General features: G+C 40.9%; 1 long non-coding RNA gene across 1 annotated transcript; it reads right to left on the bottom strand.

Annotated features, from left to right (window-relative positions):
- Positions 1-28500: 28500 nt before the first annotated feature.
- Positions 28501-128559, bottom strand: LOC106021968. Its single transcript, XR_005877330.1, has 4 exons — positions 128193-128559; positions 122660-122748; positions 119564-119739; positions 28501-28964 (listed from the first exon to the last, which is right to left on the bottom strand). It is a non-coding gene; the product is annotated as an uncharacterized LOC106021968 (long non-coding RNA).
- Between the last annotated feature and the right edge of the window lie 15620 nt (positions 128560-144179).

The following is a 144179-nucleotide window of genomic DNA, read 5'->3' as shown; positions in this document are numbered from 1 at the left end:
AGAGGAAAGGGTTTATTCCAGTTTACAAATCCCAGGACTCATTACTGAGAAAAATCAGGACAGGAACTCAAGGCAAGAACACGAAGCAAGCACTGAGGCAGACGCCGCAAAGGAACACTGCCTATTGACTTTCTTCCCATGCTTTGTTCAGCACATTTTCTAATACCGTCCAGGGCCACCTGCCTAGGTTTGACGCCACCCACAGTGGGCTTAGCCCTCCCACATCAGTTATTAATAAAGAAAATATCCCTACCGACTTTCACAGGTCAGTCTGGTGAATCAGTTTCACGGCTGGGGTCCTTTCTTCACAGGGCACTCTAGTTTGTGTCAAGTCGACCAAAAAAAGAAAAAGAAAAAAATTCCAACCAGCAGAGACACCTCAATTTCACTACAAAACAAATATCATTTGGAACAAAAGACAGCTATGTAGTTATTCATTTTAACTCAGATAAAATTTAAAGATACAAAGGATGGGGGAGGATAGATTCTATAAGATTCTTCTAGTGTCTATAAAAATACCTAAAAACTTAAGCCATGCTTATTATAAACCATACTTACTAAAGCATGGCTTAATAATAATTTCAATAATAATGGTTCAATAATAGATATGATAGTAATAAGACCAACCACTAAGAGTACAAAGAAATGTATTGAAATGTAAAATAAATAGGCAGGTGTTATTTTTACACATATTCCATCAATGTGCGTAACAGAAAAGGAGGATGCGCCAACAAAACTGCAAACGATGTAGACAGGAAAACTTGTAAGACAGTAGATTAAAAATCACACCAAGAAGTGTGCAAGCTGAGTAAGCTGATTAAAAGGCAGTGTTGTCAGATCCCATAAGAAGGCCAACCTGACCTTGAAGAGGTGACTCAGAGCAGCAAATACTCATGACCACGGAGGACCCCAGCTTAGTTCTCAGCATCAGTGTACAGCCACTTGTAACCCAGCTCCCAGGGATGGCACCGCCTCTTCTGACCTCTATGGTATCTGCACTAATGTGCAAGTACAGGCACACCCCCCCACAGAACCATAACTAAAATTCAATACATTATTTTTAAAGATATACCTATACTAAGACACAGTTGAAAATAACAAAGGGAAAAATTTAATGTTATTTGAAAGAGAAACTCATTTAAAAAAGATAAGAAAACACTATGAACTCTTTGTACTTATAACCAATCCTACATAAACCCTTTCAGAAATCAGAGGAAATGTTTCCCAGTACATTTTATGAGTCCAATATTACCATAATACCAAATCCAGCAAAAACATAAAAAGAAAACTATGGGGAAATCCCCATCATTCATAAATCATAAAAACCCTTAACAAAATGTTAGCAAGTGAAACCCAGCAATATATAAAAATAATAATGCACTGTGGCCAAGTGCAGGCTTACATAGAATGCAATATTGGTTTTCTACTTGGAATTGATCAGTGTGACCACGTGATAAGAGAATACAGGCCAAAGAAAAGCATGAAAGAAAGAGAAACGCATGGGTCTTTTAACAGTTGTAGAAAGCATAAAAGAAAGAGAAACGCATGGGTCTTTAACAGTTGTAGAAAGTGATTTAACAGGATCCAGACTCTATTCGTGATGGGATGGGCCCAGTAAACCAAAAGGAAGAAATTCCTCAGCCTGCTCTATGTGTTTATAAAAACCTGGAATCAAGCGCAGGGGTGCTTCAGGGAGTGAAGTCCTCTGTACTGTAATGTGTGTTTGTTGCATACACTTATCAGTATCCTTGGAGCTGTACAATCTGAAGACTGAACTATATCACAGACTAGAGAATTGGGATAATAAAGGTATGTTAATACCTGAATGCTTGGGTCCACTTACAATTCATACGTTGAGCCCTAAGCCCCACTGTGACAATACCAGCAAGTGGGGCCTTAGTGGGTGAGTAGGCCATGATGGTGAGGTAACCACAGCCCTCAGTGAGACCAGGACCTTTATGAAGAAGCCTGAGGAGTCTACTTTTCCTCCTCAGTCTTAGCAAGAAGTGCCTTCTCTGAGCCAGGAAATGGGACTTCACTAGAAACCCATAGTTAGGAAAACACTTGGCATTCAGTGTTCAGTACTCAAAGAAATAAATTCCCAGTATTTATAAGCAATATATAGTCTCTTACAGCAGCCAGAATTTAAAAAGACATAATACATTAATAATTGCTCAGTTCTTACAAACATGTTCCATGAATTCCAGATAATAACAAAAGGAAATGTGGGGTAGGTGCTAAGGTTTAGATCTGGAAGTTGAACAAAGGTTTGTATTTGAAGGCTCCATTATCAACCTGACACTATAACCTTGAGGTATGTCTAGTGGGAGACTTTGGGTAACTGTGTTATGTCTTTCATGGGAGCTGTGAGGTCCCTGTATTATCTCTTCCTCTTTGTGTGCTTTTTGACTAGAGGTAAACAGTTTGCTCAAACCATGCTCCCAGCCGTGCTTTCTCATTAACAGACCCAAAGTCAGAGAACCGTGTTGAATTGACAACTCCCAAACTGTGAGCTGAAATGAACTTCTCTTTCTAAGTTGCTTCTCTTGGGCAAATTGTTATAGTAACAGAAAGCTGGCTACCACAATAGGGCAAACAGCACATAGAACTCTCCAGACTTTAATGTTTTTCTTTTACCTAAAAGTCCTTGAAAATCATCTACATTTTTTATATTCCTACAGAAAATGTCAGTGAAAGATCGAATGTCTCTTGCTGGACATGGGAAGCAATTCAAGGTTGTTACTTCAGTCATTTCTATGGCATACTTTCAATAATTTTTATGGGTTCACTGACAACTTCATACATGCATAAACATATTTTTATCAAAATGGCCCTTCCTTCCCTCTCTGCCCCTTTCCCACTCCCTCTGAAGCCCTTTTCCTCACTGCATGTCTCCCTCCCACACTTGTATCTTTTAAAAATAAATCAAGGAGGAGGGGAGGGAGAGGGAACCGGGATTGACATGTAAAACAAGCTATTTAAAATTAAAATAAAAAAAATGAAAAAAAATAAATCAATTTAATTAAGGTGGCTTGTATGTGCATGGATGTGGTGATTGTTACTTGATGGTGGGTAACTTTCCAGCAGGCTACACCTCTGAAGGAAATCCATTACATATTTCTGTATAGACTCTGACTAGCAAAATCAAGCTTAATAAAGATTGTGACAAATGAATTATTTCTGGTTTTGTTTATAGGTAATGTTTTTATATGCATAAAAATCTTAAGGAATAGACAATAAATTCTTAAAGTCTCTAAGGAAATTTGGTAAGGTTATGGGAAGCAAAATTAATGTAAAAATTATAGGAGATGGTTGTCAGAAAAGCACGAGAAGTTTGGTCCCCAGCACACATATACAAAATGCAAGCACTACAAAATTCATCTTAATCCCAGTGGAGGGGAGGTGAAGACAGGGGTCACTGGGCATGCTGGAAACCATTTCAGTGAATGGTTAGCACCAAATTTAGTGAAAGATTGCCTTAAAATCAATGGTTAAAATTAAAAATGGAGGGAAACTTCCAGTGTCGATGTTTGGCTTCCACATACATATGTATATCTGCACCTAGGCATGTGCACACACACACTCACATATGTTAAGGGAAGCTTTTTCTTTGCTAGCCACTTTGGTTTATCACCCGCCAGCCACCTGGGCTCTGCCGCTTTGTAGTCCCCAAATAAACACACAAGACGCTGTATTAATTATGAAGCTGTTGGCCTTGCTTGTTTCTTCCTGGCTAGCTCTGCTTTAAGCAATTACCCCATAATTGTTAATCTAAGTATGTTTCTTACCGGAGAGGTTTCCGGGCTTCCTACCCCAATGGCGTTACATCTCGACTCTCTTGTGTTTCTCCTACCCAGAATCCTCCTGGATTCCTAGCCCCTCCTATCTAGGTTTTCTATTGGCCAGACAGTACTTTATTGACAAATGCACAGGCAAATAACAGGACTTCCCCAACACACATACACACACACACACATATGCACACATGGATAATGGACATTTGCACATACAACAACTTATACATATGCATACACACGTACACCTGCACACATACCACACACATGTACACCTGCACAATACCACACATACACACACACACACACACATCCATGCACAGCTGCACACATGAGCAAAGTAGAAAATAAATTTTTATTTCTTGATGTGAAGAAGGAAAGGTTGGGAAAATGATAATCTTAAGAATACCATTTATAATTAAATCAAGTACATACATAATGTTCAGAGTGAATTTAACCAAAAGTGTAGAACTTCACCAGTCAGCTTTGGGGTAAAGTTTTTGGTGTATTGATCCCATGATAATTAGGGAATTTCAGAGGACATTAGTAGAGCCCAACAGTCTGGAACAAATCTGGAAGGAGGTTACACTACCTGATCACAAGACAGCTTATTATAAAGTTACTCTTTTTGAAACAATGTGAGAGTAACTTAAGGACATGTGTGTCTTTACATGAAAGCAAGATAGTAATATATACATACATACACACACACACACACACACACACACACACACACACGAGCATCTTACTCTTTTTTTTCTTAACGCATTTAAGAAACACCATAAGTATCCAGTGATAAGCATTTAGTGTCTAACTGGTTTAGAGTGAACATTTATGAATGAACATTTTAAAGATTTATTTTCATCTGTTTGTATGCATCTGTGTGTGTGTGTGTGTGTGTGTGTGTGTGTGTGTGTGTGCACATGTGTGTCAGTACCTGTCTGGGACCAGAAGAGGGCATAGGATCCACTAGAGCTAGAGTCACAGGCAGTTTCAAGCCGTACGGCATGAGTGTTGGAAAGTGAACTTGGGGCCTCTATGAGGCTCCAAACGTTTGTTACCACTGAGTTCTACCTCCAGCCTTCTTGTGATTGCTTTGAAACCATGTACAAGAAGCTACTAACAGTATACACCTCTGCAGGTTGGTCTGTGAAGAGGGGATGTTTGCTAGCAATTGTATAACTTTCCTTACAGTCCTGAGTACATCCACACACATCTGATACATGCACATACAGAGACAAGCAAATATGCACACAAAATAATAATAAACAAGCCTAGAAGCAGATGAAAATTAAATGCAGCAGCTACTGTACGATCATTGGGAAGAATTTAGAAAAAGGAGACAAAACCAGAATGCTGCTTCAAACATCAAAATGGAGGAGCATGAAAATGTCTGTGGAAGAAATAAGAACTGATATGTCTACTGAGTCATATTTTCCTAAGTAGCTTTTTATGTAGCTGCAGAAATAATATTGGGTTCAAGCTGAGCTGAAGCAGACAGAGTTTTTGATGAAAATGTAAGGAAAGCAAGAACTTGCCTCTGTTGAACAGCTCTGAGACATGTGTGTACACCCACAGTTGGCCAAAAGACTGCAGTAGCTGGCAGACAAAAGCCAAGACCAGAAAACCCTGAGTAGTGGAACACTGCTCCTAGGGTTGAGGGATTTCTTTCATTATCGAAATTCCTTGCTGAAATACCCTTGCTGAAAAGTTGTCGGTTCATGTAATTACAAAAGTCAAGAGAACAAGGACTATAGGAAAGCAGAAAATTTATATAACTTATATCTGCTATTTTTTGTCTCCAGACTTTGACTCTACCTTGGAAAAGTAAGTGAGTTAAGTGGTTCTATTTCTATCTATACTTTTATTAATAGGAACCCAGCACCACCTTCTCTCTTTAAGTACACGCTTAGTAAATATTATGCAATGCATTTGGAAATGATAGCAATGCATTGATCTGAAGACACCATCTGTAAAAGTGCAGCATTGGCTGTGTTTGTGCAGCATTTCTTTTTGCCACCCCTTTTTATCATAGATTCACAATGAAAGGGGCAAAAGCAAGACCTCTCTAATAATTAGCACATTCTAGGAAAGACATAAATAAAGCCTCCTATCTCAAACCACATCTTTTTTTACAGTTTTCTGAAATATGGTCTTATTCTTTAGCCCAGGCTCACTGCAAATCACTATGTAGCTCAGGCTGGCCTTGAACTCACAGTGGTCCTCCCAAGTGCTGAGATGTTAAAGCTGAACCACCACATCCGATTTAAAATGCATAGGGATGAATTGTGGTTGCCTGACAAGATAATGCGGATGTAAGTGAGTTTGGACAACTCGGACATAAGAGAGACAGATGCCTAAGAGGACCGGTTCTTGCAGAACAAACACCTTGGGCTTCCCTGGAGACACAGACCAGAGAACTGGAGGTGTTCATGACACACACAGCTTAGCAATGTGTATGAATACAGCACACAAGCCTACACTCACCTCCATCCTCCACATAACACACATGTCCTGAACTCTTCTAGCTACTGAATGGATTCAGTTTTCTGTAAGAACTTCTTGAAGATAAATAACCTCTCATGAAAAAAAGAATTACAAAAAATAAGCCCAATGAAGACAAATTTTATGGCCCTTGGATTCTTCCACTGGCATGGCTTCCTTTCAAACATTCACATGGCAGGAAAGTGACCAAAAATTTCCCATTCACATTGGGGCAAAATTAGAATGTTATGCACTTGGCATATGTTTGAAATATGGAAGGTTCTGGCAATTCTTCTTGGAAACAGATTTCTCTGATTAACAAGACCTGCTTCAGACCTGAGATACCACCTCTAGTATTAAGGGTAAAGACCACAATGTCCCAGAAGAGGCAAGAGGTGAGGTTTTTCTGTCATGTCTTGGCACTGAAGTAGCAGGTGTCATGACCCTGTGTCTCTCTCCATACTTACTGATAGAGAAATATCATTGGAACCCTTATCATATGGAGAGGGCTTTGTGTGAGTAGAGTGAAGTTTTTTTTTAAGTTGGACATCTTATTTCTAAGGTTCATATATATTGGAGTAGAGTATTTTCCCACAAACTTTCAGGCTGCCTTTGAAGAAACAAATCCCTCTTCTTGTGTGTGTTGTTTATGCATGTGTGTCAGGGAATGCTCACCTGTGTGGACTCATGTAAAAGCCAGAGGCTGATAACAGGAAGTTTTCTCTAATTGCTTTTCCACAATATTATTATTTGAGTCAAGGTCTTTCATTGAACCAGAAGCTGTTTGATCAGTGAGCTCCCAGGATCCTCTCTGACTGGGATGCAGGTGCCTGCCATCACCCTTGGAATTTTGTGTGGGTACTGGACACTTGTACTTGGGTCTTCATGCTTGCATAGTGAGCACTTCATGTATGGAGTAATCTGCTCCGTCCCCACACTACTTTATAAATATGCTTTGGTAACTCAACAGATGGAAGCAGAAGCAGTGACCCACAGTCAAGTCCTGGGCTGGGCTACTGGAGTTCAGTTGAAGAGAGGAAGGCGGGATCATATGAGCAAAGGGGGTTAAGACCATGATGGGGAAAACCACAGTAACAGCTGTCCCGATCTAGAGGAAGTTCATCAACTATGGACTGACAGCTGGGGAACATGCATGGGACTGAACTAGACCCTCTGAATGTGTGTGACAATTGTGTGACTTGATCTGTTGGTGGTGAGGACAGCTGGCAGTGGTACTAGGACCTAGGGGCATGAATCGGCTTTATGGAGCCCATTCCCTATGGTGGGATACTCAGTCTTGATACGGGGGAGGGGGGTTGGTTCTGACTCAACTTGGTATGCCAGACTTTGTTGACTCCCCAAGGAAGGCCTTACCCCCTCTTTGGAGTGGATTTACATCATGTATATTTTAAGTATATATATATATATATATATATATATATATATATATATATATATGTAATTAGATATATAATTTTAAGTATATATAATTACTTATTGAATACTTAAAAATTTTAGCTATACTGCCATTATTGAAAATGTAATTCAAAAATTATTTATTGAGGTATAACTTTATAACTTTCGTCCTTCTTAATTATTTCAAAACAACAGATTCTTCATGTTCTGCATTTTGCAAGGGCTAATTTTACAGCACATACATATTAAAATTGTAAACAATTTATTCAGTTCAATGATAGATTTTCACTAACTATTCAGTCTCAAGTTAATAAAAAAGTAAGAATGGTTTTTCAAAGTTTTTTACTTCCAATCTATATTAAAACATGAATATATCTCTTATGAAAACATAAATATTTGTGTAATGAAATGCAAAACAAGTTGCTTGTGGAAACTAAATTTGAAATGAAACCCAAATTATAAATCTGATCAAATGAATATTGTTCCATTACAATACAATATTAATTAAAATTAAACTCAAAGTATTTCTTTTCCCTCCTGAAAATATTCATGCTAATTATTAAATATAATACTGAGTTTTATACTCTAGCTCCCTAGAATTACCCATTTCTGAAAGGGAAATATTGTGAGACAAAATAAGAGTCAGGCAAGTATAGTGCTATGGAATAAAATTTCCGTGAAAATATTTTCACGGGTACTGAAGGAAATAGTTTTTGCCAGCTCTTCTTCATGTTCCCTGGGATGTGGTTTAAAGAGTTTGGGAATGCTGGAACACTCCAGCCACCCTTTCCTTGTTCCAATTAAAACCTAATTACTCTAATTTAATTCTCAATGTTTTGGTGCAAATCCATTATCAAAAGTCATTCTTGACATGTTTTATGTGAATGTGTATTAATTATACAAATCAAAGGGTTTCACTGTGACATTTCCATACATGCATATAAAATACTTCAAAAATAAATAAAAACATATTCCACTAATATCTTAAAAGCAATCCATGGAAAAATTATTAATGTTTTTTTAAAAGATTCTATTTTTGAAGTAAGACCTCCTTAGTCACATGAGAGTTTGTTTTCAAATATCATGGATTCCTTAGGCACTAGAGGTTGTTTCGAAGGACCATAGAATTTGGTAAATAAACCCTCAAGAATTATGTTCATAATTGTTTCAAAAGGAAACACAAAGTAGTTAGCAAAAGAAGTGAAATTACACTACTGCTGTGGACATTTATATCTTACATACTGAAAATAGAACAAATGGAAAGACTTTAGAATGTACATTTTTGCCAAAAATTTAGGATCAAGTGCAAACATCAGACCACACCTGAGAATGATAGACTAATTTGTTATCTCTTGACATGTGTCTCTGTATGGGATAAAGCTTGATTCCAGGCCTATTAGTAAGTGAAAATGTGGTTGCTGAAATGGATTCCAAACTGGTCATTCACAATGACTCATCTAACACATCAAATCAATGACTCAGGTTTACAATGGTTTTGTGATGCTATTCCCAAACACTGACCAAAAGTATGTTTAGTTCAAGGGCCATCAAAGCACTCTGAGTTGAGACTCATTGCAAGATTCAGATTGCTTCTCAGTCCCCGCACAGTGAACTCTTCTGCGGCACCTTTTTGAGATGAATTAACTTTTCCAGGCCACCAGAATTCATTTTTCAAATGCAGCCTATTGAAAGGTTAAAGAAAGTATAAAAAACTGCCCCACTCTCAAAGGAATTAGAATCTAAGTGGCAAAAGTTATGCATAAAGTCTATCACCTCTCAAGGTTGGGAAGAAGTTCTAGACAATTAGACATTATTCTTAGAGTCTATGGACATCTAAAGAATTAGAAATAAAATTACCATTCTGATTCTAGAATTTAATAGTTATAAAATATACTTGCAGTATATAGTACAACACATGATAATAAAACATATTACTAAATAATAAATAAAATACATAATTGTTGTAAATCTTTATCTGTCTTACTAGCCAGCTCCCAAATCATGAAAAGGAGACTTTTTATTAATTATGAGAGCTTGACTGATAACAAGCTTGTTTTTAGCTAGTTCTTATAACTTAACCCATTTCTATTGATCTATGTGTTGGCCTGAGGCTCATTTACATCATCGTCATACTGTCCATCCTGTTTTCCTGAGTCTCTCAATGTCCCTTGCCCTTCTTTGTCCCAGCATCCTCTGTGCCTGGAAATCCTGCCTAGATACTGGCTATTCACCTTTTCATTAAACCAATAGAAGTGACACATCTTCACGGTAAACAAAAAGTTTATTCCACAGCATATAATATATATTTTGTTAGCTTCTAAAGTTACTTCAGTATTTCACAGTGCCTCACAGTCAACATTGTAACAAGTTGCCATTGTGTTTCCCACCCAGCAGAGGTCTTCACAGAAAAGCAGAGCAGAGTCTATGGGAGCTTAACTTGTCAGGTTCCTGGGCCTGGGCTATTCCCAATGGCCCCAGGGAGAAGCAGTTAGCGTTATGATCCTCTGTCATCTAACCTCAATTCTGTGCCCTAGTGTCCGGGTGGCTTTAGAGGAAAGCTTATACTGAAATGGTTCTGTGTTTTCCCACTCTCATTCCACATCAGATGATGCCCGGGGCTCTCTCCCTTTGTTCTACAACTAAGGCCTCTGTCCTGCTTTTGCCCTATCTCTTGTTGATTCCTGAGAAGGGGAGGCCATCAATCTAAGAGAAGATTTGGGCCACTGTAGCTGTCATTTCCAGGCTCCAGTGGAAGAAGAACTTCCTGTGATCCCATGGAAAAGCCAGACATATAAACATAGGGAGGAACCAATAACCCAGGCTGACCCAGAAAGCCATCCCAGTGCCAGGAGCTCACCCAGGCTGACCCCGCAAGCTTTTGCTAATACCAGGACCTCACACTTGACCATGCACAGAAGCCCAAACTTGACACTTAGAAACTATGCAAGGAAGAGTACTGATGTAACCAGCATCATGGATTAAAGGAGTTGCTACATGTACCAAGTGCGGCACTAACCTCACAGGGACATCCCAAGACAATGGCAGCTTGTCTGTTATTATGGAGGAAAATGTCTTGAGCAGTAGTTAGGAGAGTTTGCTCCCATTAAAACCACCATCACCTTCAAACGTTCTGTAATTTAGTCAAAAAGCAGACATTATTACACTATTGGAAAATCTCCTTTAGTGTTAGTCCCTTCAGAAGGAGAGTGTTTTCCAATGTCATCTGTCATGCCCAGGTTGTCATTTTATCATCATGAGTCTCAAAGTATCGACATTGGTCAACATCACTGCCCTGGACTTTGGGAACTGTTATCCACAGTTTTGTCTTATAAAAATGCAATTAGAAAATCAAATTCTGTGCAGGTGACGTGTGACCACCATGCTAGAATAGAGCAACTTTCCCTAAAGAACAGAAATTTTGAATATTTCTATTAATTCTATGAGAATTTCATACATTGAATTTTGATCATGTCCAACCTCCTTCCCTTAATTTCTTTCAGATTTGTTACCCCTTCCATGCACAGCCAACTTTACGTCCCTATTTTTATTTAAAAATTAATTTTCATGCAGTGTATTTTGGTCATCTTTTCCCTCCTCTCAGCTCCTCCAAGATCCATCCACCTCCGTGTCCACCCAACTTTATATACTTTCTCTCCCTCCCCCTCTTAGAAAACAACAAATAGAAATCAAAATAAACAACAAACAATAAGACAGAAATGCCCACACAGAACAAAACGAAACCACCCCCACCCTCACGCCGCCGTCCCCCGACCCCCAATGCAACTCTGTGGTTCGTTTTGTGTTGACCCACTACTCCTGGGCCTGGAGCCCACTCTTCAGTGTGGTTGACATATCCAGTGACACTCCATTGGAGGAAACTGAGTTTTTTTTTCTTTCCCAGCACTTTATCAGCTGGTATCACTTGCAAATGGCTGCTTAGTTGAGTTGGGGTGGGAGCCCCAAGTCCACTTCCCCTACTTAGTGCTTGAACTCTGTCTGGCTTAAACTTGTGCGGGCCCTTAGCATGCTGTTACAGTCTATGTGAGTTCATTTGTGCATCAGTCCTATTGTGTCTGGAAGACACTGCTTCCTTGGAGTAATCTACCACCTCTTGGTTTTCTGCCTCCTCTCCTGTATAGATCCTTGAGTCCTGAGGCAGGGGTGGGGGTGGGTTGGGGGGGTGGGGGTAGGGAATGTAGGGGCGGGGTGGGGAGGTGCTGCTGCAAACTTTTTAAACCCTCTGAATCCAATTTATGCTGATATCCACTAGAGGGCGCTCCACCAACCAAAGGCTGCACCCTTAAAGAAAGCTAGCTCTCCCTACAGCCATCAATTAGCACCCTTTAGGAGTGGGACTTCGTGACCACCTCCTCAGTAGCCACATTTATGGATTCAATCTGCATTCTGTTTAGAGTTAAAATAAATGAAAAATAAGTATAAGAAGAAATGTTTAGGTCTGAGTTTACAATATTATGAAAAGCATGAACTAGTCTTACAAAAGAGCACACTAAACACCAATAAACAATTCTGAAAAAACTAATCCCATAGCAATAATGGGAAATGTCGGAGTATATGTCTCTCCTATGACAATGTACCTTTTTATCAAAAATGATTTTGATGAAATTGATTTATGAGACAGATGCTAGGAAGTCAGTCACAGAAATGATAAATAGTACAAAAGGTCTTCATTCTCTCTGCTTATTGTAGAAAAGATAAGCAATCTTAGAGTTGTCACAAAAGAAAAATAAAGGCCTGGAGAAATGGCTCAGCAGTTAAGAGCACCTGTTGCTCTTGCAGAGGACCTGAGTTTGAGTCCTAGCACCCCCATGATGGCTCACAACCATCCATAACCCCATTTCCAGATGACTGGACAGGCACATATGTGGAGAACACACATATGTAATAAAAAGAATACATAAATATGTTATACTCTAAGAAAATGTACTAGAAACATTTTATCTTTTGTTTTGAGATCGTGTCTAATATAACTCAGACTGACCTCAAACTCATTATATAACTACAGATGTGGATGGCTTTGAACTCCTGCCTCAACCCCCTCAATGATGGGATCACAGTCTTGCACAGCTCTAGCATGGTGTTCTTGGTTCTCATTTTTGAAACAACCAATTAGAACAACATATGCTATACATAGATGAAATTGAATTATAAATGAAGTGTGTTTGTAAAATTTGTATTGTGGCTTTTATTACACATTTTTACCAAACCAAATGCTTTTTTAACCCCAGTACAAAATTATATTTTCCTTTTCTAGATCTTATTTGATATTAGCCATCCTTATCAACTATCACAGACAGAAGAAAAGCAAGTGCCTAGGTGTTAGTTTCTTACACATGTTGCTAAATGGCTGTGGCTCTGTATTATTCCATGTTGACACTGGCTGTCCTCTGAGCCAAGTGACTGCAGTTTTGGGGCATTAGGAGCGAAGAGCAAATTGGCAAAGAATGGGCTGGCAAAACCAGCAGAGACAGCTGTCCGAACAGGGGAGAGCTCTTGGACCCCAGACCGACAGCTGGGAGGCCAGCATGGGACCAATCCAGACCCCCTGAATGTGAGAGTCAATGAGGAGGCCTGGGCTACCTATGGGGTCCTGAGCAGTGGATCAGTGTTTATCCCTCGAATACTAACAGACATTGTGTGTCCATAACACAAAGAGGGTTGCTCTCTCTGCCTGGACTCTTAGGGAAGTGCCTGGACCCTACCCTGAATGAAATGATAGACTCTAGATATCCCCTATGCAGAAGGAATTGGCAATAGGGTGGGAGGATGTGGGGGATGGGGAGGTGAGGGAGGAGGGGAGGGAGAGGGAACTGGGATTGACATGTAAAACAAGCTATCTAAAATTAAAAAAAAATTTTCATGAAAACTCACTGTAGAGCACTGCCTGAGCACCTCCATGCAAAACTTCACAAAAAATCACTCTAGTGCTCTGTCTGAACACCTACAAGCAAAACTTCACGAAAACTCACTCTAGAGCACTCTCTGAGCAGCTAAATGCAAAACTTCACAAAAATCACTCTAGTTCACTGTCTCAACCCCGACATGCAAAACTTCATGAAAAGTAATTCTAGAGCACTTGCTAAACTCCTACATGCAAAACTTCACGTAAACTCACTCTAGTGCACTGCCTGAGCACTTACATGCCATGGGGTGTTAAATTGCCTACATCCTGCTCCCAGCTCTGTGAACTGCAGCTCTGTTAACCAGGAGAAGAAGTTTTACATTTTCAAGTCTTGTTTTTATTTATTTTTTAATATGCCTAACTGTGAAGACTATGGTGATAATTAAATGGCATTAAATATATCTTTGCAAGGCATTTGCAAATTAGAAGAACTAGAAAGAGGGGCAGGAGCTAGTGGTGGTAACATTTTAACAGTGACTGTGTGTCTAGATCATTGAGGCCAATGTTTAATTTCAGCCATATGAAATCACTGCCCTCCTCCTCAAGTTCTAAATCTATGGTGTGTGATTAATTTACTGATTTTTTTCTTGTCATAAAAATAAGCCAGAGAGAGGATTATAGTGAAGATATCAAAATGCAAAATGCTTGGAGGATAATGATTATCCAATCTTATAGAAAATCCAAGTATCATTTATAGAAGGTAAAACTCATAAATTGCACTTCAATAGTTGACATTAAGTGCCATAAAGTGTTAATTAAATATCATAGCCGGGGTTTCATTAATTGCCTGTATATACTAAAATGTTAGTATCATAGCTAATTTTTTACTAAGGCGCTGAATGAAATTTAAATCATTCCACTTGGTCAAGTTAGTGGCATCTGATGGAAGCTGCTATTGAAAGGCAGAGGTCAAGGCAAGAAGAGCACAGACAGGGAACATTCCAAGATTTTTATCTTTATGTTAGGTTTTCCACTATTTTTGTTTGTGATTTCTTAAAAAGTATTTTCAGTAACCTCTTAACAACTATACATTATCAAGAAAAATTACATTCATCACTTTTATTTGTACAAGCAAAACTTCACCACACCCTATATATGCCTTGGAAGGCAGCTGATACACAATGCAGTATGCTTCCGTGGTCACTAGAACTCACAAATGTGGTCCCCCTGAATCAACCTTGACTGTGAGCAATCGTAGCACGGCCCTTGTACTAAATCAGGGGTATTATGTCATGTGTTAGACTGTGTGGTAGATTAAGTATTGTTCCCTCAGAAATATGTCGACAGCCCAACCTGTGGAACCCATGAATATGACCTTATTTGGGACAAGGTTTTATTTTTCAGATTTGTAATAAAGCTAAAGAGTCAAAATAAGATCATTCTAGACCACCTGGGTCCACGTAAGTCCAATGACAAAAATCTGAAAAAAAAAAAAACCTTGTAACTTCAGGTAGAGTAACAAGAGGAATGACAACACTCACAACTCAGAGGTCACAATTAACACTTGTTCCCTTCTGTGGTCTCTTCAACAAACACTGCACCAAGAAGATGGATATTTATGGCCTTGCTATATGCAAATGCCCGGCATCATAGTAAAACGCTGGTGGGCTCATGTGTTGTTGCCCTAAAGATTATTTTTCCTAGTAGTTAGAAAGTCTTTTTTCTTTCATAAATAAACATATATAGTCAAATATGTGTGCACTTTTGTTTCAGAAATAAAATAACTAACTAAATACAAGCCCAATGAGAGGTGATGGTGGGGTGAAAAGTTTTCTAATTGAAACTTCCAAACTCCAGGCTGGGTTTAAGAGCTGATTGCCTTCTTCCCTGAGTGAGACAAACTTGATCTGCTTATTTGGTTTATTTAGGCAATTAGTTGTAAAATTTTGTTGTGATTTTAAAGCTGTGATAGTTATTCTTTATGGGTCTAGGTGCTGAGCACAAATATTTTTTAAGGTTTTCACTTGAGAATTGCTTTCTTCAGGTGAGCACTGGCAAATGCTGTAAAATGGATAAATCTGGAATGTTAGGAAGTATAGAAAAGGGAAGGAAATTACCTCAGTCTGCCAGGAGGCACAATGTTGCTTTCTTCAAATAAAGCCTGCTCTGTCCTGACTGACCCGATGCAGCCCAATTGAGCATGTCATTCTGTTCTGTCACTTAGCCCTGCCAGGGGAGAAGGGAGCCAAGGGCTGACATGGTACCTGAAGTTACAAAGAGCCTATGTGTCTCCAGTCCCCTTTCACATTCTTCCTTGGGTTCAAGGGGAGAGATGCTTTGTTATTTTTCTCAGGGTCTGTCACAAATGGTCTTTGACAGAATGCCCAGAAGGTCTGAGCAAGAACGGCTAGAGCTGGTTGGCGCCAGCCGTGCCAGTGTGTTAGACACTGAAAGTCACTCTATACAAAGAAGTACCTAGGAACTGCTTCTGGGTCCAACAAAGAAGATTCATTGTTGAGGAATGAGCAAAGACGCTTGGTGGCAATGGAAGGGAGCAGTTCTAACAGAAGACAAGAACAAAACTTGAGAGGACACATGAGGGTCATCAAAGCCTTTCACCACCTCAGGCTATAACGTTTCACCACAGTGGCATTCCAACCAGTCAGGTGATAGATTCTGTGATGGAAGAACATCTCCCTAAGTCAGGTTTTAACTCATTTTTCTCTAAAATCTGAAAGGGAACATTCATCCGGTAGTGATGAGGAATACCACCCATTTCAACCACACCTGGTGCAGCCGTACACTTTATTATCAATGACACCACTGACTGGTATTCCACACAGGAGCTGCAGTGCACACCAGGACTCATGTGACTCACTAGAATAAAGTTGTTAAATATCATCTAAGTGTACTGCATAACTCATAAAGCCCTGGTTTCACAGGATTTTTAAATAGAGCAAACATTTCTTGAACTCATGTATTAATCAAAATCTAGTCTCCAGTAGCCCCTGATAATGGAACTGTGGCAACATCTATCATCCAGCTTCTCACATCAACCTCTATAGCATCCATGTTTGCCCCACCATGGATGGTATCAAGGTAACATAGCTAAAATGGCTGACGGTCACATGCATCCAGCTTTGTGTATACTTGAGAGACAAACAGGAAATATTCTTTCCATGAATTTTTTCAGAGAGTTGACAGTCTAGGGACAACAAAGCATTTGCTTCATTATTATTGAAATTTTTGTGGTCTTAATATATATATATGGAAGGAATTAGAAAAGTTTCTGTGATTTTATTACTATATATATATGTGTACATATGGAAGGAATTAGAATTAGAAGTTTTTGTGATTTTAACAAAAGGAAGCTGTATTTGACAGTAAAATGATTGAAGGATTCCTGTAACAGAGTGCATTGAAACCTTTTTAATTTTTTCTCTTTTCTCCGGAGAGTTAGTATAAAGCCAGGGACTTTCCCTAGTGCCTAAAATAGTGATTTTATCCTGTCTGTAATAGACTTCTTTCCTAGTAAAAGTAAACCAGCCTATAGCTATCCAAGACCTCATTATGAATATTCATTTTTGCATGTAAATCAAAAATGGATAATACCTGTCCTAGTGAACAATAGCAGTATCACAAGAACAGAACAGAATGCATATATGTTCATTGTCAACTTTACTCATTTAAAATAATCTGCCCTAACATCCAGCTTTGAAAAATTAGATACAAAGGAAATGTTGTAGAGCTTATGTTCTCTACCCTCATATAAATCTTTGAGTCCTGAAGTAGCAATGATGAAATGTACCTTAAGAGCCGGGTGAGATTTTGACTTAGAGATGATAAGGATTGAGTTATAGAAATGAAAACTACAAAAATCTTTTAGCAGAGGTTCAAGGTGGAAAAGTCTGTGGACTGTTTGATTCAGGACACCTGACATGTATAGGGAGCAATGCAGAAGCATGAGCTGAAGCTCATTTGTGCATATCGTGGAGAAATCTTCAGTTACTAAGAGGGAAGTCAGCTCTTTAGTAAGGAAGCAATAAGAGACTGGTAAGAATTTAAAAATGGATGGGCAGTTTTAGATATTTATTACATATTGACAGTCATGATGAGGACTGGAGTCTGAAGGGCAACGAAGAGCCTTATTGAGGATGTTTGAAATAATCTCTGAGTGAAAATGATCCGAATTTCAACTATAAAGGCAACAATGGAAGTGCAGTGGGAGGGGTTTGAGTTGAATGGCTGTGAAAACAAAGCTCCAGAATTGGCTTCTCTGGTCACAGCTTCCTTGACTTTTCTACATCCCAACAAAGCTCCACCGATAAAGAAAACCCAAGGGTGACATGCTCGGATCCTTGCAAGGGGACACTGAAAGAGGGAAGTAGAAGGTGGCTTCAAGAGGAAGGTGTCAGTCACTCCACTCTAACTTGGTCCAGTGTCCTAAAAGCAACTCAGGCAGAGGAAAGTGTTCCTCACTATTGAAAATTGTGCAGTGGCACATGGTTGATACTATTGCTTGGATCAAAAGGCACTATGCTGTATAAACCAAAACAGTAGAATATATACTCTTCTAAGTTCCCAAAAGACAGTTGTTGAGAAATAGTAAGCAAATAATACATGAGAATACAAAAAAATCATCCATGTGGTCTACAAATGACCAAAATTTAGACAGTACTACTGAAGTTAATAAATACTGGTGTTGATCTCCCTAAAATACACGGAGACTGGATGTATTACCCTGTGAGAGGCCTGCCTGGCTCTCATCACTCAAATGTCCAGGCTAACATGAGGCTGTCCAGGTAAAGGAGGGTCCACTATCAATATTTTATTTAACTCTGAGAGAATTTCATGTCCAAGTATTATGCTTATATCATTTCTATTCATCCCTATTCACCTTCCAACTCTTCCCATGTCCCTCCTATAATCTTTTTCAAGCTTATACCCTCATCTTTATGATTGTTGCATATATATACATATATGTATAATGTATGAGTATGTATAGATGTATGAGTACATATGTAAACCTACTGACTTCTTTTAATGTTTCTTATATGTACTCATGTTTAGGGATAACCACTTATGGTTGAATTAACCTATCACAGGACTCATCCACATGGTAAAGTTGTTCTACCTCCCTCAGCAGCTATCGGTTACCTGTAGATCTTCATCTAAGAGGTGGCATCTTATGCAATTTTCCTATCTACACTGGCATGTCTCTAGTATTGTAATTATGCAAGCCTTGCTTAGACAATGATAATACTGATATTTCATTTGTACAGCTTCCCTGTCATGTCTCTGGGTGTGGTGGGACACACCTTTAATCCCAGCACTCAGGGTGAGTTCCAGGACATCCAGAGTGAAGTAACTGCAGAAGCTAGAAGAGGAGAAAGGAACCACAGTGGGGAGAAGCGAAGGAGCTCTGGAGAGGGGGAGAGCAGGGCACAGTCTTTGCTGTGAAGAGGAGAAGGGCGGTGCAAGCTTTAACTAAGGCAGGGAGGCAGGGCAATGCAAAGGATGTTTTAAAAGCCATAGGAAAACATTGTGTAAGCTTGCTTAAAAATACAGTGTGTGTAAATGTGTGTGTTTGTGTAATTTAAATGGAGTTATGCTACATTAGGTGATATGTTTCCCAGAATTCATAGACTGCCTAACAAAAACTCTATGCCAGGAATGAGAAACTGCCCCCTCCTAAGCTGTTATCAATTTTTCTTTAAAAAAAGACAAAACATAGAAAGGAGATGGTAAAGTAGTCATTGCTAACATTGTATAACTCAAATTACATAAGCTATTTCCTAGTCTTTTGTATGATTAAATTTCATCACACTAACAAAATTGACATCTTTCTAAGATAGGGAAACAGGAAGCTGGAGTAGGTAAAGCAGGAGTCTAGTCTTGGACTTGGCTTTCCTGGTTCTGTCACTTACCTGTATAAACCCTAGGAAATCATCTAACCATATGAAGCCCAGGATTTCAGTCCACACAGAGGTCCTTGATGTTTTCATAGAGCTATTTACTTTCCATGGAAAGTAATGTGTGTAATGCCCATTCTTAGGTCCAGATTGACCCTGGGTGGCCTTCTTCCTATCTCTCTAGGCTTTCTCAACATTATCTCATTTTCCAGGCTCCTCTCTCATGAAGTCCATCTCACCTGCTCTCCTTGTCTTTCACGGCCACCTCCTCATCTTCAGAGACTTTTATAATTGGGATCATCCCTCCAGGATGCAGATCTTTGAGGGTCGTGCTTCCCCTCATCAAATCAACACCAGTTTCACAGTGAGGGTGTCTTCAACAAGGCCTTGCTTAGTACCTTGTTGAAAGCATCCTTGCTTCCATCCCTCATGGCCTCTCTCCCATTTACATCCTACTTTCAAAGTGACCAAACATGTCTGAAGCGGTATCATGATGGCTGTCTGAAGTTACATGCACTTGTGTTCTCATTGGCTATCTTCCTCTTCCTGTGAAGTTGGGAGTTTGTCTCTCCAGCTCACTAGCCACCTAAAAGATATCGCCAAGAATAGCTTCTGATACATGATGAGTAGTTGGCAAATGTTTGCTAAATACCATTAATAATAATGAAGTGACAAATATTTCTTAAGGAATCATAAAACACCAGTGTAGAATTTCCAACTACTTCCTAAGTTCAAAGTGGCTTGTTTCGTAGACCTGATTCAGAGAGTGTTTGCACTGTGTGAGGAAATACAGTAAAGGCTTAAGAAATCAACATTCACTCTTCTTTTCTTGCTTTCTGACCCATAAGTTAATTAAGGGATCGGAGTAGTTTGTAACCCCAGGAGGAATCCATGGACACTACCCAGGCAGGAAAGCCTGGGACAGAAGCAGTTACAAAAGTGTTAGGAAGGGGCTGGAGGATGATCTCCAATTTGACTGTCTAAAACACCCAAGAGCTCCTGTTTTCCTCCTGTCTTCAATGGGCTCTCTCTCTCTCTCTCTCTCTCTCTCTCTCTCTCTCTCTCTCTCTCTCTCTCTCTCTCTCTCTCTCTCTCTCTCTCTCTCTCTCTCTCTCTCTCTCTCTCTCTCTCTCTCTCTCTCTCTGTGTGTGTGTGTGTGGTTTCTTTTTGTTGGCTCCTGAGTGAAATCATTTTGACCCTGGCACTTGGTGACCCAGCATGCTTCCTCCCACTAACGACAAGCCTGTCTGCAAAACAGAACAACACCTTTGAGATGGCTGTTTATCTGGGCAACATGCATCCCCTGCAGCCCACAGAGGCCCCTCCTTCAAAAGCTCTGCTGAGCAGGCTCATCTGATGAAAGCCTGAACTGTGTCTGCTCCACTTGATTAACAGGCAAGGGCTGTTTCATTGGGAAAAGTGGCCTGAGGAATTCAGTCTGCTGTAGGGACAAATGTTTTTGCATCTCTGTGCCCACAGAGTCTCCTGCCGCTTGGAGGCTAGAGCACAAAGAGGGCAGTGATAAGGGGTTCTGGAATCCCATGCCTGGCTCAGAGCATGCCAACTGCCCATGAGATTGATAGCTAGGGTGCAAAGTCTAAAAAAAATTAGATGAATTTAGCTCAGCTGTGCTAGCTGAAGGATTGGGTTGCAGTCCATACTGAGACATCAGTGATCAGACCTCAGAGACTGCAGGCAAGACTCAAGTTTGCAGGGAGGGAGGAAGATGGATTACCTCTCAGCATGCCTGCTCCCTAGGAATGCAATAGACTCCAAAGCAGCCGTGCATCACAGATAATCCTACACACAGTCACACACACACACACACACACACACACACACACACACACACACACACACGTGCGCGCACACGTCAGACAGGGAGAAAGCAAGTCATGTGACCCTTGGGATATGACCTGGACGCTTTCTCTTCTCATCCTAGAAAGGGCCACTTGGGACAAGCTGCCTTAAAAATACAGGCATTCTCTACAATATACAACTAATGTTTCAGGTGAAATGAAAAGCAAATAGAACTCTTTGAAATAATGTGTTATTTACAATACTTCCAATTGTGGAGTGGTGTGTTGTGTGCATGTGTGTGTGTGTGTGAGAGAGAGAGGGGGGGAGACAGAGACAGAGAGAGACAGAGAGACAGAGAGACAGAGAGAGAGAGAGAGAGAGAGAGAGAGAGAGAGAGAGAGAGAGAGAGAGAGTGCATGTACAGGCCTTTGTCTTTCAGGTTCATCTTTTTAAAAATACCTTTTACAAAATTTTATGTATATAGGTACTTTTCCTGCTTGTGTTTCAGTGTACTGAGTACATGCAGTGCCCATGGAGGCCAGAAGAAGACATTGAATCCCCTGGAACTGGAGCTACAGATGCTTTAAGATAATATGTGGGTACTGGGAATCAAACCTGGGTCCTCAGTCAGAGACAACACATTTTTAACTACTTAGCCATCTCTGCAGTCTCATGAGAGATGTGGATACTCCAGCAACAGCTCAACTTCTAGCTTGTTTGATAAATCTACTACAGTTATTAAAATTATTATTAATATGTAGTCCTGGGGGGCCAATCAGCATATAGCTTTTACAGAGTAGCTACCCCTGAGCTACAGAGCTAGGCAGAAGCTCATTTAAGAAGTCACCTGGCACTGTGATGATGATTTGCATAACCAGGCTGATCATTGCCGATTTGTATCAGCTATACATGAATGCAATGCTCATCTTTAATTCACTGGTTAGAGTACTGGTGTGTCATTAACCAGATGGCTAGCTAGTGTCATGGAGCAAGCCCTGCTAGTGTCCTAACAGTGAAAATCAACATTAAAACTAAGGCACAGTTTAGACAAGTTGAGCCTGGTGTTATAGATACCTGTAATCCCAGCATAGACTGTAGACAGGAGGATCTGAGTTCAAAGCCAGCCTGGGCTACTGGATCAGGCTTTGTATTGAAAGTAAAGAATGGCCTACATAAACAAAAGCCAACTTCTCCCAATGTTTCCTCTTCTGATGCTGAATGCCATTTTGAAAGTAGGCTGAAGCTGGCACAAAACAGACCTCGGGCTTTTAGAATTGAGACCTGTGAAGTGTGTGCCAAAGGGATGGTAATCTTGGGGGAGAATATCATCATGCTTGACTGAAGACATGATGTGGAAAATGAAGATCTAATTCTCACTTTCTACCTTGTTGTTGACCATGGTCAAAAGGAAACTACTGTCTGAGAACATCCTTCATTTATGAGACATTTGAATCAAGCTACACAGTAAATAGGAAATTTCACTGAAAATTATAAACCTTACAGGACTGAAGAAACTGCATCTCCAAAAAGCTTTGATATTTCTAAAGGAGAAAAACCTGTGCCCCCATGTCTGCTTATCCAGCAATTCAGTGCCTCCTCAGTTCCAAGCTCCACATTCCTGTAATGACTAGGAGAAGTCTAGGGCCTTAGAGCTCAAAGGAAATCAAGGAATACCCACAAACCACTATTTAAACAGAGTCACAAAGTCAAACATTTACAGAGGGGAGAACTGACATTCCTGGATCTAGTTCAGACATATGCACACTGGTGCAGAGCCCAACTGCTTCTATGTGACACTGGCAAGATGAAGGGACATAGGTCACCAGATGTGCTTTACTTTAGATGTGCTTTTCTTTTGGAAGAACAGGACTCTCATTTAAGTGACCCCTTAAATTCACCCAGCACAGAAACATACGAACAAGTTCTGAAAAAACTAATCCAGTGATCACAAAAGAAATCATTCTTAACTTTTAAGAATGGGCAATAGTGTGGGAGACTAGAAATCACACTCTGAGACAGGAGTTTGGAGCCCAAGTGCCTATAAGGATAGGGAACCACACAAATGAGTGAAGAAGGCTAGGAGATAAAAACAGCCTCCACTGTGTGTCGGGAAATGCTCAGTCATTAAAATCCCTGCTATGCACACAGGAGACCCCAAGTTCATATCCCTAGAAACCATGCAGAAAACCAAGCACAGTCAGCAAATGCTTGTAACTCCAGCACTGGGTCATAGGGAGTGGAAGACAGAGGTCAGATGACTGTAGTTCAGTGGACAGCCAGACTAGCTAGTACAGTGAAAGACCCTGTCTCAAAAAAAAAGAGGGTGGTTGAGGAAAGAAAGCTGACATTAACCACTAGCCTCCACACACAGATGCAAACACATCCATACATACTGTCATGTGCACATATATATACATACACACATTAGCAAGTATATAGAACACATACACACACAGAGCATACCATGGGCTGATAACACCAGGTCACATTGGATCCCCACATCACTCCTCAATTTCAGTCAGTTACATCTACATCCAAATAAACTGCCAGTGTGGTTTGACATTATGATCTTTATCAAGCAAAACAGAAACATGGTTGAAGCTGTCCTAGTTATTACTCTATTGCTGTGAAGAGACACCAGGACCAAGGTAACTTACAAAGGAAGGCATTTATTTTTTTTTCCTGAACATAACACCAGTAGCACAGACAGTGAGATCAACAATTAATAAATGGGACCTACTGAAACTGAGAAGCTTCTGTAAGGCAAAGGACACAGTCAGCAAGACAAAAAGGCAGCCCACAGAATGGGAAAAAATATTCACTAATCCCACATCTGACAGAGGGTTGATCTCCAAAATTTACAAAGAACTCAAGAAGCAAGTCTCCAAAACATCAAAGGACCCAATTAAAAAGTGGGCTGCAGAACTAAATAGAGAGTTTTCAATAGAGGAGTCTAAAATGGCTGAGAGGCACTTGAGAAAGTGCTCAACATCCTTAGCCATCCGGGAAATGCAAATCAAAACAACTCTGAGATACCATCTCACTCCTGTCAGAATGGCTAAAATCAAAAACACCAATGACAATTTATGCTGGAGAGGATGTGGTGAAAGGGGGACACTCCTCCATTGCTGGTGGGACTGCCAACTGGTTCAGCCACTTTGGAAATCAGTATGGAGATTCCTCAGAAAAATGGGAATAAACCTACCACAAGACCCAGCAACTCCACTCTTAGGCATATATCCAAAAGATGCCCATTCATACAACAAAGATGTCTGTTCCACTATGTTCATAGCAGCTTTATTTGTAATAGCCAGAACTTGGAAGCAACCTAGATGTCCCTCACCCGAAGAGTGGATAGAGAAAATGTGGTACATCTACACAATGGAGTACTATTCAGCAGAAAAAAAAATGGAATCATGAGATTCGCAGGCAAATGGATGACACTAGAAGAAACCATCCTGAGTGAGGTAACCCAGTCACAAAAAGAGAAACATGGCATGTACTCTCTCATATATGGATTTTAGACAAGGAAGGCATTTAATTGGGGGCTTCCTTACAGTTTCAGAGGGTTAGTCTATGACCATCATGGCAGGCAGTATGGTGGCAGGCAGGCAAGCAGGCATGGTGCTGGATCAGTAGCTGAGAGTTTGCATCTATGCACAAGATGGATACAGAAAAAGAGAGCACCGCTGGGCCTGGCCTGGGATTTTGAAACATCAAAGTCCAACCTGAAGTTGACACATCTCCTCCAATAATATCACACCTCCTCAAACTTCCTAAACAATACACAAACTGGGACCAAACATACAAACACATGAGCCTATGGGGACCATTCTCATTCAGACCACCACAGGGTCTTACCAAGATAAATAAATAAATAAAATGAACAAATAAACAACAACAAAAAAAGAAAACAGGGTCTTTGGGATTATCTGTTCCTGAAAGGAAAGAGGAAGCAAAATCAAAGAGGAAGATTAGACACCAACATATGAAGTTGGGTGACAAAGTAGTAAGAACGGACTAGAAGAGTAGTTCAGAGTGTACCCCCCATAAACACATACTGTCTTCCGTTTCTCTTGTGATAATGAGGAAAAAAATCTTATTCTAAGAAACCGATGATAAACAAAACCAGTCAGACAGGAGATGGCTGTAAGTAGGACCATGGGATGAATAAACATCTCTGAACCTTGCTATGACACATGTTTATTTTGATAAATCTCATCCTAGATGCCAGGGATGATGGAGCCTACCCAAGAATGGCTAGCATTGCACTGATACTATAAAGTGTTAGCACTATGGCCTAAGCCAAGCCCAATAAACAAAACCAAAACCCAACATTATCATTTATATGCCCATGTAAAGATGGTTTGCGACTGAGGCTAATATCATACTGTAATAACATTTTCTGCCCACCTCTATTCTGATATATGTTACAACTGACCAATCATTGGATATGTTACTAATTTTACAAAACCAAACTATGCCAAAAGTTGAATTCCTCTTTCTCTATCGTGGTCCAGAGCTACAGAACATCTTGAGTTTGTCACCACCAGGTAGGGAGGGTCCTTTGTGTCTTCTACCTTGGACCTTGGGGATCTCATGGTGGTTCTGCTTTATCTCTACATCGTGGTGGGATGAACCACCTTCTTCAGAAAAAGCATGAACTTCTCATCTTAGATCTGTGCTCAGTTACATCTCTTGCATTAACAGTGTGGTTCAGTACTCATTTTCCCTTGGGCTTATGAGAGCTTCCTTTCCTTTGGTACTTTTAGTTTTAGGTGCTACTTGGGGAGTTCTCTGCCAACCCAACCCTCTGTACATGATTGCCTTTAATCCTTAGGATGAAAATATATGTAATTTTTCTGGCTACACTTCAAAGTTTCTGATTTGTCTAAAGCTTGTCTTAATCATAAGTTTTAGTCTAGTACTGAGGATTAGCAAATTTAGCTAGTCAGTTTTACTATTTGTTCACTATGAATGGCAAAGCAGGAAAGGCACACAAAGCAAAGATTCCTGTTAGCTTGACTCTCTGATGAGAACATGTTCTGTCATGGAAACTAACCCAGAACTTGGTCTTCTCTATAACTGCACAGAATGAGGAATCTGCAAGGCCAGAAGGTCTCATGATCATAGGCTCACTGTCTTCTGCAATATTTGGGCCGGATAGTGATGGGTATTTCAACTGTGAGAACCTTGGTATCATGCACAGACATCTATTCTATGCCTGTGCTAGGTACCTCCTTCACCAACTGCTTCTTACTGTGACATGAGTCCTATGGGCCATTTCCTTTTCTTTTCTTACTTAAGTTCATTGTTCTAAACATTCAGTAGCCTTTTTGATCTGAGGCTTCCTGCCCTTGACTTCTAGATATTGATTTATTATTTACTTAATAATCCTGCCATGTATTCTCTTTGAAATTCCTACTAAACAATACTTACATGTTGTCACACTGATTTTAAAAAGATTTTTAAAAAAATCTTCTACTCTTTATTTTCAAATTGTAGGCTTTTGCGTTAATTTTATCATCAATTTTTCTGCTGAATTATTCTTTTATCAATACTTGAAATAGCTATTTCATGCTCTCTTTAACATACTCATATATACATATGTGTGATATGATATATTAAATGTTAGATGTCTGTATAATACTATTTAAGTACCAACTTAGTTAGTATGTGTCAAACAGCACATACTTTTCTCCTTTTATATGCCAGGTATACAATAAATCTGAACAAAGGAGGCTCATAACACTGAAGGTACCCTAAGAATAAACTGGCAATTGATGTAACTGTGGCACTAAATGGATTTGTAAAGACACTAGGAGAAAATTCCCCAGATTTTTTGCACATAAAACATGATGTACAAACTACTACATAGTAACAGTATATTGCACAGATGTTATAAATCATATTAAACATTGTAAAAGCTATTACTATGTAATAGTACACAATTGGATATTCTATTTTATTGGTATACATAGATTATAGATGGATAGACAGATGATTGATAGATGATAAATAAGTATGTGGGAAGATAGATAGATAGACAGATAGATAGATAAATTAAGCTGAATACAAATATACAATCCTGTAGCTTGATATATGTACCTGTACCTTACTACCCATCAGAGAATAGCATCATTTAGTGGTACTTGCTTCTTACACATATTTTGACCAACCAAAAGAGGGAAAGGAAAAGATTATTGAATTATCTTTTCCTCAGCTGTTTAGACTTACAACTCAAGGTTGTAAGGTTGACACAGTTTTTGAACTCATAAACACTGTTTCTAGCTGTCAGGACAGAGCTCAACTTGACCTCAGTACCTTGTTCCTCTGAGGAATTGCCCTTTTCTTTTCTTGGTAACCAATGGTTTCACCATGGAAGCAGATGACATGAGAACTACAATTATTCTGAGACCCTTTATTTTCAGTTATGTGTTTGGGTTTAGCTTAGATAATATGAGGGTAAAGATGTTTTATGAAGAAGCACGACTTATGACTGTAACCTTTGTGTCTCTTTGAAAATGAACTGAATCATTACTGAATTCACTTTTGCAATGTTGGGGAAAGAAATGTCCTGAGCTATGATATATGATAGAAATGTATTGAGATAATTACCATACTAATAGAGATAGCACATGATTAGATCTTTTTACTTTTATTTTATCAAGAAAAGCATATGTATTAGACCATGGGATAAAGATAAAAATTATTTATATTTCAATGTTAATAGTTAATATGAGGAGCAAACATTTTAATGCACCAAATTCATGCATACAAGCTATGCACAAAAGAGCCTAAAATAAATATTTACCCTGATAATTGTTTTCAACGAAAAAATGTAAACTATAAAATATGGTTGGAAAGAAAACTTTAAATTCTAAACAGATGTTTTCTTCATAAACTCCCCAATACTGTTTCTGTCCAGTCACACATACTCATATACTATGAAGCATAGTTTTTACTTAAGCTGTTCATTAACTAAATATACTCTTAATATTTTAAAAGTTGTTTATTCATAAGCTTGGAGTCTAGATAAATGGGGAAGAATGAGAAAGTTCTAAATAGCTCCTAAGAGGCAGACTAAAGTAATTTTTTTTCAGTTATTGCACATTTAAAAGTGACCAGAAGTTCCATCTGAATAACTCCATTGATGACTGGTGTTTACATTGGCTTTTACATCTTGGCTTCCATTCTTTCAAAATTATAGGGACAAACAGGTCAAGAAACATTATATTGAGAAAGTAATTTTATTAATTGGGGTATTTGCTTATCTATGTTCAATCCAGTGACCTTTTGCCCTAAAAAATGGTGTTTTCAATAAAAAATAAATAAAAGGTTTTTTAAATGCTTTTTTATTTTCCAGAGAGTCTCATGGAACATGCTGTCCTGGAGTTGGAGGCCCATGCCATGTGGCTAATGTACCAATTTGATGTTTGAATTCCTCCGTACAAATTGCGGATAATTTTCAGAACTCTAGGTAAAGTTTGTTTTTCAGAAAAACACATTGCAGCGCGTGATTATATAAATGTCAATAACTCCTGAGTACAGATTCTTCAAGAAGCCCTGCAGTAGTGTTGCATTTCATGATTCATGGCGTACTTGATACAAATATTACATGAATTTTCAGCCGTCTTTCTCTGCTCTGGCTTCAGACTGCATTTCATCTCTATTGGGAATCATAACAGAGTGTACTGCCTGTGGAAAACAAGGAAAAAAAATAAAACATCACTTTTTAAACATCCAGGAGAGGTTTTTCAAGTTAATTCCTAGCTCACTTCCCAGAGGAAATCATTGTTATAGTTGCAGCATTAAATAGTATTTCTCTAGGACGAAAAGACAAGCAAAGCTTTCTAGAACCAACATCTAGAGTCAGAACTGGATAACACACACATAGCATCCTAAAGAGACAGGGAGAACGTCTCTTTGTTTCACTGAGTCCTCTGACTGAGCAGATCCTGTTCTTCTCCAGCGATGTGTTCAGTACTGTGACAACATCACCATGAAGTCTCTCAAATGTGTGAGGATACTAAGGAAATGCACCATACACAAGGTACTTCTGACCCCTCCTGGGGCTCGAGGCTCCGATGCTACTGTCCTTGCCCAGAGTCATTGCACCCTCCTACAGCTCAAGATTATGTGTAATACTTACAAGGTGTGGAGACAACCATATCTATAAAACCATTCTTCCTAAATAAAATCCTAGAAAGATAAGCATGGTAGTAGATGTCACTGAGCACTTGGGAAGCTGAATCAGGAGTAATGCATGTTTGAAGCCAGCATGGGCTACAAAGTGAATTCCAGGAGAGCCTAGGCTTCACAGTGTAACCCGAATTCAAAAACAACAATAACGAAAACAAAAAACCAAACTCCATAAAATGAAAAAGGGATTCAAAATATTATACATAAATTCTCTTTAATAGTACTCAGAAAGGCTCCTACTAGATAACATATAAGCTACATTTTATTGACTCCAATGATGACTATCAAAAAATAGTTGGAACCAGGTGGTGGTGGTGTACACCACTAATACCAGCACTCAGAAAGCAGAGGGAGGCTCGTCTCTGGTCTACAAAGTGAGTTCCAGGACAGTCAAGGCTACACAAAAAAATGATGTCTCAAAAAAACAAAACAAACAAACGGACAAAACAAAACAAGTTTGAGATTTATTTTAAGGAACACTTTCTTAAAAAAGGTAATTCATTAGAAGCGCATTGTTGCCAGGCGTGGGTGGCACATGCCTTTAATCCCAGCATTCGGGAGGCAGAGGGGGGTGGATCTCTGTGAGTTTGAAGCCAGCCTGGTCTACAGAGCAAGTTCCAGGACAGGCCAAAACAAACCCTGTCTCAAAAAAAAACAAAACAAAAACAAAAAAGTGCATTGTTATATACTCCTCTTTTTGTATCTATTTGTTCTAAGATGTGAGTGGATCCATCATAATAATCCCTTGCTCTTACTGTCTCTTCACAGATAAACTGTTTCACTAGGAGATGGGAACAAGTGTAATGATCTTGTAGTTGGTTCTTTCTGGGGCTATCAATTTCTAGTCACTTCTGGTTAATAGTGCATAATCTTCCCTTGATGATTAGATATTCTATCTGATATTTTAACATCTTTTAATATAGTTTATAAATATGTTAAAATAGCATAAATATGGTATATTAATAGATCATACATAGTGAACTTATTGCAATCACACTAATTAGTATGTCTATTATCTCATATAGTTTCTCACTATTTTTAGTAAAAGTATTTAAAATCTAGTATTTTAGCAAATGTGCTAGTATGTCCTGATTGTATTCCTCATCTCTAGATTCATCCTCTATAACTACAACTTCACACCTTTGACTGTTTCTCCTACCCTCTCATCAACCCTCAACCACAGTTCTAATCTGTATGCATATTAATTAGGCATGTTCAAGGATAACCCATAAATACCCTTAGCTTTGAACACTTCACTTTCATCTTTGTAACCAGTAGGACATATAGCACTATTAGTGCTTATGTAATCCATTGATACAGGACCTCACATACTGTTCTCCAGACACCAGACTGCTAATAAGGCATATGTGTAGGCTGCAAAGGTAGAGTAGCAGTTAAGAACATTTGCTTCTCTTGCAGTTGACCAATGTTCAGGTATCATCACTGACATAGTGGCTCATAATTACTTGAAGCTCCAGTTCCAGGAGAGCCCATATACTCCTCTGAACTCCTCAGGAGTCACACACGTGGTACACATATGTAAATACAGGCAAGACACTCACACATATATCTTTCTATTTGTAAGAAAGAACATTTGTACTAGAGGCTCATGAGTGTTCTGTGCTACAGAATACAGATTTCAAGTTGTCTAATTTCAAACAGACTAAAACAATACTGTTTAAGATGCCCAAGAAAAATCTTCGAATAGTAAGTAAGCAGACCCCTCAGACAGATCTTTCATTTTGTGTCTCTTGCCAGACATGAGGTATAGCCCATCATGAGGTATGGGCTGGAGGGGATTATGAATGGCAATTGGAAAAGATAGTAATTTTTATTTCCATATGGATCAAATGTAGATCTTAGACATGTGTCTGTGTAGCCTAGAAAGCATCAGGCATGATTCATCTCTTTTCTCCATCTTCCTTGCACAACTGAGGAATCAGGGTGACCTTGGGGAGGGCAATGATGTGTTTATATTAATAAGAGTTGAGTTTAGCATATAAGCTTCTTACATGATACTATGGCTTGTTATGGACAAGCCTGTTGCCTCTGAAGTTACTTGGGGGAATATAAATCCATGGCTGGGTTCAAATGGAAGTTATAAACACTGGGAGGAGAAAATCAAAATTCCACAACCTCAAAGCATCCTGGATAAGAAATGCATCCTCAGAGACCAAGAGCAACAGGATGGACTCTCACAGCAGACAGGGGTAGTAAAGCTCACATAAGGAGCCAGAAAACTCATACCTCCCATGATGATTGCTATTTGTCCCCAACTTCATGAAATTAGAATTATGGCTTTTGATAAGCGTTATGAAATGGTAGTATGAGTTTTGTTTCAGTTTTAAATTTTAGTACCTATTACTAATGTACTTCTTGACAAGATTTAGGATATGTACAGATGTGGGATATTTAAGTGGCCTAGACTATTGCACTTTGACTGATTTTATAGCTGTATTACTTATGATGTCCTTGGAAAAGAGGCAGAGAGGAATCAGAGTGACAGACATATATAAAATGTGATTGTAACTCCAGAGGCACAGTCCATGCTCTTTTTCAAAACTATAGTAATAATTGAGCACCTATTATAGAATTTCCTTTCTGTTCTTCTTTCCTAACTGTCTTACTTACAAAAATTGAATACTGGATCTCAAGCTGGTGCTCTTGCTCTGCCATGTTCTGAAAGGGTTTGCCACGATCCCATCAGAAATATTCCCTTAGGCAAGATACAGGCAGCCAATGAGGCTCTTTGCCTTGTGCTCTGTTCACCCTTCCCCCCTGGCACTCCTCCAAGCATCCTTGAGCTGTACTGGGCCCACACAGTTCTCTTTGATCACCACGTCACCCTTTTAGCTTTCAAAAACATTAAGGTAGTATCTTTTAACTTGAGTTTCTATGGCTTTCTTCAATCAAGTAAAATTTGTCTAATAGTCAATTTCCTTGGTGTCTCTTTCAAAGGCAAAAAGGGGAAAATTGAAGCTCCATGGGAGAGTCAAACCCATGACCTTGGACTCACTCTCACAACTTTCTAAACTACTAAGCAAATAAACCACATTTAAATCTAATACAAACACCTTGTCCTTACATGCCCCAGCCCCCCATTGCAGGAGCAGAAAGTTATACTGATGTGTTTAAAGATTGGAAGGAAAGGAAGGAAACCTTAAGCCAAGCAAATTGAAAATAAATATTATTTTTCTCTAAACCTGCACCAGTGTGAAAAAAATCTCCCTCCAAGAAAGAAACTTGGCTGTTAGCTCTCAGTGTGCTAAAATATCAGCCGTGACAGCTCTTACTCTCCATCCTGAGAGAAACTGAGTTGGAGCTTTCTGCTTAGATTGTAAACTCAACATTGTTTTGAATCTTTTCTAGGCTTCCTGCATTCTAGGGTCCAAAAGCATTTAAGTTTCTAGCTCAAAAACACATAGAAACGGTCCACTGAAAAAATATTTTGGCAACTTTGTCTTTCTAATAAAAGGAGTATGAGAAATCTTAATTTGATAATTAAAATATTTTGTGGTGTTTTCTGAGAAACGTACCTAAATAGTATTGTAAAATGATTAAAATGATAATTATGGTGTTTGATCCAGAATTGCTTGTTGTCAAAATAGTATATATAAGTGACTTTCCCGGGCCTGGGTAGGGCAGAAAACCTAAAGAAAGTTAATCAAATGGCATAAGTCATCCAAGGTCAGTGTCATTCCTGGATCTTTCAAAAAACATTTGGAAGGCTAAAATATACAAATCTAGAGTGGGCTATCAACTAAACACCTTTTGAATAGAGAGTGCCCTTTATTTTGTTAACTTTCTTTTATTGATATCATTTATTTTTCTTATCAATGTAGGATGGGCACAAGGTTTTTGGTGTATTCTGTTTAAGTATTAAATGAAGGAAATAGCTTTAGCCTTTTCTGTAGCTCGGCTTCACCAATTTTTAAACCAGTGCAGGGGGATCACGGTCTATTACCATCTAGCACGCAATGAGCATCTGTGTTTAAGACTGCAACATTCTCTGTTTCAGTGTCACTGAGCATTGTAGAGGATGAAGTAGGAGTGCTTCCTCAGGGATGTGACTTAGACTGCTTACTGCCATGAAGAAACACCATGACCACCACCATAACTCTTATAAAAGAAAACATTTAATTGTAACATGGCGGCCACAGGCAGGCCTGGTGTTGAAGCTGAGAGTTCTACATCTTGATAGGCAGGCAACAGAAAATAGTCTGAGACACTGAGAAGTATCTTGAGCATATATGAGACCTCAAAGCCTGCCTCTGCAGTGACACACTTCCTCCATATTCCAACAAGTCCACACCTCCTAGTAGAGCCACTCCCTTTGGGGGCCATTTTCTTTCAAACCACCACAGGTTGTAATCTCAAGTCTTTGAAGATCTCTGACATCCCCCCTGCTCAGACATACTAGTAAATGTCTCCAGACAATCCATGTATTTCAGGGTTTCACTTGCACTTTTTAAAACTTTTATAGATTCTTTGTGCATTTCACATTATGCATTCTAATCCAACTTATCTCTTCATCCCCCCTAGTAGATACCCTTTGGTCTTGCGACCTCCTCCCCAACAAAGAAAACCAAAATTTAAAGAAATAACAACCCCCCCGAAAAACCAAAGAAACCAAACCAGAGATAGAGAGAGGGAAAGAGGGAGGGGTAGAGAGAAGAATATTGCCATAGAACCATAGAAACTACAGTGTGCCCCCGATGAATCACATAGTACACCCTTTGGTCCACTCATCTTTACTTGCATGTTTTCATTGCCACAATCAGTCTGGCTTGAGGCCTCTGGATGCTCACTGGGGTTTCTCTTGGATATCTTGTTGTTGTCCTGTGTCGTAGAGATCCTGCTGTTTCAGATCTGTAGGTTTGTCCCCTTCACCTGCTCCAACATTTCATAGAGGAGGTTGATGCTGGGGTGGATCAACCCAGAGCCCTTGTTCTGGGCCTGGGTGATAGCTGAGTTGGTCAGCCTGCCCACTCATTTGTGTTCTTAGTGGTGGGTTGTTTTATCATTATTTTTGTTTTGAGACAGGGTCTCTCTAAGAGACCCACCTGCCTCTGCCTCCCAAGTGCTGGGATTAAAAGCATGCACCACCATCCTCAGCTCTGCATTTGTTTTGGCAGTTCAAGAACTCATTACATTGGATATCTTCTGAAGTTAAAGATAAGATAAACAACTACTTGTCAAGTGGGAAAATGTCATTTCATAGTATTTCTGTTAAATTATAATCCATCTCTCTGTTCCTGAAAAGAAAAATGCTATCATCTGAAGATAACTACAGATTATCTGAAGAGTGTGTGCATGAATGTGTGTGTGTGTGTGTTTCAATGTCAGTGTGTGCATCTATCCAAATGCACACCAAAAATTTGGATTTAAACCTTATATACTGAACTAAATGATGGAAACTCACTTGCATCACTAAAAATAGTGACCATATAAAGTTCATTAGGAAGCTCCATCTCAGTGTGCCTCCTCTCCCTCCAAACCCTATCCCTTTCAGAGAGCCTACCAAGTAGTGGCTCCTCCTCTGGAGGTGCTCAAGACTGCTCCTACAGGATATTTAAGTTCTGGTTCCTAGACCTGCCATTTGATTTCTTGTTCTCCCTCCCCTGCCTTACTTCTGGGGGTTTGAGAGTCACCTGAGAGTGCTTGGCTCATTAAATATGGACTTTTAATTGGGCTTGATATGGCTTAATATGTCAGTGGGGATACCCACTATCAAGAATCCAAAACTTCCTATCACATGACATTCCCTAGTATGATTTATCTTTTATATTAACCCAGATGCACTTACTACTATTTAATCAGTATTAGCCAATAGAAATTGGCCTTTCCATATGACTTAACTTAGTAAAATATATTTGAAATAAGTACACTAGTACTACTGGACAGCATGTTTACCTTTTCAAACTCTTACATAATCTAGACTATAAAATGTCATGATAGGAGCAGTAAAATCTGAAAGCAATGATCCCATGGGACAAACACCAAGAGAAGAAATTCCTAATCCTTAAGAAATAATGAGTCCGGGACTTAATAAGTATATGCCATGGCCTGAATGGGGTGCCACAAAAGCTATAGCTGAGGCCTAGCTACTAAAATGGTCATAGTAAGAGATGAGACCTTTGGAGCATGATTCAATATCTTCAAAAATGCAATGGACTTTTTTGAAAAAGAAATATAACCATACACTGGATAACGGTATTGTTGGCTATTTATTGTGGGAAAATACTTACAAGAAAAACTAGTAACCCAGGTTCATCTCTGCAGCTTTTCAAGACTCAGCTGGAACCCTCAACCCTTTATTCCACAAGTCCATATACACCTGTAGCCACACCTGACAAGGGCATGGTCAGCAGCACAGATAAGTATAAGAACATGTTGTCCCGGTTGAGAATGGGTTACATTTCTGCTGTAATAAAAATCTTCTCAGAGTTCTCCTCTTACCCATCTCTTTAAAAGTTCCAAACTGATGACTTCCCATCTTAATTCCAATTCCTATATCCAGTATGTGTTTCATCTAAATGAAGAGCAACGGAGAAGAGTTAGTTAAATATGGAGGTGAGAGAAGTTAGGTAAGAGGGTGGTGGTGTCCCATTATGAGGGAAGGGGTGAAAGAGGAGACAGAACATCTGGAGATCTATATCAGGTGTGGCAGGTAGGGACATTCAGAGATTTTCATGGGTCTTCAGTGGGAGAGAAGAGAACCATGTCTCTTATGCCTTGGGCACTCCTCAAACAACAGCACCAAGCAGGGATAGGCAGTTCTGCACGTGACTCATCAGTCCAGCCCATGTGGCCCCACGGCAGGCCTTACAGGAAAACCAAGGCCCACCAGGGAAGCACTCCTTTTGTGAACCCCACTATGTGAGTATTTTGACTGTGTTTTATTTTTAATTTCCTAAACATAGTTCCTGCCATTAATAGTGACCATAAAATTAAAGAAGAAAGAACAGACATGTTTGTTTATTTCTCAACTAAAGTTAGGAATGATTCAAAGTCTTTAAAGTAGAAAGACACGATGCATATTATTTAGAATTATTGGGACAAGAAACTGGCTAAAAAGCTAAGGAAAGGAAATCCAGCACTACAAGAAAATTTCACCTTTTTTGCCATATAAGACTTATGAAAAAATATACTTTACAAACAAATACACGTCTATCCTGAGATGATACCTTAAGAAACCTATGTCTAGCCACACATATCATCACTGGATTTTCTGGGGACAGAGAAAAAGAAGTCAACCCCATGAAACCACTTAGATACATTGAATAAACCTGAGGCAAGGCAGTAGTTTTCATTAATGGTGACTGGAGCAGCAGGTTTCTTCAGGAGGCAAAGGCTCGTTCATATTCACTTAAATCCAAAATGAAACTTGGTGTTAAAAATGGATTAAAATTTAATTTTTATACTACCATTGCTCTTTGAAAGAATCAATGAAAACAATTTTTCTGTTGAGACAGGCCTAGTGAATTCAAGGCACCAAACATGTAACTGGAAATTTGTTGTCTTGGAAAGATCTCTCTTGAGAAGCTCAGGGGTGTCCACCAGCGGTAAGTCAGTGTCATGTTAACAGCCAAGCCAAATAGCAGTTGCTTACTGTTTGGTTTGCTGGTGGCTGGGGCCATGAAACTACTTTTCAGAGAAGTCCAAACCCTTTCAGAGAGGAGAGAAGGAAGTAGGATGGTCAAAGGAAAGGTTCTGGGTCCCAGAACGAACTGCAGAGAAAGCCAGAACATATATTACACTTGGAGTAGAGACATTTTACAGCTTTTGAATCTAATAAGAAAAATACATATTTCTTAAGCACACATCAATACCAGAAATGGCTTCCAACAATAATAATAATAGGTGGTATTTTTTAAGTACTTGAGTCTCTGGCCCACAGCACATAACTTGAGTCAGAGTCAGCAATTAACCCCGCACCTGTCTGCCTTCAGCACCTCCACGCCACTGCCCCTTTCCCATCATGTATTAAACTGGGACAGAAGGACTTGTTTGCCTCAATTTGGGTTTTATGTTTTCAGACACAGTAGGGATTGTTTCTTTAGTCCTTTCCTTCTAGAAATCAGCAAGAATAAGGGGATTTGGGGTGAACATTGCTAAGAGACACTGCTCCTGAGAAGGAGAAATCTAGAAGTTTCCACTTCCATTGAGTTGTGCTCAATGTTGCTGCGTTTTCATATGGTGGATAATGAAAGGCAAACAGTTGGATGTATTTTGGGATGTGTGGTTTAGTGGGCGTTCCTAAAGGAAGCCAAGAAGCAGGCATGAGATGTTCCCTGGGGCAAGAAGCATCTGGCCATTCACAAATGCTCACTGAGTCTCCATGTCTCAGAAGCAGACATGAGATGCTCCCTGGGGCAAGAAGCATCTGGCCATTCACAAATGCCCACTGAGTCTCCATGTCTCAGAAGCAGACATGAGATGCTCCCTGGGGCAAGAAGCATCTGGCCATTCACAAATGCTCACTAAGTCTCCATGTCTCAGGCTTCCCCACTTACACCTAATGAAGTATGCTTCTCCTATGTGGCTCAGTTACCCTTCCGGCTACAAAACGAGATTGAAAAAATGGCACAAGTGGTCTTTCCTCTCTTTTCTCTTTCTTCAACTTCAAGAGAAGGCCTCTGGACTCAAAGAAGAAATCCTTATAGCAGAAATAGATGTAATCTCATGTGTGTAGACAGTTACCATGTCCATGAGAATGCAAAGATGAACCCTCCATGTGTCTCCACCCTCTCTGGTCCTGGAGCTGCTGCAGCTCCTGTCCACAGCTCACTAAACTCTGGTGACAATTCTTACCTGGAGGACAGCCCCTGGAGGATTTGCTTCAGATTGAGGTAAAAATATCATCAAGGTCTCCTATGACTTCTCTGTACTCCATTCACAAGTTCAGGTATCCCTGTTTGCATTCAACTCTCCTTCAGTTCTTCATTTTCCAGAGTGACATCTGTTTTTAGCAAATACCATGATCGAGTCTATCTTAGGATGTTAAAAATGGAAAAACTAGCAGTGAAGGAGTGTTCCCTTTACTCCACATCCTCTCCAAACTAGGCTTTCATTAGCATTTTTGATCTTGGACTTTCTGACAGATGTAACATTGTATCTCAGAGTCATCTTGATTTGCATTTCCCTGATAGCCAAGACTGCTGAATACTTCTTTAAGTGTATCTCAACCATTCTAGATTCTTCTGTTGGGAATTCTCTGTTTAAATTTGTACCCATTTTTAATGGAGTTATTTGGTATTTTGATGTCTAGTTTCTTGAGTTCTTTGTATGTTTTGGATATCACTGCTCTGTCAGATACAGGGTTGTTGAAGGTCTTTTCCCATTCTGTAGACTGCTATCTTGTATTATTGACAGTGTCCTTTGCCTTGCAGAAGCTTTTCAGTTTTAGGAGGTTCCATTTATTAATTGTCAATCTCAGTGTCTGTGCTACTGGTGTTATAGTCAGGAAGTAGTCTCCTGTGCCAATGAGTTCAAGGCTATTTCTCACTTTCTGTTCCAACAGGTTCATTGTGACTAGATTTATCACACAGGTCTTTGATTTACTTGGACTTGAGTTTTGTGCAAGGCAACAGATATGGATCTATTTGAGTTCTTCTACATGCAGCCACTGTCCTCCTCTGATGGTGGAATGCAAACTTATACAGCTACTTAAAATCAGTATGGTGGTTTCTCAGAAAATTAGGAATAAGTCCACCTCAACACCCAGCAATACCACTCCTGGGCATATACTCAAATAATACTCAATTGTACCACAAGAACAATTGTCAACTATGTTCATAGCAGCATTATTCATAATAGCCAGCACCTGGAAACAACCTAAATGCCCCTCAACCAAAGAATGGGATAGAGAAAATGTGGTATATCGACACAATGAAGTATTACTCAGTTGGAAAAAAACAATGGCATCGTGAAATTCACAGACAAATGGGTAGAACTAGAAAAAAATCATTCTGAGTGAAGTAACCCGGATCCAGAAAGACAAACATGGTATTTACTCAATCATAAGTGGATATTAGATGTAAAGCAAAGAATAATGAGGCTAAAATCCTCAGCCCCAGAGAAGCTAGGTAACATGGAGGACCCTAAGAGGGACACATGGATCTTCCTGGAAGAGGAAGTAGATGGGATATCCTGGGTAAACTGGGGGTGGGGACAGGAGTAGAGGAGAGAGGATAGGACATTGGGAATGAACATGAGGGATCAGTATCGTCAAGTTGTGGGCAGGACAGAGTGGGAGAGTGATGGGGGTGATATCTTGATAGAGAGGGCTATTGTGGGGTTACGGAGAAACCTGGTGCCAAGAAAACTCCCAGGAACCCACAAGGATGACTCAACCTAAGACTCCTAGCAATAGTGGAGAAGGTCCCTGAACTGGCCTTCCTTTGTAATCTTATTGGTGACTGCCCTAGTTGTCATCATAGAGCCTTCATCCAGGCTCTATGCAGATGCAGAGATCCATAGCCAAGCACTGGAGTGAGCTCCAGGAATCCATTTGATGAGAGGGTGGAGGGATTGTATGGGCAAGGGGGAAGTCAAGATCATGATGGAGAAACCCACAGAGACAACTGACCTGAGCTTGTGGGAGCTCATGGACTCTGGATGGACAGCTAAGGAGACAGCATGGGACTGTCCTTGGCCCTGTGCATGTGGGTGGCAATTATGTAACTTAGTCTTTTGTGGGGCTCCTAGCAGTTGGCTCAGGACCATACCTGAGCTGGCTCTTTGGAACCTGTTCCCTATGGTGAGATGCCTTGTTCAGTCTTGATGTAGAGGGGAGGAGCTTAGTCCTGCCTCAGCTTGGTGTGCCATGCTGTGTTGATTCCCTTGGGAGGCCTTACCCCATCTAAATGGAGATAGAGGAATAAAGAATGAGTGGGGATAGGAGGGAGCAGGAGGCAAGAAGTGAAGGAAAACTGTGGTTGCTATGTAAGATAAATGAAAAAATGAAAAAATGGAAAGCATATGCAAAGGAAATGAAATAAATGTCCTATTGTCCCATGTTCCTTGAGGCAGCCTGCATACAACTAAGACTTGGAAAACATCTAAGTTCCCACCCACAGATGAATAGATAAACAAATTGTGTTATAGCTACACAATAGAATATTATTTAATCTTTTGAAAGGAGAAGAGATGGTCATTTGAAGCAACATAGAGTAACTTGGAGGAGATCATGCTAAGGCACTGAGGAAATATAATGCATGATCTTACCTGCTGTGGAATTTTAAAAGAAAAAAGAGATTATATACACAACTGCAATGGCATTATACTGATTACAGGGACTAGGGAGGAGGAGACAGTGAGGAAATAAGTCAAACGTACAAATGTTCAGGGACAAAGAATGAACAAATCCAGACATTCATGTGCAATGTATTATGTACTTCAAACTGGATGAGAGAAAATACAAGGTTATGCTACCTCAAAAACTTAATGATACATAGAATACTTTATTTGACTGTAATAATCATTTCAATATTCATATCAGGCTGTACATCTTTAATAGACAATGAATGTTTTAACTTTAATTTTTATTTTAACTGTATGGATGTTTACCTGCAAGTATGTCTGTGAACCATTTGTGCACCTGACAGCTATAGAGCCAAAAGAGGACATTGGATCTCTTGGAACTGGAATTACAGATGGTAGTAAGAAACCACATAAGTTCTGAGGATTGAACTTGCTCCTCTGCAAGGGCAACCAGTGCTTTTCACCACTGGAGTCATCTCTCCAGCCTGAGATATAACTTTTAAAAGAGGTTTTAACCAAGAAGAATCTGGTGCGGGCCCACCCCACACCTTGGTCAAATCTTCCTTTCACTCAGCATTTCACAGGACCATCCTTGTTTCCCACCCATTTCAAAGCCCATACTTTTCCACGTTGATATCTCTCTCTCCCTCCCTCCCTCCCTCCCTCCCTCTCTCCCTCCCTCCCTCCCTACCTCTCTTCCTCCCTCCCTCCCCCCCTCTCCCTCTCCTCCCTCTCCCTCTGTTTTGAACTTTTTACTAAAAAAAAGGTCATACAATATATTTTGATCCTGTTTTTTCCTCATAGGTCCTCCCTAGCTCCATACCCATCCAACTTGTTGTTCTTTCTCTCTCTCTTTAATAAACAGACAAACAAAATAACAAAAAGAAACACATATAATCACAAAAAATCAAAATAAACAAGCAAAAGACCACTGAAAAGACAAAAGAGAAAAAAGCCACCCTGACCTCTTTACTTTCCAGACTATCATCTCTGTGGATTTCATGCCTCCACCAACTCTCATTAAAGGCACCTGATTCTGTCCTTCCTCCCCAACAGATCATGATGATTCTGCCCTCAAAAGTTTCAGTGACATTCTACATTTTCTATAAATATATCACTTAAAAAATCAAGCATGTTGCTATGATGTATGACTTTTTTCACACAACTAACTTCAACATAATCAAATAATTTTCTCAGACAATGTTCCCAAATGCCTAAAGTTAATACTCTTTGTTGACTCTTAACCATATGATCAATGGTTCACTCAAGTTTATAAACCCATACTCACAGTTACCCACCCCTGAGAGGGCCACACCTGCTTTACAAGGTGCACTGTCACTGGAAACCCTTGCTGGGAATCTGTGTCTAAAACTTCTAGTCAGGGGAGAAAAAATACATAATTGTAACATCTCTCTGTCTATTCTTTATCCATTCTCCTCCTCTTCTCTTCCCCTATCCCTTCCTCCTCTCTTCTCTCCTCTTTCTCATTTCATTCTCTCTTAGTAAGAGATTCCCTGAAAGTTTGTCTCACTAGATTCTGTTCCAAACCGTAAGTTAGTCAAATGCTTATTCTAGGTTTGAGTCAGTGAGGAATGTGTAATAACAGGAAACAGAAATATACACACTTTCTGTACTTGGCATGGCCCTGTGTTATGTGGCTTGGGAAGGTATGTCTGGGAGTATCATATGGCTATTACCCAACCTGGACACAGAGGAGCTCTTTATGGCATCCCGCACTGTCCAACTCTAAGGAACAGACATTCAGTTAAGTTGGCTCACATTGACCCTTTCAAACGAGTTCATAATTTTTTTAGCTGAAAATTATGTATTTTTCCAAATGAAAGAATTCAACCACTCTTTTCTCGTCATCCCAAACCCTGAACCATCTTTTGCTTCATTATATGCAAGTGGAAGGTAACAACACAATTTCATTAACTCTCATGAATACTTGATGCATTCACCTTTCAATGTAGTCTCCTATTACACAGCCTCAATTAACTAGATATTTAAAAATTCTATAAAACCTTATAAAGAAGGTACTGTTTTCATGCCTATTTTACCAAAGCCAAACTCCAGGCTATAGAATTCTTGGAGAACTTGCTTGAATTGACACAATTAACAGCACCTGAATTCACATGCTAAGTTGCCTAGTCCTGAACACTGACTTCAGACTACACTGCTAGCATGAAAACATAGATAGGTTTGGACATTTTCAATGAAATACAAAACCAAGAAAAATTGTTCAAAATTGTCTGGAGATTCTTATGTTTTTACATCACCAGAAAAGCTATACCGCACTGCAACAGGGTGGATTCTTGGTCCAAGAATAGCAGTTGTATTATATTGTTTCAAGACAAGGATGAGAAGAACATTCTTGGAATAACTCATAGCCCCTACAGCCAGGAATAGCAAGCACATCCCTCCTTTTTGCTTCTTATCTGAAGTGATGACGATGAGGCTGTATTGCCTCATGAACCACTGGGCTGAAACACTTGTTAACGGTTATGATTTTCTGTGAATGACTGAATTGCAAACTAGCTTACGATTTAGATCCAACTTCTAATTTGGTCAGCTTTGTTGGAAAGATTTGTCACTTTAAACTGGTTTGGAAGAAGGGGAAGGTCATTAATTCAGGGTGTCTGACACTTGGAAAATGACAAGGACCAGGATCATACAAATGAGAAAAGTGGACTGACTAGGCTAACTATGTCTCATCTTCAAAGACAAAGCCTTAGCCATTAAAGAAAAGAAGGACCCAAAGAAAACATCTACTGCAGGTCAAATTTCTCCTAATGCTTGGTCTCCTAAATACTAGGACATTGATCCAGGTATTGCTCCATCTCACACTCAGCCAGAGAAGGATCTTTCTGTTTCTTCCTCTTTCTTCCAGATGTGAGAGAACTAGTCAGGAGATTTAGGTAGAACTCCTCAGGCATTAGGTGTTTTATACAAGTGAAGTTTATGATTTTTCTCTAAAGCATCAGTTGGAGTTATTTCACTATATGATTTAGTTTGAAAACTTGAGGAAAGAGCAAAAAGCTCTGAGGACGTCCTTGCTTTTCTTCCTAGTCACTCATGTCTCTAAGCCAGGCATTGAAGAACCTGGTATTGAAGAAGCAATTCACCATAAATGCTTGGGCTCACTGAGTCACTGCTTCTCTCTTACTGATGGTGTCAAAATAATGTGCATCCCCTGCACCCATGTGATGAGGAGCCTACAGAGTTGAAACAGCATTGCCATTAGGTTGCCTGGGTGTTCCAAAGTGGTGCTACCTTCCCTAGGGATATGTGAGAATCTTGGACTACTGTGGCCACTCTAGGGTCATTTAGAGGAATATCAGTCCTATACCATATTTGATGTTCCTTAAAATACCAGTGTTCAATTCCCATGCTATTAGCTAAATTTCAGCTTTCTTGAGCCTGCCTAGCTATATAATGTCTATCACACCCCTATTTTACCCATCAATACATCTTTAAGCCTCTTGATGTCTGCTGCAATCACAGTCCCTTATAAGGAAACCGACTCAAATTCAGACTTCGGTTCTGCATTGGTGATTAAAACAGAAACCCAAGTATAAACTAGAGTTTTTTATTAATATACCCCTATCTAGAGAATAAAAAAGCCTCCCAACTCATACCTGGCTTAAATGTGGCCATACCCAAGTGTTTATATTAGAACCCAGCTCACATCCTTTTCTTGGAGAACTACAAATATCAGGTGAACCCAGAGCCAGTGGGCCACTCAAGGCCAAGCTGCTATTGCAAACAAAACAGACTTACTCTGCTGAGTCTTACTTGTGTATCCTGGAGTTCCAGAGTGATTGTGCTGATTCTGAAGCCATTTACACCAAGCCCCAAGTTCCTAGGTGCATACCCTGAGATAGCCAATTAATTTCTAGTGTTGAAGAAATCAACACATGTCTTGTTAAAGAGTCCAAGACAGCCGTGACTATTTCTGCATCACAAATAAATAACAGAAAAATAAAACCATGAAGTAAAATCAGACCACCTACAGCTTACTGTGGTCTTACATAATGACTATATTTTTCTCTGTGAAGATGTTTAGTGCAGGCATGACTTAGAGGTAATGATTTGAATTGGAATTGTGATCTTGTTCTGATGTACAGCAGCCATTATTTCATGTTCAGTAAACAAAAATGACAGCAAAACCTTATGATAAAGCATGATTTGTGTTAGATACCTTTGCCCTCCTTTAGTCTGACATACTTGTTCTAAATGCATTTGAGGCAGACCATGCTAAGTTATGAGGTTCAGTAGGTTAGCCATATGAAATACAATTTTACCTTGTAATATATTTAACTTATGAATTTGTCAAGGATGTAAACTCTTAAAAATTAAGGAGCACCTGTATAAAGATACCTGTTTGTCCAAAGCTTGTTATTTTTTTTTCAAAAGTCCAAAGAATAATCAGTATAAGAGGCTCCATATGCCTGTGCTAGTCTCAAACGCTAACCACCATGGAAATGACTTGCCTCATAGCCCAGGAACCCCCCTTCTGGAGCTCTGTTGAAGTCCATTACTTACAGATTATATTCTACTAATTGACAGAGAAATACAGAGGGTTGTGATACAGCAGTAAAGCAACCCTTGCTCTTCTTGAGCCACTATGCTCCACCAAGAGCTCTGCCTAAGCTCTGTCACTTTAATGTGGGAGCATTAGGTATAGGAGAAAGGTATGCAATACAACTCCAGGCTGATAGTGCTGGTAAATAAGGGAGTCAGTGTGGCCTTAGAATATACTTAAATGATGACCTCATTCTAACAAATAGGGCTTCTTGAGTCTTTTTTATCATTGTCATCATCCCCAGACACAGCAAGGCATTCTTGCTAACAGTGGCATTTTGGGGAAGGGATCATGCTCTTGAAAGGAAGAGTTTTAAAGGGAGCTTCTGGCCAGCTGCCTTTGCTGTTTGCTATCGGCATGGAGAGCCGAGAACAGCATCTAAGCAGCTGGACCAAAGTCATCCCAGGATTTGCCTCCTGATTGATCTGTGCACAGTCTAAGCAGTGGAAGACATGGTTGGGAGACAATCCTGGCACCTGTTTGGGCTCCAACAGGATGTTATGAGCAAAAGTAATAAAAATGTGCCACTGAAATAACAGACACAGCTGCCCTCTCAACAAATAAGATTTCCTCATATTACTCATTTCTGCACATGGATGGAAATAGTGGAAGACTCTCACACAGCAACTTTTTCATAGAAGAACTTAGTGGATTTTCAGTGCATAACATACATTAGTAAATGTGAATACTAGAGACCAGGAATGTGTGAACATTGGAGGGTCAAGACTATAAAACCAGGGGCTGGAGAGATGGCTCAGCAGTTAAGAGCACTCATTGCTCTTTCAGGACACCAGAGGATCCAAACTCAGTTCCCAGGTCCCTCATCATTGTTGTGGCTCACAACTATTCATAATCTGTTTTTAGGGGATCCAGTTCTCTTTTCTGACCTCTCAGGGCACCAGGCAATGCATGTAGTGCTCATACATACATACAGGCAAAAGAGTCATACACATATAATAAATAAATCTAAACAATAACCAGCAACTATATAAACAATGATAAAAAATGAAGTACTTACCCCTAGTCACTTTCAGGCCATGGTAACTTTTAATTTTTTTAAGATTTATTATTTTATTTTTGTGTATATGAGTGTTTTGTCTTTATGTACGCATATGCACCATGTATGTGCCTTTTGCCTGAGAAGGTCAGAACAGGGCATCAAACCCCTGTAACTGGAGTTGGATGATTATGAGCCACCATATGGGTGCCAGAAGCTAAACCCCGGGCTTCAAGAGTCCCTTAACCATTGAGTTATCTCAGCGGCTCCCACGGTGATTTTTAAAATTACATTTATCATCCTCTGAAATTATTCAGTTTGTTCACTACTGTATCCCTAGAACCTAGAGTGGCAGTGCCTGCCTGGCATAAAGTAAATGCTCAGTGAATGGGCATTTAGTAGATACATGATATATACAAACACAGTTACAGAGTCGAATGAAGATAGGTTTAATCAACAAAAATAAACTATTAAGGACCTGTGGTGCTATTAATAGGTTGGTTCAGAATGTGAATTGAAAAGGTTTCTTTCAGGTGTAATAAGCCACCCTCTGGATTGGTGGCCTCCAGCAGGTCTGCTGACACCTCTGATACAGTTGTTTACCTGTAATGTAACAGCAGAATTAAACCAGTCTCATCAGAACATTATGAAGATTGAATAGTTTAACAACACAAGAAAGCAATGCATCCATCATAAGCACCATGTAAACAGTAGATCTGTTACCATGGTAACCGTAAGCAGGAGGAGATAACCAGATTATTGGGTTCTTAAGGGATACAAGTTCAGCACAGCTGCTTCCCCCTGGGAAGTAGATACTTATGTTGAGTTCCTCCTTTTTAAGAAGCTCCTTGATAAACACATTCCTTTCTGGTCTCAGGTTAAGTATACATCATTCCTGCTGCCTGCCCAAGCAATGCAAACACATCGCAACCTTAACCTCCCTGCCTATCTCTTACCTGCCCTGGAAAGAATGAAGTCAGGGGTGGCCTCCTCCCACATGTCCTTCTGGATGTTTCCCCTGAAGTCTCTCAATACTATGGCCTAAATTGGAACTTTCTCCACCTGTGGGCAGATAAGATCTATACATATTCTTTGCTTGACTATCTGGAACCTCCTTGGTAAACCCACCTTTGCTTTGACTCTCAGTTGCACCCAGAGCACTGTCTGATACAAAGAAAGAATCCAGTAACATGGAATAAGTTATGCGTGAATAATACAAAAAAGCCCCAGTTTCCACGGTCAGCATTGTAGAAAATCCACTACTAGGGCTCTTAATATTTAATTTTCTAAGTTTATTCTTTGAAAATGTGTGTCCTTGTAAAAGCTAGTGAACTGCTATGCTGTGTAAGACTACTTATCTATGGCATTGCATTTTTTCCATGTTCTGTCTGTGTCTTCTCTGTAAACAGGACCTCTTTTTACTGAGACATGAACACAGCACAGACAGACTCCACCTTCCTATCACTAGGGTTCCTGTGCATGTTCTCCCAAAGAAGAAAATAGAGGAGTAAGACACAGGGCATAGAAGTCATTAGAAATTTGTAAAAAAATCCCAGTGATCCATATAGAAATAGATATTTGAGAAATAACTTTGAACTTTAGCATGCTACAGTTTTTTTTTAATGTTTCAGACAATGAAAAACTAAAGGCTCCAGTTCCATAAAACCAGAAATAGCTTCTAGGCTTTTTTCATATCAGAAGGCAATAAGGTTTATAAATGCCTGTGTGAAGTTTGAATGTAATAAAATTCAGCTATAAAGTAATTTTATATGCAGCAGTCTGCAAAACTCGAGACTTTACTCTGTTGAACAGGCTCCTCATAACATGCTGCAGCAGCTACAAGAAGAAACACATACACGCACGTGCACGCACACGCGCACGCACACGCACACACACACACACAGAGTATAAACACACCTTATACAACCATCAATGCTGTTCTCATTTTTTACTACACATCAGTCAGGGGCAAACTGACAGCTTGAAGTACTTCATCAAAAATCTGATCAATAGAAATCTCCTGTAACACCCCAAAGAACATCCAAAAGCCATTCCTTGCTTGCCTACATCATTCAACAGGAATAGATATCCTCCCTCCCAGGTTCAACAACAATCTCTTTTAAAACTGGGCTTTTGTTAGCAATGTCTGACTTAAACTGTATCCACTCTGCATTTTGTTGTCTGCATCTGACTCTTGGCAAGAGCATAGGCAAGGAAAAAGAAAAGCCTCCCTTCCCTGTTTTAAGTAATCCTGTTATTTTAGAGGTGAGCTTGAGAACCTTGACTTCTACTAGACAAAAGTGGGGGCTGATTGAACTATCTAGTGGTTCCTTATGAGTAAGATAACATAACAAAACATCCAAGACACTAGGATCACAACAGAAAGTCAAAGTAGAAAGAACAGCCTAGCTGCCATTTCCAGGATCACCCTCTGCATATGAGCATCAAGCATCCTGGAACTGGCCCATTCCATGGGTGGATGAGACTCATGAGAATCGTTGCCAAACCATGGAAACTAGAGGTTTAATCAGCAGTCAACACATATTCTGCTTCATGTGATACTGCATCTTATAAACTAGAAAGCATCAAGAGAAAGGGGTCCTTTCATTTGAAAGTTGAAGAACTGAAATTAATTTAAAATGCTGACATCTTATTTTTCCTCCATGGCCTCTACACACATGGCTTTCATCACACTGTGCCCCTGCCCTTGTCCACTCTTCCCTAACACTGTTGCACCCTATCCATAAATTGTTAAGGATCTCCAAATCTCAGTCAAAAAAATCATGTATCAAAAAAAGAGTCAGGAAGTTGAAATCCCAACTGCCCCACCACTTAATAGGATTGAAAACATGATATCCATAGGGAAGTACTCAGTCTTCAAGCTCTCTGCTGAGGGAACAACATTTGACACACCCCTCTCTCCACATCCATAAATAAAGCAGTGCATGATTTCATTTTCTTCACACCCCAGTCATCAGCTGTCCTCTGGATTTTGACCAGTTGTGCTTTTCTGTTCACACCTACAATCCCAGCACCCAGGAGACTGAAAGGGAAAGATCACCATAATTTCAAAGTTGGTTTGGGCTTCATAGTGGGTTCCAGGCCTGCCTAGAAGGTAATGTGAAGCTCTATCTCAAAAACAAACAAAAAAATGTAATCCATTCACTTGCAAATATTCAACCAGATATTTTAAGAGCAGAAAGAGCTTCAGGTCATCTCAACATCCTTTCAACAATGCTTTAATCTCCCCAGAGCATCCCCTTTGAGTTGATGTATACTGTTTACATGACCCTTTTCAGGAGAGATGGCAAACTGCATGCTTGCCTTCCAACAGTCCACACTCACCCTGCAAGGATATTCCAGAGATGATGCTCATCTAAGCAACGACACTGGTCTGAGAAGGAAAAGGAAATTGTTTTCAAAGGTGTATTTCAAAAAAAAAAAAAAGTAAAACTGACCAGTTATGGGGTAGGGTAGGAGGAGCACAGGTCAGAACTAAGCATCCTGGCGCAGCACTGTCTCCTGGGTCTTGTAATCACAAGAATTAACTAGGGGTCAATTCAATCTGTGTAATGTTTTCACAGAAAGAAATAATGTTCTGCTTATCTTTCAAGCTATTTGCCTTCATGTCCCCTAGAACTTTTAAAACAGTGTGGCTTGAAAGTCTGGTCTGTAAATTGTCTTGGATTCAGGTTCATAAAGAATTTATAAGTTGTTTTCTCTCCAACCCCCCCTAGCTACTGGCAGGAGAAGGGAAACCCAGGCATTTGCAGCTCAACACTGGAGTTTGTGTGTCTAATCTGATTCCCCTCACCCAGACACACACATCCGACACATACATCCTATAGGCAGGGATACAGTTCTCTGAACTTGCCTCTTTCCATTCTGTGAATACTTGGTGGGGAGAGCTTCCAGGCTCAGGTCCTTACCCAGAAGAACTGATATCTGTCATCTGTCAAAGCCTCTGGGACACTCAGTAGGACAAGCTGTCCTGGGAGGTTTCTGATAGTTAACTATTGATGATATCCAAGTGATGATGACCATGCTGCACAATGTCCTCCTGAGTCCCCAAGTTCATATATAACCCTGTCAAGGCAGTGCAAACAAACACTTCAGTTTTATCATCTAATGCTAGTGATGGCATTTGGGGACTTATAAATCATTAAAAATAAAAAGATGTCTGCCTTAACTCTTGCCTGTTAAGACTGTTGCCAACAATGTAATATCAGCCAAGCCTGTGCAAAGCCAAGGGAGCTTTCTGCAGTTACATGCTGGTGATGGCAAGCCCTAGACATCCTGAGTTTGGGAATGTTCAGCCGAGCCATCATCACTGCCATGCACAGTCACTGTGGATCCAAGGTCATCTTAATCACACAGTCCTGGCCTCTTAGGAAAAGATCTCTGAACTGGGGGTGCAGGGCAGGAAACAATGGTGCAAAAAGCTCACATTCTCTTGTTCCTTTTATTTTATTTGCCTTCTAAGGAGTCTAGTGGAAAGTGAAGATTTCTTTGGGAGTAGAAACCAAAAGAAAGCCAGGGTTCTCAAATGCCTCATCTGACAGAAAAGCAGATGCAGTGTGTATCTATGGGTCTGGGTCAATACCAAGTCAACCAGCCTGAACAAACTCTCAGTGATTACTGATCTGTTAAAATTTTGCCGGATTTCTAGCTTTCATTAATAAGCATTAAGATTTGATTCTGGACTCTAAATCATGGACACTTGCTCAACAATGTTCATAGCAGCGTTATTCATAATAGCCAGAACCTGGAAACAACCTAGATAACCATCAACTCAAGAATGGATAAGGAAAACATGGTACATTTACACAATGAAGTACTACTCAGCTGTAAAAAATGATAACCTCAAGAAATTTGCAGGCAAATGGATGGAACAAGAAAAAAACATCCTGAGTGAGATAACCCACACTCAGAAAGACAATCACAGTATGTATTCACTCATAAGTAAACATTAGATGTAAAGCAAAGGATAACCAGACTACAATCCACAGCTCCAGAGATGTTAGGTAACAAGGAGAAACCTAAGAGGGACACGTGGATTGCCCTGGGAGGTGAAATTAGATGAGATCTACCATGTAAACTGGATATGGGGGTGGATGAGAGCTTGAGGGAATGAGATGATTGAGGAGGGGAGGGATGCAGTGGAAGGGAAATGAAAGAGATATCTTAATATAGAGAGTCACTATTGATTAGGAAGAAACCAAGAATCCACAAGGAAGACCCCAGCTAAGACTCCTAGCAATAGTGGAGAGGGTGCCCAAACTGGCCTTCCCCTGTAATCAGATTGGTGAATACCCTAACTATCATCATAGAGCCCTCATCCAGCAATTAATGGAACCAGATGCAAAGATCTACAACCAAGAACCAGGCCTAGCTCTGGGAATCCAGTTGAAGAGAGGGAATAGGGACTATATGAGCAAGGGAGATCAAGATTACGATGGAGAAATCTACAGAGACAGCTAAACCAAGCTCATAGAAACTCATGAACTCTAGACCAGCAGTGCTAGAGACTCCAGGGGATGGAACTAGGCCCTCCGATGTAGGAGAGAGTTGTAAGGCTTGAACTACCAGAGAGGTCCCTGGTACAGGAGCTACCTTGTTGGAGCCCATTCCTTATAGTGGGATGCCATGATCAGCCTTAATGCATGGAAGAGGGGGTTGGCCCTGCCCCAACCTATTGTGTCAGACTTTGTTGACTCCCCATGAGAGCCCTTTCCCATGAGGAGGAGTGAACTGGGGGTGGGCTGAAGGGGAAGCAAAGGGGGGCAGGAGGAAGAACTGTGGTTAGAATGTAATATGAAGTTTAAAAGAATAAATTATTTTTTAGAAAACAAGATCAGATTCTGTAGCTACCTGTGGAACAACCCAGGAAGCTGAGACTGTCCCAAAGCATTGCATTTTATTTAGTAGGACAGAAAAAGGTGTCAAGATGGCCTACCAAGTTATATCATTGACAGGCAGCCAAGAGCTTGCCTGGAGTTGGGAATAGTTCAAAGAAAATTGCAGAAGTAGCCTTGAAAGGACTAACAGCACACTTTTGCACCATAAAGTTGGCACACTGTTAAGTGTGATAGTATGAATGGCCTACAGCCTAATCTCTACTGCCTTCATTTGTATTAATGTCTTAACAAGCCAAAGAAATTGCATGAGTGTGCCAAGGGCAAGAAATGAGTCTGTAGTAGCAACTGCCATCATGAAGGTCCTTATCCACTGGGTATGCAGGGACTCAGCAAAGGGAAGACCTCATCTCTGAAGACTGCCTTGTTCTTGAGAGATCACATTTCCCCATAGCTATGTATGTAGGTTAAGAAACAGACTCACATGACACCTGAAAGGGGAATGAGAATAGGGACCAAGGAGGCCACTGCACTTCAGTGAGATCATGAAGACCCTTGTCTTTCCAGAGAAAACTTAGAAATGTCTTCATCCTTGCCTACATCAGAACCCATTATTTTCCTTGTAGACATACAAAGAAACTACGTTTTCCCACTTCCATTGCAGAAGTAATACATGCCATTCACAGTCTTAACTGATTCGCCCACTCCCACCCTCTCTCAGGAAGAAACAGACATATCTTCTATTTTGGGGGTCCATAGCATTCAAGAGGCAAATTTACATCATTTAAAAAAAAAGACTAACAGGGAGCCCTTGAGCTCAGGAAACTGTGGCTACCATGTAGAGGCTGCTACTTAGCCAACTTCCTGGGACAGTGGGTTCAGAGCCCTTGTGGGGTGAGGCATGGGGGGAAACAAGAACAGACTGAGTGATCATGGGCTTTGCATTGTAACTGCGAAGGAGCACCAGAAATTACTCTTGGTCCAGTTTTTGTAAACTTCATGTCCTCAACACCATCATAAATGATGAACAGATTAACATAAAATCCTTCCCAAGAAACATTCTTTTCTTAGTCATGTGGGAGCCTAGATTCTTAGGTGGATCCCTTGCTGAGAGCCAACTCAGTCTAATAGGTTGGCCTGTCTCAACATCAGTAGTCAACAGAATGCTTCATGTCAAGGAGGCTACAGCTGTGGCTCATCACACTTTTGTGGAAGACAGTTGGCATAAGAAAACAAAAATCGGAGGGAGCCTATTGAGAAACTGGGGTGATTAAATACAGAATAATAAAAAGTCAAGTGTTTTTGCTTCTATCTCCATGAAAGAAGGAGCATAGTCTAGGGCTCTGACTGTGTCTCTTACTGTGTTTACTAATGTTGTCCATTGTCAGTTGGTGAGGAACAGAGACCATTAGTTAGACTCGCAATTTGTGAGATATTTCTCTATGCTTTCAGCTTCTCTGAGTTACCATCAAGCAGGAATAGATTTCTCTGGTTCATATATATATGTCTATTGCTAGAAAAAAAGTCGTCAATCTTTAGGTGAATACACAGAGTAACAGAAATATTGTGGCATTTCATAGATAATATATTATTACAGTTTGTTCTAATTTGCTCTCTTCCCTCGTAACTCTTCTCCAGTCCCCCTTAGAAAAATCTCAGTGTAGGATTTATCTCCTGGTTTCTCAATTTGAGGTTCTTAATAAGTGTTATTTACTTATTTGCTTGCCTGTTTGTTTGTTTTCTATTTTTGAGAGAAGGTCTTGCTATGTACCCAGACTAACCTCAAACTAGTGATTCTCCCATCTCTGTCTCCCAATTTTGGGATTACAAGCTTGAACAGTTCACCAAGACTCAATTTTAATTTGATAATAAATGAGCTAAGACAACAATGATTGAAGGAGCATCAAAGGATTGGGTGTATCTCCTAAAGAATCAGAAATACACAGCTTCCCGCCCCAGACACTTTAACCACAGTCATGTTGGTCTTGGAAGGCATCCATCTGGAGACACAACTCACCAGTAAAGTCCTAGGCACTTCATTGCACTGGGCTGATGAAAATCAGATGACTTATGACACATGCCTGTGCTATATACACGTAGATATGGAATGCCAAGCTTAACAGGGAGTTTTTTATGTGGTAAAGAGTGATGAACGGTCTCTCTCTCTCTCTCTCTCTCTCTCTCTCTCTCTCTCTCTCTCTCTCTCTCTCTCTCTCTCTCTCTGTTTGTTAGTCTATATTTTGTTTTGGGGGCATTGAAAATGTTATTTGGAAAACAATTTTCTCTATTGTTTTCCTTTATTCTTTGTTTATTTTCTGAGAAGAAATTCATATATGGATAAATGTATTCCATCAGATCAGGAATACAAAACACAGTTGAGAAGGCAGAGGGACAGGCGACTTTAAAAAGTTGGTGTGTTCCTTGCACACAATGGGCATCACTGCACAGAATAGTTTTTTATGATTTGGCGTCAAGATGTGGTTAGAGGATTTATCTAATTTTTTCTGCAGCTTTAGACAAGCATGCAAACTTTTTCTAAATGCATACAGGCACATACAATTGCCCAAACCAAAATTGCATCAGGGGTGTGAGGCAGCCTGTAAAAGGTCATGTTGGGTTCCATACCCTCTGCAATTCTCACAGACAGAAACCCCACTATCCACACACTTTGAAAGGAAACTGGAGAGAACATTAAGCACTAGAAAAACCTCAGAAGGTTTTCCATTACACCCAGGGAAAGAGAGAGGTTCATTTAATCACTTTTATTATCATTGTACTGAACTATAAGTCATAATAGCAACCATTATGAAATAAGACTTGGGAAGAGACAGAAATGGCCAGCCCTATTTTCAAATGATTTTATATTCAATAGGGAAAGTTCAAGTATTAAAAAAATCAATCCAGTGTGATGACATTAGAAAGTGGGACTGTGGGGAGGTGGCACAGAAAAAGTCACCCTCAATGAGGAAGCAGACCTAGACAGTCATGAAGTCTGCAGTGTCTTCAAATTGGATTCCCGAGTCTCCTGATATGGGAGCTGTTACATTTAAGTCAGTCACTCTGTGGCACATTGTTATGGCAGAGAAAACAGGTTTAAGACATTTGGATAAGTTGCAAGGTGTTATCACATGAAACCCAATTGTATTGTTATTCATCATCAATAACCAATTTGAAAATGGATTAAAAATAATATGCATAGTAATGATAGAATAAAAGCATAAGCACTAAAAGATGTTGATAATTTATATGGACCACTATAACAAAAAGTTAAAATTAAAAATTTTTAATAAATGGGGAGAGGAAGTAAGCACATTGAGTCAAAATAGATTTACTACAATTAGAAAGTATAAAACTAAATATCAAATGTTACACTTTAAAACAGGTTGAGTGTAGCTAGGGAAAATGCATACCTTAAATGCATGCATTAAGGAATGGGATAAAAATTAATTTGGAAAAAGCAACCACCTAAGAGAATATAAATCAAAGAAAGCAATAATAGTAAAAAAAATAATGGATGGAAATTGACACATAAAAGTGAAGGGAGGTTGTAAAACTTTCAAGATGGAAAACTCTGCTGGAATCGAATAATCACAGAAGAAGACAATAATACCCATTATTAGGAACAACATTTTTAGACACTACTAAAATGCCGTGGATAGGCAAAATAATTCATAATAACTTAGTTGAAACATTTTTTAATTCTATACAATTACATCAACAACATTGTTTTAAGGAAAAATCCATTAAGAAATAAATCAACTGCTGTATTTCCATAACTTACTGCAAAGTGTTTAAATTTTCTCCTAGAGAAGTGGCTTAGTGTTTGAAAGCACTGACTGCTCTTCCAGGAGACCTGGGTTTGATTCCTATTACCTACATGGTGGCTAACAACCATCTGTAACTCCAATTCCAAAGGAACCAATGTCTTCTCTGGCCTGTGCACACGTAGTTCACAAACATCCATATATATTGGAAAAGTCCCACAATAACAATTTCTCCCTGTTAATAGAAAAAGAGTAAGTATTGCTCATCTTATTTTCTGAAATTATAACAAACACCCATACCAGATGTGACAAGAGAATTATGAGAAAAGAATGGGTTAGTCTCTCCCAAGAACAGAAATGGAAAAGTTCTAAACAAACTATTTTCCATGTGAATGTAAATTTAGCAAAGACTGTGCCTCATGATCAAGCAGGGCTTACACCAGGCAGTGTGAAGGAAAGCCAGATATGTGGATGCATGTACAGGATTGCTTTAATTGTGTTTCCAATAAAATAGATTAAAATATTACCGAGTAAAGAGTGCAATTATGTTATGAAGAAGGAGCTATGGCATAGCCTCCTAGTGAGTAAGAAAGCAGAGGAGATATGATATGTCTACATTGCGGCCATGAACTTGGAGACCACTTACTAGAGGTACTGGCTTGTATAGTAAAGAAACACAGATTTTTTTTCAGGATTAAGTAGTAAAAAATGACAAAGTTTTCACAACCTACAGACAGTCTGGTGTGTGCTGGCTAGTTTTACATCTACTCCACAAAAGTCAGAGTCACTGGAGAAGAAGGAAGCTCAACTGTGAAAATGTTCCCACCAGATTGGCACGTAGGCAAGTGTGTTAGAAATTTTCTTGATTAAAGAAAGATTTAGGAGGGCCAACGTTATTTTATTATAGATTGTGGCATCCTAGGATGGTGGTCCTGGGTTATACAGGAAAGCAGGCTGAGCAAGTCATGAGGAGCAAGGCAGTAAGCAACACTCCTCCATGGCTTCTGCGTCGGCACCTGCTCCCAATTCTTGCTCTGACTACCCTGGATGATGGATTACAATCTATAAGCTGAAATAAACCCTTTCCTCTCCAAGTTGCTTTGGATCATAGTGCTTACCACAGCAACAGAAATCCTAACCTATTGATTTTGTTAGACTTATTTGCGTTGCTTAATTATCCTGTCTCATCATGAGCAGAGGAGCTCTGTTACAGATAAGACTTGCTTTGCAAGGGTCTACATTTAAGTCAAGAAATAAAGCCCAATTTCCAGAGACAATTATCCCATAGCAATTGGTGTGTGTGTGTGTGTGTGTGTGTGTGTGTGTGTGTGTGTGTGTGTGTGTGTACACTCTGAATAAGTCTAACAAAAACAAACAGAATTTTCTTAACGTGAAAAATGCAGTTGTATGAAATTCTAGTTTGCTGTTCCTGAGAAGGGAGAATGGTTAGCAACTCTCGGGAACTCAAACAAACACCAAACTCTGCCAGCATTAAACTGCTTCACAGATGAATGAACCATAAACTTCCAGACCTGGAACAGAGTTTGGTTCAACCTCCAACAGGTACTGCTGAACACAAAGGCTGTACAGTACATTCTTCCCTAGAAAACGGACTCAAATCATCTCACCTGGTTTATAAATATTTCCTGGAAGAAAACCTCATCTTATTTATATAAAAAGAAGCTAAGAGGCCAACCAGTTCCCTTCCTTTCCATTCTCATTTCCTTGGGCTCAGACAAGAAGGCCCAAATCCTCCAAAAAGCCTGGAAAGATACTGGAGAGGAAGGCACACACATTTTTCTTCAGGTGCTCAGACAGACACAGTCTTTCCTCAGAGCCTAGCATCACTCTCCTCAGAGGTCCACAGTCATGGTGCAAGATAAATCAGTTAACGGACCTGAGGCCCCATGGTGCAGTCACTGTCATTTTCTCTGTGAACTTTGGGTTTCTCTTTGCCTCTCAGATCTCCTGTTCATTTGAACAAACCAGGACTTGGGTGTGGCTCCCTTCTGGTCCTATAAATCTCCGTGGAAATGACATTCATTGACTATGATTATTTTTGTTGCTCCAATCAGGAAATACACAAATGCAAGGCATGACTATTAGCATGCTCAGGGGCAACGGACAAGAGTGACCGGAAGGGCTGTCCAAGATCTCTGCTTCCACTCACCTGCTGAAGCCCTGTGACTTGAGCCTAGTGAAAGAGGCTCAAAATTCCTGCCACCTCTTTGCTCCTTATCAGATCTTCAATGGGTGCTTCTGTCTCCACACCATCCCACTCTGAGCTCACCACAGAGCTCAACCTTACTTCTAAGAGACTGAGAAGTCAAGTGTGATTTCAAACAGTACAGAGTCAAATTACAATTTCAGGATTTTGGGTAAGTAACATAGACTCTTCAAAGTATAGCTTTTCAAATATTTTGAAAGCAATTAGTGATAAGAATACATTTAATGGAATGCATACGCTACTGTTCCATATATCCATGCATGTACACTCATGTAAACTGAAAACATGTATGAAGAGGGTGCTTACTCTCACTGATTCTAGTCGGTTTACATATTTGTAAATTGTAGCTGTGCCCAGTCAAATTTCATGGTCTACTAAGGAATTTAGACGCATTTTTTTCAAAAGCTCTAACCCCGCTTTAAATGTTAGCTTTCTCATCTGTGAAATGAGAAAATAATAGCATCGTTTATGGAGACTGCCTGAAAATGTGCCAGGGTTTGGCTCAAAACAGAAAGCATGCTCCATGAATGTTGACTATTATGGAGAGACTTAGGAAGTAAGTAAATCTTCTCACACCTCAAATCTAAAAGGGAAGTTCCCAGTAAGGCTACCTCTCATGATCTGTAAACAAGCCACATTAATTTCCCCTGGCATGCATGCCAACAGAGAAGTCTTGACGTGGCTTCTGTTGCACATGTGGTAAATGAGAACATGGAGGTAGGTACTACAGCAGCAGTGGCCATCCTACAGCCATGAGGGCCTATGCCTGGGAAGGAAGAGGAAAGCCCCGAGGAAAGCCTTGATCTTGCTGATACTACTGATTTGCTGAAATGACAGACAGCTCAGTCTTTCATTTACGTCAAGAAAATTTCACTGTGGTAACTTTACTCAAAGCAGTGGACACCTGTCATGGTTACCCAGGAGGAAGTAGCCCCATGTTAAAACTGCCCTTTGACTCTTGAGAATGAACATTCCCTGAAACATCAGGATGGAGTCTGGGACTCTACACTTCAGCAGCAGGCAATCCTCACTTGGTTCATAACCTTGCCTTCCTCCTATCATCCTTGGAAGGCTCATAAGAAAAAAGAAATGCCCTGGGATCTTCACTTACGCATGAAAAATAATGCCATTCCCAGGGGACAGAAGAGAGACTCTTGGGAGTCCTGAGGCCTACTTGGGGGAAATGACACTGGTGGCTTCAGGTGCTAAAAACTGATTGAGCTTCCATAATGCCAAGGAGTCTGGCAAAAGATGCAGCTGGATACACATGGCCATAACTCAGTAAAAAGAGAGCAAACAGCTTGTAGATTCTTCAGTGTCGCTTGGTCCAGCAGCTAAATCACTTCCAGGCTGGCTGACTCTTGCTATGACTTCCAGTTAAAAGTTCCAAGGGCATGGATGATGTTGTAATATTAAAGACCCAAAACATTTTATTTCCGCTGTGTTAAGCCACAGTATCCCTTCTCCAGCTCTAAGGCCAGTCTGTACATCACGATTGGTAAATAGCATCTGAAGTCTGGCTCTGGTAGAAAGCTGAAGCAGGCGGCAGCGTAGGAATGGAACCTTCCATGTGCCCCTGGTGCCAGAGTCCTCTAAATCAAGCCTGTCCTTTCTTCCCAAATGCTGCGAACTTTCCCTGTGTCAGACCATGCCAGTTCAGTGACTTTGGCAACTGTAGACTTGAATTTGAACTTTTCCAAATAATTAAGACAGAAAAGGGGTTTGATGAAAAATGATCAGATTAAAACATATAATTCAGTAAAGTGAGAGAGGAGATCAGGCTCATGGTAAGTAGAAAGATGACTTTTCAAAGGGAAACTGAAGAGTTCCTTTAATAAATACCAATGGGAGAGATGGACACACTGAGCCCCAATACCTATCAGCCACAGCATGTACATTTACTCTTGTACTTTTTATAAAATACCTATATCCCAGCTGGTTTTATTTCTAGTTTTTGAGTAAAAATGCTTGTCAAAGATCATGGAACAAGTAACCATCAGAACTGAGGTGTCATGCCATCCTAGGACTGTCTTCTGAAGTAACTATCAGAACAGAAGTGTAATCCTATGACCATCTCCTGCAAGACTTTACAGACTTCACTACCACAGAGAAAGTAAGTGATGTCAGTGCAAGCAAAGAGTTAGAAAGGAGGAATTTATCTATTTCATAAGAATAAACAGATAGATAAATCATGCATCAGGGAAGGTTTGGAGGATTTCACTGAGAAACACAGCTGCTGGTATACCCCCAACTGAAGACTGGTTCTCTATTCAAAGGTCAACCTCTTAAAAATACAGAATTGTGGGGCTCAGTTCTGATGAATACATCTACAAAACACTCCTGCATCCCATGCTCAGGGAACATTGTGGAAGAGGTGACAGAAAGACTTTAAGAGCCGAGGATCAGGCAGTTTGCTACGCGATTGTGTCTCCTAGCAATATCAGCCTCATCAATATGATTGTCTAAATGTGAGCTGAACAAGGATAACACCAATAAACATGCCAAAGTGGATGGGGGAAAGGCCGTGAGACCTCAGCCCTACACACAGAACTAAAGACAACTATGGAATCTGAGAGTGGAGGAAATGGAAGAGCATACCAATTGGTTATCCGATACCAAAGGAACAACTCCAAGACACACATGTTAGTAATTTACACAGACTGAGCAGGGCGTATTTAGGAATAAATATACAGAGAGATATACACATATTTGCATGTAAAAACTATTTTTAACAGAGGGCGTATATTTGAAAAAGAAAAAGGAGGGGTATATAGGAAGATTTAGGGGGAGAAAAGAAAAGGGAAAATGGTGTAATTATAATCTCAAGAATAAAAGGATTGGGGAAGGCAAGGGGTTGCATGGGAAAAGAAGATGAATAGTTGGTGAGCCCTGAGGCTTCTTCATGATACATAAACTGAAATGTGTATTGTAAGACACACTGGGTATCCCAGGAACCCAAACGTGTAGCAGGTCTGTTCTTCTTAGTGCCTTGAGTGCACACATCTGGGGGAAACTTTAGATCCTCCTTGGTCATTTGAGAGGACTGAAGGGTTGATTCCTTCAGTTTACAACTATTAAAATGGCACTTTAACACTAACAGGCTGAGTCTTCTTCCATCTGGTCTAGACCTTCTCTAGCATCCTCTGGCTGCAATGAGCAGATGTTCTGGACTGGAGACCAGAGTCAATGGGAGGCTTGCTCATAGCCTTTGCTAATCATCTAAACACAACATTCCCTGGTCACTCCTTAGGTTAGGAATGCATGTTTGTAAACCACGTTTCTACTTTGCCAATCAGGGATCCATAGACTCTGTCAGTGAGGGACCAGAAGGAGGTTAATGATCAAGGAAGGAGGAGGGACTCTCTCCTGCTTTCAGACTAGTTCTCTCTCTCAGCTTCACCCTGGCAGTACTTACCTCTGCTTTCCAGTTTCTCCTCTCCCAGACTAGGCCTAGCTCTCTCCCTAATACTCCTGAGTGCCTCCCATGGGGCACAGGTCCTTGAAGTCCTAAGGCACATGTCCCGTCCAGGCAGCATCCCTCCTAGGTCAGTTATATCTGTCAAGTTGTCTGGTCCTATGCCATTTTACATCCTATTTGCTTCCTCAGCCATGAAAGTGGTGATTATTTGGGCAACTTCTGAATCTGTGATACTCTATGGGCTCCTTCATGGCCAGCGCTTCACTCCTTAACAGGAAATGCTCTATATTAGAGATCCTGGTGGGAGTGCTTTCTAGACTACTCTTGGCCTTGTTTACTATCATCTCATTCTCCAGGATAATGCTAGATGATGCTCTGACATCATGCTGCATGCAGCTGTGAAAAAACACTATTGAATCCTTCAGGAACCCAAAGTCTCTGTCTCTCACATGCTCTTCAGAATAGACACAGATGAGTGTGTATGCAGCCTACAGTCATACTTTGAGATATAGCTCTGATTTTAAAGAGTTTTTTTGTTCCTTTGCAATATTTTCCTTGTGACAGAAAGAGAGAACCCAGGTTATCATCAGATGTAAACACTCTTATCTCACCTGAAAATTGTCCTTTTGCTATCAATATACAGAGGCCACAGGATTCATTAATGCAGCTCAAAAATTATTGCCAGGAAGCTAGGCAATGTTGTTCATGCCTATAGCCTGAGCACAGAAGGTTTACAAGTTCAAGGCTATCCCAGGTTACATAGTAAAGTCCACCACAAATCCTAGAGCTGAATAGTGACACACAGTTTGCAAATTAAATCTTGCTTTCCTTCTTCATATGCATGACTAACCTTCCTTATTCCACTGAACAAGTCATGTTAACAACTTTGGCCAACAAAATACAAGTGAGGACAAAAACTGTAGTGGGCTGATGAAATGGAATATTACTCAGCAGCCAAAGAAAGAAAATATCAAAGACATAAAGGAAACATACATGTATTTGTAAGTTAAAGAAACCCATCTGAAAACCTATCTACTACATGAGACCAGCACTAGAACATTTTGTAATAGGTATAACTGTGAAAAGACCCAGGTTTACAGGAGAAAACATGGGAAGAGCTGGCTAATTTGATCACACATTTTTTTTCCAATTTTTATCCATTCTTTGAGAATTTCACAGAATATATTTTGATCATATTCACGCTCCCTTACTCCCACAACTTTTTCAAAATGCACTCCATTTCCTTGGTCGCCCAATGTTGTGTCCTTTTTCTCCCCATCAAGGCTAATTTGGATTTCCCAAATATTCTTGGATATGTGGTTTTCTTCTAAAGCATAGTCAATTCATCAAGGGCTATACTCTTGGGAAAAAGTGGCCCCCACTCTCTCAACAGTTAATAATTGCCAAAGCTTCTCAGATGCAGTGGAACTTCACACCTGACTCCCCTCTCCACCCTTGCATTTGGTCTAGCTTGGTCTTACACACAGCTTGTACATGCTGCCATCATGTGTGAGTTCATATGTATAGCTGTCCTATGTGAAGAAAGAGAGTTTCCTTGTAGTCATCCACTGCTTCTGACTCTTACACTCTTTCTAAGCTTAATTATGCTATGATCCTTGAGGCTTTTAAGAATAGAGTTATTAGGTGCTCAGAATTCTTCATTCTCTTATTTTCTTTAACTTTGTTGCTTGTGGGTCTCTGATGAAAATACATGTTTCTCTAATGAAGTTGAAAAATGCCTTAATCTATAAGTATAAAGTTAAGTTATAAGTCATCAGTTTAATACTATATCCATTTAACAGAATAATAGTAGCATATTCTCTTCTAAGGTTTATTTATGATCTGTCTAGTTATAAGTTCTAGGCATGATAATGGTTCCAGATATGGATTCCATCTCATGAAGTGGGACTTAATTCTAACCAGAAAAGGAATGGTTACTGCCATGACACCTGTACCAACCACTATTGCACTAACAGGCATATCTTTTCAGGCCAGGCACTATTGTAATTTGTTGACTTGCAAGACTGATTAATAATTATTCTCCAATAACTGTTTGAGAATATTGTACAGTATATTTGAAGCATATTTATCCCCATCTCTCAACTCATCTAAGATTCACTGGCCTTTCCTACCCACCCAACTTCATGTCCTCTTCTTTTTAACTCATCAGCTACAGTTGGTACTACTATTATAGCCTTGTGTGGTCTTCTACTGAAGCATAGTTGACCTACCCAAGATAGCATCCTTAAAGGAAACTGAATTTGCTTCTCCCAGATGCTGTTAATTTCCAATAGCTCCTGAGCTGCGGGTAGGACTTGTTGTGTCCTCCTCTCAGTGTTGGGATTTCTTCAGTCTTGAGTTTGCAGAAGTGTTGTGCAAGCTATCATAGCTGCTGTGAGTTCATGTTGCTGTGCAACTGCCAAACTTTGTCTGGGAAACCCTGTTTCAGGTTTGTGTGGTACATACCTGCACTCGGGGGGCAGAGGCAGGGGAAACTTGTTTTGTAGGCCAGATTGGTCTAAAAAACAAGTTCCAGGATAGCCAAGGCTACATAGAGAAACCCTGTGTTGAAATAAAGGAAACACTGTTTCCTGGTAGTTATCCATTGCCTCTGTCTCTTACAGTTACTCGGAATGCTCAGTCCTAAATGAGGTATCAACATCATGTACTCTTACCCATTAGGCAAGTAAAAGCATCCTATGAGACTATAATGGTGGACATGAAATAATATGTGTCTATAACAACCATAGGAAAGACAACACAGAGTCAACCCTAGTGAAAACTACAGACTTGGTTAACAATGATGCATTATCCACTCATCATTTATAGCATATGTAGATATCACATACATGCAAGGTGTTAGCAATGCGGAAGGATAAAATGGGTATATATTACTTTCTGTATAATTTCCCTATAAATATAAAACTGAGATTGAAAGTAAGGCAATTTTAAAATAGCAAAAGATAGAGAAATATGAACGACTGTAATCTGTGTCACTTTGGGATGGGACATTTAATAACCATCCATTTCCTTTTTCACTCTCTTTCAGCAGTGGGAGTTTGAAAACATGCCTGCCTTGTTGTGTTTGGCAAGATTCTTCAGAAAGCTAGAACCAGTAGGATTAAGAACAGATATTGGGAGGGGGTTGATTGGGGAAGTTCACTTCCACAATTGCAGAAGCTGGAAAGCCTGGGGAAACCAGACAGAGCAACTGAAAAAAACAGGGCCTATTTGTCATCCACTTTGGAGTTTATTTTAATGAGTATAAAAAATCATGGGTTTCATTAATTTTCACAAAAGAATATATATATATATATATATAATGTATATAAAATGCATTTCAGGCACATCTGTTAGACATTGCCTATTATCCACAGGGTGCACGTGGCAAAGTAATTACTACTTCTATTACCTGAAAATTACATCCAAACATGATGGATAGGAGTTGACTATTAAATATGTAAAGCCTTTGAATATGAAGAAAAAGTGACTGGCAAAATTTAGGTATTTCTGATCTTTGAAAATATGCACTTAAGAATTGAAATGTTTTTTATCAATTTTTGTTTTATATGCAGCAGTTATCTGCGGGATGAAGGACAAGACATGCTGTATACACTTGAATAACAAAGTCAGCCCTTGAAGGATAATTGAGAACAACAGCAATACAAAAGAGAGAATCCTGATCTTGATTCAGTGTTGATGTAAATGATGAAGGTGAGGAGTGCTATCAACTTTCAGCCACTAAATGTACAGAAGAGTACTCTTCAAAGACAAGTAGACCACATAAAAACACTACTGATGCCAAACATTCTACATCTGAGAAAATAACCTACACTTAAGTGAAATTAAATATAACGTTGTGATTTGATGACAAAGAAGAACAATGCTCTCGTTTGAGAGTCCTGTGCACACAATCCACCCCAGTCATACAATCAGTGTCATAGCCCACCTAAATCTGGGTTTCTGATCTTCCTACCCAAATACAGCAACTGATGAAAATAAATCTCAATAAAATACAAACTAACAATATGTTCTGAACCTATTGCCTTTACTTCCAAGACTGAGTCATTCCTTTTTGCAGCTCAGAAGTAGGGCACCCTTCTCAATCCATGACATGAAGAGAATCTGCAGACTCATTAGTGAGACACTCCCATAACACCCATGGCATAACATTAGAAGGGCATGATTCCAGATACCTTTCCCAAGGAAGGTGAAAGTGATTGTTAAAAACTGTAAAACAATTATCTTTCTTTTTAAAATTAATTTTTATTTAAATTAAAAACAACTTATTCACCTTTATGATGCAATAAAATATTTTATTTGAGTTATTGTAATATGCTCCCATTTTTCAATTCTCTTAAAACTGACACTTTATTACTGTACTAATGTTTACCTCAGTGATTTGGTGGGACTGGGTGACTATTCAAAAGGCACCAAGGCACTCCACAGTGTTGCTGATGCTGGGAAAACAAGGGAGGCTGTCCTGAAGTTTGTCCTGAAGTTTGGGGGTGGAAGGAATGTGAAATGCAATACTCTTCAATCAAGTAAGAATTTCTGGTTACTAAAATGCTACCAGGCAGGTGTATCATATTTGTGAGGTTTCCTGTTACTTTTTATAGTCTGTGACCTTGAACTAGATTTTCCAGGGCATACACATCTCCCTCATCAAAACAAGCACAGATGAACTGTTGTTGCTGCTGGCTAAGCCCCTCAAGCCTTCCTAAATGAACACTGAAGTCAGCCAAATTCAGGTGGCCAAAATGGTACTTTATTTGTTATGAAAACAGTAGCTAGAATCCAACCCCAAGCCAAGTAGTTTTTGTTGTCTTCTCAAACAAGGTAACAGTCCCTCACGGCGGACTCTCAGATAACAGGTAGGCAGCTGGGTGCACACTTCACTTTAGGAGGAGTTTCACACCAGCTTTAAAACCAACTTTGGGGCTTATGTCACTGAAGAAACCAGAAAAGGCTTGTGGATTGGAGGCCCTTGGCAACAGAAGCACAGGCAGCAAAGGAGGAAGAAACCGCCAGCACAAACAGACAGCAGGGTGGCTGCTGGCAGAAGACAGAAGAAAGATGACTTCTAAGGGGCTTACAGAGATGAAAAGAGGAAGAAAATTCACTCTTGTACTAGATCAGCAAGTGTCTCTTGATCTCCATTTAAAATAAGTATCCCTGCTGCTGTGTCTCAGTCTAGACCATAGTGACTGAGTCACATATTCCTGTCACCATTTCCTTTCTCATGTACCAGTATCTCATGTATAGATACTGGAGGAATGTGAAGGGAGCACTTTCATTTGTACCTGAAGATAAGAATCAAAACAGCTGAATAAAATCCCAATGTATCTTCTCCCCCTCTCTTCTTTCCAGCTCCTTCATCCAGTGACTGATGGAAGCAGAGGCAAACACCCACAGTTAAACACTGAACTGAACCCATGGAACCCAGTGACAGAGAGAGAGGAGCGATGAGAAAATTGGCAAAGAATGGGCTGGCACAACCAGCAGAGACAGCTGATCTGAACATGGGGGAGCTCTTGGACCCGGAGGCCAGCATGGGACTGATCCAGACCCCCTGAGCATGAGAGTCAGTGAGGAGACCTGGACAACCTATGGGGCCATGGGCAATGGATCAGTGTTTATCCCTGGCATACAAACGGACTTCGTGTGTCCATAACACAAAGAAGGATGCTCTCTCAGCCTGGACTCCTAGGGGAGGGCCTGGACCCTATCCTGAGTGAAATGACAGACTCTAGATATCCCCTATGTGGAAGGAAGTGGTGATAGGGTGGGAGGCTGGGGGGAGTGGTGGGGAGTTACAGGAGGAGGGGAGGGAGAGGGAACTGGGATTGACATATGAAGCAAGCTATTTAAAATTAAAATAATAAAAAACACAGTAAAAAAATCCCAATGTATCTGTGCCACATTTTCATTATCCCACTGAATGAGGTACCCTGAATCTAGAAAAGAGAAACGCCACAAATTCTTGCACATATGTATCCCGGTTTATTCAAATATTTAGACTTGTGTGTGTTAAATTGAAGTATGTATAGAAGCCAGGGAACTAGAAAGGGGCCATAGTGGAAACAGAGAGTGCTTAAAGAAGTCATAGATGGTATGAATGGAGGACAAAAACCAGTCGGGGGGGTATGTTTAAATAGGGAGTGGAATGAGAGAGAAGAGCAGAGTTGGGAGAGAGAATAAGAATGCTTGGAAATTTCACAAAGAACCCTATTTTATAAGCATATATGTAAATATATACATACATGTACTTATGCATATACAAACATACATACATACATACATACATGCATACATATATACATATCTATATCTCCATCCTCCCAGAATTCGTAGGCTATCAAATAAAAAGGTCAGTGTCATGTGTGGAATATTTGTCTTTGAATCATTGGTCAAGAAAAGTCCCAGAAGCATTCAAAACAATAAAGACTATTGTCACTGTTCTTGATTGTTCACCAGAATTTGGTGGTAAGATCCTGTTGCAGTAGACACAACATACTGTGGTCACAAGACATGGAGAAATCAAGTTCGTACAGACCTGAAAGCTTTCTCCTTGCTGGCTAGCTTTCATTCATAGTTCCAGAAGGTGCTATGCTGGCGGTATGGGGAGAAAATTCAGTAAGAACATTGACATAGCTATTACAATAACAGCCAACTTAGCATGAGATCAATCAACACTTCAGTATGTATGGAAGAGGCCCCACCCCTAATCAAGGAACTTTTGTGAGTTGACAGATTCTGGGCGAGGAAGAGTCCATTTTCTTCAGGGATGTGGCCCATGGTAGATTGCCCATCCAGTGGATACCTCAAGCCCATGCATACATGGCCAGCATTAATTGTCCTCAGTGCGCAAAGAAGAAGGAAAAAGAGGGAAAAGAGGAGGAGAAGGAATACATAAAGTGGATAGGAGAATGTATGTGAAGGCTCCTGAGGAGGTGAAGGTGGGGAGTAGGGATAGGCATGACCTAAATATACCATATAGCTATATGGAATTACAAAATGCTAAAAACAAAAAATTTTAAGAGAGCTATAGAAATATGAGCAAAAGCCTGATTCAGAAAGTCTTGGATGTGTATCTAGGAGATTGATATGGAAAGCCACAGATGTGTATCTAGGAGGTTGACATGAAAAGTCATGGATGTGTATCTATCTAGGAGGTTGACATGGAAAGCCATGGATGTGTATCTATCTAGGAGGTTGACATGGAAAGCCATGGATGTGTATCTATCTAGTAGGTTGACACTGGAAGAATCCTGAGAAGAGTGAATGTGAGCTGTGCTCTATGGAACCTGCTAAGGATAGGCAGGGAAAGAACCCTAGAAATGAGTGAGGACTAGATGATGACATGCTAGAGCAGGGCATGCTAGAGAGCACAGTAGTAAATACAGCAGAGCTGTAACTCTGAGATGTAGAAACTCCCACCCATGTGGAGGAAGGACCGAAGAGGACTAAGGAAGAAGTCCCTCACCAGTCCAGGCCAAGAACTGTTCCTTGTCACTATAAGAGTCCACACTAAGGATAAGTCCTCAGGAGATAGGTCAAGAGAAACTGATGAGCTAGACTCAAGCTCACATTTGTGACTGGTGGGATGGGGAGCTGAGAGCAAGGAGAGCTCAGTGTGGCTGATTTCAGATTTGAACAGTTGGATCCTTTTCTGGCCTGGGCACACAGAAGAGTGTTCCCAAAGCCTGAGCTGAGTTGAGCTCCAGGCTGGGGGCAACTGTCCCATCAGAAATTCCAAGGTATACACTATGAATCAAGAACTGAAAAATATTTGATATAGAAACCCCCATGAAGTATACAAATGGACTTTGGACTCCCAACCAACAATGAGAGATGCACTCTCACCCTGAACTCTAAGGGGAGGGTCTAAGCCCTGCCCTGGATGAAATGACAGACTATGGGCACCCCCAAGGAGGGCCTCACCCTCCCTGGGGAAATGAGGGGATATTTGGGGGGCTGGGAGAGGGCACAGGAGGAGGGGAGGGAAACGGAGAGGGACCTGGAACTGACTTGTGAAGCAACCTTGTTTCTAATTTAAATTTAAATTAAAAAATAAATAATAAAGAAAAAAAGAAACCCCCATGAACAAATGAAATAGGATTGAGTCCAGGAACTGAATTAATATGACCTAAGTCATGAAGCAGATGACAGCTCTCTGTCATTGAAAGACATTTGATCAGTGCCTGGAGAATCTTCCCTAGCTTTGTGGATTTGGCTATGAGCACAAGAACCTGGAGGCAGGAGCTGATTCAGAGGCCATTGGATGGGTGCTGCTTACTGGCTTGCTCAATATGGCTTGCTTAGCTTGCTTTCTTATAGAGTCCAGGACCACCAGCCCAGGGGTGACCCTACCCACAATGGACTGGGCTCTACCCCATGAATTATTTTTTGTTTTTGTTTTTACGAGACAGGGTTTCTCTGTATTGTTTTGGAGGCTATCGGTCCAGCCCAGCCTCGAACTCAGAGATCCGCCTGCCTCTGCCTCCCGAGTGCTGGGATTAAAGGTGTGTGCCACTACCGCCCAGCTTACCCCATGAATTATTAACAGAGAAAATATCCTACAGGCTTGGTTACAGGGTGATCATATGGAGACATTTTCTCAATTAAGGCTCCCTCCTCTCCAGTGACTCTATCTTGTGTCAAGCTGACATAAACCTAACAAAATGAAGGTGGAACCCAGAGGAATGGCTCATCTGTGAAGGCTTATTTCATTTTGACTTGCTGTCCCAATTGCCTAACACAAGTACACTGGAAGATGGATCCTCAGCCTAACGGGCTCATCACTTAACACATGTGAAAATACTCTACCCGTGCCCCGAGCCCACCGTAGTCTGAACCCTACAGTGAAAGTACAGCATGTGCTTTCTGTTTTCAGAGTCAAAACACTCTTGTATAAGCGGCTTCTTGGGAGTACATCGTCAAAGGCTCCAGGCGGGAGTCTTTGCCTCCAACCTTTCTAATGTTTCTGTTGTGGAAGAAATGACTCTGCCTCCCCAGTGGGAGTGTCACTCAGACTCCTGTTGTGGGCCTGCTCTTTGCAAAATGCTCAGCCATGCCATAGTGTGTGCCCAGTACATGTGGCCGTTTTCTTTGGATGGGAAAATATTCCAGATCTATTGGAATAATAATTTCAGTGTGTTCTTGGTAAGTTCCCAGTGTGATCGCATGAAGGTACCTAGTCCCCCTGCATGATGTGTTGTGCTTGGAGAGTTTCCCTGTCTCAATTTCAGTATCAGTTGGGGGAAATAGCAAAACAGCATTCCTTCATGTAGATAACAGTAGGCAAGCTGGCTACTCCTGGCTAGTAACATAATCCCTCCAGTGTACTCTGGCAGTGGGGCTTACCTAAGGGCAAGGACAGACTTTCTGCTCAGAACCAAGCCTGATAGATATCATTCCAGTAGCCTTTTTACTGTCAGCAGAAATAAGGCCCCAGAGAAGAAAGAGCAGCAGGGGTCTGTCTCTGGAGTGAGCCTGAGTGCCACCGTGCTCTCTGCTTTCAGCTACATGGCCTTATTTATTCAGCTATTTGTTTAGGAATAGTGCAGGCTCTGTGTAGGCATGCTCCTTAGATAAATAAGCTGACCTTGCTGAGCCTCGGTTTTCTCAGCAGCAAAGCAGGGACAACAAAACATACCTCCCCAGGACCATGTGAGGACACTACACACAAACCTTGCAGTCCGGGGCTGGCACAAGGGATGCCAAGCTTTAGCTATGACTGCTTGGGCTGTTATTCCCTTTATTCATACCTCTGCTGCCCTTCCTACCCAGTTAAGACCTCCGACGATGCCCCCTTCATCTAGCCAGCATCAGATGCCACGCTCACTGGTTAGTCTTCTCTCTGTACTCCATTATTTAATACTTTCCTGGTGCTGCCCACAACAAGGGGAAGCATAAGCAATGTTAGAAATCACATGGTCTATGCCCTGGCTCTGAGCTGTGCTCTGAAATCTATGACTCCGTGTGTCCTTTCTGATAGCTCTCTGCAGACCCAGCAGCATGCATTAATCTAATGTATATAACTATCTATACAAAGCTGTGTACAACTAACAGTAAGTTATATATAAGCCAAAATTTATAAAACATTCTGATTTCATAAATATAGCATATAGGATTATATATGCTCCATTATATAATTAATATATATTATTTTATTATATTAGATGTACTAGACTGTACAATATTCTATGTATCATGCACCATATAAAATATGTGCACAAAATACATAAATTTTTATCATTACTTTTCCCAAAGCTGACAAAATTTCTCAACAATGAGACTAACAATTTTGACACAATTAAGTTAGTACAGATGCCAGTTAGACTTTAGAAGACTAAAATTGCCCCAGAAATGATCCTTAGAAAGCAGAAGAGAAGATGGTATTAGAAATGGCTTCCAGAGTCCCAACCTCTATTCTCACTGCCCCATGTCCCTCAGGGTACTGAGGTATATCTAGCAGGGAAGTAAAAGTGATGTCTGTAAAAATAATCGATGTCATCCAGGGAAGGCTAGTCAACCTACAGACTTTCCTGATCTTCACAAAGCAAGAATTTGTCTTCTTCAGAGCACAGTCCCCAGATCCCTGGGAGAAACTCTATTTCTTGGCAGAGGACATCAGGGTGGTTCTGATGCAAGACCTCTTCACTTTTGCTGTACATCTTACTGCTATCTTTTCTTCTTACTCAACAAGTGTGTTTATTTTTGCTTGCTGGCTGTCTGCAAGGTGCTTACTGTGCATTTAGTGTTAGAGTCATTATTACTTAGTACAAGTCCTACATCTTGCTTTGCCCAGATAGAAATCTACCTTAATATGCTAGCCAGATTCCAGCTCCCTAAAAACGTTGCTCTGGACTTCATCTTTCTGCTCTGAGCAGTGTTCCCTGGTTAGGACTCAGATTTAGAGCTCTTCTAGTATCACCAGAGGATTCCAGTGTCCTGGTTCCTGTGTGTGCCCCGGTCTCCATGCCAAGCTTCCTCCTATCTATAGGCACACCCCAAGGTCATCTGTACTTCCCTGCCATACATAGGATTACCTAAGCAGAGAACTTGCATACAGAAAGTGTTCAATAAATAGTATTTGGTTTTTTTATTGACCTCCTACAAACTATCATAATGAAAACAAGAACTCACCTTCCTTGTACATTGTTGTGCCCCTATCACCTGGAAGGCAATGGTTTAAGGTGGATGTGTAAGACTGGTTCCAGTGTTTATTTATTTCAAGATGTGGAAATGCAATTTCATCCTCCTCCATGGAAATGCTGAACAGGAACCAGAGACTACTGATGCAGAAGCTCTTTATTATGACCCTGAAGGAAACTGTATCACATACCCCCCAAAATCTAGAGGTTCATCCCATCCCGAATGAACCACAGAGATGAGTGCCTCCAGCTTACCCAAAGGCAAACCACCCTGGAAATAGGTTTTCCTGTCCTACTAACCAAAGACAGTAAGGGTGTGCATAGCCTATGGACTATTTCAAGCAGAATGTTATTCTTCTGTGTTTCAGCTCCATGCCAAATGTGTACAAGAATGACAGGTAGTAATTTCCCATGCCCAGAAAGTATAATGTTGAGTTCTATTCCATAATATGACACTCCTCCCATCGCCTGCCTCCCCACTAAAATATTTTGACAAAAAGAAAAAACATGCCCATGCTTCTGTGTGACATCAACAGGAAGATCTTTGATTATCAATGAGAATAATTCGTTCACACAGAAAGACATGCCTGTGCCCTTAAATCAGTCTTCATTTGCTGTGGCTCCTGAATGAAGCAGGCATCTAGTGCCACTGGGTAGTGTCTTTTGGAGGCCAGGGCCATGGGACTCCTCTTGACCACAGAGGGATATTTCTATTTACATCTAGGATGATAATTACATGTGTTATCCTTTCACCATGGCACATGTTGCCTCTTTTTAATCCTTAAAGAAGAAAAAGTTTTCCTACCAAATCTGTCATTACCAAGTGGTGTTTTCTTCTAAATCTATGCAGGGACATGCTACTATGCCAACTCAGCAAGTACAAATCTCTCTTTCTCTCTCTCTCTCTCTCTCTCTCTCTCTCTCTCTCTCTCTCTCTCTCTCTCTCTCTCTCTCTCTCTCACACACACACACACACACACACACACACACACACACATGTTAAGAGAAGCTTTTTCCTTGCTTGCCGATTTGGTATATCCCCCGCCAGTCGCCTGGGCTCTGCCGCGCCAGCCTGGTTCTAGATCCGCATGAGTCCCAAATAAACACACAGGAGGCTATATTCATTATGAAGCTGTTGGCCTTGTTTGTCTCTTACTGGCTAGCTCTGCCTTAAGTAATTACCCCATAATTGTTAATCTAAGTATGTTTCTTACCGGAGAATAGTTCCCGGTGTCCTACTCCCATGGCGTCACATGTTGACTCTCCTGTGTTTCTCCTACCCAGAATCCTCCTGGATTCCTAGCCCCACCTATCTAGATTCCTATTGGCCAGACAGTGCTTTATTAGCATAAGACTTCCCCAACATCTCCTCTTTTCTGTTTAAACAAAAAGAAAGGTCTTAACTTTAACACAGTCAAATTGTATATAACAGAACAGTTATCAAGTAAGAACATAGTTACAATATTTTAGCAAGATTTAAAGAAAATATCATCCATCCCATCCTTGTGAGTCCAAAGTCCTATATGTAGCTTATCTTTTATCATAACTAAAGAAAACTATAATTATAACTATCTGTCTTCAACTCCATCAAAGACCACAGAAGGATAATATATAAACACTAGGATTGACAGAGACATCTTACTGCCTGGACAGTCACCCGAAGTTCCTCTGTAACGTTGGGGCATCCATCTTCAGCCCATAGGCCACAATGTGTCTGGAACACTTCTCAGCAAAGCAGGAAATTTCAAACTGTCCATCTGCGTTGGCAGTCTGTCAGTCATTTTTCTTTGTCCTGCAGAAAGTCTCGTAGACTCTTCATCAAGCAGGAACCCTGTAAGACTGAGTTCAGTAGTCACTTTCCTGTGGGTCCTGCATGTCCAGATGATACAACAACAGTCAAGAAGTACAGGCAAGAGCGGTTCTTGCCCAAATGGCTAATCTTGCCATGTTGAAAGCAAACTTTATAACGAGTTTCTTCGATGCCCATCTTCCTCTCAGACGTAATTGGTGCTGCCAGGAGCAGACACTTCTCATTGTCAAGACAAACCCTAAACCATTTTAAATGCCATGTTCTGAAGGTCTTCGAGATGTTTGAAGACTGTCCATCTCAAATATATTTCTGTATATCTAGAAACCTAACTTATGTAACTAGAAATTCTATTATAAGTAACTATCTATAGTCTGTATTCAATTATGCATTACGTTGTAAAAGATCAGTATAAGCACAATACTTAATCAAGAGGAGAAATATAAGCATCACAAAATTGACCTTGATTTTGTCTCAATAAATGAAAAACAATACCCATACCATAATTCCCCTTTTTACCATTAAAAAAGATTGGCTGTGATCACTAGCCAATTATAAACAATCCCATTTAAATGAAAACAAAGTTTTATAAACAAGATGGGAATTGGGACGTCGCTCATTCCAAACTGCTTCCTGCTGGAAGGGGGCGCTGTTTATACCATGGGGATCATGACAAAACTCAGAAACCTGTATAAGTCCGTATTTTCGGGGTTTGTAAAGCTCCATCATCTTAACTGTCTCAGTCGTTGGAACACCTGGTCCACTGCTTCCAGGGGTCTTGGTTCGTGAAACCACAGAAGCCTGGAAGGAATTCTCAGCTTTTCATTTTCTGTAGAAACATAAGCAAAAACTCCTTTTCCGAGTAACATATCCTTATACTTAAATTTTGAAGTCAAGTCATTTTCAAAAGATAGAAGTTGGATTAATTTAGCAGCATTTATAATCAAGTGTACTTTAGCAGCTGTTCCTTCCTGAGCAATTAAAAAATTGAAAAACACAATAGCGTACAATATCCAGACTCTCTGTGTATTTTCCATCTTTACGTGGCTTATTTATTTATTATTACTTTATTTCTTTCACTTTTATTTCTTTTTCTCTGAGACAGGGTGTCTCTTTGGAAATCCGCCTGCCTCTGCCTCTGGAGCAATTCCTACCGGCGTGCGCCACCACAACGCCAGCTTTTGTATTTATTTACCACTTTGCAGTTTCATTTTCTCTCTCAATCTCACGTATATTTTTAAACACACTGTAAACCTTTAAAGGTTTTGTTCATCCAAGTCTGACTTTACTGTAAATCTTTATGTTTTTCTGGCCACGTGTCTTATCTGTAAAACCGTGGCTGTTTTAAACTGCCGGTTTTTCCGTCAAGATGGCGGGCGTAAGCATGACTCCAGCTTACCGCCTCAGTCCATGCTGACATCCAGCAAAAGCTGCCACTTCCAGCTGTACGTACACACCTTTTAATTGTTAGCAGAGTCTCTTAAAACAACCTTGTTGGTTTTTTTTTCTTTTTCTTTTTATGCCGAGTCAGGAAGACTCCGGTAAGCGAGCCACGTGAATCTCGGCTTGTTGCTAGCAAAACAGAGCACACCTGAGAAAATGCTGCTACCAAAATCTATGCTTCTCTCCGTTCTTCTGTTTCTAAAATTCCTTTAAAGCTTTTGTTGTTTTGCGTGGAAATTCAATCCCACTCCTGACAACCATTATGTTAAGAGAAGCTTTTTCCTTGTTTGCCGATTTGGTATATCCCCCGCCAGTCGCCTGGGCTCTGCCGCGCCAGCCTGGTTCTAGATCCGCATGAGTCCCAAATAAACACACAGGAGGCTATATTCATTATGAAGCTGTTGGCCTTGTTTGTCTCTTACTGGCTAGCTCTGCCTTAAGTAATTACCCCATAATTGTTAATCTAAGTATGTTTCTTACCGGAGAATAGTTCCCGGTGTCCTACTCCCATGGCGTCACATGTTGACTCTCCTGTGTTTCTCCTACCCAGAATCCTCCTGGATTCCTAGCCCCACCTATCTAGATTCCTATTGGCCAGACAGTGCTTTACTAGCATAAGACTTCCCCAACACACACACACACACACAAATAAATAAATAAGAATTAAAGATGAAAATATAGGAACAACCAAGGAATTGAATGTTTATTTAATACATGCTGTAATTTGTTCTGCACTATAAAGAAATTGCACTACAACAAGTGTGTTGAAGTATTTGTAGACACAAGACTAAGAATTTGGTATTTGATGCTAAAAGAAGTAATCCTCATAAAATAGGGCAGTAAATCTGGGAAGCTGTAAGATGATTATATGACCCCCATATTCACCTATAAATTTACTTGTTTATAAGCCTTCAAGGAGCCAGAGTCTCTGAAGGAGACATGGCTAGCACCTTACATAGAAGCCAGATAATAAGCACTTCCTGAAGACAGAGTCACAATAAAGTGGTTAGAGCAGATGAGCATGGTCCTTAAAAGACATCAGTGCCAGTTAACGGTTTCCAAATGTGGAAGGATAGTACCTTTGACAAAATGTACACTTCTCAGCTCACTGTGATCTGAGCGTCTGCCACCCATACCATCTAGGACCATTTATAGGACTGCATTGGCAGAGTTGGATGTCTTGGCATCTGTCTCCACACCCCTCTCCCAAAAGGAAGAGACCACTCAACACTGTACAAACTCCATGGAAACTCTTGGGGAGCACTGAATTGATCTGTAAGAAGTGCTTAGGCTTTTCTCAGAGATGTTTAGCAATGGGATGCTATGTAAGCTGAGTCTAAGGCTCAAAAAAACAAAAATTGGTCTTTGAGCATGTTTCAGAGTCGCTCTCAAAAGTTACTGAAATCGTTTAAACATGAATTAAAAATAAAGACATCTGAAAAACATATTCGGTAGAGGTGGCAGGAATAGTAGTAACCTCTGAAAATCACTTATGTTGTACTGTACTATGCTTCTATGGCCTGAGTGAATGGCTTTAAACTATCCAGCTCCACACATTAGTGTAGACTGCAGCTAATCAGTTCAGAGGCACTTGGACATTTGGGGAAAACTTGACTTATTTCTCTAATCTCTGCTTTGTTGCTGACACGATTTAGAACCATATAAAGGTGCATACAATAAAGAAACTAAAAATAAACTTAACATAACTAAGAGAATAATGGAAAAGGAAACTAAGGTTAGACAAATAAGATGGAGTTGACGTTAACTTAGTATCTAAACACTGTCTCCCTGGACATTGGATGGAATGTGAGAACTGTAGAGAAAGCCTTTAGCTGTCTGTTCCATCCTTTAACATCTTCTAATCTTTCTACCGATTTTTCACATGATGTGCTCATTTTCCTCAAGAAAGTAAGTAGTAGCTAAGGTAACTAAGGAAGGTAACGATACCATAAACTGCCTGCCTGTTTTGATTCCCCAAACTGTATAGTCTGTTATCTCTTAATGTCTAAAGATAAAGTCAATCAATAAATACAAGTTTTCCATAACATGTAGACATCAGCAGGGACAAGACAGAAACCTAGCAACCCAGTTGCCCTCAGGTTGTCAGACTTTAAGATATAAAATTTGTTTCTTCTCTCTCAAATTCGGATCAAACAAAAATGGATACAGGAATAACAAAGCTGGGAATTAATATATCACCCTTACTCTTTGGGTAGCTGGATTTGAGAATGCATCTTCAGTAACAATCAGAATATGGTCCCATACATAGAACTTACAATCTGAAGTGCAAGCCTCCATACTGCAGAGGCAGGGTGCGCTGCGTAAGCTACAAATGCATGAACTAATCAGAAGGAGGTAGCATCACACAGTCAGGACCAAAAAGAGGCTGGGCCATGCAAAGTCAGAGTAGCTTTTCTATCTCACTTATTAGATGAGTGTCCTCCTATGGGCCAGGCAGGAGGTGGGTGACAGAGGAGGGCAAGGAGAGAAACAGCCCACAGCTTTATTGTTGTGTTGTTTACTTTTCTGTTGTTATGATAAAAAGAATCATGACAAAAGCAACTTAAAAAAGAAAGAGTTTGTTTAGGCTTACGGTTCCAGAGGGATTAGAGTCCATCATGTCATGAAAACACGGCAGCAAGTGAAAGGAGCAGGAAGGCAAAGGCTCACGTCATGAATTACAAGTGCATAAAAGAGACAACAAACTCAAAACTGCATGCATCTTTAAACTCCCAAAGCCTGCCTCTAGTGATATATTTTCTCCAATAGGGCCACACCTCCTAAGCCTTCCCAAACAGTGCCACCCACTAGGGGCCAAGTATTCAGATGTCAGAGACTATGGAAGATGTTTCATTCAAACCATCACATTCACTGCATTTCCCTATCTCTAAGGATGGAACACCAACACTTTACCTGAAGAAGCAGCAGGGAACAGTGTCATTATTACTTCCAACAGACAAATAGCACTGGGTTTATGCATAGAGAAGGCTAGGAGGTATAACTGTTATGGCTAATCCATTCCTAAAGTCCAGTCCAAAGCCCAAGGACACAGATATATATGGGGCATCTAGTCCAGTATATGAGGCAAGACTTCTGAATTCTCCTTTCCCAAGAGTCTTAGAGTCTTGAAATTTGGGACAGACACATACTAATGTGACATTTGTCAATATGACAGTCACACAAGGCTGAATAATAGTGTATTTTGGCCATCTCTTCATGCAAAGCTCTCATATCTTCCATGCACAATGAGTAGTTTCAACTTCTTATCATGGCTCACAGAGCTGCATTATGTGGTCCAGCACCCACCATTTCTTCCTTTGTGTGTGTGGTTCATCACCTACCATTTCTTTTGGCTCTCTCCCTCACAATTTCCTTCCTATTCACTTTTTTTTCTAAAACACCAACTGGTTTCATGGCACTTTCTTCTCATTAGAGCACTTTCCTCCTTCTCCCTCAAGTCTCCATTTCATCCAGGAAGCATCTCCTCATACTTGGTTAGCAAAGTACTGTGGTTAGAAGATAAAATGCCTTTCCACAGGCTTGTGAATTTGAACACTGGTTACTGAGATGGTGGTGCTATCTGAGAAGACTATAGCTAGAGGAAGTGAGTCACTGGGTGAAGGCTTGAAGTTTTACAACCCCGTCCAACCTCTTGCTCATTGCTTGCTTCCGTCCTGCAGAGGCAAGAAACCACTGTCATCCTACTCCAGCCACTACGCCTCCCCCATCAGAAGACAACATGACTCCTAGAATTCTAAGGCAGAAGAAACCTTCCCCTACTTATATATCTTCCTGTCAGGTATCTTGTTGCAGCAATGAAAAAAGTAACCAATATACATTTGCTTCCCTTGTGTTCCCTTGAATTTCCTCTTCACACGTTACTGCTTTGTGTGTCAATATTTGAACTGAAATTTATATTTCAGAGTCAGAGATGGTGTTTGTTGTGTCAAGGATGCAGAATAAATTTTTCTGATTACAAAGTGAATGAGGGAGACTCTTCGCTAGCTAAGGACTCCAATCATCCATCACCCAGGATCCTTATCATTCTACTAAGAGACACAGATCCAAAGCAAAAGGGAATACAAATTCTAAGCTCCTGCTACCAACATGATTTTACTATTGGTGCTATTCGAAAGACTAGGGAACTTGGAAAACAGCAACACCCTCTTCTTTCTGCCAAGTCAGGAAAACTTTCAGCCTTCTTCTCCCCAAAGCCCACCCTCCCAAGAGGCTTATTAGTTCACACAGGACTGAGGAATCAACAAGGTGGTCTTTGTTCAGTCACACGCCCACTGCTCTATTTTTGCTATCCCTAACCTTGCTCTCCAGGCTGCCTGTAGCTCTCCTCAGAGGATGACTGTCACTGTTGGTAGAATTCCATTAAAGGTCATACTCTTAAAACATTTAACATCCCCAAATTGCTGTTCCTTTCTGAGATGACTCTTGTAGCAATCTCCTTCTATTTACCCCTCCCACAATTGCCAAAGCAACTGTCTTGATGTTTTCTCAGGCATCACCTACTGTATCAAATACAGGATTTGTCTTTGCAATAGGGTCCATATTATGGATCCAAGGGTTGAGTTTCAGAAGAATCTGAAAAGCACCTCAATACATTTGGAAAATTTTGTACAAATATACATTTTTAAATTTCCCCAGCACAATCAAAGTTTCCCCTCCCTCCTTCCTCTCCTCTCAGTACCTCTCCCCAATCTTCCCTACCCACCATCCACTCCTTCTCCTTTCTCTTGAAGGACAGGCCTCCCATGGGAACAAAATACCAACTAATCCAGTTTAAAAAGTGGGGTACAGAACTAAATAAAGAAATCTCAATAGAGGAATATAAAATGGCTAAAAAACACTTAAAAATTGCTCAACATCCTTAGCCACCAGGGAAATGCAATCAAAGCAACTCTGAGATACCATTTTACACCTGTCAGATGGCTAAAATCAAAAACACCAATAATAGTTTATGCTGGAGAAAATGTGGAGAAAGGGAAACACTCCATTTCTGGTAGGAGAGCAAACTTGGACAGCCACTTTGGAAATCAGTATGACTGTTTCTCAGGAAAATGGGACTAAATCTACCTCAGGATCCAGCAATACCACTCTTAAGCATATACCCAAAGGATGCACTTTCATACAGTAAGGACATCTGTTCAACTATGTTCATAGCAGCATTATTTGTAGTAGCCAAACCTGGAAGCAATCCAGATGCCCCTCAATCAAAGAATGGATAAAGAAAATGTGGTACACTTACACAATGGAGTACTACTCGGCAGAAGAAAACAATACAATCGTGAAATTCACAAGCAAATGGGTGGAATTAGAAGAAACCATCCTGAGTGGGGCAACACAGTCACAGAAAGACAAGCATGGTATGTATTCACTCATATATGGATATTTGACATTGAACGAAGGATTACCAGCTTACAATCCACACCTCCAAAGAAGCTAGGAAATAAAGGAGGACCCTAAGAGAGACATACATGGTCACTCTTAGAAGGGGAAAGTGACAAGATTTCCTGAGCAGATGGGAACACGGGAGGAGGTAGAGGAGAAAGAGAATGGAGAAGAAAGGAGTGGGGAGGAGAACATGAGGGATCAGGAAGACTGAGTAAGGGGAAGAATAGAGGAAAACAAGAAAAGAGATACCCTAATAGAGGGAACTATTATAGGTTTAAAGAGAAATCTGGCACTAGGAAAATCCAGAGATCCACAAGGATGACCCCAACTAATAATCTAAACCATAGGAGAGAGGCTACCTTAAATACCTTTCCCCCTATAATGAGATTGATGACTACCTTAAATGCCATCCTAGAGCCTTCACCCAGTAGCTGATGGATGCAGAAGCAGAGATACACAGCTAAGCACTGAGCCAAATTCCTGGAATCCTGTTTTAGAGAGGGAGGAGTGATAAGCAAAGGGGTCAAGACCATGATGGAGAAACCCACATAAACAGCTGACATGAACAAGTGGGAGCACATGTACCCCAGTAGTAAAACTGGGGAGCCAGCATTGGACTGAACCAAGCCTTCTGAATGTGGGTGTCAGTTAGGAGTCCTGAGCATGCTATGGGACCTCTAACAGTGAAACCAGTATTTATACCTAGTGCACAAATGGACTTTGTGAGCCCATTCCACATGGAGGGCTACTCTCTCAGCCTAGATACATGATATGACATACTTTGATGATCCCCCATGGAAGGCCTCACCCTCCCTGAGGGAATGCATGGAGTGGTGAAATGGGGCAGCTGGTGGGGGACATGGAAGGATGGGAGGGAGAGGGAACTAGGATATGTAAAATAAGATTGTTTCCAAGTAAAAAAAAAATGTTTAAAAATCTCTCCCAAGGGAGGGAAACATGATAGGAGATGATGAAGTAAGGGAAAAATCTTCCTTTGTAACTTTCAAGGAATCAAGAGTTATAAATTTAGGAATCTGTATCTAAATATTATAAAAGTCTAGAGTTCTATGTCTAAATATACATGTATATGTGTGGCCATACTCTTGAGTTTCCTATGTACTAACAAAGGAAAAGAAGAGAAAAAGTGTGGACTAGGAAAATTCTAAGCCTTTGCAAGTTCTAGAACATATACAATCACATGAAATGTAGCCACACAGACAGAGGTGATGCTAAGGCTCTTATATGTACAGGTACAAGTTGGGAGAATACAGCCTATTGTGCTCTGTGTTCTAGAAGTGTGTGTGTGTGTGTGTGTGTGTTGGATAATACACAGGTAGTATCATACTGCTGTTCTTTGTGGCTTTTTTTTCACTCCATAATTCTCACCCACCTTTTGCACATAATTATGCCAGGAAGTGTCGCACCTGCTGAGCAGCCTGCATCTGAGAATGTAGCGAGGTGGTCGGGATAGATGACACAGAGACCAGTTGGTTGCTTTAAGAAAACTTTATGCTCCCCAAGAAAAAACGCTTCCCTTTTTAAAGACTTCTGCCATCCATACACACACAATTCTCCAACCGAGCTCTCACACACCTCTCACAGCTCTCACAGACTTCTTACCCTCCTGGCTGGTTGTTGAAGGCACCAGAATCGGGGAGAAACAGCAGGGAGCAGGAAGAAGTATCTGGCCGTAGGGGGGATCAAAGTCATGGTGTTTCAGTGAGCCAGCCCTTATCGGAGCCCTATCAAAAGCTTTATGGCACTGAATTGTTTTCAGTAAACATTATCTCGCAGCTGCCTGCTCCCAGGCTGATGGAGGGGTGGGTCTCCAGCCAAGGTCTGTGATCCCCACAAGGAAGGTCTCAGAATAGTAACAGAATGAGTCTCAATGTGGGCTTTGACATCCTTAGCATAAAACACATATTGAGTAGATTTTCTTTAACAACATGCATGACAACATAGAGATCATTTTCTTGCTCTGGACTTGATGTATATTGACAAGATAAAGAAAATAGTGTCAAGGCATCATTGTGTCTCTAGGAAAACAGTTAACACTGCCACTCACCCTATGGCAACACCACTTTAAAACTTGACATCTGGAGAAAGTCCATGTCTTGTGCTACTCCTGAGGGAGTGAACAGGGTCCCAGTGAACAGGATCTGTCCTGGCCAGTACAGTATGGCATCAGTAGGAGAAAAAAGAGTTGAAGACTGCTCCCAAAACCTGAATTTACCAGGAACAATACTGAAACATTTTCTTCCTTAATTAGTATCTTCTGCAATTTTGTGCTGACAGAAGAGTAGGGGGTAGAATTCTACATTTCAGCAACTAACGAGATAAGAATTCTGGTGTCATTATAAAATTACCTAAACTCCTCATGATGCTTTCAGAATTTTTCAGAGTTTTTTTTATTTAAATTAGAAACAAACTTGTTTTACACATCAATCCCAGTTCCCTCTCCCTCCCCTCCGCCCCTGCCCCCTACCAGCTCCCCTATCCCATCTCCTTTCTGCTCCCTATGGAGGATGAGGCCTTCCATAGGGGACCTTCAAAGTCTGTCATATCATTTGGAGAAGGGTCTAGGCTGAGAGAGTATCCCTCTATGTGGAATGGGCTCCCAAAGTCCATTAGAATACATGGGATAAATACTGATCTACTACTAGAGGCCCCATAGATTGCCCAGGCCTCCTAACTGACAGTCACTCTCAGGGGATCTGGATCAGTCCTATGATGGTTTCCCAGCTATCAGTATGGTGTCCATGAGCTCCCCCTTGTTCAGGTCAGCTATTTCTGTGTGTTTCTCCAGTTTGGTCTTGACCCCTTTGCTCATCACTCCTCCCTCTCTGAAACTGGATTCAGGAATACAGCTCAGTGTTTAGCTGTGGATGTCTGCTGTTGCTCTATCAGCCATTGGATGAAGGCCCTAGGATGCTTTCAAATTTTACAATTCAAAGATCCATCCAAATGCATGGTCTTCCTCATGCTGGGATACATCCTTGGCACTAAATCTATCTTCTTAATTTTAGAAGCTATATAATTAACAGCATTGCAGTTATGGTTCTAGTAATATTTATTAATTTTCACGCATTGGAATAACTAGTGGACACCTAATTCAATTCAACTTCTTACATATATCAAGTTGTTAGTAACATACTAACATAGCAATGCCCTAGCAATTAAGCTCCTTTACCATGGAAACACTTCTGAAGTCAACAGAAAGGTACCAGCTGTGATGGTGAATACGTCTCTGAGCTCTCTGAAGGGACAAGGCAAGTCCTAAGCATGGATTTATCCACACACAGGGACAATGTTCCACTGTGTACACATCCACACATGGCCACAGACCACAGCCAGCTCCCATGACGCCCTCCCTTCAGAGCATCACAAGAAAAACAAGCCACTGTGCTGAAACCACACTGGCCCTCATTATTCTAACACCAGAGGAAGAAATATTAATGCAATAAAGGTTTAGAAATAACTGAAGTACAATTCTAAATCTGTAGTCCCATTTTACACACTGTGAAGGGATTGGTCCAGAACTGGGCAGATCATGGTCCTGGATGTAGGGGATGGCCACTTATAACCCTATGCTTTATTACAGGGAAGAAACACATATAGAAACCATCACCCACCACAAGGAGAGATTTCTATGTTAGTACTGCTCATGACTTGGGAGTGGAAAGCACACTTTTCAGCTTTGTACTTCTGAAGTTTAGGGAGAATAAAAACTCTAAAACACTTTCCCTACCCCTTTCCTTCATTTCTTCTTTGAGAAATTCAGCTTATTCTTCCATTAATTATCTTGCAGTAACTTCAGCTTTGTGGGATTTTACAGAAGCAAATCAATTTCCTTCCAGTATTTATTTCTATCTACTTCTCTACAAATGACCACAATATTCTATCAAAATAATTAGCCATTTAAAATGTAAATAGAAAGGTAATTAAAAAATCAACAACCACTTAAATAATTAGCCATTAAAATTTAATTAGAAATGTAATTTAAGAATTAAAATACTGTTTGGGGACTTACTTTTTAAAATATTCATCGTGGCTCAGAAAAATTTAAGCCTCATGAATTTTTCATATCTCAGTGGGTGACCTTTAGTTTGAGGGAAAAAGAGCACATCCATTAAACCCAAAGTGGGCTTACCACAGAATCAGAAGAGAGGACTCTGAGGAGGGTCTAAGAGCTGAAAGAGTGTGACTTTGGCATTCTGAGGCAGCATTTGTGTTAATGGATACTAACATCATATCCATGCCTTAATGGACTCAGAAATTCCTCTGGTGAGTAGGGATGTCAGGGTAAGGATGTCTCAAGCTTCATTGAGTAAGCATATGCTTCTCACCTGAGTTCTCTGCTCTTTTCTTTTCCTTTCTTTTCTTTCTGTTTTTCAGATAAGGGTTCTCTGTGTAGCTCTGACTGGCCTGGAACTTACCCTGTAGCCCAGGCTGGCCTTGACCACAAAGGTCTGCCTTCTTCTGCCTCCTGAGTGCTGGGATTAAAGGCATGTGCCACCACTGTCCAGCCTCTGGGGTTCTCTCACTCTGTCTTTCTCTCTCTCTCTCTCTCTTTCTCTCTCTCTCTCTCTCTCTCTCTCTCTCTCTCTCTCTCCCTCTCTCTCTCTCTCTCTCCATATATAGACACACATATATATACTTATGCATATACATATATAATTTATTTTACATCCTGACTGCAGTACCCCATGCTTCTCCTCTCAGCACCTCACTCCTCCTCTGTTTCTATTCAGGAAAGTGCAGGTCTCCCGTGGATATCTACCAAACATGGCATGTCAAGTTGTAGTAAGACTCAGTGGGAAAAAACAATGGAATCTTGAAATTCGCAGGCAAATGGATGGCACTAGAAGAAACCATCCCGAGTGAGGTAACCCAGTCACAAAAAAACAAACATGGCATGTACTCACTCATATATGGATTTTAGACATGGATCAGAGGAGTACCATCCTACAATCCCACTGTCAGAGAGTCTGGGACACAGGAAGGACCCTAAGAGAGATATACATGGTACTCCAGAGAAGGTCAAATGAGGCAAGATCTCCTAAGCAGATTGGGAGCATGGTGGGAGGGAAGAGGGAGCCAGGAAAAAGAGAAGGGGAGAAGAGGAGGGGAGAGGAGGACATGGAGGAGCAGGAAGGTTGAATTGGGGGAAGAATAGAGGAGAGCAGGATAAGAGATATCATAATAGAGGAAGTCATTCTAGGTTTGAGGGGAGATCTGGCACTAGTGAGATTTCCAGAGATCTATAAGGATGACACCAACTGACAAACTAAGCAAGAGTGGAGAGACTACATTAAATACGCCTCCCTGATAGTGATTTTATATACTATCGTAGAACCCCCATCCAGGAAGCAGAGGCAGACACCTACAGCTAAACACTGAACTGAACTCCTGGAACCCTGTGACAGAGAAGGAGGAGTGATGAGCAAAGTGGTCAAGACTGGGCTAGTGAAACCCAGAGGAACAACTGTCCTGAATAAGGGGGAGATCTTGGACTCCAGACTGATGGCTGAGAGGCCTGCATGGGACTGATCCAATCCTCCTGAATGTGGGTGTCAGTGAGGAGACCTAGGCAATCTATGGGGCTTTGGGTAGTAGATCAGTATATATCCCTGGCACACAAATGGACTTTGGGCGCCCATCCCACAATAAGGGATGCTCTCTCAATCTGGACACTTGGGGGAGGGTCTGGGCCCTACCCCGAACAAAATGACAGACTCTAGAGATCCCCAGGAGGGTATTACCCTCCCTGGGGAATGGAGTGGGGATTGGGTGGGGGGCCGGGGGATATGGGGGGATCGGGCATGGAGGGGAGAGACAGGGAGCTGGGACTTACATGTGAAGCAAGGTTGTTTCTAATTTAATATATAATAAAAAATTTTTAAAAAGACTAAGGGCTTCCCCTTGTATTTGGGCTGGACAAGGCAACCCAGTATGAGGAATAGGGTCCCAAAAGCCAACAAAAGAGTCAGAGACAGCCCTGTTTCCGCTGTTAGGAGTTCCACAAGAAGACCAAGCTACACAACTGTAACATATATGTGAAAGGCCTAGGTCATTCTTATGCAGGTTCCCTGGTTGTCAGTTCAGTCTCTGTGAGCCCAGGTTACTTGATTCTAGGGGTTTTATTGTGCAGTCCTTGATGACTCTGGCTCCTACAATGCTTCCTTCCTTTCTTCAGCAGGATTCCCCAAGCATAGCCTAATGTTTGACTATGGGTCTGTATCTGCTTCCACCAGTTGCTGGATGAAGATTTGATGACTATGGGTACCAATCTATGAGTACAGCAGATTATCATTAGGCATCAGTGTATCAACATTTTTTTCCTCCAGTTGCGTTTGGTCTCATCCCAGTTTTCTGGACCATCTATAGAAATAAATACTTTACACTGGTATGGATTTTGGTTTATTGATAAAAAATTTAAGGTCAATTTTGTTATAGGTATATTTCTACTCTTGTTTAGATATTGTGTTTACACAGCTGTGACCTACACTGGTGGTGAGTGTCTGAAAGTTATATTCTTTCCCAACCTTGGGACTCTTTTGTGAAATCATTTCATCACTTTCAGAGCAAGGATCTGGTTATATAATGTGATTCTTAAGTTTATCATCACTTGCTTGAAAGATGTTACATATGTAAGTCAGTCATCTTAAAGTTATTATCTTGCTTGTAGACCAACGTCTCTCCTGCTTTCTATTCTGAAATTATGCATCATGTCCCATCATGGTGGCATGTGTGGAAGCATTTGATATAGATAGCCTGTGTCTTCAGGTGTACAGTAAGAAGCCTCCAGTGTTAAACACCCCAGAAGAGCTCTCTTGAAGTAAACTTAGAAGTCACTCCTTCAAATATCTCAAATATGACTACTTCTCCCAACCTTCAACACTCTGTTGAGTCAAGATGCCCTCTTCTTGCATTCCCTACATATTTTGTCTATGATTTTCTTCCTATGTTGAGCTATTGAAACAATAAAAAAACCAGGATTATTTCCTAGGCCACCCCCAATCACCTATGTCCAGCCAATGATTCTCATTTAGAAAAAGGCAGAGTGTTCAAGGTCCATATGCAGGAGCAGCTACCTGGGCACCCAACCAGAGTAGCTATTCAGTGAATTGGATTCATAAGATACCTATGCTTGCACTTACCTTCTGAGTTTGAGCTCATCAGTTCTCACAATGCTCTTTGAATTTGAGTTTTGAAAATGAAGTCCATACAGACAAGGAGGTGTTTGTTCAGGGCTTGGAAGCTCAGCTCATGGCCATTCTTCATATCAGGTCCTGCCTCCCAGGATGGGTTTGGCTGTCTACTCCCTACCCCTTTGTGTCCCAGCTTTTACCAAACCTCATCTTTTCTGCGTCTGACAACTGAGCTAAAGTCTTGCACCTCAAGATCGGAATCTGGCAGGTAACCACAGTGCTTTGAAAAGTGATTGGGTTAAGGAAAGGAAGTTATACCTTCATTCCCATAATCTCAGTGCAGAACATCTTCAACAAAGTAACTAAAGTCCTTTTCACACTATCTCTAGTCCATTATCGGGTAGGAAAGCCCAAGAGAAGACTTCCCTCTAGCTTGATAACACTGAAGAGCCCATTATTCCATAGTCCTTGGCAGGAGAAACAATCCTTGAGTTAATGAACTTCCCAGATGAATCCAGAATGGAATCCCCCTGACCTCATGAGGTTTCTGCTCCTCTCTTAATGTGCTCAGCCACAGGGAGGGCCATAATTAGCAAATAAAGTCACCATGATAGACTGAAAAGAAAAAAATGGGTTTTAACTCTGTTCCTTTAAGCTATTTACTATTCATTGCTGCTGAGCAAGGGACCCCAGATTTCCGTTTTGTACAGGGAATCCTTATGTTCTCGGTCTCCCCTATGTAATCACTGGCCCCTCCCTGCATATCATCACCTATGTATTATCACTGGCTCCTGCCTGCATCTCATCAGCTCCTACTGATTTCCTTCAGCACTCCTCTCAGGCAGCCCAGAGCTGAAGGTCAGAACATGCCAACCTTAATCCTGGTGTTCAGGCTCTTCTTTGCTGCACACCACTCCCCCTCCCCCCCCCGCCAGAAACACCATGTCTTCCATCATTTCTTCATTTTGATGCTTTGATGTCTTTTTGCCTCCAATATCATCCCTAAAAACTAATTTCTAAACATCACCATCTTCCCTGTATAGTATACAGATGTGCCCCCCCCCCAATCAAGCTTTGTGTCCTTCCTCAGCTTTCTTCTCTTTAGACCCCAAAGTCAGTCAACTCACAGTGGGTGTGTGCTCTTATGGATAGCAGACTGACGGTATGTTGATGATGACAGAGGATTCTTCTCCTACCCGAGTTTTCAAGAAATCTGTGCTGAACAGCATTAGGTGTTTTAGGTACAACTCAGTGCAGAAGCAAGACGAGAAGTGAGACACCAGCCACCTCTGAGCCTATTCCCTAGACTTCAGGGATTCTTTAAAGACAGTCTGACCTTTCCTATGTCCCACTAGTGCCACATGAGCCAACAGCCCAAGTTTGGAAGCACTGGTTCCACAGATGCTTCCACTGTTTACAGCTTCCCAGCCAATTTCTCCAGCCCTGTGAACTGAACTTGTTTTCCTTCAAGTACATTGATTCCTTTTTAGCAGGAAACATTTCATGATGATGAGCAGATCTCCAGGACTGTGTTTCTCTCTGCCAGGATTGGACTATTTCATTATAAATTATGTCATTAAAGGATTCTTGGAGTTATTCAAAGTCAAGTTAAGTAAGCAATAGTAAATCACCAGTCCCACAGTGAAGTCAGTGTGCCTGCGCTTGTAAAGTACACAGATGTGTCTCTCCACAAAAGGAACTTTGGATCTGGGGCCCCAGTAGGCAGTAAAGACTCTGACAAGTAAATCAACTTAAAACAAAATAAATTGGTAGCAAAACAAAGTAGATAAACTTTTGTGGACATATGACCATAGGCCAATGTGTTCTTTTTATACATCTTCAAACTCACCAAAGAGTTAGTATTTAATACTCAAGGAATTTGGTCTCTTTGAGCTGTCTTTGAGCAATTGTGCCTACCTTATTTGAGGCTGGAGAATGACCATTGTAGATGGAGCTATTGAGGTCATGTTTACCCTTACAGGCAGGTTTCTGTGTTTTACTATCTAATCATTATTAGTCATGTGCCTGGTCAGGAGCCCTGTACATCACATCACTGGCCACAAGAGTAAAAAGCTATGCATGGAAATAAATAGCTAAGAAACAGTAGGAAGGAAGAAGTCTTTTTCAAGATGTGTGTTCTTCTCAGAGAAGTATCTTCCAGGAAGAGTTAAATTATCTTATGCTTTGCATGAAAAAGCAGGGCCAAGTGTTAGCTCTATCATCTCTGCCAGCATTTGAGAATTTCAAAGTCTTTTTCATGTAACAAGTAGATATATGGTGTTGGCACAGTTTTCTACAGGAAGAAAATTCCATACATAACAGAAAACTAACAACCAGCACAAATGAATTTGGCTTGGTTCTTGAGTTCATCAAGGTCCTATTTTCCAGGACAGAGAACACATAGTAATTGACATTGACATTGGTTTCTAGACCCCATGTTTGAGCAGGCCTTTTAAGAACCAAGTCACCAACAGGATACAATTAAGTAGACTTAATTAGAGCAAGCACAGTCCATTTCATACACCCATTTCACGGTATGTATATTGGCTACAATTACAGAAATGGGCTTGATTAACCATAAGCCTGTAGGTCTTATGTGTTGCTATTTGTTTTATTTTTTTGTTTAGAAGTTCCTGTCTCTTCCCCTCTTTTGATAATTCATCTTTAAAGTTGTGTAGTTCATCAGGAAAATTGCCTCTTGCATAAAAATACAGCACTTGATAGACATGAGCCACATTTGCAAACTTCACCCACGTATATGTGTACATGTATGTATATGTAAATGTATGTGTGCGAATATACTCTAGAAAATATGCAATTGATTTAAGGCTGAGATAATAGATGGATGAGGAGGGATGGGCAGGGTCAGCAGCAGCAGGCCACATGTATGAGTGAGCCTGGATGTACCTATTACAGAATTCTCTCTGGTCATTAGTCACATACAAATTCATTATTTGAAACTTGCTTTTTCTCGGTTGTTCATTAAGTCAGATATTGTCTGTCCCAATCTGCATAACTGAATTTTGAGATGTCCATATAGCCCTGCTCCATGTCATCTTGTTGCAAAATTAAATAACACAGAATGTGTATCAGCATAACTTTTTGGTTAAGGTAACACTCTCTGTGGCAAAACTAAAAGTGGGAACTGGAGAACTTTCTTTCGTTACTGGCTTCATGGAGCATTTAAAATGTAAAGGAGAAACAATCATCCCTACAAGATTCAATTCAATAAAGTACTAGTGCCCACGAAGTCTCCTCTGTAGACAGAAACTTTGTAAGATATTCCAAGTAGACTTGATTAGAGCAAGCACAGTGCATTCCACCCATCCATTTCACAAAACAATGTGTCCTCTACCACCCTTTCTCCAAACAGAAGACTCGACTTCATTTTTCATTTTTTATTGTCGTTATTAGTCACATTACTTTTATACTGACGTGAATTCAGAAGGAGCTTAGATCTGTTCTGTCTCAATAATTTCAACACTTTTGTATTTTTACTTTAGCTGTGATGAAACTTTCTATTGTCATCTGTTTGTTCCTAGACTCTTCATACTCAAAATGTTGAAATATCCAGGCTTAATGGCTATTAATGGATGCTGGGGAGTCTATAGGGAAAAGGATCCTAAGTTCCACTCAGCCTCTCTCTAACCATTTTAGAAAGCAAAGCACCTTGTCTCTGTCACTGTCTGTATTTCATTTTCATGTCACTACTTCCTCTCTGTCCATGAGAAGAAGGAACTTTTTCTCTATTTCTACGAGTATTTGTCAAATGAATGAGTACTATGAATGGGAAGGACAGGATGGCATGGCAATAAATGAAATATTTACATGAAGAGCAGATGGCAAAAAGGACAGATTCGTTGAACAATGACATCTGTGTAGACATCTGAAACTCAATAGGAACTGACAAAATGACAAATGTGCAGGTAGGCTCACTGTGTGATGTGTGAACAAAAGCTGACTGTGGTCCTCCAAGCACTACCTTCCACCAGTCTATTCTGTGAGGGCGTAGCTATTCCTCCACTATTCCTTCCTCTGCTTCTAAAATGCCATTAGTGTCCTGCTCTGAGCTGAGAAGCAACCTGTCCTAATCTTAGAGGAGCAGACCTTGGCAAACAGAGAGTACTTCAAATGTATCAGCCGCTGTCATTACACTATCACTGTTTATATATCAACCAAAAATTGGCTGTGCCCCAAGCTTCCCAGTACAGACTTAGTGGCATCCCTGCCAGGACCAGAGAGGATGGAAGCTCCATCAGGTGAGTAGCATCTCTTCCCAAGCAGTAGAACAGGGTGACCATTGCTACCATTTCAGGTAGCCTCATGCTCACTTCTCAGACATGTACCAGTTCAGGAGATTCTGGAAAATTTAAGAGACAGTACCTAACTGGAGAAAGTGAGTAACAATGGTAATGAGTCTGAGGTTGATAACTTTTCCCCTCTCTTTTGTTCACTGATTCTCATTTATCATAAAATGAGGGGCCTTCTCTAACACAAACACACATGCCTGTGCACACATCTTGACGTGTGATATTCTGGTATTTCCAAGTGCATGAGGCCAAATGACTATGGCAATGGTTCTCAATATTCCTAAAGCTGTGACCCTTTAATACAGTCCCTCATGTTGTAGTGATCCCCAACCATAAAATTATTTTTGTTACTTAGTAACTGTAATGTTGCTCCTTTTATGAATCATAATGTAAATATCTGATATGCAGGATATCTGATGTGTGACCTCCGAAAAGGTGGAGAACTGCTGAACTACAGATTGAAGCCTCTGACACTGTTTAAAAACAAATATTTACTCCTCTAAATTGTATCACATCAGTGAGAAAACTAGCTAAAATGAAAGAAAGAATTCTCCAAGATGTAACTTTACATTATTAAGGAAGATGAGGTTTTATAGTTTCTTTAGATATTTCACACATTTTTCCTTGTTTCTAAAAGCACTTGAAGCTTCATCTTGTCAGTCAACAGCCAGGGAAGAAACATGGCCATTGAGATTGTGATATACACAGTGATAATTGTAACACATGCTTTAATCAGTAATAGTAATTGCTAATGTTTATTTTTAACGTGCCATGGGCAATGCTTTAATTTATGTTTTATTGTAACTATTACCTCATTGTGATCCTTGCAAAGTCCTAGGAGATCATATTCCCATTCTACAGAAGGAAAATCCACCCCAATTTTCCACATAACAGGAAATCAGGGTGGCTTCTCTAGAAGAGTCAAGCCAAGGAAAACAGGAGATAAACAGGGGGAAACCTGGCAGGAAATAACATCACTGGCCCCTTTATCATCTTGCACTTACAGGAGTAATGTGACAACTGTCTCAGTCCTCAGAAATGTCTATGGTCCTTGAGGATGATTCATATTCTCTTGTTTCTCAAGATCTGGTCATGAGACTGCCTCTTGTAGTCTGTTTTAATAGGAATTGTAGAGGATGGTCATTTGCATACACATAGCCTTGGTGCTCTGTAACACCTGTGCATGGTGTTACAATTTCAGTTCAACTATCTTATCTGGATTATTTTATCATCCTGAAACAAGGGCAAGTAAAGTTTTTGTTCTATTTTTATAAAGACAATTGAAGCTCAAGGATGTCCTTAGTTCCCATTGTTGAACAACACAACTGGATGCTAAAGCCCCAAACTCAGTCTAACACAGTTAAGTATTTTTTGTTATGTTTTTTTATTTTTAAAGACAGGGTTTCTCTGTGAAGCTTTGTAATCTGTCCTGGCACTCGCTCTGTAGCCCAGGCTGGCCTCAAACTCACAGAGATCTACCTGACTCTGCCTCCAGAGTGCTGGGATTAAAGGAATGTGCCACCACTGCTGGCCACAGTGAGATGTTTTAATAAGATGGAGAACATAGGTCTCTACAAAAGATAAAAATCTGTTTTATAAGCAGCATACTAGATACCCAAGGAATCTATAAGAACAAATCACACAAAGCAGAGATTGATGGTAAGCTGGGCCTATGCCAAATATTCTCAGACTCTACTGCAGTCAACACCCATGGTTTTTTGGCATGATTTTCCATGATTTTCAAAAGCCAAGAAATAAGCTTTGGACAAACTCAATGGGATTCTTATGGCAGAAGTTGTTTTCTTTCATGTTGCTTTAATTCAGATTGCCTGGTAATCACAAGATTTTTAACATTTCACCTGAAAAGAGAATTGTGTGTGTTCTTTTATAAATTACAACCAGTAATTAAAGCTTGGGGCCATCTTTCTTAACCTGGTAGAGAAAAGAATGAAGTCTCCTGAGCTTGTCAGACTACAATTAACTTGTCCTGATAGTTTACCAGAAAAGGAATTCACACTGTAGTGGCCCAGATCCCCTGTGGAATGCCCCTCTGAGTTTGGGGAAATCCATGTCATCACTTTCCTCCCATTTGGGAGTCAAGGTTATTTGTAGCTTCCATAGTCATTCAGAGGTCACATGAATACAAACAATGGAATTCCTGGCCCCAAGGACAGAGGAAGACTCTAGTTTCATTTCCCAATCTGAAGTCACATTTGTTTTCCAAAGCACTGCCTGAATTTGAATGCTATGGTGTAGACACCCATTGCTGCTGTTCCTGTGGTTTCCAGGGGACTGGGGTGATAAACAAAGACTGCACCCTAAGAACTAAAACCTGATAGCTTCCAGTTTGAGGCTAAAGCCCTGGAAGAGCTCTAGACCCTCACTATATGCAATGCTGTGCTTGTGTAAGACAAGTGCTTCATCACTGCAGATGTGCTTGGAACCCAGAGCACCTCGCAGCTAGGAACTGTAAAGTCTTTAGACCAGTTAGAGCTGGAGGACATGCAGAGAAGTAAAAGAGAAAGCTGTACTTTGTGGAAACAACTGGGAAGATCTCACAATTTCTACTGTTTTCTTAATGACTTTAAAGCTGGAAAGAGTAAGCATTAATCACCACCTGAGAGAAACCTCCCTGGTCACACATGACATAAAAATACCTTTCTTCCCACACTCTGTGTCCATCTCCTTGGTTACTGTGTCATGCTGGAAATACACATTTTAACTGCACAACAAATCACTTCCTGCGGGACACTCTTGCTTATTTGGTCAACACCTGGAATCCTCATATCACAAAGAGATACCATCTCTGTGAATCAGCCCTGTTATCTTATATATCCATGTTGTCCAACAAACCCCAGTAGAACAGAGGATACCCATCCAGCTGGTTTAGCATTATCAGTTTGCATAGATATTCCCACCACTCCTTGCAATCAAAAGCCACCTTCTTCCCCTGCTGTCTTTGTGTGAAACCATGTTAGAAATTATCAGGGTCTACTACCACTGATGCAAGAACAAAGCACTCCCTTTTCAGCAGCTAGGAAAAAGCACTTCTGGAAAGGGATCCCCTTTTGGTGATTAGCTTACCTTGTTTTCATTCATTGGCAGTCATAATAAATGGTCTGTTTCAAACAGGAAGACTTTACTGAGGAAGAATGGAAAATGAGTATGGAAATGCATGACTGCTGCTGGAAACAAATGTTTCCATATACTATCCAGAATGTACAACATGTTGTTTTCCTCTGCTAGGAGTGGGCAGGAGACAGTGAAACAGACACTTCATCTATTTCTAAACTGTGGCCACCTCCTTAAAGAACACTTGTCAAAGAAACTGACTACATCATAACCAATGAATGACTCTCTGAGCAGTACACTGAGAACTGCTCTTAGCACACCACAGATGTAAACCCTATGACTTCAGTGTACCATGTCAGCTTCTCTCCTTCTTTTCTCTCTAGAATGCATGGATGCCTATTTGTCACAAGACACATAATGCCAGTGCAATGTAGACTGCTGCATCTGATCTCTAGTCTAGGTCAAGACTCATCAGGGAGCAACAAGCTCCCTGTTCATATCACTTGTACAGGAAGAGGACAGACTGAGACGCTACAATGCAGGAGTCATTGGAGCTGTGTCACCCTATCCCAAAGAGTCCTAAGTGCCCTCAAGGGATAGTAAGTAGTGTTCTTATTTTATATGTTAAAAATGAATGGTGAAAAAGTTTAATAAACTGACCAATATCATACACTAAGCCTTGGATTTCTCCAAGCCTAGATCCAAAATCATATCTTAGGCTCTTTCTACTGTAATCCAAATCTGCAGCACAAACAGAAAGTGTTGGGAAATGCTTAGAGGTTAACATTTTATCTTAAGAGCAAGAATAAGTCATAAGTTTACTTTAAACTTTCTTCTTATATATAGCACATTGGAAAGAATGTGGGGTAATACTTAAGATAAGAAGCAGAGTAAGAATGTTCCAGGGGCAGGTTGATAAGATCTGGAAGTAGGCATGTCTCAGCTAGGATTCCTTGGCTTTAAAGAAAAAAAACCTAGTTGTAGAAACCATCTGGGAACTTTGGGACATCTTTCACTGACAGGGATTTTAGAGGCTTACTTACTTGAAGAATATGGCTTGAAAATGTATCACAAACAAAAGCTAGAGGACAAAAGGCATTTGTTGTGATGCAAAAAGTAGCCTCTGTCTTTTAACTTTCTACTCAGTTCCAGAGACCAGGGACATGGCAGTGACCCATCAAATTTAGTTCACATACCAGAGATCCCTTAGATGGTTGGAGAGAAAGGACTGCGCACTCTCTGATTCCATAATAGAATGCAGGCACCTGGAGTTGTCTCCCAAGAGGACACGCTGTAGAGGAGAGCTACACAGGTAGCAACCAGAGGGCTATCTAGAGGTGGGGAGGAGCCCAAGCACACCAAACATGTTCAAAGTCTACCGTGAGTACTACCATAAATTTACGGAATGACATCCCAAGTGTCATAACCATCAAACACTTAGTGAGCACCTATGATGGGCCAGGCAGCAAGTCAGTGCTATTAGAGACAGAAAGCAGTATACAGATGACTAAAGAGGACACACAAAACACAGGAGTCAATCATTAGAAAAGTAAATGATATGTCACTAATTTACATATGCCAACCATTAGGTATATGACAGGACTGTGGGATTAGTTCAAACACAGCAGTGAGTCTGTAAGAGAAATAAAGCAGAACTAAACTTGACATAGGCTGGCATCAGATTCCAAGGTCCCAGCTCCCTTTCTAGACCTTGACCCAAACTTACTCAGCTCATTATCAGGCTCCCAAATGTGCTGGGCTACCCCAACCATCCCATTATCCTCTCTATTCCTCCTTCATACTATCCCTTAGTAATACTGCCTCTCTCCAACCTACACAGGAAGACTAATGAATCCAGTACAGGGAAATGGAGACTAGATTCTCTTGCATACTGACTCATTGGTGTAGAGTCTTTTTCTAGCAGTTCGTTTTACACCAGAATCAAATAGCTCTGGCCCCAACTTTGCTTCTCTTCAAGGGTTTGCTTCCTTTAAGCAACTTCCTAATGCTGCAACCCTTTAACACAGTTCCTCAGATTGTGGTGACCCAGAACCATACAATTATTTTTGTTCTTACTTCATAACTGTAATTTTGCTGCTATTGTGAACCATAATGTAAATATCTGATATACAGGATGTCTGATATGTGGTCCCTGTGAAATGCTCATTCATCCCCCTAATGAAGTCATGATCCGCTTTGAGAAACTCTGATTGAGAGACTCTGCTTTAAGGTATACTACCGATGTTAGGAAAATAAAACAAAACAATGTGTCTGGGTATTGTGAATAATGCTGCAGTGAGCACTGCTAATGTTCATTGTGGAAATACGTGTTCGGCACACTAATATTTCTTCCACACTCTCATTTCAATTTTAAAATTCTAGAAGTAAAATGTCCACTTAGTTTGCTCTGCCTCCCCAACTCTGTCTTCCTCAAGGCCCACGATAAGTCCTAACACTTCTGAAAATGCTTCCTGTTGCTCTAAGTATTCCCTCATCAGGCTCTGGTCCCTGAGTTCCTCAGTGAGGCTTAGCATCTTCAGGGCTGGTGCCAGACTGGCCATCAGACCCATATGAGGGCTATGCCTTCTCTGTGCTGGCCCACCAGCTGGAGGGTGGTATCAACAATACATAAATACAGATGTAAATATCTTCCCAAAACAGTGTCAAGTAAGTGCTGATTCATCTTTTAAAATTAAGATATTGTAAAATACAGATTTTAAATGTTATGTATTTGTATATAGCGTTAATAAATATATTAACATAACATATTTATATGTATATTACTACTTTAAAAAAATCTGACCATCTTCAAAATGTGCCCTAAGGATCTGGGTTAATGACAGATTTCTAACATGCAGACTCTGCTTGCTGAATACTGAGTACTGAATGCTGGGCACCACCATGTCACTCAAATCTGAGAATGGATCCATGTGATGATCCTGATTTTGGTAAGAATTGTCTACAAAAGCCTTGGGTGCACATTGGTGGGCTTCTAGGAAGAGATTGGATCATGAAGGCTTTGACCTCTGGGAATGGATTTCTAGCATAATAGCACTGTTGGAAAGGCAGCTTACAAATATCAGGCTCATCTAGAATCGGGCCACTGGGCCTGTGTCCTTCAGGGCTATATGTTGTACTCAGCTCCAACTCTCTGTTTCCAGCTCTGTCTCTCTGCTTCCCATCTCTCAAGAGATGTGCAGTTTGGTTCCACAAACCCCTTCTGTGGTGCTTCACGTATGTTCAGTGAAGGTCAGAGCACATGCTGACCACAGGCTGGAAGCTCTGAAATCATGCAACAAAATGCACTGCATCCTTCAAAGTAGATTCTTTCAGATACTTTGCCACATCCGTGGAAACCAGTACCACTGTGTATAGTTACATCTGTTTTACATGAAAAGAAACTTATCATCATTGAGTGCTCTATTTAAAATCTCATATCCAGCCAGCGATAGACTTAACCTTGGACCCCGGTTCTGTCTAGCCCAAAGTATATGTTCTTACTAAAAAACAATCTTCTTGGCTTGACTAAGAAATTTGCTTTTAAGGCCTTTATCCCTACTGAACCAATAGTTCTTGTATTTGAGATTTTTTTGACTACAAGAGTCTTATCTCTTCTAAGCATTCTACAGACCCTTTCTAAGCCAGTACCTTCCAGTTAAGCAGAATAATGTCTCCATCCCAAAGATGTCCATGTCTTTATCCACAAATCCAGTGTGGATGCTGTCTATGCTAAATGGCAGAGAGAGGGGGGAATTAAAGACAGCAGATAGAAGTAAGATGATTTATTAGATGATTTGTGTATGATGGGATTAAAGAGCCCAATAAGAGCACAGAGAGTTTCATAGTTGAAAGGATGAAACAGGAGAAACTGAAAAAAAATGTGACAATAAAAGTCAAAGAACAAATAAGAGCAGTGCATTACCAAAAAGATTCCCCAGCCATAGGACATAGGAAGCTTCTAGAAACTGGAAAAAGAAAAGAAATATACTTCCCCTAGAACTCCTGGAAAGAATGGTTGTCTTTACTCCAATAAGACCCACATCATACCTCTGACCTCAAGAACTATGAGGGATTGAGTTTAGTGAGGCATGCTGGAATAAGCATATAATCCCAGCTACTCAGAGACTAAGAGAGAAAGATCATGAGTTCAAGACCAGCTTGGGCAACTTTGTGAGAACCAGTCTTAAAACAAAAAGTAAGGAGAGGACTAGAGATTTTAATGCTTGCCTGGCATATACAAGGCCTAGTGTTAATCTTCACAGCATGGTAACTAACTAATAATAGTGTCTGGAACCATCAAATTTATCATTTGTTTCAGAAGTTCTAGAGAGCTATTATACCTTACTATGGGGAGCAGATAAGGCAGTCCTAGAGTCTTGCGAGATCTCACATTATAGAATCTAAATAATGGAAAATCTTTGTGACTAAGCCTTAGAGAGTGAGATATCACAAATTGTTCCCACAATTAAACTGAAGAATGCTGAAAAGCCCATTAAATTTTTTCAAAAAGAAAGGACAGGATCTTGCCCCCTATCTTCTCTCTCAGCCTCAAACATGGTAAGTTGTCAAGTTCCACTAAAGTTCTCATTAGCTGAGACTTCCTATGGAACTCATATGTTCTTGATAGTTCCCCGATGATGCTGCCCTCTGGTAAACTCAAGCACTACCAGCGAGGCACAGGCCAGCTGCTGGGCCCACACTCTCATACAAACCACATGCACAAATAGGAAGAAGGCTTCCAGGGCTATCATTTCCTAGCCTGCAAGTGTCTTGGGTTTCACTTCAGTGGTTAAGGATGTGTCACCCAGGCGCCTTAGCATGGGGCACTTCCAACCTTCAATTAAAGAGCTGTCATTTACTCTATATATTAACATCCAGAACAGTAAACACACTGCAACATGGCCATTAAAGGCAGCCATGATCCATGGCCTGCTGTGTATTGATGTCAAGCCTGCTGCGTTTGACAACTGAAATAATCCCAAAGAAAGCATGTACTTTCAAAGCCAGCACTCCCCTGGCTGCCTTCCATCACCCCACCTCCATCTTGACTCATCCACAGAGTTCTAAACCCTTTGTCTTTTACAGAAAGACAACCACTGAGCATTGTCCTACTGGTTTTCACTGATGGGACCTAGTGCGAAATCTTCACTGCAGGCTCATAAAACAAATTCAGGTTGTTATGATTCCTGAACTAAAGGATGTCATGATGGAATAGAGCTGAGGACATACTTGAAAACCCAACCAGTTAAATAAGCCAAGCACCCTTGAGCTCTTGCTGCACACTGGAAACAGAGATGATACCTAGACAGGAAGACGAATGGAAATCCTCTCAGTCTCTTCGTGGAAAGAGCAGTTGTCTTCCCACTGCAGCCCATGTTTGTCACATTCTGACCACACAGCACTACCACAAGTCCCACTGATGCAGCCACCTAAACTTCTGAGTCAGGATACAGAGAAGGGGATGCTTACTGTACACTGATAGATTGCTTGGGAGGCATGTGCCTGAATTATCAAGGTGATATAAACATGTAAATGTTAGATAGAGAAGCAAAGAAAAGAAGTAAGCTTTCTCAACGGTCCAGAGCACTCGGGGATTCAAGAAAACCATAAATGGACTAAAGGGGTGCTTATCTCTTAATGGCCCTGCAGCAACTGTCCACTGGGCCACTGTGGTGGGATCTCAATGGGAAATTCCCTGGGAGGGAATCTGATGTTAGTTGTTGTATACAATATACAGCATTTCTACTGGTTATTGTTTCTTGATAGGCGTGGACCACCCTCGTGCATCCTCATCCAGGGGCTGCCTCTAGACTGAGTCATAAGGCTCTGATCAGTGTGAGCAGAGCCATCAAGTTGGACTATTGGGTGCCAGCAAGTTTGTATGACTCACAGGAAAACTCGAAGTTCCTAGCATCCTACAGCTACAACCTTCCTCAGAGGGAAGCCAGAGTACACACAGGCATGTAACCTTTAAATTTAGAGAAGTCACTTTTTTTTGTTATGTTACCTTTTTTTGGATAAAGTGTTATTTTTATGTGTATGAGAACATATATATATATACATATATGTATTATACTTGCTTATGTGAGGGGTGTGAATGTATGGGTGGGAGCACATGAATGTGTGCATGTGTGCATGTGTGCATGCAGTACTTATGGAAGTCAGGAGACAGCCTTTAAGAAACAACATCCTTAGGACATCCTTAACAATGTCTACCCCTGCCTTTTGACCGAATCTCTTCTTGGCCTGGGGCTCACTCATTAGTCTATCCTGCCCTAAGGATCTTCCTGTCTCTGCCTCCCTGAAATTGGGATTACAAACATGTGTCACCACATTCAGCATTTTAATGTGGTTTCTGAGTATACAATTCAGGTTACTGGGCTTGCATGGCAAGCACTTTTACCAACTGAACCATCACCCAGGACCTATGGTGTGTGTGTGTGTGTGTGTGTGTGTGTGTGTGTGTGTGTGTGTGTAGGGTGCTAATTAACAAAGTCTCCAAGAACAGACCTGACAGAATTGTACACTATTCCTTTTCTCTGATCATGGATTCTCCAAATGTTCTAGAAATGACTATGCGCCATACCCTGTATGTACAATTACAGTCAAGCACACTTTCTTATCTTAATTCCAACGCCCTTCAATGATCAAGAGAGGAGAAAGTGTGAGGCAGACTGATGGAGACTTCCAGGTTTGCTGGGGAGCTTACGATATTTTTGCAGACAGAGCATGGTCTCTAATAGTTTCAGAAATCACAGCCCTTTCCAAGTCTTTCTGGCCAGATCTACTAATCAGGTTTTTCTGTGCATTGTCGCCACCTGCTGGGAATTCCTAGGATTAGCTTCTGGTGCCACGTAAGGTGGACACCTGGCCAGCACAGGGAGGTGTGAGAGATAAGATTGTCAAGTTCATGCCATGGCTTTCATCCCAGAGGCAGTCACTAACCTGGTCTTGGTGCCCAGGGACTAGAGTTTCAATATTCTTCTGGAGCCCTAAAGTCTCCACTCCCTCTGCTAACTTGTCTGAGTGTTAAATCGCCTTCTCTTCCAAATATTACCCCTCTCTGTGGCTCAATGCTGCTTCTGTTTAGGTTCATTTCCTACCAATATGTTTTGATCAGGAATGAAAGTCAGCTGCTTCCAGTTCTCTGGGGGAAAGCTCTCTGCATGCCTACAGAAAGAGCCATGAGCAAGCATGCCTAGTTTCTCTGCAAAGGTGTCCAGCTTTGTTTTTCTTTATTGGCTTTGTTTGGCCCATTTGAAAATGGACTCACCATTCATATAGCTCTTTCCTAAATACTCCCAGCATTCCTATTTTTTCCCATAACAGGAGAACAGGACACCCCTGTGAGGAATCTTGCAAAGGGCAAGGACAATGGTGCCAGCATCACGTGGACTCCCCTCAGATTGTTTCCTTGGAAAATACTTTCTCAGCACCTGTGTGAGACACACAGGTAAGGTTCACATGGGAGACGGTGTGAGTCAGTTACTGATAAACTTGCCAAAGAGAGAAGAGGCAGTGCAATCATGTCTATGCATAGTGTGCACAATCACACTGATGTGTGAGATACAGGAACAGCTGTGGGACTGTGCGAGACCAACGAAGGGAAAGAATCCGTTTAGCCAGGGCACATGGAAGGCTTCATGAAACCAGTGGTACCAAAGAGTTCTTTGAAGAATATGAAGAATTCCGTTGGGCTGAAGAGAAAGGGGCTAGGAAGGAATGCAGCATTCTGTGGAAAGTCAACAATCTGGTGAACACGCTGGAGCAGTGACCCTGAGTGGAGATATGAAGTGCTGAATGTGTCCGCATTGGGGTGAGTCATGGGGCAATAAGGAGAAGGGGGATATGATGGATTGTGAAGGTGTCTCCTGCAATGGGAGCCATTCAAGAATCCAGATCCTCTATTCATGTAACTCCTATTCGATTTTATCAACTTGGAGACAACCCTTTATCTCTCTCAGATGCTTTCAATGTCACTTGGTCCCCACCCAGTGTTGGGTCTTGGTTTTGAGTTGCTGCTTGCAGCTGCAGTCTGGCTGGGACTCAGGTTTTCCTCTACCTCTGGGCATCCTGTGTGACACTAACCTGACCCCGCTCCTTCTTGTCCAACCCTTCCGAAGACAAGTGCCAGCTGGCCAGTCACTCCTGGCTTCTTTGCCTGACACTGTGTCTGTGGTAATTCTTGTCCTTCGGAAGAGGTAGCAGGGCGAGGCATGAGGCAGTGAGACACTCACTGGCCAGGTTGCTGCCACTGTGGCTTCAATGCTCACGTCTTTAAAGAGAGGAGGGGCACTTTCTAGAGCTTACATCCCTGGCCACAGCCACCCCAATCATTTTTGCAGTCTAAGTTTAGCATCTCTGAAAGAATGTACTTGTGAAAATGGAGTTTGAAACAAACTGGATCTGTCATGTACTCATGCTTTGAGTTATGTGTTTCCAAACAGGAGAAAGAGAAGGGAGGAGATGAGAAACAGGTCTGGCTTCCCTTCTTGCCAAACTGACCTTTCTTCCAAGAGACACTTTTAAAGACAAAGACAAAATATGATGGATGAGAAACTACAATAAATAAATAAATAAATAAATGAATAAATAAATAAATAAATAAATAAATAAATAAATGTGCTGCAGGGGTCACCCAGCACAAGCTTCTGTCAAACTCTTTCTTCTCCACAGTTTTAACCACTACACGGGCCTTACTTGATTGAATCTGTCAATGGGGACACGACGCTTTCCCTCTGTTGTCCTCACTGGAGCCAGCAGCCTGATTTTAATAAATTCTTATGATAATCCTGTAAGGTTAGGTGCTATACACCCCAGTGTACAGACAGGAAACTAAGGCTTTGAGTTTTTTATGCCTCATGCTGAGTGGATCTGACAACCATTCTCCTATGATCTTTCTTCAACTGGAGGAATGAAACGTATGTTGTCCGGATGCATAAAGTCTTATAATAAATTAACTTAAATGTCTTAGAAATGTGACACTATAAGACACGAGGAAAACGAAGTCTGCATTTGTCGTCCTGGACTCTCTGAACCTTAGAAGGCTGCAGCTAATTAACAGTCAGGAACCAGCTTCTCAGGGAGAAAGATTTCCATTCCCAGGCCTAAAGCCTAGCCAGTCATGTGGCTTATGAAGATATAAAGTGGGAAGGGACAGTAACCACAGGGTTGGGGGAAAGCAATGGCAGCTGGGTAGTCAAGACGAAACTCTACAGGGGTGACAGCTTCCATAAAAATTGGCCATTTCTGCTCACTTCCAAAGACAGGTAATCAAAAACATACTGAGAATTCCAACCTGACTTCAACAGCAGAGAAGTCTGTAAAATGCCACTGAGGAAAAAAAAAGAAAGAAAGAAAGTCTTGGGATTTGAGAGAGGACCCACAGGAATGTGGTATGGGCTCCTCTTTTTTTTTAATAAATACTACACATTCTTCTTTCACATTCTCTGATTTAAATGAGTTTTGCAACCAGCTGGAGCAGATTCTAATATCTTTTCACATTCCGACTTCCTCCATACTTAGCCCACAGGAGGCCAGGAAGTGAGTGGCAATGGATCAGTCAACAGCAACGCTTTAGGTCCCAGCATCCTTAATGCCTAGAAAGCCCTTTTCTTACAGTGACCAGCACCGTGTTCATCCTGGAGACCCAGACCAGCCCGGCCCAAATCCTACATTTTCCCCAAAAGCCCTCCCCAGTTGGACTATACAATAGCAGGCCAGTTCTTAAATCACAATGCTGATGGAAGAGAACCTTTATTTCTTCTTTAAAGGGAGAAACCACATTTGTCACTCTGGGTTATGGCTACCATTTGTCATGTATTGAATTTTCAAAGAACTCTAAGTCCATCATCTTACTTGCCCCATACAAGGCTGCTTGAAAACAGATTTCTTTTGTTTAAAAAAAAAAACAGAATCCCAGTGTGATAGAGCTTAACTGGAATTGAAAGCTCAGACAGCCAAGGGAAGGATGCAGGGCAGATTTCAAGGACTCAGAAGTAGGAATAAATAACTGTGATCTGCCTCCCTGGCCTCTGTCCCTCCTTTCTTTCCTCTCTGCCTGCCTCTCATTTTACTCCCTATCTCTTATCTCTGCTTATGCATGTCGCCCATCATCCCTCCTGCTTTATTTGACTGACTTGCGAAGTAGAGGACAGAAATATTAATTTCTTTTATCAATGTCTAAGAATTTCATAAACTTGAAGAGAGAAACATAATTCTCCCAAGGAAAAGCAAGCTCTGTAGCTAAACAAAAAGAAGGGGACTGGAAGCATCCAAAAGGCAACTCTCCATCTAGGCAAAGTGTAATCAATTACTGTCCTATGAAAACCACATTGACACTGAAGCTCGCTCAGCTGCCTGGCTCTTCAGAACAGTCATGTGCTGCTCTTTAGTAGATTCAAGATGAGAAACCAAGGTTCTCAGTGTTCTTTCCCCAACGGCATACTGTGGCTGGTTCAATAGATAAAGCCTCTTCTAATTCAATGCTTTGCTTCCATTTGGGAATATTAGTGTAAAATAAAAATGTTCTTTAAAGAATGAGGCTACCACTCAATTATTGTTATAATGTAGCCTGGAGATCTACTAAAATAGCAAATACAACAACCGCAACATTGGACCAGTGGGGAGTGAACACACTATGTGCCAAGAACCATTTTCAGAGATTTGCATGTGTTAACTCCAAGCTCCATGGGACTAATCACCTCTAGATGCTGGAAAAAATAAGGCTGACAGGTCAAGTCACATGTAAAGTCATAGGTAGGTAGGAAGAGATGGATATGCACTCCTGACTGTGCGCAGATCTGGGCTCGTGTCTACTTGCTACACACCTCTGTAGCTGGACTCCCTGAAGATGCATAAAACTACTCCTGTGACCATTGCAAGACCTGGGACTTTACACAAGGCTCTCAGCCTCCTTTTCTCCTTTTCCTCACTTGGGCTTGCATCACTGGTACTTTCTGGTTACCCTTGAAAGTAAAAGAAATTGAAAAGAATGGAATAAAATTGATCTATATGTCAGAGACATGCCCTGTAGCCACAGTAGATATCCCCAAATAGTCACATCCGCTCACTTTTGATCCTTTCTCCAAGGTCATTTTGTCATGATCTTGAGTCCTTCCTTGATTGCTTTGACTTGGCAAAACCCAGGTCACTATACGATTCCACTGAATCATGGTCTTCTCTTTCTAGTTTTCTTTGCTCTGCCTTGAACTAAATCGCTGACTCCTCTACATTGTAGCACTAACATGTGCTGTTGCTATTTCAAATCTGTCTTATTCCTGAATGCCCTAGCAAGACTGTGAAGGCCTCCAGAGAGAAGACTTGCTGACTTCACTGGGGTTTGCATCTCCATTTCCTGATGCAGATATAGTACCAGGAGACATTCAGGGCTACTAGAATAAGTGAATAAATCAATGCAAGTTAGAACACATATAAAGACAATACAATTATGTGAAGATCCCCAAATAATTCTAAAGTTATATCCAGTTATCTCCTATGTTGCTTAGAAGTACACAAAGACTGAAGTTTTGAGAAGGAAATCAATGGCCTTGGAGTGGAATCAAAAGAAACAGCCCTTGTTCAGTCCTCCATTGTTATGTCTAGAATGCCAAAGGGAGAAGAAAGAAGGAATAAACACAAGCCAAACCATGTAACTACTGAGAGACTATAATCAAATTATTTTGGTCACCTCCTCTCGGTCCTAACCACAGGAGTCCACTTCTAAGCATAGGTCAGAAGATAATCTGACATATGTAAAACAGAATTCTGCTGGGTGTATTTCCTCAGTTATATCCTCAAGTAACTGATTATCTCTCTCATGGATATGGGTCAAACAGCTGGTCTTGTTTTCCAACCTTCCTACTCAAGCATCTGGAACCAGACGTTTTTGGATTGGATCTGAGTCCCACTCCACAGGAGAGAATTATTGCCTGGTTCTGTGAACCCAGTCAAAAACTCAAGGCTAGCTAGTGACTACTGTCATTTAGTTGACATGGCATCATTCTTCAATCTAAATATTGGTGTTTATATCCACAGACAAATGCTAACTACCCTCAACCTTGGTCAGGGAAACTTCTCTTTGCAGCGAACAGTAGTATTCTCAGAGAACAGGTGACAGATGGAGCATGAAGTCCTACACAGAACATTATGTCACCCCCTCTAAGGCTGAGTAAACATTGCAGATGTGGCAGAAATAATGTATATGAATTAGAAGATAAGAAAAAGATCTGTGGAATGTTCTCTTCTAGGCATGACACAGCCATTGAAAACATAATCTCATCAAGCCTGCACAGGACTGGGTCTGTAAATAATCAATCATGAATTGGAATGGGCTGAAGGGGTCTTTTTCCTCATGAACTACTGTCTTATGGTGAGTCATTGTCCTCAGTTATCTACCTTCATGAATGGCTAGTGGACATTTCCAAGCTTATAGTCACACAGATGGCTCTGATGAAACTTAGTGGATCACAAAAGACAAAAAACATGAAAGTGGGAAAAACAAAAGACACGAAAGCAGAAAAGGGACTTGGGGACGGTGAAGTGATCGACAGAGTGGGAGGGAGGGGATAGAAGGTGGGAAGAAGGGGAGAAGGTGGGAATGAGAATAATTAGCATTCATTATACACATAGATGAAACTGCCAAAGAACAAACTTAAAAAGAAGAAAAAGTGAATAAGCCAAAAACCTAACTTTCTGTTTTAGGATTTAGAAGTCAAGATTTAGCATGACATAGCTTATCCACCTTAAAGACTAAAAAAAAGAGGCACCTGCCTTTTATAAGAGGGGGGCTTTTAAGTTAAACTGGGTAATATCAGATCTCAACTTAGCTATGGTATTAGATGAACAGACCTACAGAATGAACGAATGTATATTTGGGAATTTATTTGACTGGCTTAGCGGATGAGGTCCAGGCAGGTCAGCAATGGCAATCTTCATGCTGTAGAGGCTATGAACCCAATGGCTACTCAATCTATAGGCCAGACCCCTCAATAGTCCCAGTGTGTCTCTGAAGGCTGGGAAGGTTCCTGGAGATAGATAGACAGACAGACAGACTGACAGACACTCAAGTCTACAGATATTCAAAAAGGTTTAAGAAGTGAGGTGCTAATGTCACCAAAGAATGGCATTAGCCATGGTCGCCAAAGTAACAAGACACAAGAAGAGATAAACTAGACAGATAAACTTGCCAGTAAAACAGGAAGGCAAAGGGGCAAAGAGTCTAAGCCTTTCTTTTCTCTTCCTTTTATCTGGCTCCCACTAGAAGTTGCAGTCCATATTTAGGGTGGTCTTTTCATTTCAATTAAACTGATCAAGAAAATACATACTTATGAATAAGTATTTTCCTTATGAATATGTAAAATATATGTAAGATTAAATACAGTATAATACACAATTACTTGTGGTTTTATCATGACATTAAATAATGATAAAACATTATTTTTCATGTACTTTATTATAATATTATATGTAACTGTATAAGATATAGAACATAAAACCATATGTTATGAATTCTGTAAAAGTATTGAAGTATCATGAGTTCAATGCTGACTTAACATGAAGGGACAGAGAGAGTCATGAATTGAAGCAGAGCCTCCTGCCCAAGATGAGCCTCTGGGACCCTAAATGCCAAGAGTAGTGTCTATGCACAAATCCACACAATCCTCAGTCACATTTTGCCCTGGGTAGTCTCATAATTTGTGCATGTTCATTTTATGGCCAATGGCTATTGATAGGCCTGAGTAGGCTGGCCTGCTCATAGGGTGGATGTCCATTAGCATTTATGTGGGCCTGTTACATGTGAACCCAACTATTCCAAAGTACTTGCTAAACGCAGAGACTACTACCATGTACTATTCTCTGAGTAAGAGATGTCTTTTCTCTAAAACGATTCAACTTCTAACATCAACACACTGATTAATATTGATCTAATAATAACAGTTGGTTCATGTTCGATTTGGAGTCATGACTTCAGCTCTCACCCTGTGACCCAAACCAGACTGTTATCTGACATCAGGTGCCAATTGAAGGAATATTACAAAGGTCTCAACTTGAATATACTATCAACCTATGCTTCCTCCAATAGAAAAACTTATGACACAGGTTAAGCTGTACTAGAATTTCCTAAATTGAATGCTTGTAAAATGGATAGTAATGAATAAGCTTGTCAATTGATGCCAGAAGCTATGGGTAAAATTCACCTCCTCATGGATCTACTCTGTCCTCTTTAATTCATAACATTATGCACTTTACAAAGGTTCCACCTACCCTTGAGGATGCCAGGGAATTAGTGTCTAATCCTTGGTCTAATCCCTTTGATTTATTAGCCATCAAGGTGAAGTGATATGCTTATTTCAGTATGAGGCTAGAGCTCCAGGGAGGACTTGCTCCAACATCAGGTCAGCTCCGACTGCTATTTGTGACACCAGCCTTTGCAGAAGGATCTTAACTAGGGCGAACTTTCTCCTTTCCCTCTGTCCTTTTCATCATCACAGCCACCATGGACCTCTCATTATGTCTCTGTTTACCTTGTACTTTACTAAATGCCCTCTGAAGGGCATGTGCAGGCTATTTTGGTTGCATTGTGCACATAGAAAATGTTTTGTTTAGGCTCCACCTTTGGTTCATGTTGCCTGGAGCCTTCTGAAGTTAATTGAATTGGAGAGAGAAAACAAACAGATCAAAGAAAGAGATAGTTATGGCTTTAAATCTACCACCCCTTCCCTGCATGCGTCCATCTCTTTCTTTCCCCTCCCCCATAGTTAGACTTCTATAATATCCACCCATTCTAGAAGCAGAATAAGAATCTTGTAGAACAGCCGTGATACCAGAGCCATCCATTATTACAACCTTAAATTGGACAGCCTGAGGGAAGCAACTTTGTATGCCACTAATTATAATACAGCTATAAAATCTTTTCTGGAATAAGCAATTTTCCACAAAAAAACAACATTTCTAAGTCTTCTGGGACATAGCTGAAACATAGTTTGAATTTCATGTCCACCTTTTAAACAGGAAAGTTCAAAATCCCTAAGCATCATACAGTTTCAATCTTGAACTGTTTGATTTTCAGTAGAAGCCCCATTGGAGAAGAGAATTCACTTCTGCATGAGGCTGCAGAAAGGCTGTGAACAGTCCACATATCTATGATGAGTCTTCGAAGAGAGAAAAATAGTCAACCATTTTCTGCTTTTCCTGGAAATAAGACATGCTTCTTTTAGTCTATACTGGAACTGAAGAATGGAGAAAAAATATTAAGAAGTCTATTCTGGGGTGGGTAAAAATGCTTGACCCATAAGCCTGATCACTTGAGTTTGATCACCAAAACCAACAATTTTTAAAAGTCAGGTGTCGGGCTGCCAGGGTAGCCCATCAGGTAAAGGAAATGGCCACCAAGCTTGATTGCTTGAGTTCAGTCCTTGATCCCACCGGTAGACTGGAGAGGATCAATTGTGGAGAGCTGCTGAGAATAAAACCGAGGAGGGAGAGTGGGGAGAAACAAAGAAACGATGCAGCTATATTGCCATGTGGACTTTAATTGAAAAATAAGGAAATGCCATTAATAGGCTTTAACTGGGAGGTCACACAAAGAAATTTTCACTTTTAAAAGCTGATCTTTGTTGTAGCGTGGAGAATATTTCTCAGGGTGTGAAAGTGGTGTTGGGAGGCAAGCGGTGGGACTATGGAGGAGTTCAGCCAGGGATGCTGGTGCAGAGGCTGAAACTGTGCCAGCGAACACAGAGAAAACTGTATGGGCTCATGGACAATGCTTAGGAAGGAAAATGAAGAAAAGGAAGTAGTGAGTAAGGTTGGAGAGGAGATGAAGTAGAGATTAAGATGTCTGTAAAATCTTTATTTGGACAATAAATTGAACTCTGGCCAATGCTGCATCAGGAGGTAAAAATTGGAAGACAATCAGCTTCTAGGAGACTGAGTTAGGGCTTCAGCTTCAGCCTCAGATTAAATAAAGAAATGCTAGTTGAAGCCATGACAATAAAGGAGCTCTCCAATAGACAGAGTACACACACACCCTCTTTTGTCTCAGACATCGAAAATGTATGCATGTCACCCCTAATAGCATGTCCAATTTGACATTTGTCTCATATGAATGAATAAACAATTATTTTAATTGGTGCATTAAAGTATACGGAGACCATGGTCTCATTAGCTATTGAAGACAGAATTCTCACTTAAATGCATGATGAATTGTACTAATTTACTTCTTTCTTCCTCCCTGACAACTTCTATTCACAGCATAATTAGGGCCTCCCTTTCTAGGACAGCATAGAGGCATTCCTGGTGATGAAATAAAGTGAATTAAGGCACAGGCATACAGATCCAGATGATTGATTTAATTTGAAACATGAGACATGGAGCAATTACTCAATGCTGTCCCTGGTGCCCACTTGGGGGTAGCCCCTCATCTGTAACCTAAAAAATTGGCAAACAAGGTTTTTGAAACATGCAAAGTCACAAGACCAATGGCCAATATGGTCAGTGGAAAAAACAGAAAATTCTAAACTAGGGAGATATGAGGAAATATATGAGAAATAAACATGGTACATAGAGGTTGAGCCGACCTGACAGATTGTTTAGTCTAAGTACAGTTGCTAAAGTGGTTTTGACTACACATAGAGTAAAGTCACTGAATGTCTTAATGTCTGAAATACACTTTTATCTTTGCATAAATGCTTTCAGGGGAAATGGCTAAAAAGTAAAGGTGCACAAATAAGAAAATTTAAGTACTAACGATCAATTTTTCATGAAAGCTGATGATAAATGTGTAGTTAATACCATTTTTCATCCTTTGCAGTCAAGGTCATTAGTGACTATGTAAAACTCAAAGGCCTATATCTACTGAAGATGAGGCTTTCTTCTTTAATTTTTGTGTCCAGAAATGGTAATTTAACATATTCAGCAACAAAGGACCTTTTGATTGACTGTTGACAGGCACAGTTTTGTGTATCCCTAGTACAGTCCAAGGCAACTGCTGTAAGGCTGTGTTTAGCATGACTGTGTCGCACCTTAAATATAGCATTGTAACCCTCCTCTTCCTGTATTCTGACTCTTACATCCTTTCTGTTCTTTATTCTGCTATATTCCCTGAGCCTTGGAAGGGGTAGTATGAATGTCCTTTTTAGGACTGAGCACTGAACTGTCATTTATTCTAAGAATCTTGAACATCCAGTGGGTTTCTACATTCACCATGCAAAGAAGTGCAAAAAGAAGTTCCCATGACTAAGACTGAGACTAGTGTTTGTCTATAGGTGTAAACATAAATATTTAGACTGCAGATTGATGTCAAGCCAATTTAGCAAAACAACAGCAGTGAGTCCTCTCTAGGGCCTATGACCTCCACAGACATAGCATTTTGATGAGGTTTATAGTACCAGGCATGTATTCCATCTTATTCAACACACTTCAAATTTAATTCAAAAGCGGCTGCTTACCCCTGTAATAATCATGCCACTCCTGTACCAGTGGACACATCTTGCCTGACAAGTTGACACTCATGTAGTGTTCACAGCTGGGTATGACCCTCTATGCCTTTTATACACACACACATACACACACACACACACACACACACACACACACACACAGAGTCGACAGAGACAGAGACAGAGACAGAGAGAGGAAAGGAAAGAGAGATGCCTGTTTGCAAAGCAACTTCTGTCCTCTGTAAGCTAGTCAGTCAGCAGGGTTCTACCTTGCCTTTTCTTGCTACCAGGCTGCAACAGTGTCTTTATCACCTAGTCTTGTGGGCAACCAACATGAACAACAATGGTCTTTATTTTTTATGGGGGGTACCTCTTTAGAAGTTGTTGGCCAGGGAAGTTCCAGATGGTCCCCCAAATAAAGCCTTGAGGAGCAGAAATACACTTGAAGTGAGCTATGGAACAAACATACGTCATAGGTAAACCCACAACAAACCACACGATTAAACAAATGAATGATTCTACATTCTAAAGTATTTTCTTGACAAATGAAAAAATGATCTTAGGAATGTAGTATGCAATTTAGAATCCTTAAGAATAACCATGTTTCAGGAATGCTTGAGGCTTTGAATAACTACTTTCTAAGTTAACCTCAGTGCCCTGAAATGATATTAAAGTTTTTTGTAGCTGATACTTCTAAATTTATATTCTACTTTGGTCAAACTTGCCTTGGAAAATCTTTAACAAAAATATCCATAAAGGAGAGCCAAGAAGTTCTTTTAAAAGGTTTATTGAAAGTAAAGCTTGCCAGCACAAAGTCATCATCCTTCCAAAATACAACTTAACACATTCAGTATTATGGCCTCAAACAATGAGCAAATTCTGCTTTTAGAACCCTGTAATTGCTTCCTGCAATATCTCAACCCATTAAAGATGTATGGATGGAGCCTCCTTCTTTTAAGTAAATAAATTTATATTCCCTATTAGAGTGAAATGAAATTAGAAAGTCTGCATATAAATTTGATTAAATGCTCACAAGCATCTTAATGAAAAACAATACATTTGTTTTTTATGTCTTGTAAAAATATTTGTGAATGTATTTTGAATGGAGCCCTGGAGTTCAAATATTAACATTTTAATATAAAAGGATTAAGTTAAATTTCAGTAGAATTTTGAAGCACTAGCTATCTTCTATCTCAGCATAGAGAGAATGTGTGTGAGTGTGTATATGTGTGGAATGTGTGCAATGCATGTGTGTGTGTGGTGTGTGCAGTGCATATGTGTGTTTGAAATGTGTGCAGTGCATGTGTGTGTGAAATGTGTGCAGTGCATGTGTGTGTGGTGTGTGCAATGCATGTGTGTGAAATGTGTGCAGTGCATGTGTGTGTGGTGTGTGCAATGCATGTGTGTGTAGTATGTGTGCAATGCATGTGTGTGTGGCATGTGTGTAATGCATGTATGTGTAGTATGTGTGCAGTGCATGCGTGTGAGGCATGTGTGTGTAGTGCATGTGTGTGTGAGGTGTGTGCAATGCATGTGTGTGTGGCATGTGTGTAATGCATGTGTGTGAGGTGTGTGCAATGCATGTGTGTGGCGTGTGTGCAATGCATGTGTGTGGCGTGTGTGCAATGCATGTGTGTGGCGTGTGTGTAGTGCATGTATGTGTAGTATGTGTGCAGTGCATGTGTGTGAGGTGTGTGCAATGCATATGTGTGTGGTATGTGCAGTGCATGCGTGTGTGTGGTGTGTGCAATGCATGTGTGTGTGGTGTGTGCAGTGCATGTGTGTGTGAGGTGTGTGCAATGCATGTGTGTATGTGTGTGTGTCTGTGTGTGTGGTATGTCTAGTGCATATGTGTGGTTGAATACAGTGTACTTGTGAGTGAGTATGTAGAGGCCAGAGTACAACCTTAAATTGTTCCTCAGGTGCTGTCCACATGTGTGTGCTCTTGTATGTATGTATATTCTACATACTTCATTCGATATAATTTATATCTCAATGCAAAAGTTTTTTAAAAGCATGCTAAAAGCTTCATAGTTTCAATGTGTTATTTTTCTAAGAAATAAGGCAAGATATACAGCAAAGAACAATAGAGAAATATCCTCTCATGGGCCTGGCATTCACCACTTTGGGAATACTTCTGTCCAGCATCTCCAACAATCCACCTGTCTCTGCCTCCCCGGTACTGGGGTTACAAGCAGGTACCATCCTTATACCTCACTTTTCTTATATAGGCTCTGGTAAATCTGTTTGAAAGGTGCTTTCAAGGCAAATGCTTTACCAACTGGGCTCTCTCTCCAACTGGAGAGATTGTGTTTACAATGAAACATTTTACATGCTTTGGAGAAGGGCCTACTACAGTTACCAGTTTTAACAAAGACAAGATATGTAAATACCTGACTACAAAAGGCCAACACGAAAGGACTTAAAAGAATGATAAAATTGTTTTTCTACTAGTAGTTACATGAAGCTATATATGCATTAATACTCAGAGTTGTACAATATTAGTATCTTTTACTGTGTATAAATTTTGACGATAACAGGATTGCAATTATATCTAAAAGAATAAATGAAGAAACTAATGGCAAAATACCATCGTCCTGAATTTTATTTGGTTATGTCTATTTGTTTTATTGTTCCCTATGCTTTACTATATTTTAAGTATGACTTAGCTAAAAACCTTACAGTTAATAGCCACTATTAGTCACCTGAGACCTTGTGCTGCTTCTTGTCCATTGCCTGAGGCTAAGTTGTATTTATAAGAACTCAGACATTACCTGAGCTTACAGCAGCTAACAGTTAATGTGTTCTCATATTACTATGCTGATGCCTTAATGTTCAAATAACAATGATGACTCTAAATTTACTTTTTATTTTTAAATGTGTGAGGTTTTTGTTATATATGCATACCATGTGTGTACATTGCCTGTGAATGCCAGAAGAAGGTGTTGGATCCCCTGGAGCTGGAGTTAAGGACAGTTGTGAGCCACCATGTAGGTGCTGGGAACCAAACGTGAGTCATCTACAAGAACAGACAGCACTCTTAACTGCTGAGTCATCTCCCCAGCCGCCAACAATAATGATTCCATAGCCACAATTTCTATGCATACTTGATTATTTTCACAATCCAAGATTTTTATTATGTATCTATCAGTAATCTACAATTGAAACATTTAAGTGGAATAATGATTTTACTTCTCAGGTCATTTGTAAGTGTGGGCTTGTTTGACATTAGGTACAACATTAAGTATTGTAGACAACTGAGACGGATGTGAGTTGCAAGTGATGAATTGAAACCAACTGCAGAGCCAGCCAACGTTACAGCACACAGCAGGCTTATTGACAAGGTGGAGGGGAGCAATGGGGAAAGAGCATCATCACACAGGACATACTCTCCACGTGCAGACATGTCAGATTCTCTGAGTCTGAGTTTAATCTGACTCAATTCAATAGAGTAAATGCATATGACTTATAAGTGTGAAGAGCTCATCTTAGTTTTACATCCACACATAGTTATTTAAATAGTATTAGCCTTACAACCATGTATATCAATACTAGGGATTCAGGAGAATTCCTGTCATTTTACACATCATAAGCACTGACCGAGAGCCATCTATTTCTCAAAGGAATCCTTTTCAGTAAGTGGGGAATCTTTATGCTTTAGAAATAAGAGTTCAACGAGCTGAGGAGAGAAGTGTAAGCTCGGTATGGGAAGGGCAGGCTGACCACTCTGTTTATGTTTTGGTGGATGGGCCATTCGTGAGAGGTCCTTTGCAAGCTACAGCTCTCCTGCAGATCCCAAAGCAGTGGTCTCAGCAACTGGGCTGGCTTTGCCTCCATATCCCAAGGACCTGGCAGTCCTCAAAAACACATATACATTCTCTTTTAAGTTTCAAAATTTTTATGTATTAATTAGCAAAGTGTTATGTTTCTTTATTGCATCTAGAAACATAACTTATTGTAGTTCATTCTGCTCCCTGCCTTGTCCTTGGTTTCGCCTTAGGTCCCCTAACTCCAGTAGCTTCCTGTCTCCTTTCATGTCCTATGTTACCTCCATCACCTCCCTCCTCATGTCTCCCCTCACAGTGTTCCTTCTAGTTCCATGGCCTGTACCCACATTCACAGCTGCATTTACACATGTTTATTTATAAACACTAAAATCTAGGAGCCACACACATGTGAGAGAACATATGAAATATATCTTTCTGAGTCTGGGTCACCTCATCTAACATAATAGTTTCCAGGTCCTTCCATCTTTCTGAAAAATTTGTAATTTCATTTTTATTATAGCTTAATGAAATTTTATAGTAAATATACATATATATCACATATTCAATGTCCATTTGTATGTTGATGGAAATCATCAAGGTTAATCATCTTTCCTTGCTATTGTGAACAGAGCAGCAATAATCATGGATGTGCAATATATTTCTGTGACAAAACATAGAGCACTTTGGCTGTATGCCCAGGAATGGTATAGCTGGGTCATATGATAGGGATATTCTTAATTTTCATATGGGTAGTACTGGTATACATTCCCCAGTGAATAAGTATTCATCTTGCTCTACACACACACACACACACACACACACACAGAGAGAGAGAGAGAGAGAGAGAGAGAGAGAGAGAGAGAGAGAGACCAGTTCAAAGTAGATTATAGGCCTTGATTCATGCTGAGGGTACAGCTCAGAGGGAAGTGGCTTACCTAGCATATATTAGGTCTGGTCAATCACCTACACAGAAAGAGGGAAAAAATGACTTTAAGCATGAAAATGCTATGGTAAAATGGTTCAGAGAGATACTCTGGTGTGTGCTTTCTGAATAGAACCTCAATGGTACAGAAAACAGTCCCAAGAATCATCGTGTGGAATCATATAATAATCTAAGGCTTCTTCTGCACAGCAAAAGAACCTGTTGACAGAGCAAACAGACAATGACCAGAAGGAGAGACTATTATGGCAGCTACATGTCAGGTGGAAGTTGATCTGTATAATATATAAAGTGCTGTATGTAATCACAAAAAACTCAGCTGACCTCACTGTTGCCTTAAATCTGTTTCCCATGAAGCTCCACACAGACCACAGAGCACTTACCATTCTCCTCCCCACTGCCATTGGCACCCAAGCAAGTACTTGGCTGTATGATCTTCTCGGGATCCTCTACAAACATCAACTGCCTCCTTAATCCCATTGAGACCTTTAAACTCTGTCGTTACTCGTTGCCACATCCATCTCTCCATCTCACATGCATTCCTCCAATGACAATTTACTGTGGACCTCCTATGTCATCACTGTGGCATTAGTGGGATATCTGAAATGCTCAGCTCCTCCCTTCTAAAGCACCTTTTTCTCCAGTAAAGCAGAGAAAAATCAAGATCAGTGCTTAGAGTGAGTGGATCTCCAGCAGTCTGATGGAACTTACTTCGCAGGGAAACAGATTTGAGATGAAGGACCCTTGACAGCAATTCACACCAGAGGCACTAAGAGTGAATGAATGCCTAAGTGAGCAAATGCTGCTTTTCCAACTGTACAAGGAAGTCACTTTCTCCATCAGCACCTTTTCTATCCCAAAGGCACAATCGCCCATGGTGCAGAGACTCGGGATGAGAAATCTATTACTCCACTAGTTGGGGTCATATCTCTTGCTGACTTTGATTTTTCTGACTTATGGAGACCTACGGTCAGTTTGGCCACATTTCTAGTATATTCTGGCCCATTCTTCTGGCTTCAGCTCAGCTCACACTAACACATATGGCTGAACTTAACATCAGGATAGACAATTTATGAGCACTTAGAATTGCATACCACCCACATACAATTGACCTGAAAAGAAAGAGTGGGTCTTCCAGTGCAATGTGCAAATCCCGACCCAGCCCACAGCTCACCTCACTTTTTCCAGATTACCCTTTCCAAGGCCAAGTGCTCACCGTCTCAGGCTAGGGAATAAGAAGCCCTTTTTCATAGTATGAAGCATTTCTTTGATTTTTAGTCTTGCTGCAAGCAAGGTTTTCCCTCCTTGAGCCTTTCCATTCCATCTCAGAGTTTTCAAATCTGAACTACAAAGAGCCAAAGAGGCTGACCACACACCAACCACCCAACAGAGAGGAGGCACCACTGGGAGACAGTGGCAGTATGCACATTTTTTTTAAATTTTGACCTTGGCTGAAACTTTTAAAAAAGAGGAAATGCCACAGCAGAGACCTACCAGGCATGGGCCGCATCTGGCAAAAGCAGCTTGGGTTTCCATCCTCTATTCTGTTGTTTTAGGCTTCTTCCAATTTCCATTTCACAAAATGTGTCTGTTGACATACTACCTATCTGTCAACAAGATTCCGTCAGGCTGTTGGGCCGGGGTTGATCCATGGGCATGGCCCCATACATCTAGGAAGGGGAGAGAGAAAGTCCAGATGAATAAAGAAAAAGACTTGGACCAGAGAAGGGGGTGGTGTTAATCCTTTAATGAAGGGAGCCATAGAGGAAGGCAACCCTGTTGAATGGAAATTAGCTGGGGGCATCTCTGAGATGGTTCAGGCATGCCCACAGTCTCTGCCCAATAGAGTGGAGGTGAGAGAAGTTGCTTCAAGAAGTCCTGGGGTAGATTCTGGAGCAGTACCATCACACTGGTTTTCTGGTGGGTTTAGATATTTGACAGAAGAAAAGTACGATAAATTTTGACTGAGTGTTCATAGCTTTGTGCTGAAAGGTTTCGGAAGACATGGCGAGTAGCTCATAAACTTAGAAACTAAGTGGTTGATGAATAAAACACTGATTGACCACTAGCCAGGCAGGAAGATAAACAGGGCTACCAGATGAGGAGAAGGCTGGGGAGAAGAGAGCAGAGAGAGATGGCAAAGGAGATGCAATGTAGAGACTGGGAAGATAGGACTTCCCAGACATTCTCTGGTAAGATAAAGTCATGTAGAAATACATACATTAGTAGTTATGAGCTAAAAATTAAGACAGAGATAGCCAGTAAGAAACCCTAACCATCAGCCAACAGTTTATAAATTAATATAGTGTCTGTGTGTTTATTTGGGGCAAAGTATCTGTGGGACCAGGTAGGACAGAAACCTCTATCATCAAATGGTGCCTACCGTGGGACATGAACTCATGACCCTGAGATTAAGAGTCTTATGTTCTACCAACTGAGCTAGCTGGGGCCTTGATGAAAAAGAAAAAGAAATAAAAAAGGAAGAGAAGAGAAAAGAAAAGAAAAGAAAGATTAGGGGGCTATATATTTACAGGTTTACTTCCAGGTCATATATTCTGTTCCATTGATCTAGCTGTCTGTTTTAATGCCAGTACCATACTGTCTTTATCACTGTAGTTCTGTAGTATAATTTGAGGTCCAGTACTATGTGTTCTTTCTCTTTAGCATTACTTTTGATATCTGTGGTGTTTTGTGATTCCATTTGAATTCTTGGATTGTTTTTCTAGTTCTGTAAAGAATCACATTGAAATTTTTGACAGGAATTATGTTGAATTTGTATATCACTTTTTGTAATATAGCCACTGTCTCAATATTAATGCCAAAGTCCAGGAGTACTAAGAATCTTTACATACTCTAGGATTTTATTTGACTTCCTTTTTCAGTATCTTGAAGTTTTCGTTATAGAGGTCTTTTACTGCCTTGGTTAAGTTTATTCCTACATACTTTTTGAGAATGGGATATTTTTTCAAATTTCTTTCTCTATAAGTTCATTGCTTGTATATATAAAAGCTTCTTTATACTGCATTTTTACTGAAGTGTAACCATGCTGTTGTTTTTAATAAAAGGTATTCTGTCTGGAGTGAGATGAAATCTCAATGTAGATGTTGACCGGCAGTTCCTGATGTGGGAGCCTGTGGTCTGAGGAGGTGGTAAAGGAGAGTCTCCCTGTGTCAAATGGAGAATGGCGGTAAGTGGAGCACTAGTCAGAAGACTTGTGAAAAAGCAATAGCTCACACAAGTGACTTGTGGAAGAGAGTTTTGTGACAGTGCTGTCTTAAGAGACAGATTAAAAAGGATGGGCATCTCCAGAGACTGGATTAGGAGGCTTCACAACACTTGAAGACATGAGGAGAAAGATGGGATGTTTAGACCTGAGAAAGCTACAGCTGCAAGACAGGACTGTTCAGCAAAAATCCTGGCTAGAGAGAGAGAAAAGCATCTGGTACCACTCTATGGCTAGGCAGGAGAGAGCAAGGGATGTATAGTCTGTCCTTTCCTCTTGTCCTCAGAGTCTTCATTGTCGTTCCAACTGAAATCTTGGGGCATGAGAGTATATATAGCCCATGGATATCAGCCTCTTGCAGATCTGCATGCTCAAGGGCAGAAAATCGGTCTTAACATAGAGTAAATAGCCAACACTGCCAGCATTTGTCTTCTTCCTTGCACGTATTCTTGACTGAACCGCAATTGACTCCTACCATCCTTTGTTCCTTTCATTCTCTGCAAGCATGTTAGCTAGATGAAGTCTTTACTAAAATGCTTGAGTTGAATTCTGCTGGACAAAACTCAAGCCTATTGTTGTCCATTTACTGAGATACTGTGTTTTTTCACAGGTTGGTATGTTACACAGTCACTAAGAAAAGTGTCAATAAATTCAGACCTATCCTTGCTATCTCAGTAGTAGCAGAAACCCAAAGTCACCTTTTGAAGCAAGTTCAGAACCCCAGCCAATACAGTACCCTCATTTTTGCCTGTTAAGGAGCTGGTCTGTCTCAAGTTCTGACTCAATGGTTCTGCAATGCGGTGATTAGGTTTTTGTTATTTTTGACACAAGCTAAAGTCATCTGGTAAGAGGAGCCTCAATTAAGAAAACACCTCCAGCAGATTGCTCATGGGCAAGCCTGTGAGGCATTTTCATGATTAATGATTGATGCTGGCAGACCTATCACCCCCAGGCAGGTGGTCCTGTATTGTATAAAAAAAGCAAACCGAGTAAGCCATGAAGAGCTAACCAGAAAGCAGCCTATATCAGAGGTCTGTGCTTCAGTTTCTGCAACCAGGTTCCTGATCTGCATTAGGTCATGCCCTGACTTCCCTTAGTGATGAACTGAGATCAGGATGTGTGAGCCAAACAAACCCTTTCCTCCCAGGTGCCATTTGTTGTTTATTGCAGCAAGAGCAAATTAGGACACACAGCTTTCACTCCCTACAGGAATTCTTTTTCCATTGGGCCAAGAACATCTGAAGATGCCATGTCCAAGGTTGTAGGGACATTCTTGAAGTGAGTTGTTAGGGATGCTAGTGAGAGTTATTCCTCCCACACATCTTCATTCCCTGACCCATGAGTCCTGGCAGCCAGTGAGAGCCTACCTTCATTTTACCTCTGATCTGAAGCACACATCTCAACCTCCCTGTTCGTTATATCCGTGTTATTGAAACTGAACCAGCAGCAGTCCAATCTGCAATTACATGAAGACAGTGAAATTGGTGAGTATGAACCCTTAGCCACACTTTATTCACCATTTAGTGAATTAAATGTGATAGCCTAGGGGAAATAATAAATTTGAAGGAAAGGACCCATTTTGAATACATAGCCAATAATTTGAGAGGGCAAATGACTGTTGCCTCCATATGGAAGGGACACAATTATACAGCAGCATGTCACCTCAAGAACTGATGTGCTTGAGCTATAACTCCAGAGGAGAAATTCATATAAAGATACCTTCAGATATATAGATTTGTCCTGAAGCTATCAAATGTAAGAGATTCTTTAAATATTTCCTACGAGGCAATCTGATAGATTTCTCATTTATGCCTTAGGTTGATCATCCGAGGATAATTTGTCCTTTTCTCTATTTGTGCCCTCCAGGATTTCATAAACTGTGGCCCATAGCTGAGCCATGTAATCTAAGTCACCTGAAAACACAACTAAAAATGTGATCTCCCAATGCCTTCCTGCCATCTGCGCTCCATCCTTTGCAGCAGCTGCTGATAATTTGAGTAATGTTATTTCATTGCATACCCCATTATCCATTTCACCCTGGCAAGCTGAGTATCTGTGCCCTCATCAACTACTTGAGCAATGTAATCCCAGAATCTCATTTTGAGGATCTGCTCTCTGGAACAAAACCTGGTTTCACTTACTACATCAATCATGTCCCCAGGAGCAGACGGATGCCACAGTCAGAAGGTATAATTAAAGGCATTTTAATGAAAGAGCATTTATAAGAGTAGAGGCAACGCTGTGTTGAACCAAGAAACGGCAATGCACCTGGACTAGTAAGAATAGAACACTGTTACTGCCCTGAGGCCTGAGTGTGCGGGAGGGAATGTAGGGAGAACTGAGGACAGGGAAGAAAGCCAGCTAACATAGCAGGAGCTGTGGTTTGAATATAGGACTCTGACCACCAAGAAATAGCTGTGGCAGGAAGGAAATTGGGAAACTAGTATCTTGACCTTCTCTCAAGGCAGTGGGCAAACCGAACTGGAATCCAGAGGAAAGAGAACCTCCTACTTAACAGAACCCAATAGGTCATCTCCACAAGGTACACTGCAAGGAGGAGAGGCTAGAACAGTGGATGAAGTGGGGATTAGAACTTCCAACGACGCATTTGTACGATATGCCTGTTACGGTATAAATATGATCTGTCCCTAAATGCTCACGTTTTGAAATCCCAATCTGCTTCTGGGGCTATTTTGGCCTGGATGGTGGAAGTCAGTCACTAGGGGTGGTCTTATTAAGGTTATATACCCACTTCTGGTTCCTGTCTGTATTGCTCTCCATTTTCTGCCTGTTACAGTGGCATGTCCTGGCCACAAACTCCAGCTGCCATGAACTTCATTGTCTCATGACCCAACATAAATTCTTATACCCTTAAGTATGTGTGTTTGTCAAAGCAGCAAAACTAAGAAATGTGGTAGCAATAATCTATATGTCAGTCTTGCCTGACACAGCCATTGACTGGGGTATGAAGGAGATGGAGTGGAACCAGAATGCCTAGCCCTTTGGATCCTAGTTTTCTTAGTAACTGCTCGGCAGGGAGTGGGAGCAGGTCCAGGTTACTTCTGAGGCTGACTAATTGTCTCAGTCCTTTCCCTTGTTAAGCAGACTTCTAGGGATTTGGAAGCTGCGTGTCATAGGGATCTTCACACCTGGACCTGACTCTCAGCTCTGACATTTACAACCTCCGGACACTGGACAAGTGACTCAGTCACTTTGAACATGCGTTGCCTGCTTGGTAGTTTTGAATGGTAACCACCCTAACTAAATATTGCAAAGAGTAGATGAACTAATGGCAAGTTCTTAACGGGTCTTTTGCCACACATGATAAAATGTTCCTTAGATGTACCTTTTCCATTACTGACCTTTTTCTCCTCTGAGGCTATAACTACCACTTCAAGCACATTTCTAACTTGCTTTATGAAAACTTGTTTTGAAGAATTTAGGTAAAACTCTCAATGGCTGACTCCTAAAGGCAGGTTGGTTCTCTAGTCATGAGACATGCGCCTATAATCTCAGAACTTAGGTAGAGGGAGGGAGATCAGGAGCCCATGATCATCCTGGCTCTACAGAAAAGTCAAGGCTAGGTGGGGCTATTTGAGATTCTGCCTCAGATAAAGCAAAAAAACCAAAGACTGATTAGTGATGGTGTTTTCACTGAAATGATAGAGTTGTTTTAATGTGGATAAAATGAGTTCTTTTTTAAAATTACTTATTTCATTTTATGTATGTTGGTGTTCTGCCTGCCTACATGTCTGTGTGAGGGTGTCAGATCCCCCTAGAACTGGAACTACAGACAGTTGTGAGCTGCCATGCAGGTGCTGGAAATTGAACCCAGGTCCTCTGGAAGTGCTCTTAGCCACTGAGCCATCTCTCCAGCCTCCAAGTAAGTTCTTCTTACAGAAATAAATACATAATTTTGTGAGACACTCCTTAACAGAGAGGTGTAAATTAACCACAGAAATCATTTGAATATGGCTAACTCTGAAGATCGGAGTGGGACTAGAAAACTAAGAACAAGGAAAGCAAACTCTCACTTATTTCTCTGTATGTTTACATATTACCCAAATGTTTGAAAGAAATACATGTTTATTCTGATTAACCTTTTAACTTTTATTTTATTGATTTATTATTATTATGGGGGGTCATTGAACAAATTCTTTCTTTTTTATCCCTGGTTGGAATGGTACTCACCTTGTAGGCCACGTTGGCCTTGAACTTGCAACCATCCTCCTGCCTCCACTTATCACATGCTGTGATTGTAAGCATGAGCCATCTCGTTAGGGATTCTGTCTGCTAGAAATATTACACTTTCAAGTTTCAGGAGAAGGCAAACTGGCAGTTTTATGGACAATTCAAAATGAGTGTTATCAGTAACATTAATGAACTACAGCTACATATTGATATAAAATGTGACTTTAGACAACATCAAGGACACAGATCATTCCTGTACCTTTTTAGTATCATGTTATTCATACCCAATAAGTAAGAAAGGAGGCCTGGGTGGTGATGGTGGCACACGCCTTTAATCCCAGCACTCAGGAGGCAGAGGCAAGTGAATCTCTGTGAATTCAAGGTCAACCTGGTCTACAGAGTTAGTTCTAGGACAACCAAGGCTATACAGAGAAACCCTGTCTCAAAAGACAAGCAAACAAAAAAATAAGAAAGTAGAAAGGAACCAGTCACTGCATTAGCACTAAGACAAGACAATGCTGCTGTTTGCAAACAGTTGCTTATGTAAATACAGAACGGCAAATCTGCTTACCTGATAATGTGTCTTATCTGTGATAGGTATCATTATGAGTTACATAGGCCTTTATCTCCTGAGTCAGGATGCAATCCAATACTCTAGGCAGTCACTGATAGGTAGAATTGGTATTGCCTGTGCAACCTACTAACCATATCTAGACTTTGGGATCTCTAACGTTTCTCACTAGTATCCTTGCAGAATGAACCACCAAGAAGAAGAAAAATAATAGTCTAGAAATAAGCATGTCTGTATTAATACTGGACCACAGACCATGTTAACGGAGAACACAGCCAAATGTTACACTTCCCTGTGGTTTTCCTGTGTCTGTCCTTCCTGTCTTCTTTGTTGTGATGACCATAGAAGTTCTCTCTTTCTCATCTTCTGCTGCATTCCCTAGCGAACTCTTCATGCCTTCCTTGAATTCTTTGTAGTCCCCAAATCCACTCACAACTGATGAGATGTCCCTAATTTTGTGGTGGCTAAGGAAACATGGAATAGGTGGTGCTGACTTCATGAGCATCAGCATCACTGGAAGAATTTGCATAGATACTATTAAATTAATCACAGGAACTGCTCCAGGATTCTGGAAAGTAAGTAGTATTTCTCTACATGTGTTCATTGAAACTGGTAGTGCAGTTCATTGGTCAGGTGGTATAGTCAACTATTAGGCAAACTCTATGAAATCTTAATGTTTTACAGAGGCTATTAAGTGCCTATATGAAAATTGTAACAAAAATGCATGAGTCACTATGAGAAGGGCTGAACATGCATTGGCTCTAAACTTCTTTAGCCCCAGAACTTCTGCCTTTAAGGCCCACTCTGGGCACTGGTGTTTCACAGAAAGCATGCTGGAACATGGCCTTAGATTCCCCCCTCCCAAGCTTCTGTTTGTAGATTACCAACTTAACAATTAGTCTTCTCCAGACAGTGTTTCTGTAGAATGGGACAACAATTCGGGTAGTTCAAAGACAGATGTTGATCTTATTTTATGATCTTAACAGTCCTAAAACCTAGGAAAGCAGTTCAATCTAACATGTAGATATAAAATTCATTCTGCTGTGAGTCTTGTTGTAGATAATGTTTATTATTGCCGATCTTACAAATGATCTCAAGGACACTTCCTGATACTCATTTTGCAAGGTAAAGAGCCTGTGGTTTTGTGAGGCTATAAGATTTGGCCAATGGGCCAGCAAAAGACTTGGCAAGTAGGCCAGTGAGATGGCTCTATGGGCAAAGTCACTTGCTGCCAAGCCTGTTGACCTAAGTGTGATCCCTGTAACCTAAATGATAGAGAGAACTGACCCCTACAAGTTGTCCTCTGACCTCCACATGTGTATCATGGCAAGAAATAAACAAACAATTCTTAGCCCAAATCACATGATAGAATTATGACTAGACAGAAGTTAGCTCTGCCCCGGTCTCAAATATGAAACTCAATATATTGCACATAATAAGTACCAGAGTATACACAGAGAAAAGATGCTTATGGAAGCCATGTTAGACCCTTGCTAACATAAATTTATATATTTACATATATTAAACTTGTTGCACTATATACATGCATGTACTTAAATATATCCCTAGTCTAACTCCTGGAAGAGCTATCTACTACAAAGGAAGGAATTTAGGAGAGAAAAGAGTGCAGTTACAGGGCCTGGAGAGATAGCTCAGCAGTTAAAGGCACTGGTTACTCTTCCAAAGGTCCTGAGTTCAATTCCCAATAACCACATGATGGCTCACAACCATCTGCTATGAGATTTGGTGCTCTCCTCTGGTCTGCAGGCATACATGCAGATAAAACACTGTATACATAATAAATAAATAAATATTTTTTAAAAAGTGCAGTTATAAACAAATGAAATATACCAAAAAAAGGCATCTGTGGAAGTGAAAAAAAATCTCGTATTCAGGAAGAAGCCTGAACTTTCTCACTGACAGCAATGGGTGGTCCCCCGTTGTGACTATATGTAAGAACCCCCTGGCCAGCACAAAATGTAATCAAAGCTGCAATGACACTCTCCCCAAATTGCACATCGGTGGGGTTTACCCCAAGAACTCGCTCTGAAGCCTGCTTATGTGGCGTCTGACAGGGGACCTTTTGACCAGGCTCATGGATGATTTCCACTGTATCATCAGAAGTGAGGACTACTCACACAAGGAAGGAATCCAAGGTAGATTCTCCAGCCCGACATCATGCTGCCTTTGGTGCCAAGGGCAAAATGTCCAGCGGAGAGCTTTTCCAGACGTTTGTTCACGGCTCACACTTTCACAGCCTCGCCCTGAGCAGCAAGTTGGTGGCAGCAATCCACTGCTTCCTCCCAAGCTTCCAGTCGCCCCAGGCTGCCCTGTTGGCTTCTGTCTTCCCCTTAGCGCTTTCTGTCAGTCCAAAAAAGCCCAGGAAGCTAAAGTGAACTCCTGTTTGTTTATGTGGCAACTAGCTCAGAGTCTCTGCCGAAAAAATGTCCTTGGCTTTTCACAAAGCCGGCTTGGAGATGCCTCCGTGTGCTTAAAAGAGGCCACAAAATAGCCCGGAAACTAGTGCCCTCCACTAGCAGCCAATCGCTGAATAAGACCATATTGCAAAACAGCTGGTGGTTCAGAAACAGGGGGGTTTTGAAATGTTTTCGTATCCTTTGGCTTTATAGAAATGTAAAATCAAAGACAGGGTCTTGCATCTGACTATAGAGAATAGTCAGATGGAAATTGACTTCATGGAATTGTTTTTAATTTGGGAGAAATCTTGACTTACAGTCATATACAGAATATGGGAAGGATCAAGAGTTTAGGACATCCATTTGTAAAATAAAGGCATTGTTATTGGGAAGCACCTGTATTAAACATCTTCAGAAGCCTTGGTGTCTCTCCCAAGGCTAACTCTTTGAAATCTTTGGGTTTTTTGTTTTGTTTTTATTTTACTTATTTTCCAAGCTCCTTCTCCATCATCTCCTCCCATGCCCCCCCCAATAAGGCTCCTGGTCCCCCACTCAATTCCCCACTCCGATCCCCAGGGAGGGTGAGGCCCTCCATGGAGGATCTCCAGAGTTTGTCATTTCATTCAGGGCAGGGCGGAGGCCCTCCCCCAAAGTCCAGGCTGAGAGAGCATTCCTCATTGTGAGATGGGCACCCAAAGTTCATTTGTATACCTGGGATAAATATTGATCTAATACCTCATAGATTGCCTAGGCCTCCTCACTGACACCTACATTCAGGGGGTCTGGATCAGTCCCATGCTGGCCTCCCAGCCATCAGTTTGGGTTCCAAGAGCTCCCCCTTGTTCAGGTCAGCTGTTTCTGTGGTTAAACCAGCCCAGTTTTGACCCCGTTGCTCATTATAAAGTAATCCAGAAGATGATGACAATGAAAACATGGTTCATTTTTACAGGATAAAGAGGAGAAAAAAATTTCTCTAAAGGTCAAAGTTCAAAGTTTAAGCACTCATTCTCAACCAACCCTATGATGAAAAGAGGCAGAATTTCTGATGATAAAATTAGACATGAGACTAGTGGTGAATGTGGTGTGAGAAGAAACAGGTGCTACCATGGTAACCAATGACAAGTGAGCAATTATTTGTTAACTAAGGGCACTGCCCACAGTGGGGATGCTTGATGCATTCAGGGAGGTGTTGAAAACACAAGCTTCCAGCCATCAAAAAGTCAGCTGGAAGATAACAAGAGAAAAGCAAATAGAGACATCAAAACTGATATGCCAACCCCAAGAAGGATTGAAATATGGAAGATATTTCACAAACAAGGGAAAAGTTGAGAGAGATTTGAGGGTGCTCCAGACACAGGGGTGTGGAGGGACTGCTGAGAAAGTAGGACATGGGTGCAGAATCTGAGACTTTCCCTCTTCCTTTCTGCCACCTACTCAGCTTGAGGGATATGAAGAAAAATCGCCACCTGGTGTTTTTCTGCTCTAAGTAAAATGCTGGTGGTATCGTGAAGGCTGCCTTTGACCTTGACTCTAGAACCTGATCAGGACACCTAGGCTAGAGCAGGTTCTACAGGGAAAGGCCCAGTTTCCCAATGGGTTTAACAATTTGGGAAGACAAAGTACAAGTGCACCATATTCATCTTTATTGAGGACCTGTAGGAGCCTACCTGATGGCAGAAGCTTCAGAGGTGTACAGATGTAATCCTTAAAATGAAATAACTCTACAGATGTTGTCCCTCCCAGCAAATAGAAAGGAAATGGAGGAGTACAGAGGTCTATTTGTCCACATTACACAGGAAATATGTGGAAACGCCAGGCAGGCACAGAGGTGTGAATGAAACCAAAGGCAAAGATGGAGAGAGATCTTAGAGGTTGCCTCTGCTGCCTTCTTTCCCCTGAAACTTCCTCCTTTCTCTGATCTCACTGCTTTTGTCACATCAAAGAATTTGAGAACTGAAAGTGTCCTTAGGAAAGAAATGCCATCCCTCTCCTTTGACTTGCAAATAGCCTGGCAATGCCAGGGTTTACACAGCAGTGAGATACAGAGGTCAGAGCCAGCCTCCTATGATCCTGGCAGATACAGGTTCTGTGCACAGTCTAAGTAAACAGGCAGAGCAGAGCCTGGCATCTTGGTGTGCACCACCACTGTTGCTGAACCCAGAAGGCATAGCTTATCAAGTTCAGGACCACCCCAGGCTACATGAGGCTCTGTCCCAAAACAAGTGAAGGAAAAAAAGAAAGAGTAGCTGTAATGAAGTTGGCTCCAGGCACTTGTAAGGGCTCAGCTTCCTTCAACTTCTACACACTGATGGTCAGAAACAAAAATGTCTGCCACCCTCAGACACTAACTAATTCTGATGCTATCTGGCTTTGAAGAAGGAGTGATACAGTCAGAGCACACCACTTCCCATGTGTCTTCTCTGCTTTACCCTAAACCATCCAGGAAAAGAGCTCACTGAAGGAGTAGGTGAATGTAGAGACGCACAACGCTTCCTGAGGGCATCTGAGACAGAGGAGAAAAGACCCAAAGACAGACACATCCCTGGCAGTTGCAGGCATTTGCCTAAAGACAGCAAGCAAAATGCCAAGAAGCTAAGCTCATAACTTAACTGTGTTAACTCAGACACTCCTTGACAGTGGATATTGGGTGCTTAATTTGTGTAGTTTCCAACTTCAAAATACAAACTCAAAGAAGTAGACCACAAGACAGCTGTAATGACACAGCACAGATCTGGTCTTTTCTCACTGATATCTCTAGTCACTGAAAAGAAAGTGAACAAATTTGATCTTACCATGGTAAAAGGAGGACCCTGGTTCTTTGTCTTGGAGGAGAGGAAAGCTAAATACACTAGGTAATATTACATGGGATACTATTTTCATCCCACAGGCTAGTTGCCACCAAATTCTATTCCCAGACTAACAATGCTATCAGAGCAGCATCTATTCTAAATGACCATCAGTTCACATGCACATGGACTTACCCACAAACACACACACACACACACACACACACACACACACACACACACACACACACCATAAGAAAAGGTTGAGCTTGCCACATTAAGATAATCAAAACCTTTTTTGACACTATTATTGTATCAGTGGTTCTCAACTTCCTAATGCTATGACCCTTTAATACAGTTTCTCGTGGTGTGGTGATTGCCAATCATAATATTATTTTATTGCTACTTTATAAATGTAAATTTAATACTGTTATGAATCATAATATAAATATCTGATATTTGCTACATGACCCCTGTGAAGGGTCATTTGGCCCCAAAAGAGATTGACCCACAGGTTGAGAACACTGTATTATAATAAAACTACTTTAAGACTCTAGAATTCCCATTAAAGAATAATGGCCAGAATAATGCCAAAATGACTTCATTGTGGGTCATCCTGTACCTGGGGCTCAGTGGACCAAATTGTGAAGATAGTTTGATGAACTTGCCAGCCACTTCCACTAGCACAAACTGCAAACATAGAATTTCATTAAATCCAAGGAAAACTCCATCTCTTTTACTAGACAGAAGATCAAGACAAAAAAATGAACACACAAGTCAAATATCCCAGTCTCAAGCCTAGTGTACTTTTACATAGTGTAGTGATTACTCTGGGAGTTACACTGTACAGAAAAGGTCCCAACTAAGACTTCCCTTGAGTGAAAACACCTACCCAGTTGGAATGGGTAATTCAATGGCAATGATGCCTCCCACTTCTCCTGATGAATATACTAGTGTGTACTTTGCTGAAAATAACTCATGTTGATGAGGACAGAGAGCACTGACCAGGCACAGGTCACCATCTGTAAGCCTAGAATCACGTACTCAATCTCTTCATAGAGCATCTCCTCTGTTTGCCCTAAAGGATCTTGGCTTGTTATCTGGTGACTCCAAAGTGATTAGGTTCAAATTCCAGGGTAGATAACAGGGTGATAGAGGGTAAGACTCAACATAAACCTTTATAATTCCTCAGAGACTCCAACCCAATAACTATCTCATTTATTTCATAGTCCAAGATGCTGCATCTGAAAAAAGTTAAAAGGAAAAATAACCATGCCACTGACATCTTGAGAATAAAAGTGTAAACCTTCATACCTTAGTCAATTTACAATGTCACCATGTTTACCATTAAAGAGAAGGGATACAGCCCTCTAGCCCACTACCACCATTATTAACCCTTTTAAAGATGTTTTATTTTTATGTATATGATTTTGACCAGTATGCGCACTGCATGTCTGTCTGGTGCCCATGGAGGCCAGAAGAGAATGGTGGATCCCTGGAACTGGGGTGACAAGTGGTTTTAAGCTACAACCTGGGTGCTAGGAACAGAACCTAGGTCCTCAACAAGAGCAGCCAGTGCTCTTAACCAGCTGAGCCAACTGTCTAGCCTACTGTCAAATCTTAGCATAGGTATCACAAACTTTTTTGTATGGCTTCAAAGCTACCTCCATGCTTTCACTAAGAAAGAAAACTAGCCTTGGCATGTCGACACTATACAGATAAATAGACATAAGCTCACACATAGCTAATTCATTACAACAGTGGATTATGTGGTTATAACACTAAGGAGAAGTCCTCAACACAACTACCACTAGTATATAGACCACAGAAGCTGTTAATTTAATGCAAACATCCATCAAAATATACAGGAAAGTTGGAGACCTATTGATGCTAGAACTTTCCTTTGGGCTGAACTGTCTAGAGCTGACTCTGGGAGTCACTTGGCTCCAAATACAAATAAGGGCAGGGCAGAAAATTCTATGAATAGAATATTGCCAGTTGGCCTAATGTCTTTTCCGATTGTGTATGAGCAAAACACATTCACCAAAGCCCATCTGATCAGCATGTCAGGTAGCTGGGCTGCTCACAATGCAGCTCACTGGAAAAGAACTCCAGCACACAGGTCAGAAAGCCTCACCTGGACCATTAAACATAATCTGTGATAACCTCTCTGCTCATGCCAAGAAGCATCTGAAAAGTAGATTATTGGCTCTTACTGAGGATTTGGTGAATACCAAAAAGACTAACAGATGGAAGGCTCCTGAATGACCCTTTCTTAGGAACTACCGGAGATAGATGAACTCTGTTTTCAAGTTCCATGGAAAATTTTCTCTGAGCAGGATTCCAATTGTAGCTGAATTAAATTGGTTTGGATACTGTCCTTGATATTCTGGAGACTAAAAACTGCCTTCTTCCCTCTCAGATATCTTATACTTTGACAGACAGAAACCAGCACCTCACATATCCAGACACCTTGCATCCTGAGTAGCAGACTTGGCTGTTCTAAAACACAGCCACACTGATACATGTTATGGTTTGAACCACTTGCAATACAATCACCTAAGGATGAGCCTTTCTAACTGAAAAGATACCTAAGAAAATAGCAGAATCTAATGGCCTGGTTCCACACTCCTCCATCATTTATTCTAAAGCCAAGCCGCTCACATATTGAAAACTCACTAAAGTGTCTATGAACTTTTTTCTTCTCCACAAATAAAAAGTTACCCAGAACATTCTGAATTGGTACCAGTAGTGTCCATCAAAACCCCATCCAAAGTAATTGTACAGGATGCATGTGATTGTAAAACTCCCATCCAGAGAGCAACTAGAAACACTTTTTCAGACATCCATCTGCCTCTACCTCCATATTGAGCTCACTGTATTGCCATCCTACACCTTCCTCAGCTTCATATTCAGAACCTGCCATGCCATCCAACACACAATACATGCTCAAAAATAGAAATGGCTAACGTTCTGCTAATTTGTGTTGCTTTATTCTTTCTAACTTTATTTATTTAAATCCCAATATGTGAAAGTTATATTCATTTGGTTCAGATCAAAGAAGAGATGGAACAATGCAAACCATGAGCCAAGTCATAACTAATGGCAAAATTATAGTTAGAACTCAGTAGAACCGGTACATTATATTACAGTATGGTATAGTATAATATAATATAGAATTATGGTAATAGATTCCATAGTTCAACCATATTTCCCTATCTAAAAATTTTAGTGGATATCCATAGCAACAAATATTATTCTAGGTTACCAAATAAACTAAAAGATGCTCAGCATTGTTACAAAGTTGATCAATTTTCGTCTTGCATTGGTGGTATAGTGGTGAACATAGCTGCCTTCCAACAAAGTTGATCAATTTTCCTATGGCTTTTGACAATTTCCATATATTATGGAAATGCACACACACACACACACACACATATACATATATATGGCTGTCTTCCTGTGTCTCTGAGCAGATCTCACAAAGAGGAGGGATGAGATGGCAAGCAATGGAGGGTAGCTTTGCTCAGAAGGACAGTGGGGACCAATATAACAACACCAAGCCTCTTGAAACTAAAAACACATTAGAGAATCTTCAGACACCTTTGTTCTGCACAGTTATGAAGACAGAAGGGTAGCAAAGCACAAGGAAATGTCACTCCAGGATTCTGGAAAGCCTACAAGTTTCTAACACCTGTGAGAATTATGATAGTGAATGGAAATGAAGGAAGGACTTAATCACAGACTCACAATCAAGGTAGTGTCATCTGAGGTCAGAAAGAAGGTAAGATGAAGGCATGAACTCCTACAGTAGACTAAGGATGTAGCTCAGTGAATGAAGTGTCACCTAGCAAGTATAAAGACCTAGGTTCCATTCCCAGCACTTCACAAACCAGACATGGGAGCCCATCTTAGCATTCCAGAGGGTGAGGCAGGAAGATCAGAAGGTCATCCTTGCCTATATATTGGGTTCAAAGCCCGTCTAGATTACAAGAATCCCCTCCTCATTTGCGCTTGCACACCTCCTTATTCACACCTGCACGTATAATACTCGTGGGTAGTTAACAGGGAGATGAGACACCAAAAGAATCTTTGAAGAAAATACCTACATGGTTTGTCAACATGTTAGATTGTTCCATGGATGCAATTGTTTGGGGTGACAATACTGTAGCTAGACATATCCATGGAAAGAAAAAACATGACATTCAAGGCCACTAGACATCATGGTGGCCATGCTCCTGGGAGTATCCAAAAGGAGAAAGACTGTAACAGCCAAAATCAAGCTGTCTCCATAGTCTGTATGTGTCACATGGAAGCTACTGTGACAAAAGATGGTATGCATGGAGTCATCAGGAGATAGATCCACATGGACAATTCCTCATGGGGGGACTGTTTATGAACATGGGAATGTGTGTGCCATCCTGTAATAAATCCAGGTTGATGGAAGATGAGGGGCAAGGGCTTACATATGCTCATATTTAGATCCAGACTTTTCAGGCTCTTTTTCTCGTTGAACTTTCACAACTATCTCCATTTCAAAGATGAAGCAAATATGGTGAGAAAGCTAAGCTGGACCCACAGGCTTTAACACAAGGAATGGTAAATCTATGTTCAAATACTGCCAGCATTCCCATCTACCAGATCTGTGACCTTAGCCAGCTTTTTTCCTCTTGGCTTCTATTTCTCCATCCCTAATAAGAGGTCCTTGGCAGATGTGGTGAAAATGAAGTAAAAATATAAATGCAATATAACAATCATCCACCACTTAGTAATGGCCTAGCAGTTACAGGAGCCAGCCAGAACTTATTCAGGATAGCATGAGTCACAGCTAAGAAATTAACTTTGGTCTCAGAAAACCATTCTCTTTCTACAACACAAGAGAATGAGACTTAAAGAGTCCAAAGGGGAGAAAAATGAAGTAACTTGGATAGCAAAAAAAATGTGTGTGTGTGTGTGGGTGTGGGTGTGGGTGTGTACAAAGATTTATGGGTGGGTGTGATGGTGCACACTTGTGATCCCAGGACTAGGAAGTCTGAGGCATCACGACCATGAGTTTGAGGCCAGTATAAGATGTATAATGAGAACCCTGTGAGTGAATGGGAGAGGAGGAGGGAGAGGAGGAGGAGGGAAAGCACAAAGAAGGAAGAATGAATGAATGAAGGAAGGAAGGAAGGAAGGAAGGAAGGAAGGAAGGAAGGAAGGAAGTGGATGGGAGGGGACACCACCACCACTACCAGGAAGAAGAAGAAGAAGAAGAAGAAGGAGGAGGAGGAGGAGGAGGAGGAGGAGGAGGAGGAGGAGGAGGAGGAGGAGGAGGAGGAGGAGGAGGAAAGGAAGAAAAGAAGCAGGAGGGTGAGAAGTAAGATGAGGAGGGAGAAGGAAGAGGAAGAAGATGAGGAGGAAGAAGAGAAAGACAATGAGGAAGAGGAGGAGGGCAACTGTAAGGAAACTTCTGTTATGTTTGAATTGGGCTAAAACCAGAAGCTTCAGTTTGGGGCACTCATCCTCAGATGTTATACTCATAATATTTAATGGCTCATTGATTCATGGCCACAAACCATACCATGACATTAAGCAGTTAGAGGAAAGAGCTGCAAACAAAAATTAGGAGAGAAAACTGGTGAATTTCAAATCTAGCCCCCTCTGTTAGAACTTTTAACACTCCAGTCACTTGTTCTCCAAGCTCTTCTCTCTGAGCCAGGCCTCATAAAGGGGCAGGTGAGGTGGCAGAGAGACTGGGCCTGTGGAAACTCTTGACATCTGTGAGTCTTTTGTGAAAGGGCATGTCCTGGAGTGTGCCTGCTCTCAAAGCTACTCCCAAGGTCCCAGCAATCCCCTTAATGGACTCCACCTGCAACCACAACTATTTATAGCAGTGTCCTCTGTGTGTTTTGTTAAAACCTCTCAATCATATTTCTTGACTTTGCAAGGCTGTTTCCTACAGTTGGCCCATTAAATTTTGCTTCCTTTTCCTCCTGATCTGCATTCTTGGAAACCCACAATAGACTATACAAACAAATGTACAGGATGATAAACATAGCTTGAAACCATAATTGTCCTTGTGTTTCCATAAGTGTGATTTTCTATAGCTCTGCCTTCCTCGTAACTGAGACCTGACCAAAGGTGAAATCAGATGAAGAGCCAAAATGGAGGAGGTCTCAGAGCGTGGCAGGGCAGCCATCTTGGTATGGTCCTGTGTGGGGGAAGCAAGACCGGCTCCAGATAAAGCAAAAATGCAAGGAGAAGGAGGCAGAAAGGTCAAGGAAGCTGATATGACTCATTAAGAAGCTAAAACAAATTTGCCTGAGAAAACAGTGATGCTAAAAGTGACCCTAAAAACAGCTCTGTCAGTGACGAAGCAGAAGTAGTCAGGTGTGAGTAGCATCATGTAACACGGCAGGCTGTCTTCTTGCTCACACTTGCAGAGGGAAAGCAGCGAGTGTCTGTTCTCTCCCTCTATGCCTGTCTGTCTGTCTGTCTGCCTGTCTCTCTCTCTCTCTTCTCTCTCGTGTGTGTGTTTATGTGTCGTATTACACATGAGCTTCCAGGTGTGCATACTTGTGAAAAGCGTGCACATGCACACACACACACACACACCCAAAGCCCAGAGGATTACATCCATGTCTTCCTTTGCCCTTTCACTCTCCACCTTATTGACTGAACTGGAAATTCATCTTCCCAGAGAGGCTGGCTGGCTGGGGAGCTTTTCTCCACCCACCATTGCTGGGGTTATGTTCATGCAGAGTTGTGTCCAGCGTTGTACACAGGTGGTTAGGAATCCCAGCTCATGTCTTCATGCTAACACAGAAGCACTCCTGCCCACTGTCCATCTCCCCAGCCTCAGAGGTAGACTCTTTTTACCAACAGCTTTGTAAATTCTGTTACTAGCTCTAGAAATGGTTTGTTTAAAAAAAAAGCGATAGAGATAATAATGCTTCTGTCATTTTATGACTATGTTTATATCAGCAAAACTACATCTTTAAAAGATATATATGCTTACATAAGCAAAAATAAATGTTTTTGGAAAAGATATGAAATCTTCCTAACTGTGAAACCCTGAAGTACCATTCCAACTGAGAAACTATTGGCAACTGTTGGTTGCTGGGGGAGGGAGAGTTAGTTTTCTTCAGTCCCTGGTAGGTTGGCTCCCTGGGGAATGGCCCTATACTCATGCAAATATAGCCAGTACTAAGTGAACTCAGTGGGTTTAAATGAAAGAACACAGAGTGCTCTTGAAAAGTGATTGGGGACTTTAAGAGGTGCAGGAAGGGAGAGAAAATTTGATCACACATTCTGATGTGTGAATTTTTCAGACTATATATTTTAAAGGAAAAATAAAGATGTGATCTTGGGCTGTCTGTGTGTAATCAGAAAGCAGTTGGACATTGGATTGCAGGAGCCTTGGGATGACCATTTTAAGTTCTGACTATCCACAAGTTGGGGAGGTGATTTTTATATCCTAGAATTCAAAGTATATGAAATGGCAACCTCAGGTCACAGCCATACATTTTATGCCATAATCATTTCAAATTGCTTTTTCAGGTTTCCGTTGTTTCTTTTTGAAACAGAATCTCACTGTGTAACTCAGGCTACCACAAGGCTCTCTAGGTAGCCCATAATGCTTGTGTCTTCAACTCCAAAGCTTCAGGACCACAGGGCTGCACTAGTGTCTAGTCAAATTATTTCTTTTCTCACTTGGTTTTGTGTAGAGTTGTTTGCAGATGAAAGCTGCTCCCTGGTTTTGGTAGATGTGCTGGCTGGACAACTTCGACCCTGGCAGTCCACATTTCCTAGAAACCTGTCAACATGCTATTGAAAGCTAAACTTCTGAGTAGGCACAACATGGGGTATGTATGTTAATTGTGAAACAGTGGAATACATACTACACGTAAGCAGTTCATATCTGTATGCTCATTCTCAAACAAAGTCAAATGCAATTTGTTTTTGTTTTTTTGAGACAGGGTTCTTTAGGTAATAGCTCTGGCTGTTCTGGAACTTGCTTTGTAGACCAGGCTGGCCTCCCAAGTGCTGAGATTAAAGGCATGTGCCACCACTGCCCTGCTAAAATGCAAATTTCTAAATCATCTAATAGGTTCCTCTTCTATTTCCTTGTGTTAGGAGGATGTGAAGAATGAGTTTTTTCAGAAGAGAGAGACTTAGATAAAAGCTTTTTGTGTAAGATAAATGCAATTTATTAAGTCCTGAGCATTAGTGTCTTTTTCATTTGATCCACTGGGACTTGTAGAACTAACCCCATCCTGATCTATGGAGCCCTGATCACAGTGCTGGTACTACTTAGTTCCTTGCTTCCTGGGTCAGTAACTCCTTGGAATTTAGTGCTGTCCATTGACACCCCACCGTGTATGTATCCACACTGTCATATTCCAACAGCTCTGTCATATCACATGCAACTGCACAGGGACTCCTCAGTCATCTCCAACCCGGCTGCAGGCTTTCCTGAGTCTTCCACGGGCCACTGCCACTGGGTGGGTTCAGGACATGAGGGCTTTAGAGCAGTAGGCTGTTGCCAGCTTCAGACCTCAGGAAGAGAGGAATAAAAGTGATGTCCACACTGCGTTCCTGCCTCTTTCCCTACTTTTTCACCTTCATCCCCTCTGTGCATTTGACGCAACCATGTCAGGAGACGTGGTATTTCAGAGGTGTCAGCCTGCGGCTTCTGCAAATGAAAGACACACCACACCACCATTTCAGGATGTGCTGAGGATGGGTAGCATCCCAGACAAGCACTCCTCTAGGTCAACCAAATGTGACTAACTAGCAGGGTTAGGTAAGGACATGGATGCACACTCCCAGAACAAGAATCATCTCTTCCCAAGCGCTTTGTACTTACCCTTAATGTTCTTTCCCTTCACATCCATTCTGTGATCACTCATAATGACCTCATACTAAGCTATCTCAGCGAGCACTCAGCTAGGAAGCTGTGTCCCATCACCACCACAGAGGCTTCTTCCCTAGGTTGTACCTTTACCTGCATTGTTCCTTCTCTTTGAAATAGGAGCTTGATATTTTTACTTTGTCCTGAGTCTTAGAAATTGTGTAGTAAATCCTCAAAGGCATGTAGCACCATCCCAAGCATCTAAAAAGTACTTGTTAGCAGAAGTTTTAGAAAACTATTGCTAGTAAATGTTCACACCCAAAACAGGACTTCTAAAATGAATGCCAACCTCTAATCTCATCTGATCCTCTGAGTAGAGAGGATCAGTGCTAAGTCCATCTCGAAATGAGGACACTGGGATTTTAAGAAGTCTGGGTGTCTCCAACTGTCATGGTAAAATGGGACATTATCAACCATAGCCTGCTATTGTCTGGGTATCTGGTCAAGAGTGACTTACAGAGCAGCTGGGTGGCCCTTTCCTACTTTTCTGGAAGGCAAAGTCACTATCATCATGGAATAGTCAAACACTGCCAGGTGCCAAGTGCTATGTGCATTGGTCTTGCAGCTACATGGAGGAGTCCCACCCTTACCCTGCATTTATTTTCTTTTGCAATCTTTATAAAACCATAACCAAAGATGACTCCTAAGAAGAAGTCATCCAGCTCTGAAAACCCTACCTGACGTGTGGACCACAGACACACAAGAGATGTGTCTTTGTAAGGGTAGATTGAGGCCTGTTTACCCCATTCTTACTTCCAATTTCCTTGTGGGGCAACTTCTGCAGCCCTCAGATTTATGCTTTCAATGGAGTGTGGATTTTCAGAGTACTTGCCCATGCCACCCCCAAGGCAGAACATCTGTCTTGCAGCTGTCAAAACCACCCACTCATCCCCACCAAGCACTGAGCAGTTCAGTGAGGGAAACTCCTTGGAAATATCACCTGGTTTTGCCCAAGAGGTTTTTTCCCAATTGCCCAAGCCCTGGGGATAAAAATGCTAAGTATAACGTGGAGTGAAAAACAGAGGTCAGACTAGTCCAGAAGGGTGGAGCAGGAACTGTAGCCTGAGATGAGAGGTCAGAGCATGCTGGCAGGCTGAGGCTTGAACTTGCCCTGCTGTGTCCTGGCCCCTGAACTCTTAGTAATGTAGATCACCCGCCATGCAAGCCATGCAGCAAAACAGAAGTGTTCTTGGGACTGACCTATGATGGGAGAAGTCTTCTGTGTATTTGCTTGGCTTATTGGTTGTTGAATAAAGCATTGTTGGCCAATAGGAAAGCAAGGTAGGTGGGACTAGGAGTCAAGGAGGATTCTGGGATGCTGGAGAAGTAACATGTTCGGACCCTTCCTCCAGTAAGAGAAGGCCTCATGGAAATACTCAGATTAGCAATTATGGGTTAAATACTTAAGTCAGAGCTAGCCAGGAAGAAACCAAGCAAATGGCCAACAGCTTATAATTAATATAGCGTCATGTGTGTTATTTGGGGCTCAGACAGCTCGGCAGGGCCCAGGCGGCTGGCAGGAAGACTACATGTTGCAGACCTAATTCTAGAAGCTAGAGTTCTTAAGTCACCCCCACCTCCAAAACATGTTTTCCTAGTGGCTTTCACTTTATTTGTGTGTATATTATAAAAGATGAGTGTGGAGTAAGTGGCTCCAATATCACCTAAGCAGCCATTGGCATCAGTTCCTGAATTGGAGAGCATGCAGATAAACTGCACATGCTAATGTGAGCCATTTGTCACTAAATGAAGCTTCCTTGTATTATTGTTTATACATTCTTTCCACCCCCTTCTCTCCCTGGTCTATGGGGGGGAGGGTCTTTAAATACATCTGGAGCTCACTGATTCAGTCACAACACCAGGCCACAAGCCACAGGCCTAGAAACCCTTGTATTCCTGCCCTACTGGCACTGGCATTATAAGCGTGAACTACCATGCCCAGATGCTGGGTTTCCAAACTTTCAGGTCCTTGTGATTTGATGGCAAGCAGTCTGCCCACTGAACCATCTCCCAGACCCTGACACATTACTTCTAAGGCAGCTCTGAATCATACATGTTGTTAAGCTTGAAGCAGTAACATGACAAAAGCCACAAGGTAAATTTCACTGCCAGTAGCTGGAAATCAGGGCAATACATCTCAGTTGAGCAAGTTCAACTGATTCTCTGTCCACTCAGCCTCTCACTATTTCACACGACAGCAAAGAATAACAGTGTATGTCACTCCTAGTGTTGTATATATTCACTCAACTCTTCTTGTAGGCTGATATCTAACCTCTTAATTACCTAGTGGCTCCAGGCACTACCATCCAGAGTCCCAGAGATGCCTCTTTGTGGATGAGTGTACTACAGAATCAGGCTTTCCTCTGCTGTAGGGGGACAGAGGTGGATGTTGCCAGTTTTCTGTTAGCTAAGTTGTTGTCTTTTCTTTCTCCTCATCACTTCTAGCCAGTTTCTTTGCTTGTGTTGGCATTTCTTTCATTGATATACAAACACAGGGTGAGGCTGCAGAGATGCTCAAATGTCAAGTGCATGTCCTGCTGCTCTTTCAGAGAATCTGAGTTTAATTCCAGTCCTTCACAAATGGCAGGGCACACCCAACATAACACACACACACTTACACACAAATATCCACATAAATAGTGCACGGTGTTGGTGATAATTTGGTAGTGGAAACCACACCATGTTGTGGAGCATCCAGGAATGATAGTATGTGTCTGTTCTGATCACCAGCATCATAGGATGAGCCTTTGATCTCTGTAAAAATGCTCCCTAGAGCACTAGAAAATTAAGGGATTTCTACATCATTGTTACCAAGTGCAATGTGGTCTGTGTTGTGGTGATATAGTATTTATGATCTAATAAAACCACTGAAGATCAGAATGCAAAGCCAGCCACAGCCATAGAAGCTTGGCAGTGGTGGCACATAACTTTAATTCCAGGACTCAGGAGACAGAGATAGATGGATGGATCTCTGTGAGTTCAAGGCCACCGTGGGCTACATGAGAGTGAATCTGTGTAAAATAGAAACAGAGCTCACAACTTTAATCCCAGCACTAGAGAGTATATAAGGAGCTCAATGTAGTCTCAGAGAGCAGTCTAGGATTCTGAAGCTTTGTGGAGAGCAGAGCAGTCTGGAGATGCAATCTGAGGTTCAGTGGATCACCCCTTTAGTCTGAGCATTGGTAGGGGTAAGAACTCTCTAGTGGCTGGCTGCTTTACTTCTCTGATCTTCACTTGGAACCCCAATATCTGTCTCTGGGCTTTTATTATTCATGTTACACTGTGTTGCCAACCTGCCTGAGTTCACCTTGCTCTGACACTTACATAACCCCCAGTAAGAAGCCTACACTCACTAAGAACCAGTTTTCTCCACTATCAATAGGAAATGATAATGATAGTATCAACTTCTCATGTGGATATTGTGAGAATGAAATGAGGCAATATATGTGAGGGGCTTTATACTTATGCTCAAATAGTCCTATTACTATTGTTACCCGATGTTGACCAGTCTCACCAGACCAGAGACCATTCAGAGAATAAAGTTTGTCACCCTGTAGTCTTTTGTAAAAACTCTATGCAAACACACACACACACACACACACACACACACACAAAACCCTGCAGCTATTTAATTTAAGGGCCACTTGTGTATTTGTGGTGGAACAATGAACTTTGGACCAGACTTGCTGTGTCTGTTTAATTGCAACATGAAGCCTAAAATACACATATATTAGTCCTTAAAATAGAGTGAGAAAAATGCTCTGGAGAAGATCATGAGTGGAGATTATATAATTCTGCAGCCAATTCAGCAAATGGAGAAAAATAGACAATTCAGGAACAAAATGAGTTATTTGAATAGGTTAGCAATTTGTTCTCCATTTTTCAGAATCTTTTAAGTGCTGTGAAGTCCTCGCATTTTCAGTTATTTGCCTGTGGTCTTTCATTGCTCCACTCTCCTCTCCACCAGTGGGCCAGTTCAATAGCCCTGTACACTTCTCAGGACAGAGAGGTTTCTCTTATCCCCAC

This window comes from Mesocricetus auratus, unplaced genomic scaffold, assembly GCF_017639785.1.
Source record: "Mesocricetus auratus isolate SY011 unplaced genomic scaffold, BCM_Maur_2.0 Super-Scaffold_100004, whole genome shotgun sequence".
NCBI lineage: Eukaryota > Metazoa > Chordata > Mammalia > Rodentia > Cricetidae > Mesocricetus > Mesocricetus auratus.
Note: the sequence above shows the minus strand (reverse complement) of the source record. Positions and strands in the feature narration are given on the sequence as shown.